Source organism: Pelobates fuscus, chromosome 4 (assembly GCF_036172605.1).
Source record: "Pelobates fuscus isolate aPelFus1 chromosome 4, aPelFus1.pri, whole genome shotgun sequence".
Taxonomy (NCBI): domain Eukaryota; kingdom Metazoa; phylum Chordata; class Amphibia; order Anura; family Pelobatidae; genus Pelobates; species Pelobates fuscus.
The window spans coordinates 59671969-59816147 of record NC_086320.1 but is presented as its reverse complement, the minus strand read 5'-3'; the positions used below and the strand labels follow the sequence as shown (position 1 = coordinate 59816147).

The 144179-nt window shown below is 39.7% G+C and overlaps 1 protein-coding gene and 1 pseudogene across 1 annotated transcript; one reads left to right on the top strand and one right to left on the bottom strand.

Annotated features, from left to right (window-relative positions):
- Window positions 1-37645: 37645 nt before the first annotated feature.
- On the bottom strand, window positions 37646-39340 carry LOC134608420 (elongation factor 1-alpha, somatic form-like; annotated as a pseudogene).
- A 20096-nt stretch (window positions 39341-59436) lies between these two features.
- Window positions 59437-134751, top strand: SDC2 (syndecan 2). Its single transcript, XM_063451220.1, has 5 exons — window positions 59437-59936; window positions 125348-125459; window positions 128589-128728; window positions 130983-131103; window positions 132442-134751. The coding sequence occupies exons 1-5, from the start codon at window positions 59877-59879 to the stop codon at window positions 132603-132605; spliced, it is 597 nt and encodes a 198-aa protein (XP_063307290.1). The 5' UTR covers window positions 59437-59876; the 3' UTR covers window positions 132606-134751.
- Window positions 134752-144179: the final 9428 nt, after the last annotated feature.

Below are 144179 nucleotides of genomic sequence, written 5' to 3'. Positions count from 1 at the left end.
TACATTCTATATTAAAAAAAAAAAAACATTACGCAGTAAGCACTTCCTTTAAACCTTAAGGGAAAAACAACATTGTAATGTATTATTGCCCTTTAGAATTTAAACAGCTAAATATATAAAAAAAAACATAACCTTTGTGTTACTGAAATGTGCTAATAGTGCCACTCGAGGCTGGGAATGACCTATACTGGTTTAATACATTGTATACGCAATGGATTTTAAAAACCGTGCAAAAACAATCTGTCAAATATAACTTGGGAAAAAAAGAAATTAAAGTTTCTTCTTTTCATGCAAATCTCAATAAATGACGTTATTAGCCTCGAGCTTGCCCACTCCCCGAAACAGTAGTATACGTAGAGGGAAAGTGGGTTGGTGTTCTGCCCCCGGTGAGAGGAAGAAGCTTGTGACACTTAGCAGCACCATTTACAGCAAATGCAAGCAGTGTGGTGATGTCAGGGGCTGGTCGATGTAAATATTCTGTCCCTTTAACATCAGTATTTCAACAAGTTTCTTACATGGTGATCTGTGATACCTGTAGTGCATGGGAAATGACAAACTGTGCATCTCTTTACACAGCTTCACCTGCTGCACTAAACTGGTACGAGGAAGGAGCTGGGATGATAGCAAGATGGGGATATCAGTCAGAACTTTGACTCAGCATGTAGGGTTATGGTCGAATTATTGGGGAGGAGGGGTTGTCTAGCAGATTTCAAAGCTCTCTGTGCACAGCCTCAGTTCTGCTCAAAGGTCTTTGGAACTTGTACTTAAATTATATTTCTATCTCGTTACAAAAACTGCAGTGGAGATACAATTCAAAATCTTTACTGTACTTAAATTATATTTCTATCTCATTAAAATAAACTGCAGTGGAGGTACAATTCAAAATCTTTTCTGTACTTAAATTATATTTCTATCTCATTAAAAAATACTGCAGTGGAGGTACAATTCAAAATCTTTACTGTACTTAAATTATATTTCTATCTCATTAAAAAAAACTGCAGTGGAGGTACAATTCAAAATCTTTACTGTACTTAAATTATTTTTCTATCTCGTTACAAAAACTGCAGTGGAAGTACAATTCAAAATCTACTGTGCTTTCTGTCATAAACAATATAATTTAAGTGCAAGTCCCAAAAACATTTGAGCAGAACTGAGGCTGTGCACAGAGAGCTTTGAAATCTGCTAGACAACCCCTCCTCCCCAGTAATTTCTGGCAGGTTAAGAGGTAGTGACAGAGATGGAACTGAACACAGATACTGTAACCATCAAGAAGAAAGTGTTTTAGAATGGTGGGACAGAGGGATACAGAGTTAATAAGAAAAAAAGTTTTTTTTTTGGGGTTTAAATGCATAAAATTGAGCATTCACAAATACAGCTATGTAGGTTCAAAGCAGTAAAATATATAAGCATAACATGCTTTTAATTCTGTTTTTATTGTTCACAGCAATCATTTAGTATATGTTTCAGATGCGCCATAGAGTATTTACTATGCTGAAATTCTGTGGAACTATTTATATTCTATATACTATTTATTTTATATTATGTATGGCATTATATATACAGACATGATATATCACAATGTTTTGTTTATGTTAGTTTTTCAATTATCAGTACAAATATGGAGATATTTTTAATATTATGGGATGCAAATATTGTGCTATGGTATATTGTTTAATCTATGGTTTCCTTTCTCATGCATTTCTTAACTTACACTTCAGTAGTTTCCACAATATTAGACATCAAATATAAGCAATATCTGGAGTGAAAAAGTATTATATTAAAAATAGAAGTTAATTTGAATGACTTCAATCCTATCAAATAGCACAATGAAAAATTCCCATGGTTAGATTCACTACTTACTAGAGTTTTTTAACCAGAGAATTGCTAATCTGTCCCATAATATAGGGACTGGAAAAATATTTGAACTCAGCTTTTTTGAAATTCAGGTATTTTTTTACCTACATTTTTAGTCCTATATATATATATAATTCCTCCCTAGAAACACTGCATGTAATTACATCATTATTTAATCATGCCTAACTAGCCCTACAGCAGGATTACTGAGCAATTTTGGCTAACTCAGATAATTTCTATTTTGGAAATGGCTTAGCTTGGAAATGGAAAATAAAATAGAGAGTGATGTGACAAAGCCAGGACAATGCAAAATCACTTTAAGTTGTCATGAAATAAGCAGATTTACTGATAAATTATAATGTCACCAGGCCTAGATTAGTCATTGGGAAAACCAGGCAAATACCCAGTGGGTTGTATTAGCCAGCAAGACAAGACTTAATTATTGTTACTTATTTACTGTTGCTAGGCAGAGTAGGGTGTTCAGTCATGGCCTGTGTACGTGCATTATTCACAGTCTGTGGTTCAACAGCCATAAGACATGAATGTATTATGAGTTGCATGGAAAATAATAATTAAAAGATGTGATGGAATAGTCAATAGTGAAACATTCTAAAGTGGCCTTATATGTTTAGCTATACTCAGGACTATTTTTATTCAAGCCTACACCTTGATTAAAAGAGGGTGTCATTATAGCGTTAGGTACACTGGAAGGATTTGGGGCTAGGATTGGGGGCTTAGAGTTGGGAAGTGTTTAGGGCTGGTAAAGTTAGGGGCTTAAGGACACTTACAGGTAGTGAATTTAGGACTAAGGGGTTGTCCTTCAGGTGGAACTATTCTTCAAGATGATGTGAAGCTTCTATCAGTCTTGGGGTACTTTATAATTCTATGTCCCATTTATACCAATATCCTTCCAAATATAAATCCCCTCTAACGCTAAACTCTCAATGCCCCTCTATTTCTAATTGCAATAGCACTAAGGACCACTTTCAGTAATCGCCTGCCTAACCCCATATTTACTCTAACCTCCCCATAGCTCTAGCATCCCCTAGCTCTTACACTAACCTTCCCTCTAGCCCTGACTTTACCTGTCTTTAGATTGTAAGCTTGTTTTGGGCAGGGCTCTCTTCACCTACTGTCCCCGTTTGTCATATGTGTTCGGTTAGACTTACTCATTGTACAACGCTGCAGAATATGTTTTTATAATTGTAATTGCTATAAGTATTGTCATGTTACCTTCCATTCCTCCTCTAATTCTGCTCTGGTGTCATATACATAGTGACACTTCCTCCCATTTTGTCATGGATTTCTAGACCCGGGCTCATCCTTATACTCGACATAACTCCCGGCTTGCATTATTCCCACGATAACAGTTCCATAATTGTTGTTGTCATTAAGTTGACTCTAGCCAATAGAATCTCCTTGTTCTCCAATCTCAAACCATGCTCTAACCAGTGCCTTGTATTTCTTGTATTTCTCTTTCAATTACACTGCATAAACTAGTATTTTTTACATAGCTAAAAAGAGACTTGCGTCAATCAAGTTCAGCCTTCCTCACATATGTTTTTGCTGTTGATCCAAAAGAAGGCAAAAAACCCAGTCTGAAGCACTTCCAATTTTGCAATAAACTAGGAAAATGTTCCTTCTTGACCCCAAAATAGCAGTCGGGTGTCTCCTTGGATTAAGCAGCTATTAGCCCACTAATTTGTTTTTGCAAGTATTTATCCAATTTCAGTTTAAACATCTGTATGGACTCTGATAAAACCACCTCTTCAGGCAGAGAATTCCATATCCTTACTGCTCTTACTGTAAAAAAAAACAAACTTTCCTTTGCCTTAGATGAAATCTCCTTTCTGCCAGCCTAAATGTGTGACCTTGTGTCCTGTGTATAGCCCTGTTTATGAATAGATTTCCAGATAATGGTTTGTACTGGCCCCGGATATATTTGTATAATGTTATCATATACCCTCTGAGGCCCTGTTTTTCCAAACTAAAGAGATTTAAATGTTTTAACCTTTCTTCGTAACCAAAATGCTCCATTCCTTTTATCAATTCTGTAGCTCATCTCTGCACTTTTTCTAGTGCCATGATATCTTTCTTTAGAACAGGTGCCCAAAATTGCACAGCATATTCAAGGTCATGGGCGTCCGCAGGGGGGGGGGGGCAAGGGGGGCACTTGCCCCCCTCCCCCCCCTGAATTTTTCAGCTTGTTCTGCTATTTTTCGTGTGAGATTTAAAATGAACTGCAATACCGGTGCCGGCCAGTAGGCGCTGTGTATGGAGAGAGACAGGGACAGGAAGCTGCATCTATCCCTGCTTCTCTCTGCTGAGTGAAACCGCAGGGGAGCAACACATTCAGGCAACAGAGACAGTCTACAGATCAGGTAAGTAAGAGATAGGGTGGGATAGGGTAGCCTACAGATTAGGTGAGTGAGGGATGGGGGGCAGCCTATATATTAGGGGAGTGAGGGATGGGGGCAGCCTATAGATTAGGGGAGTGAGGGATGGGGAGGCAGCCTATAGATTAGGGGAGTGAAGGATGGGGGGATGGGGGGCAGCCTATATATTAGGGGAGTGAGGGATGGGGGGCAGCCTATAGATTAGGGGAGTGAGGGATGGGCAGCCTATATATTAGGGGAGTGAGGGATGGGCAGCCTATATATTAGGGGAGTGAGGGATGGGGGGGCAGCCTATAGATTAGGGGAGTGAGGGATGGGGAGGCAGCCTATAGATTAGGGGAGTGAGGGATGGGGGGTAGCCTATATATTAGGGGAGTGAGGGATGGGGGGGCAGCCTATATATTAGGGGAGTGAGGGATGGGGGGCAGCCTATATATTAGGGGAGTGAGGGATGGGGGGGCAGCCTATAGATTAGGGGAGTGAGGGATGGGGGGGCATCCTACAGATTAGGGGAGTGAGGGATGGGGGGCAGCCTATATATTAGGAGAGTGAGGGATGGGGGTGCAGCCTATATATTAGGGGAGTGAGGGATGGGGGGGCAGCATATAGATTAGGGGAGTGAGGGATGGGGGGCAGCATTTATATTAGGGGAGTGAGGGATGGGGGGCAGCCTATATATTAGGAGAGTGAGGGATGGGGGGTAGCCTATATATTAGGGGAGTGAGGGATGGGGGGGCAGCCTATATATTAGGGAAGTGAGGGATGGGTGGGGGCAGCCTATATATTAGGGGAGTGAGGGATGGGGGGGCAGCCTATATATTAGGGGAGTGAGTGATGGGGGGCAGCCTATATATTAGGGGAGTGAGGGATGGGGGGCAGCCTATAGATTAGGGGAGTGAGGGATGGGGGGCAGCCTATATATTAGGGGAGTGAGGGATGGGGGGGCAGCCTATATATTAGGGTAGTGAGGGATGGGGGGCAGCCTATATATTAGGGTAGTGAGGGATGGGGGGCAGCCTATATATTAGGGGAGTGAGGGATGGGGGGCAGCCTATATATTAGGGGAGTGAGGGATGGGGGGCAGCCTATATATTAGGGGAGTGAGGGATGGGGGCAGCCTATATATTAGGGGAGTGAGGAATGGGGGGCAGCCTATATATTAGGGGAGTGAGGGATGGGGGGCAGCCTATATATTAGGGAAGTAAGGCATGGGGGGCAGCCTATAGATTAGGGGAGTGAGGGATGGGGGCAGCCTATAGATTAGGGGAGTGAGGGATGGGGGGCAGCCTATAGATTAGGGGAGTGAGGGATGGGGGGGCAGCCTATATATTAGGGGAGTGAGGGATGGGGGGCAGCCTATATATTAGGGGAGTGATGGGGGGCAGCCTATATATTAGGGGAGTGAGGGATGGGGGGGCAGCCTATATATTAGGGGAGTGAGGGATGGGGGGGTCAGCCTATATATTAGGGGAGTGAGGGATGGGGGGCAGCCTATATATTAGGGGAGTAGGGCATGGGGGGCAGCCTATATATTAGAGGAGTAAGGCATGGGGGGCAGCCTATAGATTAGGGGAGTAAGGCATGGGGGGCAGCCTATAGATTAGGGGAGTAATGCATGGGGGGGCAGCCTATATATTAGGGGAGTAAGGCATGGGGGGCAGCCTATAGATTAGGGGAGTGAGGCATGGGGGGGCAGCCTATAGATTAGGCGAGTGAGGCATGGGGGGGCAGCCTAAAGATTAGGCGAGTGAGGCATGGGGGGGCAGCCTAAAGATTAGGCAAGTGAGGCATGGGGGAGGGGGGAGGCTAAATGAAGAGCCAGCAAGGAGCAGGGTCAGCAAGGAGCAGGAAGGGTCTGCAAGGAGCAGGGGCAGCAAGGAGCAGGAAGGGTATGCAAGGAGCAGGGGCAGCAAGGGGCAGGAAGGGTCTGCAAGGAGCAGAAAGGAATCAGAATGAGAAAGGAGCAGAAGGAGCCAAATATAGAAGACATTGTCAGAAGAAAAAGAAGACTGTCAAATGAAGGAGAAGAAAAGGAGATTGGAGCAGGAAGGACAAATGAAGTGAACCCTCCACTTTATTCTGGACACCACATCATAAGGCTTTGGTATCTGGGCCTGGCAGGGAAACTCTGGACCTTCTCATCTCCCCAGGTCAAAAAAATATCAGTGTTAATGTGTTCACTTTTATTTACTGAGTGTCAGGAAGCACAGAGTGCCGCTGGGTAGTTGTGTTGCTGATTGGCTAGAGCGGTCAGCTGGCACTCTAAGCCAATCAGTAGCTCCCCATTCATAAAAAAAGTTTACAAAAATTATGAACCGGGAACTAGCGATTGGCTTAGAGCGTCAATTGTCAACTCTAGCCAATCAGCGGCACCCATGCCTGACGTCAATCTGCACTTCCTGATACTCCATTTCAGATGCCATTTCAGATACCACTGAGGGACCTGGAGCTGGAGAAAGCCTTTGGGGTTAAACCATTTGAGAGCGGTATTACCCCTTAAAGAAAAGAGCACCCAGGAGCTTCCTGGCATCATAGCATTTTCATTTAGATGAAGTTGTTATGGTTACCAGAATGTTCCTTTAATTTGCTTAAAGGAACACTATAGTGTCAGGAATACAAACATGTATTCCTGACACCATAGTTGTGAAAACGCTATTCACCCTGGCTTTATGTGATAATCACTATGCTCCTCCCCTTCATGACACTGTCAAAAGGGGCCAAGCATAGATGTCATTACAATTATGCCCCCCCCTGGAAAAATTCCTGCGGATGCCCATGTTCAAGGTGTGGTCTTACCAGCGATTTAGAAAGAGGCAAAATCCTATTTTCATCCCGAGAATGTATGCCCCTATTTATACATGACAAAACCTTACTGGCCTTAGCAACTGCAGATTGACATTGAAAATTGCTGCCTAATTTGTTGTCTATAACAATTCCCAAATCCTTCTTGTGTGTGGTTATCCCTAATTCACTACCATTTAGGGTCTAAGTTGCTCATGCATTCTTGACCCCGAAGAGCATGACTTTGCATTACTCTACGTTAAATTCCATCTGCCATTTTAGTGCCCAGTCCCCCAATCTATCCAAATCCATCTGCAGCAAAGCAATATCCTGCTCACATTTTATTACCGTATATACTCGAGTATAAGCCGAGTTTTTCAGCACATTTTTTGTGCTGAAAAACCCCAACTCGGCTTATACTCGAGTCAGAGTCTGTATTATGGCAATTTGCATTGCCATAATACAGACTGGGGGGAGAGGGATGCTGGCAGAGCTGTACTTACCTTTCCTGCAGCTCCTGTCAGCTCTCTCCTCCTCCGCGCCGTCCGTTCAGCACCTCGGTCAGCTCCCAGTGTAAGTCTCGCGAGAGCCGCGGCTCTCGCGAGACTTACACTGGGAGCTGACAGAGGGAGCTGCACAGACCGCGCGGAGGAGGAGAGGGCTGACAGGAGCTGCAGGAAAGGTAAGTACAGCTCTGCCAGCCGCCCTCTCCCCCCCACTGAACTACCAATGACACTGGACCACCAGAGAAGGAGCCCCCCTCCCTGGCCAGCTAGCAAGCAGGGAGGGGGGACAAAAAAAAAAGATCATAAAAAAAAAATAATAATAATAATTAAATAATAATAAAAAAAATAATAATATAAAAAAAATTAAAAAATAATAATAATTAATAATATATCAAATGCCCACCCCCACCAACACATACACAAACACACACTGCATCACACACTGCACTCACACACACTGCACTCACACACACACTGCACTCACACACACAGCACTCACACACACACTGCACTCACACACACACACTGCATTCATTATATACACACACTGGAAATAAATATTCAATTAATATATACGCACACACACTGCACTCACACTGCACTCATACACACACACACTGCACTCATACACACACTGCACTCATACACACACTGCACTCACGCACTGCACTCATACACACTGCACTAGTATGCACACTGCACTCATACGCGCAATACACTCATACGCACACTGCACTCATACACACACACTGCATTCATTATATACACACACTGAAAATAAATATTCAATTAATATATACGCGCACACACTGCACTCATACACACACACACTGCACTCATACACACACACACTGCACTCATACACGCACTGCACTCACACACTGCACTCATACACGCACTGCACTCATACTCGCACTGCACACACACACTGCACTCATACACACACGCACTGCACTCATGCACGCACTGCACTCATACACGCACTGCACTCATACACGCACTGCACTCATACACGCACTGCACTCATACGCACACACTGCATTCATTATATACACACACTGTAAATAAATATTCCATTAATATAATTTTTTTAGGATATAATTTTATTTAGAAATTTACCAGTAGCTGCTGAATTTCCCACCCTAGTCTTATACTCGAGTCAATACGTTTTCCCAGTTTTTTGGGGTAAAATTAGGGGCCTCGGCTTATATTCGGGTCGGCTTATACTCGAGTATATACGGTACTTACAAAGTTTTGTCATCTGCAAACACTGAAACACTCAAACACATTATTTATTCTCTAAATTACATGACTTTAAAACAATATATCCAAAGCAATAGAAATCTGTGCAACAAAGTAACAGTCTAAGAGTAACTATAAATTGAGGCATATTTACAGACACTCTAAGGGGAAAGTTTGTCACAACTCTAAGCATTTAGTAACATTTATTATTTTAACATTTGTTGATGAAGGGTTCAGCAAGGATTTGTTTTGGGCACATTGTTGAAAAGGCCCATAAGTGGGTAAATAAAGAAAAAGTGTTTTAAATGACGGTTCATATTGAGTAAATGAGAGAGAAACACTGATATACCATGTGATTCTTTTACCTAGTTTAACAGTTCAGCCTCCAGCCATTTCCTGCCGTTTCAGACATGCTGGGCTCCTATCATGAAAGCTGTGTAATGCCTGACCCTAATGTTAGGTTTACATAGTCTAACAGCAATAAGGTGATATGAATACGAATAATGGCCTCCAGGTTAATTTGTACTGGAATGCAGCCATCAATCATATTGGATACCGGATGCTACAGAAGAGAGCTGTGACTTAATCTGACTTGTATCAGACAGAATACAGAGATATAACATCCTAATTATCCTGGTTCTAGATCTGCAATGTGTCTGTGAGAATGGGTGGTTGTGGCACGAGGTTGTGTGGCCAAAATATGTTACTCATGATTTGTTACATTCAGGTCCCTTTAAGATAAACCCCTGCAAATGTCCCACCTCTCCCTTCAGAGTTACCTTTTTATCACCTCTTTCTCCATCTCATATTTCTGTTCCCCATGCCATTGTCCATCAAAGGGGCACATAAATCGAGTTATACTTGGATGTAAAGAAAATCTATACTCTTCATTCATGTGTAATGAACATATTTGAAAAAAGAAAAAAATATTCACAAACCCCATTCACCCCCCCACCTCACAACAATATAAACTCTGCAGTTAAAGAAAAAAAATACGTCCAGGGCCTCTAGCACTTTTCAGCAGGCAAGAGTTGTAATTTGGCCTTTGCAGTTTGAAGTCTCTTCCCTTTACCTGCTCTTCACCTGAAATCTTTTTTCTATCCTAGGTCTGTATTTCTGCTCCTCTCCAACCTGTGCCTCGCTCCCCCACAACTCAGTCTCATGTTTTTACATCCTTGTCCATCTATACCACTGTGTTTTACATCCTTGTATCCTTTCTTCTTTCTTCATCTGTACCCTCATTTTCATCTTTCACCATTATTCCATGACCATTACCCCCTCTCAATATGGTTCCCTTCGATCCCCCTCAAGATCCAATTATATATTATCTCCTCTCCCCCTCTCATTACCTGCCCACGCTTTAGCCGACTCTATCTACCTCTGACACCTGCTCTAAACCATCTAAAGCCTATTCCTTCCCACTTTTCATATACTTTTGTTCCTTAGTCCCATCCTCTCTACATCATAAGTAAAAAAAAAAAATTGCTATGAGTCACCCGAAGCAATACACGAGGAGAAGACTAAATATCTTGGCAACACAGAAGTTATGGATGAGACTAGCAGAGTTATTTATTTACTAAAAAGAAAATTCAAGTGAATTTCAAATTTAACCCCAGAGTAGCCGATCTGGAAACATAGCTGATTTAGAGAATGTATTTATTTATTTATAAAATATTTTACCAAGAAGTATACATTGAGATTTCTCTTGTTTTCAAGTATTTCCTGAGTTCACAAACATAGTATTGTCCTGGGTCCACAAACATAGTATGTCTTGGGTCCACAAGCATAGTATGTCCTGAGTCCACAAACATAGCATGCCCTGAGTCCACACACATAGCATGTCCTGAGTCCACACACATAGCATGCCCTGAGTCCACACACATAGCATGCCCTGAGTCCACACACATAGCATGCCCTTAGTCCACACACATAGCATGCCCTGAGTCCACACACATAGCATGTCCTGGGTCCACACCCATAGCATGTCCTGGGCCCACAAACATAGCATGTCCTGAGTCCACAAACATAGTATGTCCTGATTCCACAAACATAGCATGTCCTGAGTCCACAAACATAGTATGTCCTGAGTCCACACACATAGCATGTCCTGAGTCCACACACATAGCATGCCCTGAGTCCACACACATAGCATGCCCTGAGTCCACACACATAGCATGCCCTGAGTCCACACACATAGCATGCCCTGAGTCCACACACATAGCATGCCCTGAGTCCACACACATAGCATGTCCTGAGTCCACACACATAGCATGTCCTGGGTCCACACTAGTGATGTACCGAACTGTCCGCCGGCGAACAGTTCCCGGCGAACTTAGCGTGTTCGCGTTCGCCGCCGCGGGCGAACACATGGGCGGTTCGATCCGCCCCCTATTCGTCATCATTGGGCAAACTTTGACCCTGTGCCTCTCGGTCAGCAGACACATTCCAGCCAATCAGCAGCACTCCCTCCCTTCCACACCCTCCAACCTCCCTCCCAGCATCCATTTTCGATTCATTCTGAAGCTGCATGCTTAGTGAGAGGAGGGAAAGTTTAGCTGCTGCTGAGTAGATAGGGAAATTGATAGCTAGGCTAGGGTATTCAGTGTCCACTACAATCCTGAAGGACTCATCTGATCTCTGCTGTAAGGACAGCACCCCAAAAAGCCCTTTTTAGGGCTATAACATCAGGCTGCTTATTTTTTTTTTCCTGTGTAATGTAATTGCAGGTGCCTGCCTGCCAGCTTCTGTGTGAGGTTCACATTGGATACTGTGCCTACTTGCCCAGTGCCACCACTCATATCTGTTTTAACAATTGGTTAAGCTTTAGATTTTAAAGAAATCATTTTTTTTCACTGTAATAGAAGAGCAGTTGCCTGCCTGCCAGCTTCTGTGTCAGGTTGGATGCCTTGCCCATTTGCACAGTCAGTGCCACCACTCATATCTGTTTTAACAATAGCTTAAGCTTTAGATTTTAAAGAGGACAGGTGTCAATGTTAGGTAATTTCTGCCCTTTATGGATTAAAAGCAGACTCTGCATCAACTGTGTAATTTTCCATGGGAGTTTTGCCATGGATCCCCCTCCGGCATGCCACAGTCCAGGTGTTAGTCCCCTTGAAACAACTTTTCCATCACTTTTGTGGCCAGAAAGAGTCCCTGTTGGTTTTAAAATTCGCCTGCCCATTGAAGTCAATGGCGGTTCGCGCCATTGAGGAAGTTCGCGTTCGCCGTTCGCGAACCGAAAATTTCGGGTTCGCGACAACACTAGTCCACACACATAGCATGTCCTTAGTCCACACACATAGCATGTCCTGAGTCCACAAACATAGCATGTCCTGAGTCCACAAACATAGTATGTCCTGAGTCCACAAACATAGTATGTCCTGAGTCCAAAAACATAGTATGTCCTGGGTCCACAAATATAGTATGTCCTAGTTCTGCAACCTCCTTCTACAATTCCACCCTCTCCTCCCAACTAGACATCATGGCACCTTGTACATTTAAACGCCGCAGGCCCCCCCAACAACAACCCTGGCACACCAAGCTCACTTGATACCTCCAAAAATGCTCCAGAACTGCTGAACGCTGTTGGAGAAAGCCTCACTGTGCATCTGACTTTCTCCACTATAAATTTATGCTGAGCTCATACAGCTTGGCTCTTTCCTCTGCAAAACGCTGTTGGAGAAAGTCTCACTGTGCATCTGACTTTCTCCACTATAAATTTATGCTGAGCTCATACAGCTTGGCTCTTTCCTCTGCAAAAGTGAATTACTTCAATACCCTCATAACCACACTCTCCCGCAAACCCAAACGACTATTTCACACATTTAACTCTCTTCTTCGCCCTGCTGTTCCTCCTCTACCTACTAACTTGACCGCCTCAGACTTTGAAACTCACTTCACTGACAAGATCTCTTCAATCAGAGAAGAGATCTCTCATCTTTCTTCTTCCCCTTACAATACTTCCCCTAACTTCACTCCCTCTGCTGTTCTATGTTCATTCGCACCCGCTACATTGGAAGAGGTTTCTGCTCTGCTCCAGTCCTCCCGCCCCACCACCTGCTCCCTAGATCCAATTCCCTCGCATCTCATCCGTACTCTGTCTTCTTCTCTTTCTCCAGCTAACACTAAAATTCTCAATCTCTCTTTCTCCTCTGGTATATTTCCATCGCCCTTCAAACATGCAACTGTAACCCCAATTCTAAAGAAGCCCAAACTTGACCCTAACTCCCCATCCAACTATCGTCCTATCTCGCTACTGCCTTTTGCATCCAAGATCCTTGAAAGAATTGTGTATGCGAGATTGACAAACTTCCTTGAGTCCAACTCTCTGCTAGACCCGCTTCACTCTGGTTCCGCGCTAAGCACTCTGTGGAAACGGCACTGACCAAAGTATCCAATGATCTACTCACTGCAAAATCTCGTGGTCACTACTCTATCCTAATTCTCCTTGACCTGTCTGTGGCTTTTGACACTGTTGATCATCAACAGCTTCTTCTCATCCTCCGCAATATCGGTCTACAAGATATTGCTCTCTCCTGGTGCTCCTCCTACCTCTCCCAGTGCTCTTTCAGTGTTTATTTCTCTGGCTCTGCTTCTTCTCCCCAACTCCTCTCTGTTGGTGTCCCCCAAGGTTCAGTCCTTGGTCCCCTACTGTTCTCCATCTATACTGCCTCTCTTGGTAAACTCATTAGCTCCTTTGACCTCAATATCATTTCTATGCAGATGACACACACATCTACCTGTCCTCTCCTGATCTGTCCCCGTCCCTCTTGACTAATGTCTCTGACTGCCTCTCTGCTGTTTCTAACTGGATGGCTGCCCATTTCCTTAAACTAAACTTGACCAAAACTGAAATTCTGGTCTTTCCTCCCTCAAGTGTTGTTACTCCTGTGTCTGTCTCCCTCCAAGTCAACGGTGCTACCATCAGCTCCACCACGCAGGCTCGCTGCCTAGGTGTTCTCTTTGACTCCGACCTCTCCTTCAAGCCTCATGTTCAATCTATCGCCAAATCCTGTCATTTCCATCTCAAAAACATTGCGCGCATCCGCCCCTACTTAACGCCAGATGCGACTAAGGTGTTGGTCCATTCCACTGTCCTTTTTCGCCTTGACTACTGTAATCCGCTTCTCAGTGGTCTTACGTGCTCCCAACTTGGGCCGTTAAAGTCCATAATGAATGCGGCAGCGAGGCTCATCTTCCTGTCTGCCCGCACCTCCCATGCCTCACCCTTCTGTCAGTCCCTACATTGGCTTCCTATAAAATATAGAGCTTAATTTAAAATTCTGGTTCTTGCTTTCAAATCTCAACATAATGCTGCTCCCACCTATCTATCCTCCCTTATACACAAGTATGTCCCGTCTAGGCCCTTACGATCTGCTTAAGACTTACCTCTATCTTCTGTCCGTACTCCCACCTCTGATGCTCGCCTTCAACATTTCTCGAGGGCTGCACCATTCCTGTGGAACTCGCTTCCTTCCTCCGTTAGATGCTCATCCAGTCTCCACTCCTTCAAAAAATCGTTAAAAAACACTTCTTCATAAAAGCGTATCAATTAAACTGTTAATAGCTCCCAACTGATTCCTCTTCTGCAACTGTCACTAGTCTAATACTATCCTTACCTTTTGTGTCATTTTACCCCACTCCCTCTAGCATGTAAGCTCATTGAGCAGGGCCCTCAACCCCTCTGTTCCTGTGTGTCCAACTTGTCTGGTTACAACTACATGTCTGTTCGTCCACCCAGGGCCGGTGCAAGGATTTTTGCCACCCTAGGCAAAAGTAAAGTTTGCCGCCGCCCCCCCCCCCCCGTGACATCACAATGCCCCACCCATATGACCTGCCATGTTAACTAACGCTAGTGCTGCAGTGCCGCCGTGTTTACATTGAAAGGCCTGCAGGGACAGGCTATAGACACCAGAACCACTACATTAAGCTGCAGTGGTTCTGGGGACTATAGTGTTTCTTTAATGTGAGGTAAATTAGAGATTAGTGCCACAAATAATATCCTAGATTGCCTACTTACAAGCAGATGAGGATGATGATGGACTCTAGCTGCAGTCTGGCTCCACTGGTCTGGTGTAGAACAGGATCTCTGGAGGCTGTTTGTAACTGTGGTCACAAAAATCAATGTTCTGGGAGAACGGGAAGCAGCTCCATTTTTTGGGGGCCCTTTACACAGCTCAAGGTCTGGGTCCCAGGGTCCACCTTCATGTTCCACCAATGAGTTTGTTCTCAGGGGGTGGAGTAAGTAGGGGATGTCCTGATATGTGTAAGGAATGCATTGTGTGAATCTGTGTTTGTATGTGTAAGGGCTGCAAGGTGTGTTTCTGTGTATGTAAGGGATGAAGTGTGTGAGTCTGTAAGGGGTGCTTTGAGTGTGTGTAAGGGGTACATTGAGTGTGTGTAAGGAATGCATTGTGTGTTTCTGTGTGTGTAAGGGATGCATTGTGTGTAAGGGTTGCATTGCGTGTGTGTGTGTGTAATGCATTGTGTGTATTTCTGTGTGCAAGGGGTTCGTTGTCTTTGTGTGTAAGGGGTGAATTGTGTGTGATTGTGTGTGTGTGTGATGGATGTCAATCTCTCCCCCCTCCCTTGTCACTCTCTTCTCCCCCCCTCCCTTGTTACTCTCATTCCCCCTCCATCCCCTGTCACTCCCCCCTCCCTGTTAATGTCTTCCCCCCTCCCTGTTAGTTCCCCCCAGTTAGTTTCTTCCCCCACCTCCCTGTTAGTTCCCCCCGTTAGTTTCTTCCCCCCTCCCTGTTAGTTTCTTCCCCCCTCCCTGTTAGTTTTTTTCCCCCTCCCTGTTAGTTTCTTCCCCCTCTCCCTGTTAGTTTCTTCCCCCTCTCCCTGTTAGTTTCTTCCCCCTCTCCCTGTTAGTTTCTTCCCCCACCTACCTGTTAGTTTCTTTTCCCCCACCTCCCTGTTTCTTTCTTCCCCCTCCCTCCCTCCCTCCCTGTTTCTTTCTTCCCCCTCCCTCCCTCCCTGTTTCTTTCTTCCCCCTCCCTCCCTCCCTGTTTCTTTCTTCCCCCTCCCTCCCTCCCTGGTTCCTTCTTCCCCCCCTCCCTCTCTCCCTGTTTCTTTCTTCCCCCTCCCTCCCTCCCTGGTTCCTTCTTCCCCCCTCCCTCTCTCCCTGTTTCTTTCTTCCCCCTCCCTCCCTCCCTGTTTCTTTCTTCCCCTCCCTCCCTGTTCATTTCTTCCCCCTCCCTCCCTCCCTGTTTCTTTCTTCCCCCTCCCTCCCTCCCTCCCTGTTTCTTTCTTCCCCCTCCCTCCCCTACCTGTGTTGGAGCGTGGCCGAGCTCTGTATGGTCCGCGGGTACAGGGAGCTTTTGTTTCCTGTACCCGGCCGGACTAAAAGGAAGTGAACACTCAGTGTGCACTTCCTGTTAGTCCGGCCGGGTACAGGAGACAGATGCTCCCTGTACCGGTGGACCATACAGGGCTCGGCCACGCTACAGTGAGGGAGTGACAGGAGGGAGCGCTGAGCGCTTCCCTCCTGTCAGCCCCTCTCCTCATGCTGCGCCCGGGCGGTGCGCCCTCATGGATGCACCAGCCCGGGCAAAGCTGCAGCCGCCTGAGGCTCTCTGCAGAGCGCTCGGGCGGCTGCAGCATTAGGGGGGCCGGCGCTCCTGGCGGCGCCCCTTCCCAAGGGGCGCCCTAGGCGTTTGCCCAGTCCGCCTTACAGATAGCGCCGGCCCTGCGTCCACCCATTGTAAAGCGCTGCGGAATTTGACGGCGCTCTATAAATATCATCATAATAATAATAGTATGTGCTGGGTCCACAAACATAGTATGTCCTGGGTCTACAAACATTGTATGTCCTGGGTCCACAAACATGCTTAAATGTTAAGCTCACTTTGAATTCTCACTTTAGTAAATAAGTAGAGGAGCACATTGGGGAATGTTAAAAAAGATCTGTCATAATTTGAAACGAAGATATAGGGAGTGGGAGAGGGAGGAACACACAGTTTAAAGACGGCAAAAGATCAAGTAGTTGGAAAATATTGTAGATTAAAGGGATTTAGCAATATGAATGCTATACGTTATGCTAGTAAGAGCTGTTCTACTTGTTTGATCATTGTGTGAGTCTGAATAAAAATAGCTTAATAGGTCAATTGTTACAGCGTGAAAGTTACCGATCCTTAGAAATGTATGCAGTAGGCAGTTACCAAAAAAATCTATATAATTATCCTTGCGCCGATTACTACTAAAACCATATCGCAGAAGAAGTGTTAAAACATTTACAAAGTAGAAAAATTAAATTTTTGTTAATTACTATAGCGATGAAAAAAAAAATCACATAACTTTTTTATATCGGGTGTACCTACAGTGATCATTGTTTTTTTAAATAATATGTATTTATTTCATGATTATAAATATATGAAATAAATCTGATCAAAGGGGTATTCTAAGCAACATAAACACTCTACTCAGTGATTATGTTGTTAATACAGTTTTGAAGCAGCTTAAGAAAAAAACAGGTCTCTCCTCAGCACCGAGGGACCACCCTCTTATTCCAAATTAGCAGTAACACTGTGGAAGGGCTGATCTGAGAAGATTGTTCTTTGTCTAACTACAATCATCTAGTGCCTTTGAGAAGGAAAGGATCGAATGGCATTCTGCCGGCCTCAGGATTTTTTCTGTTAGGTCTATTTTTCAACCCCATCAGTGGGTTATGATTCTGCTCCTTTTCCCCCAATCAGTTCTATATAAATATATTACCAAAAGAGAAAAGAGGGATGCACTCAATCATAAATCACAGGGTGCTAACGGAGTATGGATCAGCATACCCCATAGGATATGTATCAATGAAAAAATCTCAGGCACTCACTGTGATAAGTTAAGCAGCTTTAATGGTCACCGCAACGTTTCGACCTGTACTCAGGTCTTTGTCAAGCTTGATAAAGACCTGGGTACAGGTTCAAAACGTTGCGGTGTCCATTAAAGCTGCTTAACTTATTACAGTGAGTGCCTGAGATTTTTTCCTCTATATAAATATATTGTGATCTCTTAAAAGGGAGTGCTCCTAATCTCAGCTCGTTACCTGTATAAAAGACACCTGCCTGGGGCAGGGCCTGACCATCAAGCCGATCGGACGCATCTCAACTGAGCTTTTAGGGCGTTGGTGTTAACGCAGGACTTAAGCTACTTAACTCTTATCTCTGTGACCCTCCACGACTTGCTGAGATCCTGTACTCTTATGGGCTCCAGACTAGCCACTTCCGAAGTCTGAACTTGGTGGTTTTCACCTGCGGCGGAACTGCGGCCTACAAACGGACTACTTGAAGTGGCATGGGGGAGGCGGCCGATTCCTCTATCACTAAATCCTCTGAACCGCAGTGCTTGCCTTGGGTTATTCTCTCCCCCCCACCCCCACCCCACTGCTGGTAAGGGTTTTCCCGGGACTTACTTTTGACATCAAGCTAAAAATCCTGACAAACAGGCTGCCGGAGAGGCACCCCATGTGCAATGGCGGATGGCAGCTACGTACCCGACACTGGACACCAGGCGTCTTCCACTTTGGCCAAATTAGACCAACTGTTTGCTGACTTTTGGTCCAAGCTCCAGAGGAGGCAATGGGCTGGCTCCAACCTGGCTGCACTTCAGATACCGGAGAGTCCTCCTAGGCTCCCAGGGAGGAGAGCCTATGCCGGGCCAAATATTTATGCACCTCCAAGGAGGCTGATGCGCTCCCAAAGAGGGAACACCGCTAGAATAAGGTAAGCCCCTGCCTCCAAGCCACCTAAGAACATGAAAGGATCGCAGCATGTCTCTCTGACGACCATTAATAGATCTGGGGGCTGCCGAGAGAGGTACCTAGTGCCACAGCGCATGGACCACAGCGCCACAGCGAATGGACCTTCTAACCTGGAGGTACCCTGTTCGACTCACTGGCACATATCGGTTTGGGCCACTGGCTCTTTGGCTACAGGATCTACCAGGGGGCTATGTGCCGCCCAGAGCAGGCATGGGCTGATCGGGACTCTGAACACAGGCCTGTTTCCATAGTAATTGAGGCAAAGTCACTGATTATGGACTCATATTTCACTAAGGCCACAATTCTACAGCTACAATATTTTGACATGATTTTCAATTTTCTATGGTATTCAAACATTACACCCCTTCTTAGCCTATGACGATATCCTAGCTACCATTGATTGAATCCCTGTCATTGTTTTGCTTTACTACCCCTATCTACCATGCTTACTGATACCTACTATTATTACTTTTAAAAAAGTGCAGTAACTCAGACATGCATAAGGTTTGCATACAGATATTTTCTAAAGTGTTGTCCTGAAATGTCTCTAATAAGCTGTTATTCCTGCAATGCACTACAAAAATACAGAACAAAAAATAAAAAAATATACCTGTCCACAGAAGCAGTCAATCAATCAGAATCCAAACTCTCCACAATGCCCAAGACCATCGAGCTGTCCAAGGATGTCAGGGACAAGATTGTAGACTGCTCAGGGGTGGGGGCAAGGGGGGAGGACATTAGGTCCCCCCCTAATTAGTATTTAGGGCCCCCACCCACCGCTCAGGGGTGGGGGCCAGGAGGTAGGACATTAGGTCCCCCCCTAATTAGTGTTTAGGGCCCCCACCCACCGCTCAGGGGTGGGGGCCAGGGGGAGGACATTAGGTGTCCCCCCCTCATTCTAATTTAGGGCCCCCACCCACCGCTCAGGGGTGGGGTCCAGGGGGGAGGACATTAGGTCCCCCCCTATTCTAATTTAGGGCCCCCACCCACCTCTCAGAGGTAGGGGCGAGGACATTAGGTTCCCCCCAATTAGTATTTAGGGCCCCCACCCACCGCTCAGGGGTGGGGGCCAGGGGGGAGGACATTAGGTCCCCTTCCTCATTCTAATTTAGCGCCCCCACCCGCCACTCAGGCATACCCCTACTCGCGGTATAGCGAGTATGGGCATAATTTACTAATACTGAGTAATCTTGACTTAGTATTAGTAAATTTGACTGAAAGACCAATTTAGGTCTTTCAGCCTTTTGATAGATAACTCCCTAATACCGTGGGAATTAGGGAGTTATCTACCAAGCGGCTGCAAGAGAAGTTCCGAAGTGCCGAAGTTGCCGAAGTGCCGAAGTTCCAAAGTGTCGAATTGCCGAAGTCCCGAATTTCAGAATGCTGAACCAAAATTTTTTCCCATGCACATGCCTCATTTTTTCAGACTTTCAGCTGAAATAGCTTTAACACAATGAATACTTCAAGCAATTTCCCCAAATTCAACAGAAAATGCTAATTATAATGCCTTCTCCAGTCTGAAAATTATTCATCCTCATGAATAGAGTCCCTCACAACAGCACAAACATGAAAAACAGGTGCTATCGTAAACACACCTGATGCAACTAGTCAAGAACTTCATTAATTGCACCAGGTGTGGTTGAGTTGGAACATTTGAAATGCCTGAACTGGCTAAGGGTTTGTTGAGTGTCACATTTGACTGCATGTTAGAAATATAGCTAAGTCAAAAGAATGGTCCACAAAGTTAAGAGTAGAGATCATCGCCCTTCATAAACAAGGAACAGGATAGAGAAAGATTGCAAATGCACTGAATGCTCCTAGAGACACCGTTGGAAGCATAGTTCACAAGTTCAAAGTTGAAGGAACAGTGGATGGGGTAGAAAAAAAGAAAGCTATCAATGGCTGCAACCAGATTTCCAAGAAAGAAGGTTGTGTAAAACCCTTGAGTGACTGCAAAAGACCTGCAGCAAGACTTGGTGGCAACAGGCACTGAGGTTTCAGTGAAAGTATTTCTGGAGGAAGAAGATTAAAGCATTCGCTGAAAAGAAGCACTCTGCCTACAGTTAAGCATGGTGGTGTCTACATAATGCTCTGGGACTGCTTTGCATCCTCTGGCACTGGAAACCTGCAGTGTGGGTAAGGCAAAATGTATTCAATGAAATATCAGGAAATTCTAGGAGAAAATGTCATGCCGTCTGTGAGGAAGCTGAAGGTTAAGCGTCTTTGGAACATTCAACAAGACAATGATCTCAAGCATACCTCAAATTCCACCAAGGCTTATTTGCAGAAGGCGTCCTGTAAAATTCTACAGTGGCATCTGACTTAAAGCTTATAGAAATCTCTGGTGGGATTTGAAGAAGGTAGTTGCAGCGCGCAAACCCAAGACAATTACTGAACTGGAGGCCATTGCTCATAAACAATGGGCTAAGCTTACTCAGAAAAACTGCCAGAGGAAGGTGTCTCATTTGCAGCAGGTCATAGCAGCAAAATGGTGCTCTACTAGGTACTAAAGATGCTTGCCATGAAGGGTCTGAATCATATTGAGACTAGAGAAGTCATTAAAAGTTGCATTTTCAGTTGTATTTTGGAAACCACTTGAAGTATTCATTGTGTTGAGCAATTTAAAATTGCTCTTGTTTTTTTTATTTACTTCATTGCAAATCGCTGAAACATAAACCTGACTTTCAATGGGGGTTGAATAATTTTGATTTCAACTCAATGCAATTGAGAGGCTTTTCTATAATAAGAGTAAGACATCTATACTATGACTACACATATAACAGTTATATTGTATGTCAATTATTACTTTTATCTATAGATTATTGCAGGTGAGCATTATTCAGGTTATTACCGTACATATATTACATTTTGAAAACTTCTTACTATTATTTCTAGTGTAAACCTATGGGAATATTTTAAACAATTAAAATAGTGTGTAGGCAAGTACATCATATATAAATTATCAGTTCCATTATTATTTTCATTTCTAAGTATCAATAAAAGAAAAAAAGAAACAAACACACACCAGTTTTATCTAAGATTAAACAGCCTGACATTGAACCTTGTGTTAAATCTACCAAACATACATTTGACATTGACCATGACAAATACAAGGTAGACCTGTAAATCATTAACACAGTCCATGACAGTAGGGAAGGCTGCACAATATTCAGTTGAACTTAAGAAGATAAATTAATATAGGTAATTCTGTAGTTTTAACTATAACAATTATAAAACATTAGGACGTTTCAATTCACACCATAAGGACTGAAAAAAAAATCTAGGTCGGGGTACCCAAAAGGTAGATCCCCAGATGTTTTAAAACTACAGCATCCATGATGCTTTGTCATTCTAAAATCATTCTGAATGCATGCAAAGCAACATGGGAGTTGTAGTTCTACATCTGGGGATCTACCTTTTGGGCACCCCTTATCTTAGCCATCTTTGCAAAAAGTCATAATAAAATATACAACTTACTTACCATATGAACTTTACAGAGCTTTGATAATGTTAAAAGAGTATATAATTTCATATCAAAATGAGGACTGTAAGAACCAGGTTGTTTTGAGATCGTAGAAACATTGCTAGCCCTAGGTCACAGATTTTTTTTTTTTTTGCAAATACCTGCCTTTTTTTTCGCAAAGTTTATGCATATTGTTTTCTTTACTTACCAATACGTTTGCCCTATATTTAATTCAGTTTTCTTTTGTCTCATATATCTCCCTCAAAACCCAGAATGGAAAACAAACAAGCTAAGGCCGATAACATATGTATAATAGCAAACAGTCCTTGACAAACTTTTGAAATTTGCCTTAATCTCCCCACGTTCATTTCAAGACAAATTAATTATTTATACAATATTTAGTTTTTTTTCTGGGAACTAGTTATCACAAACTCTTTATTTTGTTAGAAAATAAATTCACAATTCACTTCAATATCCAATCTTTTTAAATTACCAAACAATATTTTGCATGTATAAAATGCTAGATGACTCAAAGTCTTCACAATATGAAATTAAGAGATTAGGTCGGAGATAGTACATTGCATCATATGTGCATGTGATTGTTTTACAAACCGATTCTTCTAAGTGGTTGACAGCATGAAGTCCCATCAGACAGGCTTAGATGCTGGTTTTAAGTAGAAGGAAGAGGACACGTACTATTTAATACGTATGACGCCATGTACTACTTTGGAAATAAAGGAAAACACAGCAAATCCCCAGCTTGATTTCCTTTTCCAATAACAAAAATTGACTTGATTACTCCTTTCATCATAGCCGGTAAATTGATTAATTTAGTTTGTTTAGTGATTATAGCTTTCTAAATGATGTGTATCATTCAGAGAGCACAACACTCAGAAACAAACAGTATGTGGGAAACATGCTTTAAAATGTCAGCCCATATTTTACAACAAGTTACATCTGTGGCCAATGGTATAATGCTATATGTTACACATGTTTCATATTTTGTCTTTTTTTTCCCTTGTTAAATGGAGCTGGAGATGACATTTAAACTGCTAAAAAAGATTGTTTTCAAAGAACAAAATGTTTCAAATGCAAGATGTATGCAGTCGTGGGTTAGGAAGACACCGAATATGGTTAACTAGGCTTTTGTTGATACACTAAAACATTCTTGATTGTCTTTTCATGCGTTCATACATCTTCCTATAATGAGAAAAGGTGGATTTGAAGGTAAATAGATCATTTGGTTTAGGTTCTTTTCTCTTGTTGATTTTCTGTTTTAAATTGCTTTTTGAATGTTTATTTTGAGTATATAAGAATTGTGCTATACAAATGATGAAGTTTATCTTTGTCTTACTTTTATAAAACCCTTAAAGGTATAGTGCACATCTGCTGTCATTGTATACTTTGTGAACAAGAACATAGAGTGAACGGTCATAAAAGCGTAAGCTCATCTGCCACGTCAAGACAAACAGTGTTGGTTGCCACTTTGAGCTAAAAAGGCAGAAAGTGGTATTTATCTAGCCCCCTGCACACTTATTAACCTTTAATAGGGAACACATGGAATGGACAGCAGCGCTGTAACATGGCTGTGTAAAGCAAATACAAATGTACTAAATGAATCCCAGTGTTCAAACTGCCATTACTCCATCTTTGGGCATATTATGGGTATTCATGTATTATTCTCAGCTCCACGTATTGTGTTGGAATCTCTTTATTGCACTAGGTTTTTTTGTATTGTATGATTATCTCTTTATTATACCTGTGTGTTGTATGGGTATGTCTGTATTGTGATCAGTTCTATGTATTGTATAGATATCTCTGTATTGTACCTAGCTCTGAGTATTGTTTGAGTAACTCTGTATTGTATGCACTAATGTGTACTGTATGGGGCCTATCATTAGGTGTTGAGCTCACGAGGTTAAGCAGACAGGTCAGATTCCAGCATTCAGAAGATGGTCGCAACAAAGTTACGAGGCAGAGTCAAACTCCAAGGGAGGAGTCTGGGTCCCCACCATCTTAAAACTTCACCAGCTGCCACTGCTGACTCGGAACCGATAGAAAAACTGTGGAACAGGTTTAACCCGTTAACGCCGTTACGGCGTTCCATGCCGTCCCCATTATAATGGGCTTTAAAGCCGTTGCGGCGGCATGGAACGCCGTAACGGCTTTGAGCCCCAGGAGGTAAGTTATACTTACCTCCGCCGCGATCCTCTTCTGGGGGGCTGCCTGACAGCCCAGGCAGCCCTCCCACGGCAAATGAGGCCCCCGGGGGCCATGTGATCGCTCTCAAAGAGCGATCACATGGCCCCCTATAGCTGGCTATGGATCTGCCTGCAAGGGGACCTTCTAAAATATCAGACAGTCCCCCTGCTGGTAAGAAAGTATAAAAAAAGAAATTAAACATGTTTAAAAATAAATTGAAAATATTTTTATATATATATAATATGTATATATATTATATATATAATATATATACATATTATATATATGTAACGTCATACAAAGTGTATTTTAATACTAATATAAGTATATATATTAGCATTAAAATACACTTAGAATGATGTTACATATATATAATATGTATATATATTATATATATAATAGATGTACATATATATATTATATATATACGTATAATTAAAATAATAAATAAATAAAATAATAAAATAAATAAATAAAATATTGAAACAAAATTTAATATAAATTATATATTCATATGTAATTTCATTCTAACTGTATTTTGTTATTAATATATATATATTGGTAACAAAATACACTTAGAATGGCATTCTATATATATCTATCTATATATAAAATACAAATAACCGCAAATATATATATATAGATAAATACATATAATTACATAAAAAATTACATTAGTATACACGTAGAATTTAAATACATATATATGTATATATATTAAAATTCTACATGTATATTTAAATAATCTTTTAACATAATTATGTGATTTGATTAATTCAAATTTGATTGACATGCCTGACAACACAGGGAGAAAGTGCAGAGAATTTAATTTGCAAGCACTATATTTGACCCTGTAATACTCTACGACACCATAAAACCTGTACATAGGGGGTACTGTTTTACTCGGGAGACTTCGCTGAACTCAAATATTAGTGTTTCAAACTGGTAAATTGTATTACAACGATGATATTTTAAGTAAAAGTTACGTTTTTTGCATTTTTTTACAAACAAACGGCACTTTTATGGACTATATTATTGTTGTAATATGTTTTACCGTTTTAAAACACTAATATTTGTGTTTAGTGAAGTCTCCCGAGAATAACAGTACCCCCCATGTACAGGTTTTATGGTGTTTTGGAAAGTTAGAGAGTCACATATAAGGCTTGCGTTTCATTTTTTTCACATTGAAATTTGCTAGATTGGTTATGTTGCCTTTGAGAGCGTATGGTAGCCCAGGAATGAGAATTACCCCCATGATGGCATACCATTTGCAAAAGTAGACAACCCGAGGTATTGCAAGTGGGGTATGTCCAGTCTTTCTTAGTAGCCACTTAGTCACAAACACTGGCCAAATATTAGTTTTTTGCTTTTTTCACACAAAAAAAATTATGAACGCTAACTTTGGCCAGTGTTTGTGACTAAGTGGCTACTAACAAAGACTAAACATACCCCACTTTCAATACCTTGGCTTGTCTACTTTTTCAAATGGTATGCCATTATGGGGGTAATTCTCATTCCTGGGCTACCACACCGTCTCAAAGGTAACATTACTAATCTGGCAAATTTCAATTTGAAAATGGAACGTTCTATATTTGACCCTGTAACTTTCCAAAACAACATAAAACCTGTTAATGGGGGGTACTGTTGTACTCGTGAGACATCGCTGATTACAAATATGTGCATTTTGTGCAGTAAAACCTAACAGTATTATGACATTTACAGCTAAAATGTGAGGTGGAACTACACATTTTTAAAAAATAAATAAATTTCTCACAGTTTTTTTTATTTTATTCATAATAAATTATATTCCATATATGAATAGTTAATGGTAAATTAAAGCCCTGCTTCTCCTGAACAAAATGATATATAATAAGTGTGGGTGCATATAATATGAAAGAGGGGAACTACGGGTGAACAGACATATAGCGCAAATTCCAGTTTTTGTTTACGTTTTGTTTTGATCAGAATGTGCACTATTGACTCCGTCCTGAAGGGGTTAAAAAAAAAAAAAACTTGTTAGTCAGAAACAACCAATAAAAAAAGTCAATTGAAAGAAGGGAATGTATAATCTTTTTATACATTATAACACCTGATGAACTGAAATACTTGTTTCACCCCATGGGCTGCTGTTGCAAGGCTGTAATCATGATAAAAGATTTCCTGACTCAATACTAACAGAACTGGTGAAAATGTCTAAAATACGCTTTATCATGAGTTTTTGTGTATAACAGCTTATAATTTTTTTTTACATTTTTTTAACTAAAGTGTGTTGCATTACATTCTGCAGCACTCATTTTTCTTTCAAATAATCTTTAATTTAATTTTTATGGTATTATTCTGAAAAAAAAAGACCGATATTATGAGCTAACAAACTTCAGAAATACATATTTTACGAAAGATTTTTGGGCACTTGTGTATATTAATAATCTTGTTTTGCCAACTTAAAATTGTCATAGCAAAATGCCTAATATTGCCTTGCTAGCAGGCTAGGCGGTATTTTAGCAGTTTTTATATTGTTGAACACTAATAGGCAAGTTTGAATATGGCTCAATTTTTTTTTATCCCCATTGATGACTCATGGCAAAACTGAGCCATCAAATGGATTAGCATCAGATGTGCCAAACAAAATGTAAATTTCAAGAAAGTCTAGTTTCCTACTATAGACAGAACCTCAAAAAAGTATTGGAAATTGAGGGGTTAGTATATGATAGACAGACAGATAGACAGACAGACAGACAGACAGACAGACAGACAGATAGATAGACAGACAGACAGACAGACAGACAGACAGACAGACAGACAGACAGACAGATAGATAGATAGATAGATAGATAGATAGATAGATAGATAGATAAATGATAGATAGATAGATAGATAGAGTGAGGTAAAAATTTATTTGATCCCCTGCTGATTTTGAACGTTTGCCCAAATGCATGTCAAAAAAGTTATAAATTGATTTGCATGTCAATGGGTGAAATAAGACACACATCAAAGGATGCCGTTATCCAAACTGTATCAAAACTCTATCTAGTAGATCATGAAACACTGACACAGTGATGAAATACCATGAAAAATTTGAATGAACTTAAAAGGCCAAAAGCAACCTAATATCTTATAGACCTACATATGAAAACTGAAAAGCAGGAATGTTATAAAGAAAGATGGAAAAGAAATGTTAGTAAGCGGAATCGTGAAAAGTGAAACAATCGAACATCGGTGAAATTCTGTGAAAGGTTGTGAAGTGATAAATGCTAATAAGACATAGTGAAGACAGTGTTATACCTAAACAAAATGGAGAGGGAGAGGGAGAGAAATGGAGAGAGAGGGAGAGAGAGAGATCCACTAAATGGCGAATAGTACAAAAAAAGAATCATTGCATACGTAAAGTGATATAAGATTAAAGGGACACTATTGGTATCCAGACCACTTCAGCTCATTGAAGTGGTCTGGGTACAGTGTCCCTATTGCACTTAGTGCTGCAATGTAAAAGTTTGCAGTTCCAATGAAACTGCAATGTTTACATTGCAGCTCTAAGTCTGCCAACAGTGGCTATGTACCAGACAGTTACTGCTGGTGCTTCCTGCATCCTAACGGTAAATGAAAGGACAGCTCTTGAGAAAATCTGAGATAGAGGCAAAACACATCAAGCTTTATAAACTGGCATTTATACAAGGACTTTCCTACCAGCACACGGTGAAGGAACCTTTGCACTTCTCAGGCACCTTAATCATCCTCTGCTCTGATTCATACTCAAGTGGGGCTTGATACCATAGGACTTGCAGGAAATTCACGAGTGCACTTTGCCAGAGATAAGTGGCCACATAGAAGGCAATGCTTATATTGCATACATTTTCTTTGTGCTATTCATTCATATTGTGAGTGTTAGTTTTACCATATTATTTTTATGTTTGTTTGTATGAAATACTACACCATAAGTTTTTTTTTCTTATTAATTTGCTTTTTTGTACCTCCTCTTTTATTGTTACTATATCTATGAGTTTTACAATCAAGATTTATATTTATATCAACCAGTTACAGGTAACATCAGATTGTATCATCTCACATTGGGTTGAGTATGCACTCCAAGCACTTTATTATTGTTTGCGCCAAAGACACTGTGTATTGTTTGTCAATTTTTTCATGTATTGCTAATAAAATCTGTCTGCCCATTGGAGAGGTGCCCTGTCAATAGCTTCATTAGCACGATAGAGCCTTCCTTGCTTTTATTGATTTCCTTAGTATGATTTGGCAAGTTTTCCCATAGTATCTGTTTGTTGGTATCTGACTTGGCTTTAACTGATTGCAAAATTTTCCATTCTCAAAGATCTTAGCTTTTCGTATACCTTCGCATTAGCCATCTGCATTCAGTGTCAAATGATTTGAGATTCATCTGAATTTTGGCCAATCGGTGGCTCATTCCAAAATTAATTTCAAAACTCTGAAATGCCATATGACTGAATCATGAGACAACCAAAATAAAATAAACCAGTTCATTAGTTTTGTGATTTTAAGCTGTGTCTGTAGTTGTAATATAAAAGATGATTAATGTTTAGGGGACAGTCTCTAAATAAAATAAACCAGTGATCAGCTAGACATAACTCTTAAAATACGCAAATGTAACTTCTTCACCAAATGTGGCTTCTTCCATTTGCACAATTTAAAACCATAACACGTTTCACCAAATGTGGCTTCTTCCATTTGAAGACGCCACATTTGGTGAAACGCGTTATGGTTTTAAATTCTGTATTTTAGCAATAAAAGTATTTTGGTTACCCAAGTTGTACCAACTTTTCTTTTATTGTAATTTATATATACACTTTTTTATGCTTTTATACCTAATTTTATTTTTTCTGGAAAACGTCTATCTGTTCCTGTACCCAAACAAATACAAGGTGTGGATCATTCCACCAACGATTTATAAATAGAGCAGTAATTCCTGCTCTATATTTGTGAGTATGTTTTTATCTATTTTATATCTAATTTAAATCACATTGAGAGCACTATTGTTGTCTTTTTATCACCTGTTGGAGTCTTGGATACCCGGACTGTATTGACGGACGTACCACTCCTGCATATCCGCTAAGCAGGGATTATACCGCTATAAACCCTCCATCCCAGAGCTGGTATAGCTCTTTTCAATGTGATTGTTTTACCTACCTTTATTTAATTTTAACTCAGGATTTTGGCATATTGCACTATTAGTCGTTGTATCTCCCCTTTGTCTCTCCACATATTTGAATATTTTAAGCCATCCGGATGGATCAACTTCTGAGGATTTCACCCCACCCTATCCTGATATATTAGTGAGACTTTTATTTCTGACTTCCTATTTCAGTGGATTAAACCCTTATTATTGGAACGTTGTTTCTCCTAGATTTATTTTTTTACTGTTTTATTGGTGCAGCCTTACCTGTCTTTTTACTATTATGGAAATTATAGCCTCCTTTATGGCATGTCTACACAATTCTATAAGCCATAGAATCCCAAGCTCGAGGTGCATCCAGGTGTGAGAAAGTTGTTTTTTCAACTTATTTTCTGTAAGTAGAGTCCTGGTAGACTTCCAGGAGACTCCCCTTTTCCTCTCCCTCCGACTCCCTATCTTTCTTTCTCTGGCTTCTTCTTCTCTCTTCTGTCTTATTATCATATTCATCTTCCCCTCCTCTCTGTTTTTCCCAATTTAAAGATTTTCCAGGTGCACTGCAATCTTGCTTGTACTCAATTGCACCTTATTTGATGCAATTTGGCCAGATGGTCTATTTGTTATGATTACCCATTCTTTTCTAACAAAAGTTATTTCCTGATGGTGAACTTTATTGTGGGAAAACCCAACATACTTTAAATAAAATTCAATTTTAAAAAAAGCGAAATAATGGTGGAACGATGATTTGTGATGTTGCATTTGTAATTGAAAACAAATGTTTTTTCATTTTTTTATGTCTGGTAAAAATTTAATATTTGACATTACAAAGAAAAAAACATGTATTTTATTAGGAGAGTGGCTATTTTAAAACGTTTAAACAACATCTGGACAACTACAATTCTCTAAAGTAGAATATTATGTTTAGTCATCCCCTAGTTTCAATGAATATGTATTTGTGAGATGTAAAAAAAACAAAAACAAAGTTTAACACAGGTTAAGGTGATTTTCATTATTTTACTGAATCTTGTAATTTTCAGAGAAGCGACAGGTCCTCTTTAATAATTCTTTATTTATCCTCTGAGTATCAGACATGGACAAGTACATAAACAAACCTCAGGTATGCAGTGGGTCAAATGAGCATCAGGGACAAGACCTAGTTTCCCTTATTATTATTATTCATAGTGAAGTACTTAAAGATGGAGCCACAAGATACTATTGAGAACCAACAACTCTAAGGTGTTGATACATTTCCGTTCACATCCTGCACTTAAAGGAAATTCCACTCTGGAGCCAGAAAGAAAACCGTAACTTAAAGAAAAGCTCAGAGTTGATGAAAGGGCTGTCGTGTACACATTTACGTCTATCTTGATTGCTCCAGATGACTACAAGATGAAGGTTAGATCTGTGGTTGGCGATATTTGGAAACATTTGAAATAAGTCCTATTTAGATTGTCTTGTTATTTAGAAATGCAAGAACGATGACCTGTAAAATGATGGCATGGTCCTAATGTATGGAATGTTTGAAAAGTTGACTTCTATTAGATAATCTTCTCATGTTGCATTTGTTTCTAGACAGTAAATAGTCTAAATAAGAGACTGTGATTGATCATCGTCTATGATCACTGAAACATCTCAAGAGAAAATACAATAATACTTTGGGGGAAAAAAAACAGAAATAAAAGAAAAACATAACATTTTACCTTAGAAATACGTTAACTATTTTAAGTAAATTTGAGACTGATGACTTTTCATATTCACTAAAATTTTAAAACTTCTCACTGTCCTTACTTTAAGTGTCCTATCATATAATAGCTTCACCTCATTATATAATCTTAGTGGTTTGCTGTCTCTACATTCTTTTTTTTTCTGTGATGGGCATTTTGACCCTCTTTCGTTTTTGATTTTCTTTCCTTTTATACAGCTTTGTGCATTATTGTTCCTTCTCTTTAACAATGTTTTTTTTTTCTTGCTCCTATCGTAAGCCCTTCAAATTCCTTACCCCTCTTCATTTCCTACTCTCTATTGTGCTTTTAGTATTTTGACCTCAGTGACTCTTCAAATCTTTCTCGTTCTGGAGCTCTCGATGTTTAATTATTGGAAGATCGTGAAGCATTTAGAGAACATTAGTATAGGATTGGGTATTCTCTCCCATTAGGACTTGGCTACAGCAACTATCTGATAATTCATGAAAAGTTTATATACCCGTGATGTTTCATGTTCATATAACTAAATGATTTCTGGTTATTAGATTTCATCAACTGAATATGAAATTATATTTCCTAGTTTATATAAGATTGCATAGTTTATTTTGCTTAAGTTAACAACTAATTAAAATAAATATCAGATACAGATACTTGAGCACATGCTGATTTACACCAGCTAGTAAAATGCATATTGGCATTGCTTGAAGGAATATGAAGAAAAAAATACATCACAAAGCCAATCAATCTCAATAATTCTGTAAGTGAAAACGTAACAATTGTTACAAATCTTAGTACAGTGATGTTTTCAAGGGTAACAATACATTTTAGAATTTTCCATCTCAGCTAATTTGGCCCTTAGAGAAGGGACCCTATAGTCAACAGAACAACTAAAGCTTAATGTAGTTGTTCTGGTGAGAATAATCATTCTCTGCAGGCATTTTCATGCAAACACTGCCTTTTCAGAGAAAAGGCAGTGTTTACATTGCCAGCTAAGGTCACCTCCAGTGGCCACAGCTCAGATGACCACTGGAGGTGCTTCCTGGGGCAGGGCGGCATAGTAGGCAGCACTGTCATTCAGCGTCTCGATGCTTTGCAAGGAGATGCTGAACTTCCCTCATAGAGATGCATTGACTCAATGGCATTTGGCCCCACCCCATCCCGCCTCCTTGTCCATTTTAGACAATCCATTCCCTATGGGAAAGCATTGTATTGGGTAAAAATCATAAATTCTGATGATGTTACCAAGGAGGCGAAACGGGGCGAGGCCAGTGCCGGCGGACCCAAGCTGCACTGGAAATAAGGTGAGTTTTAACCCCTTCTAAGGAGTTTAAGTGGGGGAAAGCCACCTAAATGGTGGCTTTAACACTATCTGGTCAGGAATACATGTTTGTGTTTCGGACCCCATAGTGTTCCTTTAAGGGGAAAGCTCACTTCTCAGAAAATGACACAAATTAGAGGGACACTCTAGACACAATAACAACGTAATCAAAATAAAGTTGTTATGGTGAGAGGAGGTCACAGGCATTTTCTTACCTTAAAATGTGAAACAGTTAACTAACAGTTTAACTCCAAAAATAAATAAAAAATATGAAAAATATAATTAAATGTATATATCACCTCGTCATACTGCAATAAGATTTCTCTGTGCTGACTGCCAAGGAGAGAACATATGACAATGTTTAAGAAGGAGAGAAGATAAAGGCACCCAGTTACGGGATGAAGAGGTGTAGATATATACATTTAATTTTATTTTTCATATTTATTTTTTATTTATTGGGAATAAGTAAGTAAGGAATTAGAAGTCATTGGAAGTGACAGCTCCTCTATAAAATTATCTTCTTAATTCCCCAAATATACAATATTTGTATTTTTGGTAAATAATTTTTCCAATAGAATATCTGTTTTACATTCCTTGTCTGTTGTGCTTCTGCAACTAGTAAATATACTGTAACAATGAAAACATTTGTCCATCTCAGTGACATTTTAATATTGTTTATTTATTCATTGTGCTTAATTGTTTGGGTATTTTCTTCTTTTAATAATGCTGTTATGGCTTTTATAGCTTGATGGTTAGCTTCATACATAAGTTAGTAAGTAGCTTTTCAAAGCACAATACACATCAGAGTTATTCATTTGTCTTTAGCAGAAGAGTGCAAAAAACTCTACTTCCCAAAAATAAAAATAAAAACACTTAAATGAAGTGCACACTTTCTTTCCTGATTTACCTCCCGCAGTAAGACTTCACCATCATGTTTTAGAGCCGGTTTGCTTATTTTTAGCTGAAAATTATTTAAAATCTTTAGAAAGTTATGCCTAGCCTTACAGAAAATTTAGAAACTATTTCCTTTCTTTTCACAAATAGACTTTTTCACTGCCCCTAGATTTTTATTTTTAGTTCTTTTCCACGAGAGGAAGAAACCTTTCATTTAATATCGTGCAGGTATGTATGACGTTCTCGGGTTTCTTTGCTTATTTTCCGACACTGCAAGAATCCTAACCTACCACAGAGTAGATTGCCAGAATTTGAGAGGATTGTAGCATGTCAGCGTTAATAAGGCTCTCTCTTCAAATCACCTCTGCTGTATGTTTTCAAGACCCAAATATATTTATGCCAAGGGTGTAGGTGACTCCAGATGTGTTCAGCTTCTTGACCTTGTAGATACTTGACCTACGTCGGAGTTAATTACTGAGTCTGCACGTTTTAAGGAAGAATGCTCTCTTTCCAAAGAAGGATTTGCAAAGCCCAAATTTATTTGGTTCAACAAACTCAACTCCAAATGTTTCTACAGCTAAAAAAAAGAAGAAGAAAAACAACCTATCTCTTTCAAACTTGCTGCTAATTACTCATTCCAACCCATAGTGACTGATGTTTTAGACTGTAGTAAATAATGTACAGAAAATATAGTAAGTTAAAGGGTTATCCAGTTCCGTAACCACTACAGGTTGCTGAAGTATTAGTTGATGTTGGGTTCCATAAATATACAGCAACATTTTGGAATTGGGAGGAACACATAGATCATGCATTTCTAAGCAGTTGTGCTGCTGTAAATTTTTTTTAAAAAAATTAAATATATATATGCACCGTTTTTTTATATTACAAACCCAACTCCCACAAAACACATACAATAAACTTTAACAACAGAGTCTTTGGAGATGGTAAAGGGACAGTACATGGATTAATACTATAAAATCACAGAGTAGCGGTCAGTGTGCAAATAAGCTAAAAGCACTATCTCATGTTTTGGAGCAGTTAGGCAAAAACCCATAGATCTCCGCAGCAACAATGGTTACATATATAAATTAACTATTGCACTCTTATAGATGCTCAGTTCTAATCATGGGTAAGTACGGGGTAGGCATATAACACTTGGCAGTTACACAAACGTGGGGGAAGGTCTGATCACTTTCTGTCTCTCTCACTCATGTCAATATTTTGTGACTTGTTAAACATTTAAAACCAAAAACAGTTACTTGTAAAGTTCAACTGCAAATAGCACGGTTATGGAATGCTGTCTATGAAATTCTACTTCGATTGTCAACAAATGTTACCTTAGCAAGATATCTGGACCCTAATTGTTATCTTTATATCTTCTTTCTTCTTTTCTTCTCACCCTATCTTTTCTATATCCTTTTTCTCTATTTTAAATTAATTCAATAACGTTTACGGTTCACAAGTAGTGATGTCGGTTCACTGACGAATAGTTCCTGGCGAACATAGCTTGTTCGCGTTCGCCACGGATGGCGAACATATGCGATGTTCGGTCCGCCCCTTATTCGTCATCATTGAGTAAACTTTGACGCTGTACCTCACAGTCAGCAGACACATTCCAGCCACTCAGCAGCAGGCCCTCCCTCCCAGACCCTCCCACCTCCTAGACAGCATACAATTTAGATTAATTCTGAAGCAGCATTCTTCTTTTTTTTTTTTTTTTTTTTTTTTTAGACAGAAGTGTGTTATATTTGAGCATGCTAGGCTTAACGTGTGTATATCATGGCTAGTTGCACTGAAGGTATGAGTATATAGCAGTACATTGTTGTGAAAGATGGCTGTCATGTTTAGGGTGTAGCTTGCACGTTATCAACTGTGTATTTTTATCAGCAGCTCCACCTCTAGTTATAAATCAAGTGTGAGTCGCCCCATGAGATGAGACTAGTGAATAACATAATACATGAACGGTTAAGGTAAAGGCATGTAAGGAACTACGTCAATAAACTCTTTAGGAGGTGAAATAATGACATGTTTAAACGCTTGCTACTTTACGATTAGTTAATGTGCAGAGAGCAGTTCATGTGATCAAAGGCATGGTGTGGAGGATCAGCTATAGTGGGACATGCTTGGCAGGCTGCTGTTTACTGCTTGTGCTCATCAGATCCCTTCTGGGTGCCAGGTGCAGACCCTGGGAGTCCCTGATACCTGGAACAACAGAGGCAAGTCTCTGGCTGAGTGTCGGGCTCGCGGCTTGAGGTGGTGGAAGCTTGTTTTGTCGGGTGGTCGGATCTGTCCCGGTGGTGCTTCACGTCCGGTGCGGGATTGTGGTGGCTTAAGGTGGAGGCGAGTGCTTGACATGGTGCAGGCTCTGACTTTCTGTTTGTGCCTCCGGTCCCGTCTTCGACACCTTTTGCGTTGGTGGATTTTAATGGGGACTGCTTCGCTTAGCTGTGGTGGAGCTTGTTGGGGCTGTGGTGGAGCTTGTTGGGGCTTCCTGCTTGTTATTTGCTTTCAAAATTGATTACAGAGTCTGTCCAGCTTAAACTCAATATCCTGCCATGCTTTGCTGGTACCAGGAGGACACGCGGCTGCCGCCATATTGGTGGGTCACAGATGAGTATGTCAGCCTGGGCGGCTGTGCTCTGTGTGTCCATTAGCTCCAGACAGTCTCTCAGGGGTGGACCGGGATAACCCCCACCGGTCCGAGGGGGGGGTAATGGAGCTCCTGCCGGGAAGTAGCTGCTCCTGGGCATCCCAGGATCAGGAGATCGTCCGCCTCTCCCGCCCGGTGAGCACCAGGCCACACTTGCCACGCGGAGGTAAGTAAGACTCTGTCGAGTTGCTGAACACTATTAAGCATGTCGGGTCGGTCAGGTAGGAGTAACATTGCTGCGTCATCCCCTTCTGGGGTGAAATTCGCTTGTTAATAGCTGCTTAAAGTGAGATATTGAGGGAGCTCACACGAAGTGCGTCTTTTCTCCATGACAGCTAGGCCCTGCCCCCCGGAAGCTGCATTCTTAGTGAGAGGAGGGACAGTGTAGCTGCTGCTGATTTAATAGGGAAATCGATAGCTAGGCTAGTGTATTCAGTGTCCACTACAGTCCTGAAGGAATCATCTGATCTCTGCTGTAAGGACAGCACCCCCAAAAAGCCCTTTTTAGGGCTAGAACATCAGTCTGCTTTTTTGGTTTGTTTTTTTCTGTGTAATCTAATTGCAGTTGCCTGCCTGCCAGCGTGTGTGTCAGGCTCACAGCGTATACTGTGCCCACTTGCCCAGTGCCACCACTCATATCTGGTGTCACAATAGCTTGCATTTAAAAAAATAAAAAAAAAAAAGTTTTGACTGTAATATAATAGTAGTCAGTTGCCTTCACACGTGTGCCTTTCAGGGCCTGCCAGGGCACAGTGTCACACCATTGCAACTCATATCTGGTGTAACAGTAGTGTACATTTTAAAAAAAAAATACAGGGGGCTTGTTGCCACCTTTCGGGGACCCTTGGTGTTGTACGTGGCTGGGTGGAGGAAGAGACCTTCAATGACATCAGTGAGGACAAGGAACGGGACATGGCTAGCTTGGTATCCAACCTTGTGCAAATGGGGAGTTTGCGGTTGTGCAAATGGACTGTTTGCGGTTGTTTGCGGTGCGTTAAACGGGGAGTTTGGTCTGTCACTGTGAAGCGGGCGTAACCCTTACACTACCTGATCGATACAACATCATACCTAATGTTTTAAAGCACGTTATTGCAAACAATTTAGGAATGTTAGGTGATTTATGCCCTTTATGAATTAAAACCAGACTCTGCATCAACGATGTAATTTTCCATGGGAGTTTTGCCATGGATCCCCCTCCGGCATGCCACAGTCCAGGTGTTAGTCCCCTTGAAACAACTTTTCCATCACTATTGTGGCCAGAAAGAGTCCCTGTGGGTTTTAAAATTCGCCTGCCTATTGAAGTCTATGGCGGTTCGCCCGGTTCGTGAAAATTTGCGGAAGTTCGCGTTCGCTGTTTGCGAACGGAAAATTTTATGTTCGCGACATCACTATTCACAAGACATTGACATCATAGAAATTTTTCAACACTATCAAAACATAATGTAAATGGCATAGTATTAAATGTTAAACGACAATACAAAGGCCTGAATAATGATATATATTTGTTTAGATGTTACCTGTCCACCTATGAAACCAGGACTTTGATTCTACTTACTCTGCGCTCAAGGAGAATAAATGGTAAAAAGAATAAGAAAAACAACATATTTAGACTGATTCAGCTCTTCTAGGCAAGTTCCTCCACCGGATAACTAATTATGAAATGGTTGTCTACCAAGTCTCTGAAATAAATGCTAATATATAAATATATATATATATATATATATTTATATATATATATATATATATTTATTTTCTCATTAACTTTGTTTAATGGTCTCAAATTTGGTGACAGATTTTGGTCAAGTTGTTTCCATTTAAAAGTTACTGATTTAAAACACTAATAACTTAAAAACTGCCACAAACAAAATGGTCCACAAACATTCCTTTCCTTCTGAAGCTTTTACGATGCATTGTTATCATTAACCAGTCTTTTACTATTAAACTTAAATGGCCAATTGGTACAAACAGTTCAGAGACCAATCTTCCACCGCTGGTTAAGACTGAGGTGGTTTGTGATTTGTGCAAGATTCATTTGGTTTTCTGGGCTGATTTTGTGACTTTGCCAGATCCAGCAGCTTTCTTCTCAACAGCCTTGATGACACCAACAGCAACAGTCTGTCTCATGTCACGCACAGCAAAACGACCAAGTGGAGGATAGTCAGTGAAGCTCTCAACGCACATAGGTTTGCCTGGAACCATTTCAATGATGGCTGCATCACCAGACTTGAGGAACTTGGGTAAGTGTTCCAGTTTCTTACCAGAATGATGATCAATCTTTTCCTTCAACTCAGCGAACTTGCAGGCGATGTGGGCTGTGTGACAATCCAACACAGGGGCATATCCAGCACCAATTTGACCTGGGTGGTTAAGGATGATTACCTGTGCAGTAAATCCACCAGCATCAAGAGGAGGGTCATTTTTGCTGTCACCAGCAATATTGCCACGACGGATGTCCTTGTCGGAGACGTTTTTTACGTTGAAACCAACGTTGTCACCAGGAAAAGTCTCAGTCAGAGCCTCATGATGCATTTCCACAGACTTCACTTCAGTTGTTACATTGACTGGGGCAAATGTAACCACCATGCCTGGTTTAAGAACTCCAGTTTCCACATGACCTACAGGTACTGTGCCAATACCACCTATCTTGTACACATCCTGAAGTGGCAGACGGAGGGGTTTGTCTGTGGAACAGCTTGGTGGCAAAATGCTATCAAGAGCTTCAAGCAGAGTAGTTCCACTGCTATTTCCTTCCTTCCTGGTGATCTTCCATCCCTTGAACCAAGGCATATTGGAGCTGGGCTCAAGCATATTGTCACCATTCCAGCCAGAAATGGGTACAAAGGCAACGGTGTCTGGGTTGTAACCAATCTTCTTGATGTATGTGCTGACTTCCTTGCAAATTTCCTCGTATCTCTTTTGGCTGTATGGTGGCTCAGTGGAATCCATTTTGTTGACACCAACAATGAGCTGCTTTACACCAAGAGTGTAAGCCAATAGAGCATGCTCACGGGTTTGTCCATTCTTTGAGATACCAGCTTCAAACTCTCCTACACCAGCAGCAACGATCAAGACTGCACAGTCAGCCTGAGAGGTACCAGTGATCATGTTTTGATGAAATCTCTGTGACCAGGAGCATCAATGATGGTAACATGGTATTTGCTGGTCTCAAATTTCCACAGGGAAATGTCAATGGTAAGATCACGCTCACGCTCAGCCTTCAGCTTATACTGAACCCAGGCATACTTGAAGGAACCTTTTCCCATCTCAGCAGCTTTCTTTTAGAATTTCACGATGGTTCTCTTATCGATACCACCACATTTGTAGATCAGACGTCCAGTTGTTGTGGATTTTCCAGAATCTACGTGTCCAATGACAACGATGTTGATATGAGTCTTTTCCTTTCCCATTGTGGATTAGTAGATGTTTAACAATGGGACACTTTGAAAATCGGCTGCAGATCGGCTGAGGAAGAGCAATATATATTTTTGATACCGTAATTAGTTAATGTATATAACAGAGTCCTTGTTACAGCCCTTCCTTTAAAGTGAACTTGTAATGGAAAAAATTACTTATCTTAAATCGCTTCCATATACATTGAATATACCATATATTATAAAGATACATTGTGTTTTCAATGTAAAATATAAAGATTTACTCACTTTTCCTCCATGAGGTCGGCAGCCCGACTTCCTGGAAAGGAGTGACATCACATCACTATGTTTCTATTTGTCCTCCGGGAGGCATAACCACCTAGCAAAGCTAGGTGCGGCAGCCTCCCGGAGTCAAATGCCAGAGCTGAAAAGGCTCGTGCTGTGCATCTGCACAGCAACAGCCTTTCAGCCAATCAGGTAATCAGGAGAGCCGTGCTGAGCGCGGGAATCCTGATTGCCTCAGATTTTTAAAATGGCATCATTGATGGAGGACTCTATTTCTGTGTCTGCCACATATTTAGTGGATGCCTCTCTTAAAGGAAGCCCCATCAATGTTAGAAAGCTCCATAAGAGAGCTTTCCTTGCCAGGGATCTATCCTCTTCATCTTCTGAGGAGGATTTGGTCCCAGTTTTAAATAAAAAGAATAAAGGAAGGCGTCTGGTCTCTTCTGCCAGTTCCTCGTCTGAGGAAAACTTCTCTGCTCCTCCTTCCCCTCATACTTGTTTGAGTAAGCATAAAATTAAGGGGACAGGACCCCAAAAAAGGAATAGCGTGTTTCCCTCATTTGAGCACCAGAAACACCTTCCAGAGAAAAAGGACAAATCTCGTTGGAGGCTAGATAGTCCCTCTCCTTCCTCTTCTAGAGCGTTCGCTCACTCTTCCTCCCAAAGCCATTCCAGTTCCAGATACGGCTCTCCAGAAATAGACTGGGAATCCGAGGAAGTGGTAAGTTCAGCAACTTCCACTGAGCGAGGGAAGCTATGCAATGTTCAGATGGCCAGCGTAAGTCTCCTAGGAAAGACTCTCCCATCAAAATTATTTCACTCCAGATGGGCTATGGAGCACGATTCTGAGGTTAGAGATTTTGCTAAACTAGCCTTCAGATCCCCCTTGGTTAAGGAGGATGACCTTATCCTCAGGAACCACATTGGTATCCTGGACATTCAGGCTTTAATGGCCCCAGAGGTAGACATTGTTATCTATCAGAGGGAGCAGCATATCCTCTGATCCCACAGACCAGACTTTTTGCAATATACAGTTCAAAATTGCTGATGCTGTGGGCCCACTATTACCGATGCTGGATAAGGCAGAAAAAGAAGGCAATGCTCAGAAACCTTCTGCTTCATCTCTGTTGGCATCTAAGATGGCTCTTTTAACAGCATCTGGCAGGGCAGTGCTAATTATTGGCCAATCCTTTAATTACATATCAAACATCCGCAGATCCCGATGGCTCCATGCAGCAGGTCTAGCCCCCAAATCGCATGAGTTCCCAAATTTGGAGGATTCTTACCTATTCGGTCCCTCGTTCATTCAGGAAGTTAAAGGCCGTTACAAGGCAAGGAGATCCTTTTCAGAACTCAAGAAGTCCGTCCCTGACTACAAAAAGCCCTTTCGGACAGAGGATCGTCCCTATAGGGTTGCTGGAGCATCCCGAGAAGCCTCTCACCAGGCCCAGTACCGCCACTACAGTGGAAGAAACAAGCTCCCAGGTGGTGGCAGAGGAGTGCATTCCAAAGGCTGTTCAGCTTCCAAAAGAAAACCCATGCATTCAAGTAAGTGTGCCTCCTCATATGCCACTAAATTGGAAGGATATTTCCTCAGACAAGTGGGTTCTAAAGATTTTTCAAAGGGGTTTACAACTCCCCCTTTTAAGGTTCCCAGTCCAGAAATTTGCATCCCAAAAAGAGATGAATCCAGTGCTAGATGCCTCCCTTTCCTTAGCTTTAAGTCAAGGGAAGATAGAGTTGGCAGACATGTCTATTACAGGATGGGTCAGCCCATTGTTCCCAATCCCAAAATCAGACGGTTCCTGTAGACCGGTCCTAAACGTGAGGTCTCTGAACGCTTTCATCAAAAGGAAAAGGTTCAGGATGGAGGGTTTATCAGATCTTCCAGGCTTAGAACAGAAAGCTTTTTTCTGCATAAAGTTAGACCTAAAAGATGCCTACCATTCAGTCCCCATAGCCAAGAAACACAGGCGTTTTACTCAGGTTTCAGTGGAAAGGAAAAGTGTGGCAGTGGACCGTTATGGTGCTTGGCCTATCCAGCGCACCATACACATTCTCCAGAATTATGAAATCAGTGATAGCTCATGTCAGACTAAAAGGTTTCATGTGTCTGTACTATCTAGACGACATCCAGCTCATGCACCCAGATGGGGAAGCCCTTGCTTCTCAAAGGGATTACCTTGCTTCCCTTTTACAAGACCTAGGATTTGTAGTAAATTTACAGAAATCAGTCCTAATTCCCACTCAAAGCATCCTCTTTCTGGGTTTCATACAGAACACCAGGACTATGTCTCTAGGAATCCCTCAAGACAAATGGAACAAATTACTGGTACATCTGAACTCTTCTCCCAGGCACCAGAGTTGGTCCCTGAGAGACCTAGCAAAGATTATCAGGAAATTAATAGCTTTAACACCAGCATACAACAATTTCCCCTTACTTTGCAGAAGAAGTCAGCTGTTTTTAGGGAATCGACTAAGACAGGGCGGCCATTGGGAATCAAATTTTTTTTCTCCCCAAGAAGGTCAGAGAAGAATTGAAGTCCATTCTGGAGTTAGAAATTCCACTTCCTCGTCATCTGTTAGAGCAGCCTGTGGCAGTCACTCTGACGTCAGATGCCTCAAGTCACGGTTGGGGTGCGTTTACAGCCCAGAACGCCATAAGAGGAATTTGGTCAGACCAAGAGAGTAACCTCCATATAAACATCTTGGAGTTATGAGCTATAAAATTAGCTCTCCAGGGCCTAGTTCCTCTAAACCAGTTACCGACGTCGGTAAAAGTCCAATCTGACAACAGGACAGCGGTGGCTTATATAAACCACAGAGGGGGCACAAGATCAAGGGGTCTTTGTTTAGAGGCTCTAGATCTTTGGTCTTGTATCCCTTGATCCATCAGTTAGTCAAGGGAACCAAAATCCCATTGGGCATGACAGTGGACTGCTTTCAGGGAACCAGCGATCTTCTGCTCAAGCTCCTGCAGCTGATGTGGATCGCAGCCCTGGTAGGCTGTTAACACATCCCCTTTTATCGGATCAGGTCTTGGATATTATTAACTCTTCTTTAAGACGTAGAACTAGGGTAAGTTATAGAAAGATGATCAAGGAATTCAAAGAATGGGAGGTTTCTTTTCTGTCTAACACACAGGGATCTGATACCGTTCCATTGGCTTTAGAATTTCTTACCCTTAAGTTCCATTCTGGTTTATCTGTCAGTTCAATCAAGACCTATGGATCTTCTTTAACCCCTTAAGGACCAAACTTCTGGAATAAAAGGGAATCATGACATGTCACACATGTCATGTGTCCTTAAGGGGTTAAACCTGATCCCCAACCTCACTCAGGATGCCCTGTATTTGAGATTACTAAAAGGGTTATCCATCTGCCGCCCATATACCCCACGCTACACATCTACTTGGGATGTAGATGTCTTATTAAATTTCCTAAAGTCTTTGGATAATGCTAAAATTCATTTAAGATGGACTGCTATTAAGTTGTCTTCTCTGCTGTCCTTGGCCCTGGCAGCTAGACGAGCAGAGTTAACTCAAATCCATATTTCAGATCCTTGGTTGTCCAGGATCCCGGGAGGTTTCCATATTATACTAAAAGGCAGTCAAAAAACCATGACATTTTTCTCCTGGTCTGGTACAATTGGACTTGGTCCAAGATCCTTCCGAACCAGGCTTATGTTTAGTCAGTTTGTTACAATCGTACCTTCAACTTTCTGCTGTATTTAGAAATGATATCAGTCAATTATTCATTACATCAAGGAATCCCTTTCGTCCAGCCGAGGTTAATACAATTATAGGCTGGATACTTTCCACCATGTCTTCGGCTGGTATTGATGTTTCTGTGTTCAAAAGCCATTCAATTAGGGAAGCCTCGGCTACTAAAGCAGCAGGAAAGGGCCTACCTCTCCCTACTATCTTGAAAGCTGCGAGATGGTTGTCCAGTAAAACCTTTGTTAGATTTTACTGGAGGCCATCAGAAGTTGAATGCCTTCAGTTTCTTAGGACCACCACCAGGTGTGTGCTATTCTACCCACTAGCTTTGCTAGGTGGTTATGCCTCCCGGAGGACAAATCAGAGTTTGCAGGAATCTATGATCTGCAAACTGTCTTAGGGATGAGCATAACCACCTAGCAATAGCGCCCGTCCCACCCTCCTCCAAGTTAAGGGTTTTGCCTGCTGGTGGTAGTTTGTTTTTCTAAAACATAAGGTTATCTGGTGCTTATTCAGCCTTTTGTGCTGTGACATCACCCTTATACGCTGTGTAAAGCATACTTTTTAATTTATTTTGCAAATGCTGCATCCTTTCCGACTTGTTGTAATTTGGTAACATTTCCGCCACTTTCAGCTTATACCGGGGGTCTAGTAGCGTGGACACCCAGTACAGGTCGTTCTCCTTCAGCCTTTTTATACGAGGGTCCCTCAACAGGCACGACAGCATGAAAGACCCCATTTGCACAAGGTTGGATGCCGAGCTACTCATTTCCCGTTCCTCCTCCTCAGTGAGCTCAATGAAGGTATGTTCTTCCCCCCGCCACGTACAACACCACAGGTACCAGATAGGTGACAACGAGCACCCTGGGATGCCTGTTGTGGTTAGTCTTCCTCCTCCTCTTCAAAGCCACATTCCTCCTCTGACTCCTCTTCCTCACAATCCTCTTCCAGCGTTGCCGCAGGTCCAGCAATCGATGCTGATAAGGCTGTTTCTGGTGGTGATGGTGACCACAACTCTTCCTCTTCCTGCTCATCTACGGCCTGATCCAGCACTCTTCACAGGGCATGCTCCAGGAAGAAAACAAATGGTATGATGTCGCTGATGGTGCCTTCGGTGCGACTGACTAGGTTTGTCACCTCCTCAAAAGGACGCATGAGCCTACAGGCATTGCGCATGAGCGTCCAGTAACGTGGCAAAAAAATTCCCAGCTCCCCAGAGGCTGTCCTAGCACCCTGGTCATACAAATATTCATTAACGGCTTTTTCTTGATGGAGCAGGCGGTCGAACATTAGTAGTGTTGAATTCCAACGTGTCAGGCTGTCGCAAATCAAGCACCTCACTGGCATGTTGTTTCGCCGCTGGATATCTGAAAAGTGTGCCATGGCCATGTAGGAACGCCTGAAATGGCCACACACCTTCCTGGCCTGCATGGCACATGTGTCAACTTGCCCAACTTCAATGCCGCCAACAAATTTGTTCCGTTGTCACAAACCACTTTGCCGATATCCAGTTGCTGCAGAGTCAGCCACTTTTCCACCTGTGCATTCAGGGCGGACAGGAGTGCTTGTCCGGTGTGACTCTCTGCTTTCAAGCAAGTCAAACCCAAGACGGCGTGATACTGCCGTATCCGGGATGTGGAATAGTACCTGGGGAGCTGGGGGGTGCCGTTGATGTGGAGCAAGACGCAGCAGCAGAAGAGGACTCAGCTGAGGAGGTTATGGAAGAGGATGGAGTAGGAGGAGTAGAGGAGGTGGTAGCAGGCCTGCCTGCAAGTCGTGGCGGTGTCACCAACTCCTCTGCAGAGCCACGCATTCCATGCTTGGCAGCCGTCAGCAGGTTTACCCAATGCGCAGTTTAGGTGATATACCTGCCCTGACCATGCTTTGCAGACCAGGTATCAGTGGTCAGATGGACCCTTGCCCCAACACTGTGTGCCAGACATGCCATTACTACCTTTTGCACAATCGAGTACAGGTTGGGGATTGCCTTTTGTGCACAGAAATTTCGTCCGGGTACCTTCCACTGCGGTATCCCAATAGCCACAAATTTTTTGAACGCCTCAGACTCCACCAGCTTGTATGGTAAAAGCTGGCGGGCTAATAGTTCAGACAAGCCAGCTGTCAGACGCTGGGCAAGGGGGTGACTTTCTGACATTGGCTTCTTACGCTCAAACATGTCCTTGACATACACCTGACTGTGGGCAGATGAGCGGGAACTGCTCAAGGTGAGAGACGGAGTGGCGGATGGTTGAGAGGGGGCAAGGAGGACAGCAGTGGTTGACGTGGCTGAAGATGCTGGACCAGGAGGATGATGGCAGCTTTGAGTTTGTGTGCTGCTTGTACTCATGTGTTAATCCCATAGGCGTTTGTGATGTGCGATCATGTGCCTACGCAAATCAGTTGTACCTAGGTGGGTGTTGGACTTCCCATGACTCAGTTTCTTTTGACACAGGTTGCAAATGGCATCGCTGTTGTCAGAGGCAGACACACAAAAAAAATGCCACACTGCTGAGCTCGGCAATGACGGCATTCTGGTGGTGGACACAGCATGCGTTGATTGGCGTGCTGTCGGGCTGACCCCGGGTGCCGATGCATGCTGTCTGACTGTGCCACTCGCTCCTTGCGACGACCCCCCCCTGCTTCCAACTCGTCTCCTCCTCCTCTCTGTCTCCCCATCTGAACTTTCGCCCTGTTCTTCTTCTTGCCAAGTGGGCACCCACGTGACATCCATGGACGCATTGTCATCATCAACCGCTTCACTTGTATCTGACAACTCAGCAAAGGAAGCAGCAGCGGGTACAACATCATCATCATCACACCGTACGTCCATGTGTGTAATGCTGCCTGCCTGAGACATATCCCTGTTATCTACATCCTCTGGCAATAATGGTTGCGCATCACTCATTTCTTCAAACGGATGTGTAAATAACTCCTCTGACATACCAAGTGAAGCGGCTGTGGTGCTAGTGTTGGTGGTGGTGGCAGGCGGGTGAGTGGTATCTTGAGAGGTGCCCGAAGCTAAGCTGGAGGAGGATGGTGCGTCAAGGTTCCGAGCGGAAGCTGTAGAAGATTGGGTGTCCTGTGTTAGCCAGTCAACTATGTCCTCAGAACTTTTTAAGTTCAGGGTATGTGGCCTCTGAAAACTCGGCATTATTCTAGGGCAAAAGGGAATCACAGCACCACGACCACGATGGCCCCTGCGGGGTGGCCTGCCTCTGCCTGTCATTTATTTTTTGGATTAGTGGTACTATGCGTGCAAGCTATAGTGACACCAGATATGAGTGGCAATGTGCACTTGCAGAGGTTGGCAGAGTACACACTGAAGGCCTGACACCCAGACGTTTGCAGACAACTAACTGCTATTAGCTTACAGTGAAAAACTTTTTTCTTTTTAAAGGCACGCTATTGTGACACCAGATATGAGTGGCAAAGTGCACTTGCAGAGGTTGGCAGAGTACATGCTGAAGGCCTGACACCCGCTTTAAGGACACTGACTGCTATTAGCTTACAGTGAAAAACGTATTTTCTTTTTAAAGGCACGCTATAGTGACACCAGACATGAGTGGCAAAGTGCACTTGCAGAGGTTGGCAGAGTACACGCTGAAGGCCTGACACCCGCTTTAAGGACACTGACTGCTATTAGCTTACAGTGAAAAACGTTTTTTCTTTTTAAAGGCACGCTATTGTGACACAAGATATGAGTGGCAAAGTGCACTTGCAGAGGTTGGCAGAGTACACGCTGAAGGACTGACACCCAGACGCTTGCAGACAACTAACTGCTAATCAATCTATTACAGTGAAAATGCAAGCTTAAGCTATTGTGACACCAGATATGAGTGGTGGCACTGGGCAAGTGGGCACAAAAAAAAAGCAGACTGATGTTCTAGCCCTAAAAAGGGCTTTTTGGGGTGCTGTCCTTACAGCAGAGATCAGATGAGTCCTTCAGGACTGTAGTGGACACTGAATACCCTAGCCTAGCTATCAATTTCCCTATCAAATGAGCAGCCTTTCCCTCCTCTATCTAAGAATGCAGATTCAGAATAAATCTAAAATGGAGGTGGGAGGGTCTGGAAGGGAGGGTCTGCTGCTAATTTGCTGGAATGTGTCTGCTGACCGTGAGGCACAGGGTCAAAGTTTACTCAATGATGATGAATAGGGGGCGGATCGAACCGCGCATGTGTTTGCCCGCCATGGTGAACGTGAACACGCTATGTTCACCAGGAACTATTCGCCAGCAAACAGTTCGGTACATCACTAATGCTAGTAGTCTCGTCAATTTGATATTCTCATGGACTCCCTGCATAAAGAATCTGTTTGCTGGGACTTGTTACAACATTTCTTTTCTCTTTATTGAACTTATTTTGTTGAAATGTATGATGAATGGTACCAGTGTTCATTTGATACTTTCCTTTGCTATACATTGTTGCCTTGTTTTTCAGCTCAGCTGTTTCATACAAAGTTTCAATTCTATCTTATTGTGTCATAATTTATTAAACATTTTTCTTATTCCCCTGTACAATTGGCAACTTGAATTGTTTTATTTTGTGTTTCCTGTACACTGTGGGAAATATTTATCCTTAGTACTTTGTGGGATGTGCTAACAATCTGCAGTTTCCCAATTTTAAAAAATCTGAGGCAATCAGGATTCCCTGATTACCTGATTGGCTGAAAGGCTGTTGCTGTGCAGATGCACAGCGCAAGCTTTTCAGCTCTGGCATTTACTCTGGGAGGCTGCCGCATACCCACTAGCTTTGCTAGGTGGTTATGCTCATCCCTAAGACAAAGAAAGTTTGCAGATCATAGATTCCTGCAAACTCTGATATTTCCTAGCCAGTGCTAAATGCGCTGGCTTGAGTGTTTCCATAGCAACCAAAGCACATGCGCTGTGATTGCTAAGGGAGGAGAGCAGAGGGACTTTCTGTGGAAGGTATTTTCTGCTCTCCCATGTCAGTCAATGAATCGTCATACAAAAAGATAAGTCCTGCGCTCTCTCCCATCACTCCTGGGTGGAAGCAATGACCACAGCACACACCAGCCCCAATATATACAGTAAAAACAAAAGAAAACGTTACCTGCACTCTCTCCTAAATCCCTATGTATATTTAAACAAATGAAGGTCATTTAGTTACTCCAATGGCCATTGGAAGGAATGCCCGCCTGCCAACGTCAAGGCAGACCCCCCTAGGCAGGTCCTACACTGACCTTTCACCTTGCTTCCTTGAGCTTCTGACAAAGATATCTCTAATGAGACAGAGAATCGGCATGCCTGTGTTTAAAAAAAAATGTGTCATATAGGGAACGAAACACGACTTTTCAAGAAACAAGACTTTTAGGCTCTCATTTTCCACCACAGAAATCTGTAGTTGTTATGGTGCTTTGAGTGTTCTTTTCATGAAAATGCCTCCTATTAACCCCTTAAGGACCAAACTTCTGGAATAAAAGGGAATCATGACATGTCACACATGTCATGTGTCCTTAAGGGGTTAAACCTTGATGGCTGAATTCAGCATTGTGACATGGAACCTATCCAGTCAAGGTCACAGAGAGAAATCAGACTATTCCTTTAAAACGGCCACATTCCATTTTCAAAATTTCCCCCGTAGAAAGCAAATAGGCTTACTGCACCTTTAAACTATAATTCCTATTTTCAGTATCACAATAATATGTGGCAGTGAGATGTTATTTCTTGTCAAAAATACATTTCTGCATAGGAATGTCTTACAGGAAAATCCAGTTTTTCACATGTAAGAGAAAAGTAGAGTTAGCCAAGCATGCAGCCAGCTTTAAGTTTACTTATTAAATCACTTTCAGAACGCAGGTGTAGTGAGAAATGTGTTTTGACAAATCATTATTTGTGATTTTCATTGTTCCAGTAAGAAGCGTTTCAGTGGTATTGCTGTGGGTTTAAGCAATGGCATTTCTCTGAATTGTGAATCTTCCCACAAACTATTCTGGGACATCTCAGATGTATTATTTCTTTTAATGTGAAGCCAACTTTTTTACTCTTCAACGGAACTGTAGTAACTGCTTCTACGTATAAAAATAGATAAAAGAAAATTCTTAATAGCATTCACAAATCATGCAGAAGAAAGACTATGAATAAACCGTCACACTTCTTTAATGAAACAAGCCAGCTATATTATCTTTTCTGCTTTGTATTGCAAGGTTTAAAGAGAATCTATCAATGCCGGGAACATGAATGCAAATTGTGGCAAGATGAGGTTATCTAACAGGTCAGCTTGAGAGAGAGGGCTCAAAGCTTTGCTTGTTGAAGGAAATAATCCATACTCAGGGCTGGCGCAACCGCTAGGCGAACTAGGCATTCGCCTATGGCGCCAGCCTGCTGGGGACGCCCACCGAGATATTTCCTGGTGGGCTCCCCCTGTCCTGGGCAAGCGGCTCTAGAGCCGCACACCCCTCCCCCTCAGCGCCGGGCTGATCCTCCAAGCGCTCGAAAAGGGGGCACCGAGAGGAGCCCTGTCACAGGACATCCAAGAGGTGGCCATTTGGTCACCTGAGGGCGCCTCCAAAGCTGTCCTTCAGTATGGCAGAGCAGGCACCTGCTTACCCTGATGGCAGGTGCCTGATCTGCCAATGAATGCCGGAGGAGAGGAGGCAGGCAATGGCAGTGTGGGCGGTGAGGTAGGCTCTTCTTGCAGCTTCCCCACTCCTCCCTCTGTGTTGCCGGGAGCTGGAATATGACGTAATTCCTGGCATACTAAACAGTGCGCTGGAGGAGTGAGGAGCTGCCCCACACTGGACCCCAGGGAGGTAGGGAGGCTGGATGTCTGAGTCTGTGTCAGTAAGTGTGTGAGTTTATGAGTGTTTGATTGTCAGTTAGTGTGTTTGTTTGTGTGTGTGTCTGTCAATGAGTGAGTGTATGTATGTCAGTGAGTATCTGCCTGTGTGTGTGTGTGTGTCTGTCTGTCAGTGACTGTGTGAGTGTTTGACTGTCAGTGTGTGTCTGTCTGTCAATGTGTGTGTGTCTGTCAGTGAGTGTCTGTGTATTTGTTTGTGTGTGTCTGTCAGTGAGTGAGTGTCTGTCAGTGAGTGAGTGTCTGTCAGTGAGTGAGTGTATGTCTGTCAGTGAGTTTCTGTGTGTGTGTGTGTGTGTGTGTGTGTCAGTGAGTGAGTGTATGTCTGTCAGTGAGTGTGTCTATATGTCTGTCAGTGAGTGTGTCTGTATGTCTGTGTGTGTGCCTGTCAGACAGTGAGTCTATGTCTGTCAGTAAGTGTACTGTAGATGGGAAAAAAGTCACACTTCATAGTAAGCCTAATGAGCGGACAGAGAAAAGAGTCAAGACCCCTTAACAAACGGTGGGGGACATTTGTGTCAAGTCCCTCACTATTCCACAGTTTTATTGCTTGATATTTGTGTTTTAAAAAGTATTTTTTATGCATTATACTATGCTTCTTGACAATCCCATCTGTCTGTTTGTCTATCAGTATGTCAGTAAATGTGTCTGTATGTGGCAGTGTATTTGTGTGTGGCAGTGTATTTGTGTGTGGCAGTGTGTATGTGTATCTGTGTCAGTATGTCAGTGTATGTGTATATGCCCATATTTCCCCTGCATTCAAGCACCAACACTACACATAAACATGCATTCAAAAAACAACACTATACACATATGCACACCTGCATTTGTACACCATCATTACATGTAAATAAACCACTCATTCAAAATGGCAACAATACATATAAGTACACTGATACCATCACACATTCATACTACAAATAAAAATATGTCTGTGTGCGTGCCTGTCAGTGAGTGAGTGTATGTCTGTCAGTGAGTGTACTGTACAAGACGGGGAAAAAAGTCACACTTAATAGTAAGCATAATGAGCGGACAGAGAAAAGAGTCAAGGCTCCTTAACAAATGGTGGGGGACATTTGTGGCAAGTCCCTCATTATACCACAGTTGTATTGCTTGATGTTTGTGTTTTAAAAAAGTATTTTTAATGTATTATACTATGCTTCTTGACAACCCCATCTGACTGTTTGTCTATCTATCAGTGTGTCAGTATCTGTGTCTGTATGTGGCAGTGTATTTGTGTGTGGCAGTGTGTATGTGTATCTGTGTTTGTATGTGGCAGTGTATGTGTATATGTCCAAATATGCCCTGCATTCAAGCACCAACACTACACATAAACATGCATCCAAACACCAAAACCACACACACATGCCCACCTGCATTTGTACACCAACATTACATGTAAATAAACCACTCATTCAAATGGCAACAATACATATAAGTACACTAATACCATCACAAACACATACTCCATACAAAACTATACTTACATTTAATGCACAGACACTGCTCACAAATACAACCTCGCAAGCACAGGCAAATGGTAGATTACCAGCTGGCAAAGCACCAGGGCACTTTCTACGTTAGTTCCACCACTGGTCAAGAATAGTTAGAACTGAGCAGTGATGCTTGGATTTAGCAGCAATTATATCGCTTGTTACATTGCGCTTTTTCACTAGAGTGAATTCCAGAATAAAGAGCAAGGAGCTGGATTTGGTGAAGTTAATAAGCCTGGAATACACAGGTCATTCGGGAAACTTGAAGGTGAAGGAAACTGGACAGCAGATGGACTGAACATGTGCATTAAAGGGACACTAAAGTGCTTAAATACAAAAATCACTGTAAGTAGATATACCCCATTTTTATTTTCATTCGGGGTATATTTAAAAACAGCTTATAAAACCAGGAGACCTTCCAGCTATGCCCAGGATTTCTGGTGTCCAATCACAGACTTCCCAATATAGCTCAATGAGAAGTATTTGCAAGGCAGATACTCTGGGCAATTGCTACCTCTTGGGTTTGTCCCCACTGAGCTAACCAGACCAGGAAGAAACAGGGCCTAATGTCTGCTTGAAAGCCAAGGGGGAGTAATAAGGTTAATTTATAAAAGTGTCAATTTCTATTGAAATCTGCACTTTTTGCAAAATGAAAAAAAATAGGACACACTCTTCACACATAAAGCTATTCACCATGCAAGTACTTCAGGGATTCGGAGTGTCCCTTTAAGGTTATGCCTTTTCAAGATGGGAGTGTTTCAGATTAGAGAGAGAGGCTAAATCCTGCCACTCATACCTATCTGGAACTCCCTTACCCCATGGGGAGGCATTTTTCAGCTTGCACTGATTTCCAATAACTAACTGGTTATTTTTAATAATTCTATTAGCACACAGGGTACAACAGTTAGAGGGCAAGACAATTGCCAAAGCAATGCCAAGCTAGCTGCAAAAGCCCAGCTGAGGCTTCAAATTGTATCAGATTTATTTTTTCTACCATACTAGAAAAAGTTATTAAAGAGAAACTATTTTTTGAAGACCCTCCATTACCTACCTGCATATTACTATTATTGTCATTTTTAAAGTATCAACGTATCTTTCCGTGCTTTTCAATTATACTTGTGGATGAATAGTAGTATGTAACTAACAGATAAAATAATGTTGTTGGATACAAGAGGTGAAGAGAAGACTTGTGGGCAAATCCTATTCATCTGTCCTGGACGAGCCAAATGTTGTAAATATGTAGCCAACACAAAACTCTGTAGTTGTGCTAACTCGTGCAACCCTCAGCCACCTGGATTACTCATGTCTTTAAAAATTGCTAAGCATCATGGAACATGCAGTTCCACCATTCAGATTGTTCACAATGTTTACATAAACCATTCCTATGTGTATAAACTAAGACCCCAGGAGGAAGTAGCCAGGATCCCTGCTGGCAGGCTAGAGATTTATGAGTTTGTTTTCTACTCTCTCTATGATAATGGATCCACCAGATACTGTTGTCCTCTCTGATGTGCAGATATTATATTACCAGCGTGGGTTAACCACTCAAGAATCCACCATTGCAGTACATTTGTCAATGTATGTTTTTGCCCCTGATTTACAGCAAAGTCAAATTATTTCATAATTTGAAAATCTGATTGATTAAACTAAACTTCAAACACTAGTTTCACCTTTCTACTCATTTCCCAGCAGAATGTTAAAATCCCACGTACAAAAGTATTCCTATATACTCATCTAAACAGCAATAAATTCCAAGATATTTCTTCATAAAGCAGTAGGTTGTGATGAATTGAGAACTTATTAGTTTATTTACAAAAATATTAATGTAGGATAACGGCAAGGGACTTTTCTTATTTAAAAAAATATATATATATTCAATGTTTATTATGGCACATCAGTGGTGGCTCTCTAATTAGGCGATTTAGACAGCCGCCTAAATCCTACCTCCACACCATGTCACCCCCTTCCTCGACACCATGTCACCTCCTTCCTTCACACCATGTCACCCCCCCTCCTCCACACTATGTCACCCCCCTCCACCACACCACGTCACCCCCTTCCTCGACACCATGTCATCCCCTTCCTTCACACCATGTTACTCCCCCTCCTCCACACCACGTCACCCACCCTCCTCCACACCATGTCACCCCCCTCCTTCCCACCATGTCACCCCACCTTCTTCCCACCATGTCACCCCCCACTCCACACCATGTCATCCCCCTCCTTCCCACCATGTTACCCCCACTCCTTCCCACCATGACACCCCCTTCCTCGACACCATGTCACCCCCCTCCTCCACACCATGTCACCCCCTCCACGCCATGTCACCCCCCTCCTCCACACCATGTAATCCCTTCCTTCACACCATGTGACCCCCCTCCTCCACGCCAAGTCAACCCCCCTCCTCCACGCCATGTCACCCACCTCCTTTCCACCATGTCACCCACCTTCACACCATGTCACCCCCCCCTTCACACCATGAAACCCCCCTCCTTCACAACATGTAACCCCCCCTTCCCACCATGTCACCCCAGTCCTTCCCACCATGTCACCCCCTCCTCCACAGCATGTCAGCCCCCCTCCACACCATGTCACCCCCTCCTCAACACCATGTCACCCCCCTCTACACCATGTCACCCCCTCCTCCACACCATGTCACCACCTTCCTTCACACCATGTCACCCCCTCCTCCACACCATGTCACCCCCTCCTCCATGCCATGTCACCCCCTATTTCACACCATGTCACCCACCTTCACACCATGTCACCCCCCTCCTTCACAACATGTCACTCCCCTCCTCCACACCATGTCACCCCCTCCTTCCCACCATGTCACCCCCTCCTCCACAGCATGTCACCCCCTTCCTTCCCACCATGTCACTCCCTCCTTCCCACCATGTCACACCCCCTCCTGCCCACCATATCACCCCCCTCATTCCCACCATGTAACCCCCCTCCTCCATACCATGTTAACCCCCCTCTCCACACCATGTCACCCCCTCCTCCACACCATGTAACCCCCCTGTCGCCCATATTAGTATTGAAACTTTGCCGTATAATAAAGACATTTTGCAATAAGCTAATGAATACAAAGAATAACCAAAGAACAATTGGATATATGACTTTACAGCATATATATGGAGAGATATCAGTAAGTGATAAGGTACATGGAATTGCAGCATGATATGTGCAGGAAAGTGCGAATGTAGCATATTAATATTGCACAAAACATTGTAGTGAAACTTTGCCACTTAACTTTGACAAGTTCCAAAGGCTCATGAATAGAAAAAAAATGTGAATATATATATCATCTTACTACACACTATTTAATGGAATAAAAACTTTATAACTTTGGAAGACCGGAGAATGCATCCTTTTTATATACATTTTTGTATATATATATATGCTAAAGGGAGATACTAGGGGGTGGTAGAATGTATAGTTACAGCATCAGATGTGCAGGAGTGTGTGGACGTAAAACATGGTGGCAAAACAGCAAGGGTCAATACCATAGTATAGATCCCTCTCTCTGTAAGAGCGAATTTGGATGCATAAGCAGACATTTACGAGCCAAAAATGTTTACGTTCTAATGAGAAAAAACAAAACGAATTGTAACTTTCCAGAACCCCACACAAACGCTGCCAGAGAGAGAATATGTGAAGTCCCTAATATGGGCATCAGTGGTAATTTATCCCAGCACCCCAAGGACCTTGTATAAAGCACACGTGACCTTGATTTCCCCTCCAGACCTCCTTCACCACTCAAAACAGTTAAAATGTAATAGATGTACACAAACTAGCTACAGGGTGCCCCCTTTGACCGGGCCAAGCCTAACACCAGAGGTTCCACTGCAGGCCCAGTCAAAAAGCCCCCTCCCCCACTTAGAGTCTTTAGAACTGCCTGTCTCTGTAACACCACCTTGCCATCAGAACCTCAATAGGGCAGCATAGGCACCGCCACAAGTCTCTTCCGTATTCCATCATGGTAGATGTGCCGGAAGCCTTCTCGGCCCAGTCCCTCGGGGCTCATGGTGACGGGGCAATTTTCTCTGTCCCCCTGAAAACCCACATGAGACATGAGTACCTTGCACATGGCCAGGCCCAGTCCCGGCACCGCAACATTGGAACAGCAGCCCTCAAGGGCATTACATTGTAGTATCATCCCTTGTGCGTTCAGATACCACTGCTTAAGGTGTCAGGCTGGTTCCAAATAAGCAGGAGGTCAGAGAAGGGACACCAGGTAAGGAAGCTTCCAAGACAGTGACTTAACATCCTCAGGAGAAAAGATGCTTGTATCTCTGTATCATTTTGCAGGCGGATATATTTGTAGGCAGCCACTTATGGAAAGATGGTCATCCAGAAATATAAACTGAGAGAGTCCAACTTTAATGTGAACTGAAAGCAGAAGGCCAGGATAACCTCTGCAGATCAGGGGGAATCAGGGCTGTGACTTGTTAGTTGCAGCTTCTTCCACTTAGACACACCCTCCTTAGGGGTGATTATTTCTGATGACTTAAAGGTAGGCAGGCAATGTAATAGAGCAGCAGGAAATGCTAGCAGAATGCTTGGTTGTATAGGGAGAGGTATTAGCAGTAGAAAGAGAGAAGTGCTCATGCCATTGTACAGAACACTGGTGAGACCTCACTTGGAGTATTGAATGCAGTACTAGAGACCGTATCTTCAGAAGGATATTGATACTTTAGAGAGAGTTCAGAGAAGGGCTACTGAACTGGTTCATGGATTGCATGATAAAACTTACCAGGAAAGGTTAAAGGATCTTAACATGTATAGCTTGGAGGAAAGACGAGACAGGGGGGATATGATCGAAACATTTAAATACATAAAGGGAATCAACACAGTAAAGGAGGAGACTATATTTAAAAGGAGGAGAGAAATCAACACAGTAAAGAAGGAGACTATATTTAAAAGGAGGAGACTATATTTAAAAGAAGAAAAACTACCACAACAAGAGGGCATAGTCTTAAATTAGAGGGGCAAAGATAAGGCCAGGGACTAATGAAAGTATTTAGAAAATTGGGCAGACTAGATGGGCTGAATGGTTCTTATCTGCCGTCACATTCTATGTTTCCTTGGCAGAGGGTAGGTATCACTTGTGGAATGCAGGACTCCAGTGAGCTCAGTCTGGAACTTGGCCTAGGCCCAAACCACTGGCATCTCTTCATTCCGGCAGCAAACAGGCAGACATGGGAATCTAATTAATGCCGGAGTGTTCTCCCAAGCAGATCCGGCAATATTTTAAATGTAAGTTCGCTAGAGAAGTGTAATTTTGGAAGAATTTAGGGGCTTGAGAAAATAGCTCTGTAATATGGCATCCATCTGCTTCGGCATCCCAGCCCGGCCTCCGGGATTTGGAAATCTTACATCAATATGGCTCTTTTGAAAAATAGCTGAATTGGAGAATTTTTACTTTTATACTATTTTTCCTATTTTTGTTGTCTATTTCCTCCCTGATTTAATGAACAAATCCCAGAATACTTATGTCTGTATAGATCAGAGCATGGAATCATCCTTATATCTCGAGATCACAGTTTTATTTTCACGCTTTATTTTCTCCCAATAAATGCTTTATTGCTATGTATCTGTTGCATGTGTCTAGGTTTGAGTTAGTCAGGTATGCAATTCGAAGGGTCTCAATGATGCAGCTGACAGAGGGCGCTCCTTCGGGGTTGGTTCAGTTTCTTTGTGCGCAACTTGAAAGGTTTGTGCATGCCTTGGGTCACGTTTCTCTTTTTTTTACAATCCTTGACATCATTTGAGGCATTTTATGTGGGTGTCTATTTTGTACTCTATGATATTGTCAAAGACAAATTCCTCAACGAACAATGAAACAACTAGTACCCTGTTCTGAGATAGAATATGTTGTCAGACCTTAGAAAGGCCGGGCTTAAAGTATAAATGTATGGAATATAGTCTACAGGGAGCCAAGAAAATAAAGATATAGGCCAATGTCAAGGTTTGGAGAATATCGGATAAAAGAGTAAAATAGAGCCAAGGCCAAGCATTCCAGAAATCAGCGTAATCGAAATACATAGAGCTAAGTCAATATCAGAAAAACACACTAAAAGAAGAATGCACCCTGTAACCATGACTGGGTGGGGAACTGAGATCAAAAGGGCTATAAAAAGGCCCAGGTGGCACTTTATTGCCAAAGTGTATGTGACCAGAGCCTTAGGGGTGATGCAGTTTGGTTGTGCATCCACATATGAGGCAAGTTGTGGTGTGCATATGGGAAGAAGTAATACGGCATTCCGTATCATGATCGACGATAGAATGACTTGTAATATCATTGTGCACAGCGAGAACCATGCAGGGAGGATGTCGAGCACCATGAAGACTGTGATGGCACCAGGACAGAGCTCAGGGCATGACAGTTACAGTTGTCCCTGAATACTCTGCCATGTAAAATTAGATGGAAGCATGAATTAGGGGAACTCATTGCAGAATCCTTGAGGGATAAGATGTTGCTTCTTTCATACTAGAGCTCAATCTGCTCTTGTTATCAAGAAGCAAACTGTAAAGGTACACACTCATTGGGACAAAATGCAAAACATTCTACACGGGATTTTTTACAAAATACTTCTGCAGTGTGTTGGTGAGGTTAGAGTGGGATAGAATCTGCATATATGGTGGTCTTGTCCAAGACCCTTTATTGGCAGGCTATCCATTTGGTGATGGTGGTGATTTTGAGAGTGGTGCCCCCATTTAAGCCAGAGATGTTCCTCTTTTCCACTTATGTCAAATAAAAAAGTGTCTAGTTCACCATCTTAAATGCGGCCAAGGTTTTAATCCTGTCTTCTAGAAACTGGAGGAGGTGTCTTCCCTTCAGCAGTGGATGGACAGTGTTGAAGATATATCATCGATGCAAGCTATGAGGTCTTTGTTGTATAAAAAGGACACACAGCATGCCAGGATGTGTGGCCCTTGGTATTAATACACAGTTAAGCACCAAGATATGGGCTTGACCTTTTATGTCAGGGCCTGTCAGTGCATTTTGGGTACCCTCTTTGACCCCTAGTGGTCCCACTGCTCCACCGATTTTTTTTTTTTTATATATATCTCTTTCTATTTTCCTCTTTCTTTGTTTGTTCAACTCATTTCTTAGCTTTTACATTGTGCTCCTCTTTGAGCATGCTCTTCATGGCTATTTTTTTAGGTGGGTATTGTTATAGTTTTCTGCTTTGTATATTCACTATGGGGTCCAACCTCTATCATGTGATTTTCTTCACGTGTGGAGATTTAGTTTTTTACCTCTCTTTGTGTGTTCTTCAAAAGTAAAAATTCTTAAATAAAAAAATGTAAAAAACAAAATGTATTATTCCAGTAAAAAGGCATTACAGGATACTGTGATCTATGTACTTTATTCAACAAACACCAAATTAGGTGAATTGAAAACCGAATTGCAAAATATAGGCTAAAGTATTCACACTGTGACTACAATGGAGTTGGGAGAATGTTTCCACATCCACACTTTTTTTTTCCAAGTAGTGTTTTAATTCACTAGAATCAAATAATATATCTTTACACAAAATATATCTTTTTACATTAAATATTTTTTTTTATATAAACTGTGATTGCACTCTGCCATCCTGTGTGAAAAAAAACACAAGGAATACTGATACATCAAGTAGAAAATAATTGTAATAATAATACAAAAAACAAAAAAAACAGCTCAACAATTTGTGAATCACAGCACCCTTGTTATGCTAACTCTTTATTTTAAAGGGGGGGAGAGAGGGAGGTCACTGGAGGCTGAGCAATCCCACTTCCTGCACTGGTCAACTGAGCTGCCAATCTACATTGCTGTACTTTCTCAGGGGTTCTAACTAGGAGTCGCACTAGTCCATCTGTACGCATTGTTCAGGAGACTGAGGGAGGAACAGACGTGTTTTCACAGTCAGCCTGAAGGGGTGATCACACAGCACAAGCTCTAGCAGCCTTGCTGGCACAGTCAGCCATACATTACACACAGGGACAGTGGGGAAGGAACATCTCTCCTGTGTGACCAGGAACACGTGTAGGGAAAAGCAGGTCTGGACATTCCAATCACCCCCCACGCAGCCCTGATCACAGAGATACTTTGTTTTACTCTGCTGGAAGGAGATAAACAAGTGTTCTACAGAGGGAACGCAGAGACTGCTTTTTCTATCCGGTGGGAATTCTTCCAGCAACAAGTGAGGGACCCGAGCAAGGAGACCTGGGATCGTTTGGCCCCCATTGCAACTTTTCCCCTGTCTTATTTGTGACCCCCAAGAAAACCTGATTTTAGAGGAATAATGAGGAACGTTTTGATACTCCTTACCTGTGGCTTGTTCGCCTTGGTGTCCGGGGAAACGGTGAGTGTGTTGGTACACACGGCGTTATTTACCTAGAGCTGGACTAACATACGGCCACTTTAATTAACTCTTCTAATAAATACAGCAAGCAGGGTGACTGTGTATGGGAAGCAGTCCTGTAATGTGGATTTTACATAATAGGTCGCTGGTGGTGGTGGTGGTGGTGGTGGTGGTGGTGGTGGGAGGGGGGGGGGGGGGTTAATATTGGACAGTTTGTACTCCAGTACACGTTACCTTATAAGAAATTATTTACTGGCCAGGATATTCAGATATCAAGAATATAATAATAATACAATTAATAATATTATTTTTTTTTTTTTGGGGGGGGTTAATGGTTCTGATTTAGAAAGTGGGGAAAAAGTGTTTTATTTCTCCCAAACATAATTCCCCTTAAAAGGGTGCATGCGGATGCATTGAATAAGCTTTATAATGCTATCTAGTGTGATCATAGAGAGATTTTATAGTGGTGGGCACATATAAACTATGCATTCACCATTGCTGACCTAGCACTAGTGTTGGGGTACATGTGTTTATTGAAATTAAAGGGACAGTGTGGACAGTAATGTGGCTGTGTAAAAAAAACAATAAATCCTGACACTTCACTTATTTCCTGAGGGGGTCTGGCTGGAAAAAGCTTCAGATGAATAACTGCAAAAAAAAAAAAAGCTAATGCCTTTGTAACTCTGATCGTTATCTTATGAATACTGCTATCCAGGAAACAATAGCAATAATTAGGCTTCTTGAGATTTTTTTTTTTTTTGGGGGGGGGGAGGGGGGGAGGAGGGCTTGCTAAATGCTCACTCTCTAGAACAATGTATATTTAAAATGTAATTAGCAGTGATCTCCTTATCTGATTGAAATTGGAGTTTAAATGTAGATTATTTGTCTGTAACCAAGGCCAGTACACGGTGACATGCTGCAATTGAAGGCAACCACAGTGACTGGGAAATGAGCCGTAATCACAATTTAAAGTTTATTTTGGGACATTATGTTGCTTGCCAGCAGAGTGTGTTGTTTGGGCAGCGGACATTTGGTTATAAGCTCTAAATGTGTGAGCGCTATAGCAGTAGTTATACATGGGTCCTTTTTCTGGTTACAAAGTATATGTATTTGTTAATGTATTAGTTTTCTGTTGTTCTGGCATTTTTCCAAAGAGCAACACTGAATATATATTCTGTATTATTTTAGTAATGTATCATATTATTATTATTATTATTATTATTATTATTATTATTATTATTATTTTTTAAATTATCCAACCTTGGTAGTTTTTATAGTTTTTGCCCAGTTCCCTTAAAAAAATAAAATATATATATATATATATATATATATATATGTATTTTTTTATTATTAATGTTTACTTTATATTTATTTTTTGTAAGAATTGCATGGCATTCAGGTAGTTAAATCTGAAAGGGAATCTGAATGTTATGGAATGGATTGAGAGCACATCCTGTTTCCTTTAAGAAGGCAGACGTTGAGTAAGGAATGTTGCAGAGATTGCAAAGGGGGGCACTGCTGTGGTGAAGGATTTTCTATCCCCTGTATTATGAAGTATATGGCAGGGGCCATTTTAGGAGACAGCAAGTTTTGTTTTTTTCCCTACCCTTCTTCCTGTTAATTGCTTAAAGAAAATATGCCCCCCCAGCAGTGTTTATGATATTCAATGTTTTCTCTCCCTCCCCCACTTCCTGCTCTTCTGCCAATCTTTATTCATTGCATCCCCCCTTTGACAGAAAGTACCAGCAGAGTGTTAAAAGCTGGGAAGTTTTCTGAGGTCCATTGCATTTTCAACACCTTCAGGTCTTTTTTTAACTTTTTTTTTTTTTTTTTTTTCTCTATGGGGACAAATTCTACATTGAGGTATACTGTGAAAGTTTGATATATTTAGTTTGCTAAAATTCTTGACTTTGAAGTAGCATACACATTGTAGCACTAACATTTCACAAGCATTGACCATTTTTGTTTGTATATTTTCCCACTTTTGGAGTTTGGTAGTGATACCAGTGAGGGATACAAATGTTTGTTTTTATGTTATGGTAAATAAAAGGTTGAAATCTAATTAGAAACGACTACAGTGGATCATTGTTTATTATTTCAGCATTTCATAAGGGCAACAATAATCTGAATTGTATATGGGCTTATAAAAAAAATGATATTTAGGAATAGACATTACAACAGCAAGATTATTGTAATAGTTTCTGCAGACTTAATAAAGGGGGGTAGTCACAAAAAATTCCATTAGTTTAATAAAGAAGTTTTACAAGATATTACTATAAAAGTATAAACAAAGTTTATTTACTTTAAATAAATTGGATATATTTTATTTTTTTATGCTGCGATGATATGCCTTGAACTATAAAGCTCAAATGTGCAGAAAACACACATTTATTTGGGATAAAGTCCCTTTTTTGACAAGTTATAAATCTGATTATTAGTAAGCAAACTGTACATAGTGATTAAAAGTAACCTACTTTACGTTTTTCTACCTGCAAAAAATAACAGATTCACAGTGTTTGCTTAACGTCTTTTGAACATTTTGTCTTCACCACCTGTTTGTGTTGCTGATGTCTGTGTCTCCAGGCAAAAAAACAAGCCATTATTCCCCCTCCGCCCCCCCAATATCGTAATCTTAAAACCAGTATGTCAGAAGGCAAGTAAAATAAAGGTGAAGTGGCTAAATTGGTGTGTGTTAGAGGGGGGGAGGGGGGTAGGGAGAGGTAAGGGTGGTATAACTTTTAAGATCTTGTTTTGCTTTTTTAAAGAAGTATAAGAAAAGCAAAACATTTGATAATAGAATTTTTTTGCCAATAGACATCTGTATGCTCTCTAATTGGGGATGAGATTACTACGGACTGTCCAACCCAGATTTTCTTTGATTCCTACACCGATGAGTATAACATCAATATATCATAAAGGGAATTTTAAACAAAAATGCCCCTGACATAGCAGTTTCGCAGTTCTGCAATCTCCCAGAATTCCTTGTCAGATGCAAATGAGCATAGACTGTGTTGAATCTCTCTTCAGAGTTCCAGTCCTCATTCCTGTAGGTTCTATTCACAATGACCTGCTGTTCTATGGTTCACCTTTTTATGCCACTGTGTGGCATTTAAGCGTGTACCTGCGCCTTTCAGTGGACATTGTTTTTTTATATGTGGAGATCTCAAACACTAGTGAGATTTTTAGTTGCAATAATAGTAATGATGATTATCATGCAGCACATGTATAACCAGAAAGGTTAAGCTCCACTTTAATTTTCAAGTCAGTCCTGAGTCTCAGTATTATTGCTGCTCATCTTTGCTCATGTTTTTTACTCATTTCAAAATGCGTAGGACAAATAGACTTGTTAAATTTTTTTTTTTTAAATAGTATATATAAAGTATTTCTAAAATATCATGTGCATTCTCCCATCAGTTCTAACACAATAAGTTACATTTTGGTCATTCAAGTGTGCAACCTCTTCAAAGGATATTTTCCTCCTCTTTAACTTGGATTCCATCTACAAATTGTCATAAAAATGTTTGATATATTGTTTATTGTATGGATTGACTCTATCTTGGGAGAGAGAACTTGATTATACTGACCTAGTGGGATGCCATTATTGCATTATCTATATGAATTTCTCTTCAAACTCAATTCTTTTCTATAAACCCATACACTGTTGTTTTGTCCTATATCTTGGTAAAATAAGTGTAAAACTCTATGTGTACAAACTTGGGTTATAAGGGACCCGTCATGGACTATGTTTTCAATAACTGCAATATCACAAGACACTTTCTTGGTCCTTCCTTCCTTTTTTTTTTCCTCGATTTCAATATTCTTGTAGACATGGATACTGGCTATATTTTCCCACAATAGAGCATTCCTCAGTTTCTTACAATGTGATCCTGGGGTGAATGAGGACTTCTGGTTTAAACGTAGTCCTAAAAAGGACAAGATGAATGGATGCGTCCACCTGACGTCTTGGATAAGCAGCTAAGATTTTTTTTTTTCGCCTTCTCTCTTCAGAATGCAGTTCCCAAGTGAGCCTGCAGTGACTCATAAATGAAAACAGACTGTATGGGAAACTATACACTAATAAAATCGTGACATTCCGTGATGGGGGGAAAAAGGAAAATAAAACTTGTACTTTTTAACACATTCTGGAAGCAATTGAATTAAGAAAAAAAAAAAAAAACCTGAATAGGCATCAGCTGATTTGTTATCCTATTTCCACCTTCCTTTTCTGGTATTCATGGGTGGATTTGCTTGAAGTTCTAGCTGTGCCGCCACATGAGCTGAAGACAAAACATTCATATAGGCTTTGTTGATATTGCCTAATCGATAGGTTAAATTGAGAACCGTTAGGCCTGGCCCATCCATTCATGTGGGTGAATGTAAGTTGTCTGGATTCTGTATAGGAATATGGTTGTTTTTCCCCTTGATGCCTTTCCTATTGTGTTTTTTTTATATTTTGTATCCTACCTCCTCTAGAATGTAAGCTCGTTTGAGCATGGTCCTCATCAACCTATTCCTGTAACATTTGTAATTGTCTTATTTATTGTTAAATTTCACCCTTTATATCCATGTAAAACGCTGCGGAATAAGATGGAGCTATATAAATACCAATAATAATAATTTAACATGTGGTTCGTATGTTAGTAATCCAGTTGGGAGGGAAGCTCATGAGGCCATATATGGCATATAACTCACACAATGAGGCCAAGAAAAACATGTCTTGGTATTTATCTAGGTGGCTGAATACTGGGGGATGGTGTATTCCAGCTGGGTATAACTGAGATAACAAAATGTGTGATGGGGGTTCTGGTTGTTTTAAGAGGAAGCTTTGTCTGTGTCACTGGAGTAGTCAGAGCTTTGAAGCATATTGTACGCTTTATTTGGTGAAACCGCCTGTTCATGCAGAAAATAATCTCCCGATATTATCCTTTTTTATATGTATAATTTGCATTTAACTATATAATGGGAGTTGAACTACTTGACGTCTTTATAGATCTTCAACAGAGGCTAATGGCAGAGGGCCTTCTTAAAAATCTTTTTCTGAAAGCATTGTTGTCATTGTCACCTTAACATTTCAAACCTGTTTTGTGTCTTATCTACGATTCTATAATTACCTTTAGGTTGTTAGCTCACAGGTCCTCTAGGTAAGCACTTTGTATAAAACCATTGCAAATTACTCAATCATATCGTTTCCATGCAGTGTCCTCTGTTCATTTTGTGTCTGTTTTTGTTTGGATTAATTGTATCATTGTTTCTGTCTTCCCCAAATGTACACTGCTCCAGAATATGTTGGCGCTATATAAATAATACTCTGTAGTGCTTTACAATGAAAGTATGAGTAACTACTACTTCTTTTTTGTTAGATTTACGCTCACACACAAATTTAACCTTTTATGTATTTGTACTGAGCTACTGTTTACTGATTGGAGCTTGCCGTCCGGATCCCCTACTCCTTTAGTATCAGTTTGTTTGCTAATATATTACTCTGTCTGTAAGCCCACCTATGTTCTTTTTGCTTAATTTGTAAACTGCTTTGGATAAGAGAAGATTAAATAATGAAAATGTCCTTTATTTAAAGGGGACCTATCATCCCCCAAGCAACCTATGCTCATTAGATTGAGCATAATATTTTATCTATACATTGTGCTAGCAGTCATTGCCTCGTTGAGTCTAGGAACGGAGTGACGTCACTATGTTGCAACGTCAGCACTCTGGCAATGAAGCCAGCGTGCCAACATCAACATCAGCGTGCCAAGCAGGGCAAATCAAATAAGGCTGTGGGGGGAGAGCAGGCCGAGCAGGGTCAGCACAGAGGTCAATGTTACACCTAGGGTAATACCTACAAAGCTGGAATGGAGGAAAAATTAGCAAATCTTTCTATTTTACATTGAATACACCCTGTATCTTTGTGTTATATGGTGTTTTCACTATATATGGGATCCATTTAAGATAAGTTCATTTTTTTTTTTTCTGGTATCATCCCTTTAATGCTACGTCAGCTTGTCACAATATAAATTGAGTTAAATCATACTCTTTTAGCAATACTAGAGAATTACACCTTCCAGACATGGAGGAGGTATCATCAAGGTGGAGATTTCATTCTGGCATATTCTGCAATAACTTCCCAAAACTCCCATCCAGATACCATGGTATGGACATTCCCATTCACAAGATCATGAATGGGGCAGTGTACTATGTTCACCTGATGGCAAGGAGTCAAATACATATTGCTTGGAGTGACCATTATTAAAGGACTACGAAAGTCACTCCGACCACTTCATCTCAATGCAGTGGTCTGTTTAGTTTTACTTTGCAATTTAAAGCATTTCCATTTAGTAAATACAAGATACAGGGTGCGCAATAACCACCAACACACAGTGAGTTATTATACTTATAACAGCAAATTCCTGATGGTACATATGATAAACCTCTGATCACTCTGAAAAACAGAGATGTTCACATTGCATAATACTGTTTTGTAACGCAGAACTGATAAACAGTGGTAATGGGTCACTCACACTTTGCAGAGCCACATATAGAAGGCTCTGGCTGTTTTGTCTTTTCAATAAATGAAGCTGTTTTGATGCAGTTTCAGAACCTCTAAATCCTTCTCCCATGACTATTATTTATATAGCGCCATCAGATTCCGTAGCGCTGTACAATGGGTGGACTAACAGACATGTAATTGTAACCAGACAACTGGATGTACAGGAACAGAGAGGTGGAGTGCCCTGCTCAATGAGATTATGATCTATCCCACTCTTGATAACTTACGTCTCTCTATCTAAAGGTGATCACGTCTCCATGTCACCCTTTTTTTTTTTTTTACCAAGGTGTAAATATCACTTTTAATGTTTAGTTGTTTCCTCCCCCCCCCCCCCCCCATTTTTTAAATATATTATTTATTTTTATTTCTAACGCATAAGGATCGAGAACTACATTCCGAGTGAAGAAGAGCAGTTTATTATTTCAACACATCCTGCAAAAAAGGTTTTCAAAGGGAACTTTTGTGATGAAGTATGAGGTCAGCTTTGATAAACATTCCCTGAAAACCTCTGTCTGTAAACACATTCTTTGAGTACAAGAGCACCTCTATTTTAGAAACACACATGAGAAGCCCTGTATGAACAGATGTTTTAAGATTCCTTTTCAACAGCGCTGTCTGCAGTAATATTTCCAACATGTTTTTTTTTTGCATTCAGTCTTGAAAGCAGGAAAGGAATTTTTTTTTACCCTTTTAAATTAAAAAAACAAAACAAAAAAAAACTTGCATTTGAAATAAAGAAGCAATGCCAAATCCATTTTTGATGTGAAATCTCAGCTGTTGTCATTTATTTATAAAATGCCAATGTTTTCTGCAATGTGTGTACAATAACTAAACTTAAAATGATGAATTAAATAAAGCACATATGGCAAAATGTGATGATGGCCCTTGTCAAAATAACTGTTTAAATTGCAGCGGATTTGCTTGGAACCAAATTAGCAGAGAGACTCGTGCGTTAATGATTCTGGCCCTAAATAATTTGAATTTATCCAATTATAATAAATACCTTTTCTCCCCAGCAACGCCTGTAGACTGTATGAATAAAGTAACACATCACTTAGAGTTATTATCATAAGTATGAATCGTTGGAAATTCAAAGGGGATGTTCCATTTCAGGCCAAAGAAGTCAAACTGGAAGCATAACTGATTTTGAGAATTTTTCCTATTTGGTTGCTTTGGTCTTAAATGTAAAATTCACTTTGAATTACTGGTAATTTCTCACTTTAGTGAATAGACTTTTCGATCTTACTTTGTCACACTGACATGGCACTAATGTACCTGGTTGGTGCATTCACAACAAGACTTGGTAGTGCGTTATCCATTTTTTTCATTCTTGGGAATGCAGTTTCGCCTATTGTTATGAGTTCTTGTGACCACTCTGTCTTTTTAACAGCATTATTTTGGCCGTGAGTCACACAGCAGCTCTGTTTAACAACACATAATAATCTAAACATAGCATTCCTTTGGCCATCACACTATGTATAGACCAAGGTATTATTTAAAACTGTAACTAATTAGCCTGACCACCACAGACTGTGTAACTTTTATATTTAGCGATGTAGAGTAAAATGTTAACTTGGGACATTTGCAAAAGTATGATTATTTTATTTTAATGCATTATATACATTTTTTTTGTTTTCTTTTCCCTCTTCTTTTTTAATAGATCTGCATACACTATTTAAGTGTATTTGGCGTTTATTTAAACTTTCTAGAATAAGCAACTTCCAATTTACAACTTCCCTTTGTCTCTAACTTTGAAAAACACTCTGTTTAGTCTATTTACTCCATGTCGTTACTGTGGAAAGACAATTGGTTCTGTATCTCTATATGGGCATGAGCTCAGATCAATAAACTTGACATTGTGAAAAACATGACTCCTCATCATTACAAGGATTTAACATTATAAAGTCAACTTTAAAAAAAAAAAAAAAAGTTAAAATGTAAGGACTTTAACCCCTTAAGGACACATGACATGTGTGACATGTCATAATTCCCTTTTATTCCAGAAGTTTGGTCCTTAAGGGGTTAAAGGGACTCTATAGTAGTCAAAACAACTTTAGCTTAATGAAGCAGTTTTAGTATATAGATCGTGCCCCTGTTGTCTCACTGCCATTCTCTGCCATTTAGGAGTTAAATCAGATTTGTTTCTGTTTATGCAGCTCTAGACACACCTCCCTCTGGATGTGACTCACACAGCCTGCATGAAAAACTTTGGTTAATTTTCAATCCTATATTAACTTGCTTTACAAGTTATCTCCTGCTTTGTAAATTGAACTTTAATTACACACAAGAGGCTCCTGTAGGGTTTAGACAACTATTAGCAGAGCAGGAGATAAGAAATCCTAAATTAAACAGAATGCGTAATAAAGGAAGTTTAAACATTAGATCTCTTTTTACAGGAAGTTTTTAGGAAGGCTGTGTAAGTCACATGCAGGGAGGTGTGACTAGGGCTATATAAACAAAGTGATTTATCTCCTAAATGGAAGAGAATTAAAGGGACATTAGACATTAAAGGCACCCAGGCAACTTCATCTCATTGAAGTGATCTGGTGCAGTCTCCCTGTCCCCTTAACCCTGCAATGTAAAACAATGCAGTTTTACAGTGTTAGGATTGCCTTTAGGGGCTGTGTGCCACATCATTACTAAAGGGGCTACCTACTGTTTCACAGACTTTGACTAGTGTTCCTTTATGCAGTGAGACTGCAGGGATTTTTACACCAATATTGCTTCATTAAGTGAATGTTGTTTTGATGCCTATAGTGTCCATTTAAGTAACAGTTGTGGATTATGTTGTCCTACGCTATATCTGTCAGGCCAGACATAGGCCTTTCCCATATTCTAGAGTTTTAGAGGATGTTTGACATCATCATGCAAAGCGCCTGGTGGACAGCACCTGGTATACTGTCTTAGCAATGTAAGGTAAACATTGCAGTTTCTCTAAAACTGCAATTTTTACATTGCATGTTTAAGGATGATCGGGACATTGCACCAAGACCACTTTAATGAGAGAAAGTGGCCTGGGTGCCTATAGTGTCCCTTTAAAGACTTTATTGAAGTTACAGTGAGAATATACATAGCATGAGTCATGTATTAATGTTTACATCTACATTCTGGTTAAAAAGTTTTATGAAGATTTTGAGATGAAAACAATTTGCATCACTGTTTAAAGGCATTGCGCACAGAACAACAACACCAGTTCTATTTTGCCTCCATCTTGCCCTGCATACCCCATGTAGTCTTGGTTATTATTATTATTATTATTATTATTATTATTATTATTATTGAGAGCAAAGCATTCTAGGACAGATTACGGGAAGGCGCAGGATAACGAGCCAGAGATTATAGAATTCCTGACGCAGTTGACTTGTTTCGATATTTACTAATCTATATATTTGCTAGATGTTTGGCTATCATATGGATCAGATATATTCCTTAGAGTATTAAAAAGTGACATGTTATGCATAACAATTTTTTTAAATTTTTGTTTTTTGTATTTTTTTTACAAGATCATGAGAAACAGGCATAATATAGTTTCATCATCTTCATTATTTATTTATTTTATTTTTTTATTTGTGAAGTTTATTTCCTTAAAACAAACCTTCCTGCCAACAGACAACACTGATAATTTAAAATATTCATTCAAGTAATATTTTATATTCAATTTCAATTGCAGTACATTTGGTCATATTGGCAAGTACAAAGTTTGAAAAATCAAGCCGATTGTCAATTTATCGCATTAATGAAATTATAAATCTGTAGAAAAAAAATATATTGATCTGCAGTTAGAATTTTTTTTTTTTATTGAGCTTGAAATGACAAAAAGGTACAGCATAAACACAGTTATTGTAGAGGGAAGAAGGGCAGACTATCAAGTTCTATTCCAGATTTACTGTTGATTGACTGGGTTGCAAGTGGACATAGTTTCTATAGTTTCGAAGGAACGTCAGTCTCGTCAGACTATATGTTATTAATTACTTTATCTTTTTCTACCCATTATATTTAGTACATGTAATGTATTTTTACCCTTTTTATATGAATCATTTGTCAAACCTGAAGTTCATCGGAAGCATTTTTTATTTTTATTTGTTTATATGTTTTGCTCAGTGTTTTTTGTGATACTCTAGTTGTTTTGTTGATTTGTGCCTTATTTTTGTTAAATGTTTCTTTTTATCTGTGTATTTGTTCCTTCCCTGAATGACAAACAGTTACAGTTTGTTATAATGATGCTCAGCAAAACACGTTGTTGCTCTGGCTCATTGAGGTGATTTTAGTGGCTTTTTTTTTTTACTTTTTTTTTATTATTATTCTTTCCTAATTTTTCAGCTGACACACTTATTATTAATGCTTGGGGGTGCTGATTACATCTAGTAGAAAAGAATGAAAAAAGCAAACATATATTGAACATTTGGCATATTGAACATTTATACCATCCTGTGACCGTCCCCTGATTGTGGATGCATTTGCACCTGAAATATTGCGCATACTAAGTCCTCGTAATCGTTTATTTTGAAAACCTGTTTGATTGCCCAACAGTATTAGTTTATATGTAATATTTCTCGTTCATTATTCCATAGTTTTTTTTTGTTGTTGTTGTTCTTATCACAAAGGTCTTATTATTAGAGTATTTTGTCCCTTCCCTACTGGAATTGGTGATGTGAGTATATTTTTCTATTTTATTTAATAGCACCAACCTTTTTATATTGTTTGATTTTGGAGAGTTAAATAATATTTTAGAGAGTGTGGTTATCCCAATTTTTAATTATAGGCATTTTTTCCTCCCTTACAATTAAGTGTTTAAAATAACAATCACACTGTTTTGCACTATTGATTGAGTGTGGTAAAACTGAACTTTCTTTAGACTTGTGGGAACCTGGCCCTCATAGCCTCTTTACGGTTATGGTTTAGCAAGTTTGTCGGTTTTGTGACCACTGTGTATTGTTGCAGAATGTGTTGATGCTTAATAAATACATTGCTGATAGTTTGCATAGTCTTAATTACCATCCAATTCCTTCAATTGTAACTCTCGTAGCTGAGTTTTGGGTTCTTAAATCTAGTATTATCTGTGTTGGATAAACTTCATTCCATTGGAATTTGTATTGACATTTCTATTAGTGTGTTTTATTTTTGGGTTTTAAATTTACTTATGTGGCGGGATGGGGTTTAAACATCCTGCTTACTGAAACCCAATAACCATTTCAGTTTGTGTTTCAATAATAAGGAGGATTGTGTTTGGCAACAATTTAATTGGATATCCCAAGAGTTTATGAAAGAGCTATATATCATATACCCGTGTGTATGTGTGTGTGTATATTTATACACACATGGAAAAGTAAATACAATTATATAGATGTATATGTCTATTTATACCACATTCATCTCTCTTCTCCTACAGAATTTCATTTTTATTTCATCACAATTGTCATTGTTTTGCTGAAGGCTTTCGATTTCTCACCAAGACTTGTATAGTTTTGTGCCTTAAGTTTCACAGTGAATTGTTTTAATGTACCATTAATGCAGTGTTTATGAAATTCTTCAAGCCTGCAGCTTTCTTATGAATATTTCATAAACTATATAATCCTACTGTCAAAATTCTCATATTCTAAAACTTGCCATGTCTGAATACTTATCCCTTTTATAGTTATGCAATTCACACTGCATTTCATTCTGCTGTACTAATTGCATGGTGGATAATATTTAACTGCTATTTGTTAATAAAGTGCTTCATTTACTGAGTTACAGAACTGCTATCGGCAGCCACCAGGTGTTCCCAGTTCTAGGATTCTGACATAGAAGGCCATGAATTTGTGAATCATCTCTACAGATTAATGTTTTGGAAACTAAACTCCCTGTCTGAATATGAGGCCATGAACTTGTGAATCTTCTCTACAGATTATTGTTTTGAAAACTAAACTCACCATTGCCCTACAATTCCTTAGCAACTGGGACTCTGCTAAGGTCATGATACAATGTGCTGACCACTTGTTACATACGTCTCAATAGAAAGTTGGACAACACCTACATCTTGCGTGGTTTAATGGTTTTGTGGCAGCTTCAAGAGATACATGGTTACCTCAAGTTGACATTTAATTTTAATAGAACCTCAATTAAAGGCAATGGACCTTAGTCTGGGGAAAGAATCAGTGGTTTTGGCAAAATGCAAATTTGCAGAGGACTGTAAACAAAGATGGCACCAAGTGAACTTGAGATGATTACAACACTTTCTTTTTGTATACAATTTAATATGGTTCATCCATTGTTCACACTGTATTGTGGGCCTTTGTTACAGGTTTAAGTAAGTGCCCATTTTATTATGTTTAATCAGAATGCATAGCAGGAAAAACTACTGCTTTTTACTGTACCCCCAAAAGTACCACATCCACCTCCTCCCTTATGAGGTTGCCTCATGTGGTTGCTGGTGGTTCTTGGTGAATAGAGACTTTCTGTACGTGAAGAACAAAGGGTTTGTGATTTGTGTGGTACTTTTTTTATTTTTTACTTTTACTTTTCTTTTCTTTACGTTACTTACTTTTTAATTTATTTTATAAACAGGTCTACAAATTGCTTTTAGGACTAAAAGAGTACACTTGGTAGTGTTCTGTACCCCATGTAGCATAGTATTAGTAAAGTGAAAAACACTTTGTTAGAGAGGAATAATATCCCCTATCCCAGTAGAATGGTAGAATTTTGAAGCGTTGACAAAACTGCTTAAGTACATTGTCCACCTATGTATTTTCTCATTAATATAGACAAATATATAAATATCCATCAACCTCAGGGAGCACAGGTGAACTGCCAATGGCTTAATATATAAACTCGCTAACACTGCCCCAACAAAGGGACACTCAACTGGCTAAAGTAGAAAACAAATGACCGCTTACATCAGTGGTAGTCAACCTTTTTCTACCTACCGCCCACTAATGCATCTTTTTGGTTGAAAAAATTTCCTTACCGCCCACCAGTTTTCGCGCAAATGTGGAATATTTTTAAGAAAGGAGGGTGTTTTTTAAAAAAAATAAATGTACGTACATTTATCTTTTTATTTCTACTTAATGCAGGTTTATAAGGTTTTTAACTTTATAACGTTTAATGAGAAAACAATAAAGTAAATTGAAATTACCTTTACTAGTGATTAATGAGATCCTTGAGGTTGATGCTGCGACACTAAATATTTGATATCTGGTTCGATTTTCGTAAGGAACAAACGAAGGTCTCTTTCAGTGATATTCAGACGACTTCTCTGTTTGCGCATAATATGATTTCTCATTTGTGCGTCAGCTCATCTCCTCTCCCTCCTCAATTCCCCTCCCCACCTTTTTTTCCCCTTTTTTCTATTTTTTAACCGTCCTTATAGCAATGCCCAGTAGGAAGGCTGAGCTAGGTAGCCCACTTACTATAGTCCACTATAACAGACAGGCACACATATACACACAGACATGCACACACACATGCAGACACACACATAAGACATACATAGACACACAGACATGCAGACACACATACAATGACACATACATACAAAGACAAGACATACATACATACAGACACACACACACACACATATATATACATTCACACACAGACATACAAGACACACGCAAGACATACATACAGACACAGACAGGCACACATACATACACACACAAAGACACAGACAGGCACACATACACACAAGACACATACATACAAACAGACAGGCACACATACAAACAGACACACACACACAGACATGCACACACACATGCAGACATACATAGACACACACACAAGACACACATACAATGACACATACATACAAAGACAAGACACACATACATACAGACAGACACACACACACATATATACACAGACAGACACATACACACACACACACACACACACACACACACACACAAGACATACATACAAAGACACATACAGACAGACACACACATTATATTTAAGTCACCCTCCTGTTTCCTACCTTTAAGGTGCAGGAGGGTGACTTTCCCTGGGGTCCAGTGGTGGCTCAGGTGGATGGGAGTCAGAGTTCCCACTCTGACTCCCTGGTGTTCCTCCCGCGCGGCTCTCAGTTTTAGCTGGGAGGAGTGACCGGGGAATCACTTCCTCCCAGCTCTGATGTCATCACAGGGGGCCCGGTCGCGCTGTTAAAGCGCCCAGCGCTGACCGGGCCCCCTTACAATCCGCATCCATCGGGTGGCCCTGACAGCATGGGCCACCCGATGGACACTTTGGAAGGCGGCCCCGGCGGTTTACCGGGCGGGCCGGAGCCGCAAATGGTCACAGCGGTACTCAGTCGCACGGGTACCACCGGCTCGCACCCGCCCGCCCGATCAACCTGGAAATCCCTACCGCCCACCTGGAATCCTGAAACGCCCACTAGTGGGCGGTAGGGACCAGGTTGACGAACCATGGCTTACATGGCTTTAGCAGTTAATGGATTGTCTGTCAAATTCCAATATTTGGGAAAACTCCTATAACATTCTTGAACTAGATGCTTAACGTGAACAGTTTCACCGCTTGGCTCAGTCCCAGTGTCCCGTTCAGCCTATACCCTCCAAGGGCAGTGCACAGTCACGTAGTAAAGAAGCAAGCTGTATAACTATCGGCAGGCGTGATATGCGATACATCAGTTCTTGTTTTTTTTTTTCTGGGCTAAGTCCCGTCAGGGCGTCCGTCCCTTTTTGAGTCTGGGTATGCGCCTGGTAGTCTGACTTGTGAGTTCGAGTGCCGGGAGTGCGGGTCAGTACATCCCTCAGGTGGTGGTGTCGGTGTATGTGGCTTGCAGGTCTCCACTGATCTTGCCACTGGAGTACAGCTCGCAGCTTGTGCTGTCCTTGTCGGTGGGAGACTTTTTGCTTCTTCAGGGTAGGCCGCAAGCCTCGTTTTGTCAGGTTGGCTACGCAGGGGCTCGTGAGGGGCACCTTTCGAGTTGGTAGCCCCCCCCGAGTAGAGATATTGTAGTCTTTTGGCTGTGAGCGGTTGTGTTCCGGCGTTATACCCCATTTTTTTCTCTCCAGACGTGGGAGCTCTGGCCAGACACGTCTGGGTTGCTTGCCTGCTTGGCTCCGCCCCCTTCACTTATGTTCTGAGTGTTTTGCTAGTGTGTGTGTCTGAATCTCTGAACTAGAAAAATCTACTTAACCAGTATTACCCAGAAAGCCCAGAGTTTGCCTTAAACGGCCACTTAGGAGGGCAAGGGTGTTTTTCAGTGCTCAAAACCTTACTGCATTTCAATGTTTTTGTTTATTTGCTTTTTGGTTGAATGTAAAACTTGTATCTTCACCATCGGATATGTCATATAAAGCTTAGAAAAGAAACTTTCAAAACTATTTTTATTCTGGTTTATGTGTTTGGTTTCTTTAATTTTTCTTCTTCTAAATCCAATAGTTTGGCTTTTTTTATATATGTTGTTTTTTTTTTTGTTTTTTTTTTAAAGAGGTTACTTATTAGAATTATTCAATAACCTGGAAGTTAAATGGAAAGAAATCTTAATTATTTTTTTTGTATTCATTGTCTGAGTTTAAATCCCTGACAAAGACCTCTTAGTAGGTCGAAACGTTGCTGCTGTTTTCTGTTCTATTAAAACTTGAACACCGCGAGTGCCTGGAGATTTTCTTTTTTGCCTTAAGTTCATTTAATTCCCTAGCCAATTCCTGGTGTAATAAATAATCTTGTATTAAAAAAAATGTATAATTTAATTTAAAGTTCTCTGAATGAACATTAAAACTTACAAATCACTACCCCTGATAATTTGGTTATGGAATCAAATTCATTATCTGCTACAGGCTTTGGAGGTTTTGGCTAACCAGTTTAGATTTTGTCTCTGGGTTCTGTGTGTGTGTGTGTGTGCGCAAACAAACAAAAATATTTACATATTAGATATTAATGTATATTTGTACAGATGAAGCATAGTGGGAATCTTCAAATGATTTTTTAAATATATAAAAAAATATGCCATATTGAAAAAAACTATATAAATATATTAAACTAGTTTTTAAAATCTTAACTAATTTGAAACGCTTATCTAACAATATTACATTGCGACCTTAGTCTGAGTTTTTGCAGAATTATGCCACCTTGATCTTTTTAAATCCACCAAGTTAAAATGCCAAATTAGAGGGTAAAAACACATGAAAAGAAAAGAATTCTGCTTTGAGCGGTAATTTCCATATAGAAATTGCAGCAAAAAATGCATGTCTAGATATTCTCAGTATCACTCAAATTGGACCGTAAAAGTGAAAACCAAGCATGTAATTTGAGAACATATTTTTTTATTTCTTTCATGGAAACTTGAGGCTCCAGAACCACTACATCTTAATGTAGTGGCTCTGGGGCAATGAGACTGCGGTTGCAGACTCAGCCGTGTAAGCATTGCCTTTTCTGTTACACCAAAGATTAAGATTATCTGGTAACCCTTAATTAAGTTAGATAAAGTATTTTACTACATTATATCCACCAGTGACCATCCAGCAGAGAAGGGGCAGCTGCTGTGAGCTTAGAGTGCCGATGATATAAAAAAAGTAGCCTGCTTTTATTTAATTTAATTAAGATGGAGGCTGATAATCTAAATATCTAGAATAACACTTTAGAATGTGGAATACGTTTGCATTCCTAACTCTAGAATGTTCCTTTTAATGTGTTTTTTACTTCGTGTACCTTTTGTATTCTTTGAATACAGACCACATTGACATTTACTCTTATTCTCCAAATAAAAAGAAGCTAGGCCAATTAGTTCACCTTGTATTTTAGCAGTTTTTGTCGTTGACTTGTACATTGCAGGTGCTTCTCTCTGATTCTAGATGCGAAGACTGTGGTCATGATTAGTTCTACTTACCGTAGCTTCTTACTACCGGTATATTGTGCAGTAATTGGCTTTCTGTGTACAGAGTAATTACCAGTTCAAACAATGTTTCCCTTGGATAAAAGTCTTATTTCCTATCGCCTTATATGTTGAAACTTGTCATTGATGGAAAGTTGCACCCCAAAATGCTATTAATGAAATAATGGAACTTTAGTGCCATGCTAATAGTAAAAGTTAGGGATGTAAAAGATTTTTAGTTTTTCTAATGTAATCCTAACTATTATGCCTTGTGAGACCAGATATATGGTCCATATGCTACATTTCTCTAAAAATGAAATGAAAAAGTTTTAAGTAATGCATGCTGGGGTATATCAGACCCCAGCATGTGATTAGAGACCTGATTGGCTCCCTCATAGTGAGAAACAAGATTGAGTCTCTCCAGTACTATTAAAGAAATAACATTTTAAAACAATGTAGAGCCAGAATGCCTTTTACTTATATGGAAGGCCTGGATTATGGCTTCTTATCATCCTACTTCTTGGTACATACAGAGTTTTTTTTTTGGGGGGGGGGGGGGAGAGTTACTCAAGAAAGTCAAAAACAATAAACTTGGCTCATAGTGTGTACCATATTCTCATATAATAAATTTTAAGGACAACTTACCGAACGTTCGTGAGAGGTGCCAAATGAGGAGGTCGTTCTCCATGCAACAAAAGAAAAAATACCTGAAAAATATTTGAAAAAATGCATGTGACACCGTGATCTTGAGAAATAAAAAGCTTTATTGGCATTTAGGAGACCGGCACATAGGAAGAACCATGTAGAAACCTTACACGTTTCGGTACTTCGCATTCCTTACTCATAAGATTCCTATTGTGAATAGTAATGGGGGAACACATTTGTTTTATGTGAACAATATTTGTATATTTTACCGTTGAACCTGTAAAAGAAAAAAAAACTTAAATGTATTGTACTTTAATGTTTTGTTCTAACAATATATCTGTAATATAATGTGATCTATAAAGTGATAACATTACATATGCATTTTAGGTGTTCTTTAGTGGTCATTTATAGGACTCCTTTATCAAATAGTGCACAAAATACAAAATAATATCTGTGTGACCTTTCTCTGATCCATAATTTACTATTTTAGTTTGTCAATCTCTGCCCAAGCAGCCTTTGCCAAGTACCTCAGAATGGCCAGGTATACAACAATGATGATTTGATTTTAGTGCAGTTACTATTTTTTTGTTTTTCCTTCTCACTCTAAATGTTAAGTACCAGGTAACAATCGTTTGCTAAAGATTTCCTTTTGTGACATTTGTAGTGAAAAGAAAAGCTGTTGTGATTTTTAGATGTCAGATGGGCGTGCTGAGCATTGGAATGCTGAACAGACTTTCGGCTATGAAAGAGGATAATAATGAGGCATTGTCAGGATTTTTATTTTTTTTGCCTTCAACCAGCGGCCCTCCCTACCTTCATTCATGCACTAGACCACATAAGGGAAAGCTTTTTCTTGGCAAAAAATACTTTTTGAACAGAATCCAAAACTTTTTGTGAATGTACCACCTACACTTTAACACTTCAAATTCAAGCAGATGCCCATTATTCAATTACCCCACAAAGGGTTAAAATAGATCTGTATAAAGTGACAGTATGTGTATGTGTTTGTGTTTGCGCAATTTAAAGGAACACAAACATGTATTCCTAACTCTTTTTTTAGTATTCTCATAGTTATTTAGATGTTTGCGCGCTCCCAATGGTTAATAGAAAAAAATATATATTTATCGTATATCCAGCGGCGCAATGTCCTCGCCACTGTTACCCCGTCTTCTCAGCTGAGATCTTCCTAAGAAGTAGGGGATCAGTGCCCATAGACCCCAGTTAAGAAGTCAAACCGTTCTAAAACCGTTTGATTACTTACAATAGCGTGGGGATGCCAGGGAGCTCCTGGCACTATAACCACTGTGGCACACCATAACTACTACAGAACACTTTTCTGTTAACCGCTTGTTTTTACTGTTTTTTTGAAAGAATGTGTAAACATGCTGTAAACTTTAATTATTAAATGAAAACAATAGCCCCCAATTTTGAATGCACTATACAGATATTTAATGCATATATACTGCATTGAGAGTTTGGACATAACTAATCGTGCAGCCTGGAAGTGAGAATTATGTGCCTGACTGACAGCTCCGGTGGGCTCTCTCATAGTTGTAGCAATTTTTTACAGAGTACTAGTAGCACTATTATCTTCCCAGTTGTGCAAAATTGTTTATGGTGCTTTGAAAAATGTTTTAAAAAAAATACATTCAAATATTATCCTTTTGTGAACCATTTTTCTAGAAGTATCTCACTGTGCGGAAAATGTTGGAAATATGTGGATAAATGAATATTTATCCCTAGTTGCCTATTAATCCCCATAAATAATTTATAATTTCCTCACTCTAGAATTGCGGCATCATAATTTGCATGTGCGGCTTATTTCCTCCCTTCCCACTTGAGAGCTGACGAGGTAACTCATGGATAAATAATGAATCTTCAATTTCTGTGCTAATCGTGTATTAGGTTACAGTTTCCTGTTGGTGGAAATAGTGAAATGTATTTGAAACGGATCCCCACTGTTCTCTGTGAGTTGATATTATTGTTATTATTGTTAATATTTTTTTTAGGAATGTCAGACACCTGCCCAAGTGAAGGAAAAAAAAAAAAAACTTGATCTTTCATTTAATTGTTGAAATGGAAATGTAGACCCTATGTTAGAAAGACTATTGTTTGGATTTCCTTAAAGGAACACGCCTATGTTAAAAACTGAGCTATATTTCGTTTTAATTTTTGAAGTATTCCTTTAACCCTGTGAATGCAGGCTCCCCGCATACACCAAAAATAACTCAATAAAGTTAACTTACCTTTTCCAGTGAGTCCTCTTTTTCTGCAGCCACACTCCACCTCTGCAAGGCTGTTAGTGACGATTTTTTCCTTCACCACCTGGACAAAATTGGCAAGTAAGTGTCAATTGCTGTGAATTGGCCAATCAAATGCGGCGATTGCCTAATAGAATTCTTCTAATAGGAACATATTAACCTAGGGCTTCCTTTTGGAAACTCTAAGTTCCTCTTCAACAACTGTTCAAATGGATTGAACCAGAATATCCATCAGGTTGACTGACAGGGTGTGTTTTAAAATGAATTCATAACATTTGAAATTGGTGATTTTATGATTTGGGGGCAAGGAGAGCATGCAGTAAGCTGGAATGTTTTAGGTGTCTGGCATGTCTCTTAAATGCCCATCTCCTAACTTGTTCAGGTGATGGTTTCCCTTCAAGTATGCTACAGTGCAAATCCATTCACCCTTCTAACTTGGTCTGTCGTGGCCAAATAAAAAGCTTGCTATATTGGCAAGAAAACTGAATCTGCAAAAAAAAAAAAAAAAATGCTATCAGAGAAATGCTAAGCCTGTGATTAACTGGTTTATAGTTCACCCTTGCAAGCTTTGCTGTAGGTATTCTTCTTTAACAAAAACTGCAAATGGAGCCTTGTACATCTGCATTCATTGTGCAGTAGATGGTGCCATAATCTGGGCAAGTAAATGTGTTTGCATTTGTATTTATTTTGAGGTTGTTAATACACGTGGAGATTGGAAATACTACATAACATGGAAAAATAATTAAAATCATTAGTACACTCCCAAATGTCAGGGATAGAAGCGTAGTGAGCCTCAAACCTTTTATCCTTCGTTACCACGTGAGCATTTAAGCATTCTTACTTGTGGAACACAGGTGTCTTTCCTTGGCCTGACAGCTATTATTAGAATATATTTCCCAGAATCCTTTTCCAGCTGTACTGTTGGGTTTTAGTATGTGTTCCAAGTTACATTACATTACATTTGTGAGATGTTGCTAGATGTATTACAAGTGAAAAGGGGGGATTATAGCAAAGTATATTTTCAGTTTAGAATCTCTGCACATTAAGTTCATGGAGCAGCAGGAATATCTCAACTTCCTATTACTGAAGGAAGTGTGTTTATATAAAAAAAAACTTTTCAAGTAAAGATTGTAAATATAATTTTCTATCCATGTTGTACTTAAATAAACCCAAGATTATACACATTTATTTTTAGCATGAAGAAGTTTATGCCTGACTTTGAGAGATTGACAGGTCACTTTCTTCTGCTCCCAGAACATTTAATTTGCTAAAAATAGCTCTACTATTTAAAGAAGCAAGACTTCTTAGTAACCACCTTTATTTGAAGGCACATGGTCTGCTAGTTACATATAGCTCTCACAGTTTTTAAAGGTCAGCGAAAGTCTCAGTGTTTTAGTCACTAAGCAGTGACTTGTCGCGCGTTGACTAATGAACTGAACTTTTTAGGATAGAGCAGGTGTGGAGAATTAGTTCACAAACTGATTATATTGGTGTATATTTTATAAATCTCCAGCCCTTAACCTTTAAGTAACATGAAACATGTGACTACATCCTTGCCCTCCAGGACATATATGAAAATAATATGTCTCAATGTATTCCTTCTAGAAAACCAGTTTATAAAGCGAACATTAACAGAATCTTCACTATGTGTTACTTTACTTCCTTGTCTATGTCAGTGGGGTTTGAGGTGATGGGGTGCATTTGTATATAAATAAACGGCAGAAGGCTTATTTCTGGACCTAAGACTACAGAAGTAGTAATGTATTTTTTTTTATTTTTTTTATCTACATTGCTTTCTTAATTTGCCAGTTCTGAAAAGATGGGGAAAAAATATATAGTGTCAAAAGGCATTCGGAGGAAAAAATACCAGTCAGTCAATATAATCAATAAATATCAATGACTGACAAACATTTAAAATAGTGTTAGGTAATGTTGCCATATCTTGCTTTTATTTTACATACATTTTTGCTTTTCCCAAAATGTTGAAATTTCATTAAATGAAGCTACAATGACTTTCAAAGGTATAAATTAATTTCTATAAAGTTTTCTATCTTTCTCCCTGCAGTACATGAGAAAGCCTCCTCTGCCTCAATTTATTTATAATGGGTTCTCGATGGATTAAAGAAAGATGTACGTTTCTATTTCACAGCGCGCAAAGAGGCATGCCTTGTGATTTGCGCACTAGTTATTCTAGAGCTCCTGCAGTCAGCCTTGCATAGTCTCATAGGAATATAATGAACAAAAATCCCCAGGCTTCAATATTCCATTCAGCATCAAGATATCATGACATATTTGTGCCCAGCTGTCCTCTTCATCTCCTGCTCCTTCTTATTTAGGTAATTATAGCAGGATCTTCACGGTTACTGATCCTAGGACAGGAAATTTGAATACTGGCGCTGCAGAGGATCTCGCCTGTTCTCAGGTAGCGATACTTGCATGGAATGTGAAATAGAATTCACTATGCCTTGGCAGAAGGAGAAAAGGCCTCAGTCCCAAAAGCTCCGTCTAGGGTGAATTAATCTAGACAAGACTATAAATTTTATCGTAATATTTAAAGAGAACCTATAGACCTCAAAATAACACTGTAGCATGCCTTCTTACAATTTCGGTAAACTGCTCCAATCCAATGGTTCTCATAGGGAAGCAATGGATTGGAAATGCACATGTGCGGTCTAGCGCAGTGCTTCTCTAATGAAATGCTAATTTTGTACAAAAGGCCAATTTTTTACATTGCAGGGTTAAAATGACGGGACCTCTGCACCCAGACCATGTCCTTAAGATGACGTGGTCTAGGTGACTTTAGTGGTCCTTTAAGAATGACTGATAGGAAAAACCTGTCACATTTCTTAACATAATCTGTTACGTTTTTTTTGTTCCATCCAGGGGTATTTTCTCTTCAATTACAATCTATGATGTTTCAGGTTCATTATGACTGTCTGCCGCCCATGTGCCTCCAGGTACCCAGCCCTAATCCTGGTTAGTGTGTTTGATCTCAAACTGCAAATGCATAGACACCTTTGCCTGTGTATGACTCATGTTTCAAACCAGTGCTATACCTCATTATCTCCACACTCTCTCTTTGTTTGTGTATCCTACATTTTCATTTCCTGAATCATAGCGTGAATAAAGCTGTGTTGTCTGCCATGTACAATGTCAACACATACGGCAATGGTAGTGCTGTGAGATGGAATTTGGGAAATAAAAGGGAAATGAATCAATCGACTTCTGATTATCATTATTATTTTTTTCTTCCTAGAACACTTTTATTTTCAAATGTGAAGTTTTTCTAGGTCTTTACATCGAACAGACGACTTCTAACAATCCTGTTTTAATATAATCTATACGACTGATGTGTATGTGCTCACAAAGTAACTTTATTTTTATTTTAACAAAATGCTGCAGAGTTACGTCTCATCCTTTAAAAATCTGATTATTTGTTTTTTGTTTTGTTTTTAGGATTGTTTGGTTCATGGCTAATTAAAGGGTTACACCATCCCCCTGTTTTTAGAAGTGCTCATGATGCTAGGAATCTGTGTGTGCAGTGTGCTTGAAATGCTGCACATTCAGAGATATTTGCAATTTTGTGCGGGAGGCTCGTTGCACCCCCAGAACACGGGACTTAGTTTCTGTTCCAGGCTGCCTGATGTCCATTCTGTGCAAAAATTATGTCTGTCGTCCTAACGCTGGCAACAGACCTAATAAGCTTCACCCTTGGAAAGCGCACCTGCAAGGGAAAGCGTTACTGTTACCTCCCTCTGTGCACCCCTCCCCCCCAACCTTGATAAACTATGGAGGTCTTTTCTGCCCATCTATTACGTGATGATGATGAGTAGTCTCATTTGAGTTTCTGTATTCTCTTGGGCAGTGCTACATTTAGCAATTTAGATTTTTTCTTTCCTTTTCAGAGTTCCATTCAGTGGCGTGCACACAAACCATGGGGCATCGGTGCGAAAAGGACCCGTGGGCCCCCTACACACACGCAGACACATACACACAGACACATACAAACAAACAAACAGACAGGCACACAGACACATACAGGCACACAGACACATACATACAAACAGACAGGCACACATACAGACACAGACAGACAGGCACACACACACAGACACACACACACAACGCACATACATACACACAAACAGACAAGAGTTGTTCCCACTCAGACTCCCTGTTCTTCCTCCCGCGTGGCTCTCAGTGTTAGCTGCGAGGAGTGACGTGTGGTCACTTCCTCCAAGCTTGTGATGTCATCACAGGGGGCCCGGTCGTGCTGTTAAAGCACCCAGCGCTGACCGTGCCCCCTGACAATCCACATCCATCGGGTGGTCCTGACAGCATGGGCCACCCGATGGACTGCTCGGACGGCAGACCATTCCTCTAATGTTAATGGAGTATTTACTGGTATGAGCCGTGCAGGGAAGGCACACATATAACTCCACAGTACACATGATCTGGACCACTCATGTGTACTCCGGCATCTTGTTGGAAAGTGTTGCATTTGTCTGTACGTACAACTTCATGGAGCCTGTGTGCATGGCCTGATGGAAGCCTGTGTGCCTTGTCGTGTCTGGACGGCCTGGCATATGATGTAAATACAGGGTTTACATTTATTGTGAAATAGCAATGATTTTCAAGTGTTCTAGGTAGTGATGTGTGGCATTTAGAGTTTCATGTGAGTTATTCACCTTTGAAAATATAATTTTTACTTTGCATCATGATTCATAATATAGTTTCATTGAAATCATATGATCTACCTAGGCTGTCACAGGATTTTAAAGTTGTTTCAGATGTTTAATCTTACATGTAAGCGTAAACTCTAGAAGTTGCCTTAAATATAGGTTGCAAAGTTAATTATTCTCTGTTGGAGCCATTTCTGCCTTTCTCAGCGCTTCAACCTTTTTTTATTTTTGTCTTCTTCACAATAGCATTCGCATCTGATAATGCGGAGTTTGGTACATGGGCTAAGAGGCAAGACCATACCTAATACATATATTATACCTGTTTGTGCTGTCATAGGCAAATAAGTGATTTCCAAATATGTCCTCTAAAGCATGTTAGATATTTAACGCAGTTAACACTTTGTTGGAAGTTGAGGTCTGAAAATCTATTTTGCAGGGATAATTTGAAATATAGCTTATAATTCGGGCTGCGAGACCCTCTGTGGAATGAAAGGTGGAAAAACATTTGTCCAAGAAGAATCATACTTTGGATCCAGTATTTTAATTTTCATCAGTGGAAGCACAGTTCTTAAGAATCTGTAGCTATTTGCACATCGAGTAAGATGTGTCGGCATGCAGTCATGATGGACTCTGCCTCATGGAAAATCCAGCCCCGTCAGGAAGTTGAAACTCAGAAGACAATGGCTACAGTCCAAGGCTAATAATTAAACGATGCAATCCAAGTGCAAGGTCATTCCAGACAGCAATAGTTCTGAGCCAAAGAGTAGGCCAGCATACAAAGGTAGGTTGACTAAGGGGGTGTTGGGGTTCATATAGGGAAAAATAATGCACCTCATAGTTGGGCCAGGACCTCCCACTCCAGCCTGGTACTGAGGATCCACACTGATCATATGTGCCTCCTTCTTGAGTATCTGCTTCATAGCCATGTCCCCACTAGCATGCCAAGATCCTGCCAGGCATCTTCTGCCATTCCTGCGTCTGTGATGTGGGAATACATTCAGCTGCGGCCTTAGAAGTCACGGATAAGCATGGCAATTTCACACCACAATTTCTGTTAGACAATGAGAGTGATCTAATACATTGTTTATAGGATTTATGTCTGGCAGGATTTGTAGAGAATTCGAAGTTTGCCATCTAAATGCCAAATGTACAGCAGCTCTGAGTAGGAGTGGTGTAAGCTAGGAAACCAGTTTCCTTTAATACAAAGTAACACAGGTTTATTTACTAAAGTGGGAATTGTCAGGAATTCAAAGCGAATTTTAAATTTAAGGCAAAAATAGTTGAAATTAAAATATATATATTTTTCTCATTTGTATGTCAATTATTCGTGGTTTTATATACTGCACAAAAATGTTGTTGGTATTTATATAATACACAGTGATAATAGGAATTTAATGAAAAGTATTTTTTTGTGCTTTCCTCTTGAGTTACTTGTCATTTTGAAATATGTTAAATATTGATTTAGAATATGTTTTCGTGACTGCTGATTTCTATCTCAAACTATAGGGTTCATTTGCCGCATTTTAGTCTTTCTGTTATTAGACATTCATACATGCACTTGCTCTATTTCCATTGCTGGGATGGGATGATAAAAAAATGTTCATGAGCCTAATCTTAAATATAGCCAAACGATTGTTAAAAGACTTCAGATCACAGAAATATAATTTACAAAATACAAACAAATATTGATATCTTTGTATTGTTTTCCTTTTTTTCTTTTTTCATCTTATTGAAGTTGTCATGGTGCCTGCAATCCTGTCCCCACCCCTAGTCCTATCTCCCAAAACCCAATATTAAACCAAAAAGAAGGCATGGAAGCATATCTTCATGACATGCTTCCAAGCCCTCTGGGTATGATAAACCAGGATTCTTACTTCCATGCTCCCCTACCAAGAAGTCACGCACAGTGCGTCATGGTCGGCCATAGAGAATAATTGTATTCAACATTTTATTCAATGTTTCTCTAATTGTAGATGCATCGTGGTGAGTGCCGCGCATGCACCTACGTTCCTCAATGCTCCTCTATGAGGAGCACTGGATTGGCCTGTCGTTTTATGACGCAACCTTTGGAGGATGTCACTGAATGGTGAATAATTGTTAATATATTTTTTGCTTGTTTTGTACAGATGGGGGGAGGAGCTTAAATTATCTAGAGACATATAGGTATTCCTAATGCTACAGACTTCCTTTAAGACCTGGGTAGTAGCATCTGTATTGAAATTGTAAACCCAGATTAAAGGATTAAAAATATATAAATTTGAATATAAAAAAAAAAATATTTTGGCCTTCAAATTTACCCCCACCCCACATTGTATTGGATAGCGTTGTGCTGTTCAATTATACAGTTTAGTTTTTAATTTCTGTGTGGTGGAGGAGATCTAATTGGAGCAGAAGGCCTAGATGATGTATGTGCTTGCCAATCTCTGGACAACAGAGTGTTTGTCCTATGTGAGAAGCTCCTAGTGCATATCTTTACATTCCTCCCAACATCAAAGTGGTCAGAACTTGTGACAGAGATTGGTATCCATTGCCCCAAATCTAATTAAAATGTGGAATTTATCCATGTCACGAAATAATACTTATCACATGCTTTCTTTATTGAAGCTAATTAAACACTCAATTGAATGCTATTCATGACAACACACAGGCCTATGGATTCATCCTAAAATCAGATTGACAAGGCCAGCTGATCCTCTCTGTGATAAGAGAGATCAATTATCATTTGTCTCTCATAACCGAGCAAGCTTATTTTCTTTGTTTATTATGCCTCTAATTTTGCTATTAATTACCCTCATCTGGTATTGTTTTGCTACTTTGATGTTCTATCTGGTGACAGTCAAATGCAATCCCTAAAACTGCACGCAGAACGGCTACGTAGATACGTTTATTGACTTCTGCAATCTGCTGTCGGTGTGTAATAACATGCCAAAGGTTTTGAAATGTCTACAGTAACGTCTTGCTGTCTCTTGTTGATTGTTGAAGGAGCTATCGTGCTTTTAAGTAAAATTCCTGATAATTCACATCTGGGCCGATCTGGTAAAAATTCGGCCCAGGCATTTTTTATTCACAGCAGCCTGGTGGGAAGGAGGCAGTCCCAGAGAGGGGGATGTTGTGTCACCACCAATGACAAGCACGTCCCCTCGAAGTGAAAATGTTGATTCAATGCTCTTTCAGGGCAGCCAATGCTCAAAGCCCTGCTAAATAGCTCTTGCATGAGAAAAAGGCCCTGTACTTATTTTTTGTTTTAAACTTAATATCTTACTTTCTTCTGCCTACCTTTTGTCACGTAACGGCAACATTGGGTGGTGAGTGACTCTAGCATCTCCTCAGGCTGTAGACGGAGTTCATCCTCTCGTGAGCTCAGCAATACACAATGTCAAAGAGTTGCCGTGGTAACCGTGACAGTGCTCCAAACTGCCCAGCTCGCGGGAGGAACATTCAATTTCCCTAGTCCTCCTCTCTCCTTCGCACTCTCCTACAGGAAAAGTGTCAGTGGGTCAGTGAGGTAGATCTATGATCAGCATCATACATACCTCCCTAAATGAGCATTTGTCTATAAAATACAAATTTATATACATATTGGCTGTGTATTATCTGTAAAACCTTTCTCATTGAAAGGTTTATTTGTAGAGGAAATAAATGATGAGCAGGACAAAAATGGCATCCCTTTGTACAATTTGAAAAACAAAAAACAAAATGTATTAGTAGAAGGGTCACTATCTCAATAACCTTTTCTCTTTTTAGATTATTTTATTAGGCTGAAAACAGTCCTGGTTATGTTCTGTTTGTACCTACTAAAATAAAATAATATCTTCAGAATTTTTTTTTTTTAAATCTATAAATTGGGTAAGATACAAGCACACATATGTATACACTGGAGATGTGGTAGATTTGGTTAACCTATTTTCCTTTTTATAGGTTTTTCTAAAAGGATAATTTAAAAACTTGTGTGGAGGTGGTGTGCCCTAGGTTGAAAAATAAAACAACCTCCAGTCCAGAAGTAGTTTTGTTTTAATTATGTTAAATGTGTATGTTGTCGATCTCCAACGTAACAGGTGCAAACTAGTACTGGGACTGCCCTTATTAAGTGATTAAATAACTCAGTAGAACAAAATGTATCCTCGCGTGGACTTTTGCTCCATTAATAATGTTTGTGGATCCTGAGGTGAAGTGTTTATCCTTCATCTGAACAGATTGAGGTCTAAGCTGGCTGAGGAGGAGTTAAGTACCCAGACGTCTTTCTGGGTTTATTTACTAAACTGAGAATTGTCAGGTATTCAGAGTGAATTTAAAATGAATTTCAAGTTTAAGCTCAAAATAGCTGAACTGGAAAATTCTCCAAGACAATTCTGCTTCCAGTTCGGCTTCACCGAGAAGACCAGAGCTGCAAGAGAAAAAAAGGTAAGTAAAATACCTTTCATTTCCCTAAACTGGAACTAGGGCACTATATAGTTAGGAAAACATATTTTGTGCATTGAGAGATAACTTTAGAGGCTTGAAGTTAATTATCCACCAAGAGACTGAAAGTCTATTTGGGATGAAAAAGGAGAGGGCTTGGAAAGCCTGCAGTTCATAAGAAGATATACCCCCAATAAATACATCCATGAAAAATGCATGCATGTATTCATTGGGGGTATATCTACTAAATAGTGACCCCCTCCCAGTTAGCATCTATGTGCATATTTTTGCTATAAGTGCTAACAAAAAGCTAACTATATATTTCCTGTTTGTGTCTTGCTTATGAGGTTTTGTTTTTATTTTACTGTTTGTTATCTAGCACTGAGACTCCCTAGGAATTGTTGCCTGCGCTTCCCAACACAACTTCATTTGACTCCCTAGCTGATGGTCCAATTTAGTGCTCCTCATAGAAGAACATTGGGGACTGATGAACATGCCTGGTGAGCGTTGCCAAATGAGCTGCGTTTGGTCACATAAGAGAGTTTTACTTGGTCGTTGTAGAGGAAGAGCCTCTAGTGTCTGTCATTATGACAACACTAGTGTTGTATTTACCCCTGCAATGTAACCATGACTGTCTCACAAAACTGGAGTCGTTATACATTGCATGGTAAAACTACAGATTCACCGCACCCAGACCACTTCATTGAGTTGAAGTGGACTAGGTGACCTTAGTGGTCCTTTACCATTTTATTAATTTATAAAATATATTACCAGGAAGGATGCTTTGAGATTTATCTAATTTTCATGTATGTCCTGGGTCAAGTATGTCCAACTGAGTCCATAGCTTATATCTTGGATCTTAATTTTATAGTGGTGTGGTGGTGGTTTTTTTTTTTATATAAATATTAATAGCAAGGTTTCATATTCTGTTTGTTAAATGTATCTGTTTTCATAACCTAGATTTTGATATTGTTCTATTTGCAGTGCACTGAAACACCCAAGGCAAAGTAAACAAAAAGCTTTGCCTACAATTTATGCACTTTATGTCTCATGATAATTGCAGGCGACTGAGGGAGGAATAAACATGATTGACAACATAAGTTTATAAATCACGATTCCTTAAGGTTTTATCTAAGCACCATAACTATTAAAGCTTATTGTGGTGGCTTTTGAGAAAGTTATGTATCCCCAAGCTATTTTACCGCAATTTTTTCATGAAAACAAAGCAGAAAAACAACAACAGGACTCTACCAATGCCCAAAACTTGCCCACCTTTGTGAAGAAACTTTTTTTGAATGGCAATGATGGACTGCAGACACTGGAGTTAAGCCACCTCCACGTTCAGAGTTATTGCTATCCATTGTAGACAGAAAATAAGGGAAACAAAATTCTGTATCACAGTGGCAGCAGAGGGGCAGGCATTGGTTGGGTATTGGTAGAACTCTTGTGGGTTAGCACTCAAAGACTCCTTAAATCATAACCGCAACAGTGACTTTTAGTGTTGGTTCTATGTTCGTTCTAGAATTCCTTGAACTTGGAGATACATGTCTAATGATACATGATTATTATTTTGTTATATGGGTGGAGTAGAACAGCAGGGGTTTCTGGTAGTTGCAGTCTGGTTATGAACATTTTACTTGTGAAAACAATAATTTCTATGTCGACAACATATTTCGCAGCACTGTACAATAAGAAATAATAGAGACATTTAATAATAATAAAACCATACGAGAACAGTAGGGAAAGGGGACTCTGGCCAAACGAGCAACCTTTGCTGTGTTTATTATTGTTGCAGAAATACTGCTTTTTTAAGTATTTTTATTGTTAAAAACTTGTGTTTTTATAAATTAGGTCGAACATACATGTGAGGTATGCAAAGTGGCCGCATTGTTGACATTCTTGGCCATTGCTGTTTTACATACAGATGCTTATGCTCTGATGATTATCATAAATGGTATACTCAAAGGACATCTGTTTGCAAATGGCTTTTGTGGCTTTTGTAATCACCTTGCATTATGGGTGTGCTGCCAATTTGTATGTTTGCACTTCTTAATATTTCTACGTCTCTAAACATTCATATTTGTCTTTTTTTGTCCTTTTAAAAGTTATCTGTTCTGTCTAGTATAGCACCTGTTATTCACTTCTACAATGCTTGTTTATCTTCTAATGTCTGTCGCACACAAAAACACACCTGTATGTGTTTTCATTGTAAAATAAATATTGTGTTTGAAAATTGGTATAGTAACAAAAGAATGCTTACGGTACCTGGAATATGTTTCTTAAATAAGTTTAGTATCCTAATTATACAGCTCCCAATCTTGCCAATTACACTATTTTGAAAGTCCACATGCATTTTTATTTTTTGTCAACATTTTGGAGCAGTTTGGGAAAAATCTTGGCTATCATTTGGCCACCCTTAGATTAATACCCATCTTCAGCTGCCTAGATAATGCAGAAGTGTTATTTTTAGCCTTTTCTTTTCTGTCCAGGATGGTAAAATCACTACTGATAAGGCGATTACTACACTTCTGCATAATCAGTAAGTTGTTGTGGTACTTCTAAGAGTGAGGGCTCCTTCTAGCCAGGCCAACTTTGCGGTTATTCTGCTCAACGCTCTTACCTTGTTGCTGTTATATTTCTCGTAGTAAAACTAGTTATAAAAACAAGTTAAAACAAAATATGTTATACCCAACACACTCACGTACACATCCCCCCCTTCCATTTAAACAGTCAGATGAATTAATCCTACCCTAGTCTTGTTTGTTATCACTGTCTATATAATGTTCTGTGTAATATGTCTCCTAGCCACACAAATCACCATTCACAGCTGGTGAGGCCATCTGTTCAGCACAAAGCAGATCTCACTCCTGTTTCACAAAGAAATTGCAGGGCTATGCAGTTAGTATTGCATAATGTGTGTGAGATATCTAAATGTTTGAGTTTTTAAAAACACAAAATAATATGTAATGGTGTGTGATGTCATATGGAAAATATCCTTTTCTGGAGAGCCTCGCAAAGCTTACTCTGCCTAACTAAATACGCGGTCTCACCTTTTTTGTTTTTTGTTATTTCTAGCACCTGGTTTCATGCCTTTGTAATATAATCAAACTCTGGAATACAGTATGCTAACATACAGCGTGCTACTGAATACATTAAAATGCATTGTTCTTTGCCTTGAAGAAGAAAGCCCCTCTAAGTAACAAACACTTCTTTTGCTATATACAAATTTGAGATAGTGCACGGGCGCAGAAAGTGGCCTAGGACCCACCTACCCCCTTTGAAATACCTTACCTTCAAGGCAAATATCAACAAGGTTTAGTATCACGGATATATCACGGATATATAAGTACTTTTGCTCCCATTCTACCATTTAGGGACCAATGAGGTATATTTTCGAATGGAAACAAGACCTGGGAGGGTAGATGGAAGTGGATGTACGGAAGGACATGTGTGCCAGGGTCTCCATATGTATGTAACTGCTCGGGAACAAATGTGTAAAATATTATTTCTCTGGGTTACTACTCCTGCTCAACTGTAGAAAATAGGGAAAATCAAAGATGATTGATGTAGATTATATGGACAACGCAGTTCCTACCTTCACATGTGGTTGTACTGTCCAAAAATAGCCCCCTTTTGGGAAGGGTTAGATACCTCTTGACAGCCGTTTTCCACAGGCCATTTTATTTAGACCCCTGGCCTTTTCTTCTGCCTAGATCACTAGTCGAAAATCATCTCTCATGGATGAGTTGACGGCCACTGCACACAATACACTACAATGCTTTTATAAAATATGGAATCTCTGGCTGGAAATCGCCTCCACAACATTACTTGGTTGGTTGTGAAGTACCCGAGAAATGTCTAATCGAGGTGGTACCCTTTTCCTAATTTCCTTATTTTTCTATCATTTATCGTCTTTTAGTTATTTTCTCTTTTCCACCTCATGTTTAAAATTGTAAATGTTAAATTTTACTTTGAATGTAAAAGTAAAACTAGAGACAAACAATCTGTACGATTGACTATGACCCTGTATGTACAATGAAACCTGTGCTTGTCTCTGAAATAAAGATTTTTAAATAAATGCATTGTTCCTACTGAAACAGCAGAATAGTATACTTTTCAATTTTGTATTTTATTTTTTGTGACCTGCGCGATCCAACAACAAACTTTAGGAGCGACAATGTTTAACACCTTGTTAATGCAAATCTCATGGAACAGGATTATTGGGGTCAGGCTCTGATTTGGGCAACTTCTGTCCTGTATTAGTATAGTAAACAAAACAGCCAGTGCCATAATTTGTATTCTAAAGTATAAATGTATTCTTGAGAACGTTAAGTTAAAGAGACACTTCAGACCCCTAAAGCACATCAGCTTTCTCAAGTAGCTTACGTTTGAATAGTGTGTCTTTATTTATTTATTTTCCAGTTTACAAAAAGTGCAGGTTTCAATAGAAATCTGTTCGACAGTTTACTATCTGGATCAGAAGATACCAAGAGTCTGGCACCATAACAACTAAAGCATGCTGTGATGGTTATGGTGCTTAGTGTCCTTTTAATGTCTCGTTCCAAAGTGATAAAATGTGTGGTTAGTAATTTTTTAAGTTTGTTTTTTGTGCGTTGGGGACACTAACATTCCATTTCACATCATACACTACATTTGTCAGAATTCTCACTGAGCACAGTTGCCTGGTCTCATTGAGTAATATGGAAGCTGTTTTTACTACGTCTGTGAATAAACATTTTCTTTTTTGACTTGGCCTTGAAACGGTTTGCTTGAAATGCTACTAGTCTTTGGCATCAGGAGAAGGGTATTGTCTTATTAAACAAAACCTCTCCTGTTTTTCTTTTTTTTTCAGTTACAGCCTGGGGGCTAAGCACTCCAGACCAGTAATAATTTACCTACTTTTTTAAAAGGGTAATGTAACTTCTGTGTTGTCAGAAAGAATATCATTCAGTGGTTTCAGTGCTTGAGGGCTATACAGTGACTTGTTCCTCAAAGAATTAACCACTTGTTGCAGTAAATGTGCAAGCATCATTCTAAATATGGCCAACACAATTATTAGTGTTGATATATGTAATGTAAAAATAGGTACTCTGCTAATATGCCCTTTTTAACCCCTTAGCGAACAGAGCTTTTCTTAATTTTTGATTGAGGACTTTTTTTTTTTTTTTTTAGCACTTTTGCAATGTGTTTGTTAAACTGTGTTCTGATATTATCTATGTATGGATAGCACATTATTACATATGAATAAAATATAAACAAAGGGGAGAATAATATATATATATATATATATATATATATATATTTTTTTTTCTACACTCAAGGGGTGTCACAATTTTGCAGTGATGTTACTACCGCAAAGGAATCCATGTTTAAATGGAATGAGGCAAAAATGTAATTCTTTGTTGAACTAATTTGCATATGCCCACCCAGAATCCTTTGCGGTAGTAACATCACTGCAAATGTGTGATTTATGTAGGAAAAGCAAGTCTCATGGCTTGACTGGTGTGCAGATTTTTGTTTAACATTGTATTAACTATCCACAGACTTCAGGTGGAAGGGGTTTTCAATCACATTTTTTGCCCACCACTTTTTTTCTATCTATCTATCTATCTATCTATCTATCTATCTATCTATCTATCATAGCCATATTAGTCCTGTAAACAAGATGCCAAAATATCAGAATATTGCAGTATGCAATGATACCTTTTTTTATTGGACTAACATAATATTTCAAAGACAAACTTTGGAGAGATTTCCTCTCTTCTTCAGGACTGAAGCAACACTGATCAATCTGATCTTAAAGGGAATCTCCAGTGCCAGGAAAACAATCCGTTTTCCTGGCACTGCAGGATTCCTCTCCCTCCCACACCCCAATCCCCGGTTGCTGAAGGGGTAAAAACCCCTTCAGTGACTTACCTGAGGCAGCGACATGTCCCACGTCGCTGCCTGCTCCTCCCCCGCCGCTCCACCTTCTGCCTACGTCGGCCGATGGGCGAGACTGATCCCGCCCACCGGCCGAGGAGACCTAATGCGCATGCGTGGCAATGCCGCGCATGCGCATTAGCGCACCCCATAGGAAAGCATTGAAAATTATTTTCAATGCTTTCCAATGGGGAATTGAGCAACGCTGGAGGTCCTCACACAGCGTGAGGACGTCCAGCGACGCTCTAGCACAGAAAACCTGTGCTATAGAGCAGGAAGTTCCCTCTAGTGGCTGTCTAATAGACAGCCACTAGGGGAGGACTTAACCCTGCAAGGTAATTATTGCAGTTTATAGAAAACTGCAATAATTACAGTTGCAGGGTTAAGGGTAGTGGGAGTTGGCACCCAGACCACTCCAATGGCCAGAAGTGGTCTGGGTGCCTGGAGTGTCCCTTTAAAACAGGGGAGGGAAGAGGGGGGAGTGGGTAAGCAGGGTGTCATAAACAGCAGATGATGTGCCTGGAAGTGAAAGGTGCAGGTTGGCTTGGAATAGCCACAAAAATGCCTCTTATGTCCAAGGCTTTTAACAAATATATATATATTGTATATAGTTGTGTTTATAACTTCAATAAAACTAGGTTAAAACAACAAGTAACTCAAAATAGATGACCATTTTAGTCATAATTGTTAAAAGCCTTAGACATAAGAGGTATTTCTTGTAAATTTTTGGAAGTTCTAAGACAAATATTGCAAGGAGTGAATTACAGATCTAAAGGTGATTGCATAATTTAGTCTGCTCAAATTATAACTTTAATAGCTGATTCAGAATCGAAAAATTGGGGCTGTACTACTGTTAAAAACTCATGATTAGTTTTTTTTACTGCTGCTCCAAGTACATTAATGCCTCACATGTACACCTTTACCAGAGTTTTGGGAAGTTAAATGGTAGAATTAATGACATGTCAATTTCAGCTGTCAATTTTTAACTGATTGTTGACTGGACCACTGTGGGCTAACAGGCATCGGAAAACATTTGGCAGCTTGTCAGTGTTTCTATGCCCGGAAAACTATTGCTGGATGATGCCACAATCTGGTGACACAATAATATGTGGAACCTGGCAAGAGCAGGGTCTCGTTATCATTATAAGTTGCATTTTTAGTTGCATTTGGGGAAACCACTTGAAACATTCATTGTGTTGAGCTATTTCAATTGCTTTTGTTCGCTTATTGCAAAAAGCTGAAATTTAGACAATAAACCTGATTTTCAATGGGAGTTCAATGGGAGTTGAATAATTTTGATTACAACTGTAGGGCATTTTTACCCCTAATACCTGCACTACCTTGTGGAGAGTGCCAACACATTAGAATTTGTAGGGCATTTTTAGCAGTATTATTTATTATTCTGTTTGTTTATTTTAAAAGGCAGTGTTTAAATGGAAAAGCGTGCAGGAACAGGCTATAGACACCAGAACCACTACATTAAATTGTAGTGGTTCTCTTGACTATAGTGTCCCATTAAGAAATTTATTTTTGTAGTTGAAAGACCTGGCTTCTAACATTTTTAGCTGGCTCCTAGATTCCAAGCAAATTTGTCAAGCCTTGTTTTAATGTACATTCTAAAAGAAAAAAATTAACGTGTTGTAGGTGATTATTTTCATAATTTTCTGGAAATTGAACCACTTAAAAAAATGTTCAGCTCTAAGAGCATAAAAATAACAACTTTTGTAGTTTTCGAAGGTATGTTTTTATTACCTTTTTCATCTTTCCTGCTGTAAAACTCCCATTGAGAATTTTTGGTACTCCTCTAAACTGACTCTGGTATTTCAGTTTTCTGCTGTATAAAAAGTAATAGAGATTTAAAATTAAATCTAGAGTCAGGGTGCTTTACTAAACCCTGAACTGCCTAGGGAATCCAGATTGGTTTCCACTTTTACTGTTTTGGGGTAAAATTCCTTGTTATTTACAGTTTAGTGAAGCTGCGTTAAATGGTTATTAGGTAAACTCTGTATTGTATCAAATTTGCAATCCAAACTGCAAAATTCAAGGAACTCGCATCACACACCTTGGTTACGTGCTTTATGTATGAAGAGTGTTTTCACTCTTTTATTTTACAAAAAGTGTCCATTTCAATAAAAAAATGCACTTTTATAACTTAATCTTGTCAATAAAGCTGTTACTTCCTGGTTTGGTTAGCTCAGTGGAGCTAAACTCAAGATGCAGCAATTGTCCAGAGCACCTGCCTTGCAAAGACTTCTCATTGAGCTGCATTGGGAAGTCTGTGATTGGACAGCCACAGAAAGTCTGGGCTGTGTTAGAAGGGCTGGGCTTGAAAAGGCTGCAGACAAGAAATCTACATCTATTGCAAACTGTTCTTGGATATATCCCCTAATGGAAAATGATCAGTCAAAGGCATGCATGTTTTAATTTGGGTATATCTACTAAATAGGTATTTTTATATTATGTGGGCAGTAAAATGTGCCTTTAAGACTGATTTGGAGACAGCATCCAATCTGGGCATACTCCAAGTATGACTATTTTAATTCTAATTTTTCAGCTCACATTTTAATTTACTGAAATTTGGAGATTAGTGGATAAACCTGCTTAGAGCCTGAATATATATGCCAGACAGTTTTGAAAGGTATGCAGACCACTAGCCCGCAGGGCATCTGCATTTGTATGATTGCCTATCATAATTTGAAATGCTACATTTATGATTATTATTTAAAGAGACAGTAAGCACCAAAATCGCTTCACTTTAAAGATGCGATTTTGGGGGGATGATTGCTGCACCCTGCAACCTTGTAAAGGAAGCCGTATTGTTTCTGAGTAAATAGCGTAACTCCAGTAGAGGTCATTCAGACACTGGACTGTCATTGGACTAAAATAAATTTAATAATTGAATGCAAAGTATGCTGATTTCCTACAGAGTGTGTGATGCTTCTCTGTGAGAAGCATTTGGACTGATGGGTTGCGGCAATAGCCACACTTGGGGAAGGATTTCACTAGACAAAAGTTTATAACCTACCTCCTTACTCCAGCATCCCTTCAAACGGGACGCTGGTAGGAGGGTGTAAAGAGACGCAAATTCATCACTGGCTCCACCCAAAGGGGGCAGTCATGCCCAGAAAGGTTTTCTTACCAGAAATAATTTTCTAATAATTAATTACACAATGCTTTAAAGTACAAAGAGTGATATGGACAGAATGTACCGCAATTCTCCTTAGAAGTTGAATTATGGTGAAACACACGGTGAAAATCAGTTAAATTGAGGTCTGCTATACGTAGGTTACATCCAATCAAAATACGGGTTGCTGCTTCTAGATATTTAGATAATGACAGGCTTTTTAGGTCTGCTAACCTGTGTTTTGTGCTCCCACTCATGTGCGTTTCATACTAATACTACTTATCCTGTTTGTGTATTTAATCCACTGGTAAATGAATAGTTTTGTTTTTTTACTGCTAAACTATGGAAGTTGGCCTAATATTTTGTGCCATAAAAAAATATTTTAAATCTTTTATCTGAGTGATCTGAGTGCCGTATTTAGTGCAAGGGTATTATGAGTTCTATTACAAAGAACCAAGAGGATAATACAAATAACCCAGTTTGTTTATTTTTTGGAGATTTATAAGGTAAACATGAAGATGGATCATTTTGAGACACTATTAACTAGTTAACTAAAATATGTACATGATCCAGTAGAATAACGTTTTTATTTTATTATTTTTAAATCCAGGCACTAGAAGTGTTCAAAAGGTTTAACTTTTAGAACCAAAACACACTTAGCCTGTAATGTTTCTAGTTTGCCTAGGGGCCTGTCCAGGTGCTGTAAGACCTTCGGAGTTCACTTGTGTCTAGGTGAGGTATTAATGAGAGGTTACCTTGCCATTAAGATGTAGTCCATTTGTAGAATGTAAAGCCTTAATTTTGCTGTGTTTTAAAACCTAGAATTACAAAGTCAAGGTTTGGAGAGCTCTTTTAAAAACAAGAAGCATACAAGTATGCTGTAGAGGAGTACTTTAAGGGACACCATAAGAACTTCTTTATAGTTATTATTATTTTATTATTTATATAGCGTCATCAGATTCCATAGTGCTGTACAATGGATGGACTAACAGACATGTAATTGTAACCAGACAACTGGACTACAGGAACATAGGGGGTGGAGGGCCCTGCTCAATGAGCTTACATTCTAGAGGGAGTGGGGATAACATACTTATGGTGCACAGTGTGGTCCTTTAAATGAACTCTATAGCATTAGGAATACAAACCTGTATTCCTAGTGCTTTAGTGTCTCTAGTTATAAAGGTTTTCCTCCCTTCCACCAAATTTTTATTATGATAAAGTTTTTTTACTTAACGTTTTCCAGTACTCCCCTTGACATTGCACCTCCTCCACGATGGTCCAATCCAATGCTTCTCATAGAGGAGCATTTGGGACCTGAAGCACATGTTCATGTTTAACGCTTTCATATAAGGCTCACGCGACAGTCTCACTTGGTCAGTGCCACATAAGCGCCTAAAAAAAACAACTTAAACTGCAGGGTTAAAAGGGCAGGGCCACTGCACCCAGGCCACTTCATTGAGATAAATTGGCCTAGGTGACTTTTGTGTTCCTTTTAAGGCTCCTAAGAAAGTGATGATATGTTCTCATTTATTCATTGTCTTTGGTCATCCTATCTGTCCTATTGCTTTGGCTATATATTGAGTGATGACTGAAGAATTTTGTAGACCATTTCTAACCATGCAACAGAAGATTCAGTAGTTGATTTGTCAATGAAGACATTATTTGAAGTTAAGAATGCACGTAATGATTGTGAGTATTGATCAGGTGATCATGAACATCTCTGGTCTGGAATCATGGTTGTTAAGTGAGATTAGGAGAGAGGGTAAGGATGTTTATGCTGTGTAATGATCTAAAAGGTGAACACGTGGCAGATTCCATTTGTTGCTATTTTATTGTGGCATGTAATTAATTTTAAACAATCCTTTTTTTTTTTTTTAATGTGTGAGGGGTGTAGATAAAGAGTGATCCCTTGGTTTGCGTTCCATACAAATATCCCAAAACTGCTTTCCTTAAGTCTGCAGGAACCACATGAAAATTCCTTGTGTGTTTTGAAGCATCATGTCTTTGTTCAGAGATAGTGTTTCTTTATCTCATTAAAGCTGCTGAGTTTCAGTCCTGAATAAAAAGAATTGTAGGCATTTCAGGAATCTATGAATAGCCATTCCAGCATAAAGACTTGATCGGAAGGAGTTGATCTCCTCAAAGCCTTGTGCATTTGGAATAGAGAATGCACTGCACAAGAACGTTGCTACCTTCCTTCTGTCTGGTTAATACTTGATTTGATTATCCGGTGCAGTAAGTTGTGCTACATGTGGCTTTTATTTTGTTTTGTTTTTTTCCTTTTCCTTTCTTGAAGAGAAAGGCCTTGAAATGAAGTTGAGAATTTTTTTCTCTTTCGTATTTTATTTTATTTTTTACTTACAGAAAAACAGGTCATTGATGCTTTATCTGGATTTAAAGGATATCCTTTAATCTGTTAAATACTGGGAGTTATTGGTGGTGGTGTTTGAGTGCTAATCCAGAAGTCAAAACATCATTCAGTTTAGGAAGAGAAATGCAGTATATATTTAGTGTTCATATATGTGGTTGTTTGGGCATGTCCTTCCAGTGGCATGACATAACAACAGCCATGGATTGAGAGCTTGGGTTCTGGATTTAGATACCTTGTGTGTGCAAAGTTATTTTTAATTCTTTGGGACTTACAGAACCTTTTCTTCAAAGATCGATGAGAATGCATAGGAATTGGGTGGAAGCGGCCTACGTGTAGGGATATTCTTCTTTTTGCTGTGGAGAATAAACGGAGCTCGATATTGAGAGAAGCTTGGACGCAGCAAGTTTCACAACACATTTATTCTTTAGGCCACAAATGCATTCCTTACACATTGTTGAATAGATATTATTGCAACACAAATTATCAGTACCCTGCTTTATAAAACACATTTTACAATAAATTGCTGCATTCGCAAAGGCAGACATTTTTGCAATCAGACAGTAGACAAATGAAGACAAAGGAAATAAATTAAACTGTTACTCACTGAAAGACTAGAGAAAGTTCTTAAAGACTAGAAAGGATATCAAAGAAAGTCTTCCTTTAAAGGGCTACTCTAAACATCATAACCACCACAGCCTGCTGGGGGACATGGTAGGAGTACCATGACCCCATTCCCCACTAATTAGCTAAACCCTTTTGTAGGTGTTTGCTCTCTCACCGGAGTCCCGTCTGGCACCTGCACTTCTTTTAACGTCAGATTTCAAACATCCACCTTCTGCAGAGCAAGAAAAGCCAGACGATTCTGCCACTCATTGATTCACTAATAGCGTCCACATCGAAATTTGCACTGTCTTGACATCAGCCAGCTCTTGTTCCAGGCTATATAATGATACCCCAGTGACATTGCTGGAGATGCAACTCTGGCAACAGAGGAGTTAATCTCCGTATGTCCAGTGATTCAAAGCAAAACTCTGCACATACAGACTCCAGGCACCATGACCACTTCAAATGTTTGAAATGATCCCGATGCCTGGAATAACCCGTTCATTTAGATTTAGTTATTCCTGTGTTTGATGTTACAGAAAAAAAAGGAATATGAATAAAATCATAATTTAGAGGATACTAATCAAGCAGCCCTTGTAGTCTTCTATAACTGTGGGTGATTGCGTGACAATGAATGCGATACAATGATTGAGATTGAAAGATAAAATGACCATATTTTAAATAATCTAGCCCAAGGAATAAATTGGCATTATGCAGGGACTCTTGTTAATATGGTTCTGGAAGCAGATACGAGTTGCTAATAAAACCAAAAGCATATCAGTGATGTAGAATAATGAAGGGGGCTTCCTAGTTAGCTATATATAATCTGTTTAGATTAATGTTTGTCTCTAATTTATCAAAATTTTACAAATTGCACCTTGGAAAAACGTACAGTAGAAGTGTGACCTCGATCCAGCCTTAAATAGTGCCCTGCGTTACTATAAAACTATTCTTAAAAGTTAATGGGGCATTCTGTTTATTTATCTAAAAAGCAGCAATACTCCTAGATAAACTAGAAGTAATTCAATTGGGTGGACACATGATGACCACTTGTTCTGGAATATCAGGCTTGGAATATGGAGTAACAATTAAATAATTCAGAACCTGTGTTCACTTGATGTGGTGATTAGTCATAGCTTCTCTAAAACAAAATTTTAGCCACAACAAATTCTTGTTACACTTACAAAGCCGTTCAAAAGTATCTGACATCCCTTCAAGGTCTCTAGGGCCGGCTGATTATATATATATATTAGCCTAGAGACCTTGAAGGGATATCAGATACTTTTATACTTTATATATATATATATATATATATATATATATATATATATATACACAGGGCTCGAGTCCTGCAGGAACGCACGGGAACGGCGTTCCTGCACTTTTTCCAAAGCAGGAACGCCGTTCCCGCTAGTGATCCTGCAGGACCTGCCATGCTACCTGCACACAGGAGCCCTCACACGCTGTGTTTCCTCTCCAGCACTAATTCTCGCGATACCCGCGGCTGTAAGAGCGTTGCCACGGGTTACCATGGCAACGCTCCGCACAGGCAAGTCTCGCGAGAATTAGTGCTGGAGAGGAAACACAGCGTGTGAGGGCCCCTGTATGCAGCGGCTGCTTCCCTCCACCGGACCACCCGGCGATCTCCCCCCCTCCCTGACAAGGTAAGAAGCAGGGAGGGGGGAATAAAACAAAAACACACATAAGGTTTAAAAAACAAATGCTTCCCCCCATCATCCAGCACACACACACACATAATCCAGCACACACACACACACATAATCCAGCACACACACACACACACATAATCCAGCACACACACACACATAATCCAGCACACACACACACATAATCCAGCACACACACACACATAATCCAGCACACACACACACATAATCCAGCACACACACACACATAATCCAGCACACACACACACATAATCCAGCACACACACACACATAATCCAGCACACACACACACACACATAATCCAGCACACACACACACATAATCCAGCACACACACACACACACATAATCCAGCACACACACACACACATAATCCAGCACACACACACACACACATATAATCCAACACACACACACACACACACACACATAATCCAGCACACACACATAATCCAGCACACACACACACACACACATAATCCAGCACACACACACACACATAATCCAGCACACACACACACACACATAATCCAGCACACACACATAATCCAGCACACACACATAATCCAGCACACACACACACACACACATAATCCAGCACACACACATAATCCAGCACACACACACACACACACACACATCATCCAGCGCACACAGACACACATCATCCAGTTCACACACACTTCATCCAGCACACACACACACATACACATCATCCAGCACACACACACACACTTCATCCAGCACACACACACACACTTCATCCAGCACACACACGCACATCATCATCCAGCACACACACAAACACACACACATCATCCAGCGCACACACACATCATCCAGCGCGCACACACTTCATCCAGTTCACACACACATCATCCAGCGCGCACACACACATCATCCAGCGCACGCACACACATCATCCAGCGCACGCACACACACACACACATCATCCAGCGCACACACACACACACATCATCCAGCGCACGCACACACACACATCATCCAGCGCACACACACACACACACATCATCCAGCGCACGCACACACATCATCCAGCGCACGCACACACATCATCCAGCGCACGCACACACACACACACATCATCCAGCGCACGCACACACACACACATCATCCAGCGCACGCACACACACACACTTCATCCAGCGCACGCACACACACACACTTCATCCAGCGCACACACACACACACTTCATCCAGCGCACGCACACTTCATCCAGCGCACGCACACTTCATCCAGCGCACGCACACTTCATCCAGCACACACACTGCATTCATTATACACAATCTGCACTTACTACAAACACACTACATTCATTATACACACTCTGCACTCATTACAAACACACTACATTCACTATACACACTCTGCACTCACTACAAACACACTACATTTATTATACACACTACACTCACTACAAACACACTACATTCATTATACACACTCTACACTCACTACAAACACATTACATTCACTATACACATACTGAACTCACTACACACACACACACTGCTTTCATTATACACACTCTTCACTCACTACAATCACACTACATTCACTATACACACTCTGCACTCACTACAATCACACTGCATTCACTATACTCACTCTGCACTCACTACAAACACACTACATTCATTATACACACTGCACTCACTACACACACTGCATTCATCATACACACTCTGCACTCACTACACACACTGCATTTATTATACACACTGCACTCACTACACACACTACATTCATTATACACACTCTGCATTCACTACAAACACTACATGTAATATACACACTGCACTCACTACAAACACACTACATTCATGATATACACACTGCACTCACTACAAACACACTACATTCATTATACACACACTGCACTCACTACAAACACTACATTCATTATACACACTCTGCACTCACTACACACACACTACATTCACTATACACACTCTGCATACATTATACATACTCTGCACTCACTACAAACACTACATTAAATATACACACTCTGCACTCACTACAATCACACTACATTAAATATACACACTCTGCACTCACTACAAACACACTACATTTATTATACACACTACACTCACTACAAACACTCTACATTCATTATACACACTCTACACTCACTACAAACACACTACATTCACTATACACACTCTGCACTCACTACAATCACACTACATTCACTATACACACTCTGCACTCACTACAATCACACTACATTCAATATACACACTCTGCACTCACTACAAACACTGCATTCATCATACACACTCTGCACTCACTACAAACACACTACATGTATTATACACACTGCACTCACTACAAACACACTACATGTATTATACACACTGCACTCACTACAAACACACTACATTCATTATACACACTCTGCACTCACTACAAACACACTACATTCACTATACACACTCTGCACTGCACTATATGCATAGTAGTGTATTTTTTAATTTATTTTTTTTAAGGGGGGGGCGGGAATCTTGGGTGAGTTCCCACACTTTTTTCCCCAGGACTTGACCCCTGTATATATGTGTGTGTGTGTGTGTGTGTGTGTGTGTGTGTGTGTGTGTGTGTGTGTGTGTGTGTATGTATATGTGGCTGATTAGAGTCTACATGTCTGCATTTGGGGATCCTGAAAATAAAATAATCAATTGCAAATCAGACCAACTATGTTGGTTGCCTAGAAAATGGTGAATAAAGTAAAACATTGGCTTGTTGACGTTTAACCCTAGATATCTGAAGGAACTTGAAGTCCAGTACATTCACAGTCTCCCCCATCATTGTCATTAACTTGCAATGGCGTGTTTCTATATGTATATACAAATATATTATACAATTTAATTTTAAAAAAAAAATTGCCAAGTCATCATTGCTTTAATTTACACAGATGTCACATATTGTGGACTTTTTTTTTTTTATAGCTTTTTGATATTTTTAAGTAATCAAGATTTTCTATTTTAAAATAATCAAGACTAAGCATTGTCGCATCATTTTGTTTTTTTTTTATTGCCAAAGGGTTTTGTGCAGTTTATTAAATAAAAAAAAAAAATAAAAACAATAAAAAAATATATATAAACTTGTGGAATATATAAGCATTTTATATAGGAAGTTTATTCAGCCAGGTATTAAGCCAAAAGAATGTTGAACTGCAAATATTTAGGATCACGTCAAATCCAGTTTTCTGTAATAAAACTTGTTAATGTGGCAGCAGTCAGCTTTTCTAAGTATGCAAATTTAAATAGTCAAAGTATCTGTTAAAGCTCAGAACTCTTTAACAGTATTACAAACACCTTTTACAATGTATTCACTGCACAGTAAATGTGATGATCTACATGGATACAAACCATATACCACCCTGTATATTAAATGTCTGACAGGCTGACACAAACTACCATTGACGCCATGCTTGTATACTGATACGTTTATTTTATTTGTATTTGCTTTTTTATAAATATATTTTTGTATTGTTTAAATAAACATCAAACAGTCTATCTAGTTCAGGGGTGGCCAAAAGGTAGATCTCCAGATGTTGTAGAACTTAAACTTCCATGATGATTTGCATGCTTTTAGAATGCTTTAGAACAGGGGTCCTCAAACTCCGGCCCCCCAGATGTTGCTGAACTACAACTTCCATGATTCTCTGGCTTTCTATGTAATTTAAAGAATCATGGGAGTTGTACATCTGGGGATCTACCGTTTGGGCACCCTTGCTCTAGTGGAATTTCTTGAAAATTTTGAGTTTACGTACATTATCACTTGATGCCTAGCTAAACCTTTCCCATAATGCGTAGGCAGAGCAGAAGGACGCCAAGGGCAGAGCTATTGAATTCCAGAGCCCCGACTTCAGGGTTAGGACACTCTTGCTACATAATGTCAATGAGCTAAAGTTGTTATGGTGGTGAGATTGTTCCTTTAAAAAGAAAAACACATGTAAACACACACTCTCTCTCCAACTTTCTCTCTCTTTAAAGCTCCTGCTGTTTGGTGTGTGAAAGGGATGCCACTCTTTATTTTTTATCATGTTTTTATGCTAATTGTTTTTGAATGTTTTTAAATGTTGAAGAGGGAAAAAAGTGCAATATATAATAATATTTATTTAATATATAATAAATATAGATAATGATTTTATCTATTTTTTATGTATTGTTTTTTATTTATAAAGCTTATTTGTACGAGCTCATAAGCAAAAATTAACAATAATGAAAATAGACATTGTGATTTTGTTACAGAATACATTGAGGATTGAGACATTAATGTAAACAAATATCACATAATTGATAACAGCTTAGCGTATGGATCCTTATGAGCATGTTGATTGGTACAAGTATGTTAGAGTCGTACAGTAAATTGGTTGGCAGGTAGCCTGTAGTGGGGGGTAGTGGGGAGCAAGAGATCCAATAGGAAAAATTAAAAGAGGAAATAATCCTGGGCTCTATGAGAGAGTGTGGTGTAGTCAATCCGTCCATGTTGACAGGGATTCTGGCATTGGAGGGTGAAGTGATCAATGGTTGTAAATTAGCACTGGCGAGAATGGGAGGGGGGAGAGAGGGTAAAGAAGGGTAAGAGGTGTGGGAAGAGAAGGGGTGCTGGAAAGTTAGTTGGTAAGAGGAGGGGAAGAGAGATAAAGAGGAAGAAGGGGGGGAAAAGGTGGGGGAAGAAGGGGTGTGTAGTTTGGTGGACGTTGTCCGCCCCATCTCACCACCATCCCACAGCCACCACCACTGCGTTGCGTCATTCATCCAATGGAGATTGGACCTAGACCAGATTTGGTCCTGCAAGTTACCGTGGTGTCCGAGGTGTGGTCAGATCTGTTATATCAGGAGTTAACGGTCTAGACTCCAGTTTTACTCACCTGGTCGTCGGCCATAGTATTCAATGAATCCAGATGATCTGGTATATCTGATTTCTTCCACCTGATGTCATGATAAGTTCCTCTATGGTCCTTATGTCCGGTTCCGCCATACGTATTTCGTGAAAATACTGCGTATCTGAGCGAAGAAAGTCTGGGGGACGAAGATGGGAAGCGTCTGTTGGAGATATAGGAAGCTTGGGAGTATGTTCATTTTTAGAACATTTACATTTCCGAGCCAGGTGATGTGTGGCACGGACCATTCCTCCAAATTCTTAAATACGTGATCTAGGTGAGGGAAGTTGCGTCTGAATTTGTGAGAAATGTCCACAGTGATCCAGATGTCGAGGTACTTTATCACATCTTTACACCATTCCACCGGGAATTGCGCCTTCAGAGAGGTGATCAAGGTACGGTTACAGCCGAAGTGTAATATTTTGGATTTTGAGTAATTGATTTAGAGGTTTGAAAGTGAGCTATACTTTTCGAATTCATGCAGAATGGAGAGTGAAGATTGTGGGTTCTGAATTGTGAATAATAAATCGTCAGCATAGGCAGAGATCTTGCTTTCTCCCCACTTGCTGCGTATTCCAGTGATGTCTTGCCTTTCGCACACTGCATTTAGAAAGAGTTCCAGGCTGAGGACGAACAGCAGGGGCGAGAGAGGGCAACCCTGTCGAGTGCCATTTCGTATATGAAACGGATGGGACAGTGTGCTATTCACCTATACCCGTGATGACGGATTATTCTACAAGTCTACGATCCATGCCCTCATTTTCGCGCCTAATCCCAATTGCTGTAATGTCGCAAATAGGAAAATCCACTCTACCCTGTCAAATGCCTTCTCCGCTTCTGTGGATACCAGGGGTGTTGGTGAAGATTCTGTCTGGGCTTCATGTGTCAAATTGAGTACTTTGGTAGTGTTATCCCGGGCTTCTCTATTTTTTTTACAAACCCCACCTGGTCTGGGTGGATCAGTTTCAGTAGAATAGGTTGGATGCAGAGAGCTAGGATCTTCGCAAATAGTTTCAGGTCAGTGTTCAACAGGGAGATTGGCTTGTAGCTGGGGCACGCAGTGGGGTCTTTACCCTCCTTCGGCAGCACCACTATGTGTGCCATTAATGTGTTGGGGTCGAGGGCCCCTCCATCCTTGATCGTATTAAACATGTTGAGTAGGTGTGGCGCAAGAGTTTTGAAATATGTTCTATAGTATTTGATGGTGAAGCCATCTGGCCCCGGGCTCTTCCCATTTTTAGCCAGTTTCAGAGCCAAGGACAGATTTTCTGCTGTGATCGGTTCTTCCAGGGAGCGAATTGTGTCTGCTTCGATCCTGGATTTGAGGTGTGTGGTGAGGTATGTGTTTTGATTAGTAAGTCTGTTTAAGTTGTGGTCTCCAGTTTCCGTGTCCTGCTTGGGTAGGTTGTTTACGGATTCGTAAGACAGATAGAAGCCCTCCGGAATTGCGGGTGGTTCAGTTGTGCTTGATTTTGGATATAAAGCACTTCTGACAGTTTTTCCTCAAGGCTCTAACTAGAATTTTACCGCTTTTGTTACCATATTCATAGAACGCTTTTTAGGCCAAGCAAAATTTAAATGTGATCTTATGGGAGAGGTGTGAGTTCAGGTCCGCCCTGGCCAGGACCAGTTGCTTATATGTGTCTTCGTCTAGAGTGTGTTTATGTAGCTATTTCCTGTGAGCGTTGTTTTTTGTGTTGTGCCCCATGTCAAATCAGGAGACCTGGAACCGTGCATTTATGTGCCTCCCATATAGTCTCCGGAGTGCAGTCTGGTCTTTGGTTTGTGAGGAAGAATTGTTCTAACTAGGTTTGAAGTTCTGTTTTGATCAGGGGGTCTTCTGTTAATGACTCATTGAGTCTCCATACCCATGATTTCTGGAAAGGGATGGGTGAAGTAATTGTGATGATGACGGGTGCGTGGTCCGATCAGGACATTGGTGCTATCGTGGCTGAGAGTAAGTCGTCCAGGTGACGATGTTGAAAGAAAAAGTAGTCAATACATGAGTAGGAATTGTGGGGTGGGGAGTAGAATGTGTAGTCTTTCTCAGTATGATGTAGTGTACACCAGCAATCTGACAGTTGGAATTCGTGTAAGGATGATCTCATGCATCTGAGTACGTGTCCCGGCAGGGTTGAATTACCCGTTGAGGTATCTAGTCTGGGCTCGAGCGGTGTATTAAAATCGCCTCCTAGTATTAGGATACCTTCACTGAATGATTCCAATGCTATGAGAGCTTTTGTGAGAAAGGGTTTTTTGGTCTTTATTAGGGACATATATATTTGCAAATGTAAAGCGTGAGTTGTGTATCATGCCCTTCAAAAAGAGGTAGCTGCGTCGGAGATTTCTGTTTCTTTCTGGAATGGGACCTCTGCAGCAAAGAGGATCGCTGTTCCTTTGGTTTTCAAGTCTGGGTTAGTGGCATAAAAGCCCAGCGGATAGTATGTGTTTGAGAATCTGGATTGCTTATGCATCCTAAAATGTGTTTCTTAGAAAAACGCAACAGATATGCGCAATGTCTTCAGCTCTCTTAGCACTCTAACTCACTTCTGCGAAGAGTTGAGTCCCTTTGCATTGATCGTGTAGAGCGAGAGGGCAGGGTGAGGCCACTTCATGGCATGGGCGGGGAGGCACATAGAATGGGCCGGCATGCTAATGCAAACTGGGGTGGGAGAGTAAGGGGGGGGGGGGGGGGTCCAGGTATGGGGTAGGGAGAGGTGAGAGAGAAGAGAGGAGAAAAAAAAAGTAAAGGGGGGAGGGGCGAGAGTGAAAGTAGAGGGAGATCACTCAAGCGCACCCAGCGAGTACGCCAAGCTGGGGGCACATGAGGGAGCGGTAGCTGTAAGGGTGGAAAATTGAGGTGGTAAGAGTGCCAGTGAGGTCTTGGGGTTGTATTGGGTGGTGCCCTCTTGTGATATGATGGAGAGAGAAAAAAAGTGGTAATTTGTGGGTTTGCCTGGGGGGGAATGCTAGATGTGTGAGCATACGGGCCTACACTTGGTGTCTTCATAGTTAGATGTTTGCTGTCAACTTTCTGTGCTAGAGTTGTGTCGGTATGCTATATACCAAAGTGTGCTGTTTTTTGGTATTTCCGAACTGGGCTTTTGTCTCTAGCTGTTATCTAGATCTTCAACATGGAGCCGCAGGTCTGTGAGCTGTCTGGCATGTGTGCCCATGATCTGGAGTGCTGAGCATGCGGCCACAGGGCTGCAGTTTTCATGGCCTTCACCCTCCCCTTAGGGAGCGACGCGAAGAGTGCATACCAGTCTGGGGTGGTCCTGCCCTGTGTGCAGGCATCTGTCAGCTGGCTGTCTTTCGAGATGGTGGAGCCCGGGGAAGAGGGCGCCATATGTGAGGCCTTGTGTTGCGAGGCAAGGATCCCTGGGGTTTGCAGGTAACTGTGGATGGACGCAGATGGAGCCCTTTTCTTGCATCCTTGGTGTTGAGGGGGTCATTTATAGGCGTTTTGTTCGACCTATGGGGTCTTAGTTGTTGTGGTATGAGGCTGATTGAGGAAGCAGCGCTCGGAGCTTGGGATTCAAGCGGCCATTCACATTCGGCATCAAGCCACGCCCCCTTATGTAAGATTTTTAATACATGATTATTTACTTTTCACTTTTAGCCATGTGGGATTTACTGATATTAAGGTTACAGAATCAGTTTACATTTAGTCACTTGCTATCCTACGGCTTCATTATAATCATTCCTCTTGTTGCCAAGGATTAATCTGCGGGCAACCATCAATTACCAAAGACAGATCTGTTATGATAGTTGTATTTAGTTAAGCGGAAGTCTGTGTCTGATGTTTTGTCTCTCAGTCTGAGTGTCTAAATGTGTTCTGATGGTTCTATAATAGCAGCCATTGATGACTTTCATTTGCTAAGCGAATGCATACACTTGTTTTTCCAGGGAAGTCATGACACTGTTGGACAGAAAACATTTTCACTGCAGAGACGAGTATTTTCAAACTGCTTTTCAATGCCATGAGCTGTATGTTTGTGGGTTGTTTTTTTGCAATGAAGAACAACTTCACTGGCTTTGTTTTTATTGCATATAGAAATAAACACTGTATTACTATTGGTATTTATATAGCGCCAACATATTACGTAGAGATTTACAATATTATAAGAGGGAAATTTAACAATAAATGAGACAATTACAAAATGTTACAGGAACAATTGGTCGACGAGGACTCGGCTCAAACGAGCTTACAGCCTAGAGAATAAAATATATATAATTTTTAGGGGCTGTTCATCAATTTCTGATCTGACAACGATCAAGTCTATAATTTAGATGACAAAATAAAAGCAACTTTATAAGTGGTCTAATGGAATTACTTACAGGTGCACTTCATGTGGCTGCCTTAACCAGGAGATAAAGGAGAATCGTCACATGAATCTTAATTGTCCATAATTTGTTAAAGTTTTTGCAGTGTGATGTTTTGGTTTAAATATATATTGATATTTGAAAGAAGTGACATTCCAATCTAGCTTAGTACAGGCACAGCTATGGCACACAATGCAAATGAGGAGAACAGAATTTTTTTTTTTCTCTCATTTTCTACGTTCAATGATACTTACATTCATGGCAGAAAAAGACAACATTAATAAAAATGACTGTCAGTGAGCCAAGATGGAGATTCCCAATTGCAGGATAGAGATAGAGTTGCGGGATAGAGTGGTAAATACAGCAGTGTGGACGGATACATATTTATTTTTCCGACCTCACAAAGAGATCACTGTTATATACAAGGATCAGTAAACCTATTATTAAAAATCCTAGAAAATGGCAGTTTCACTTTAAAGTATTTATAAATGTATCTAAAATCAGGGCTCAAAATTTCTACTAGCAATTGGTGAGCGAAAATGTAACCCTAGTGAGTAGACATTCACCCCAGGTGAATGTGCCATGGACTCTCCATGCTTGCACAGCAAGTAACTTTTAAGGCCTGGCTAGTGGCATAGGACTTGATATTTAATCCCGGAGCTATTTATATCAGACTTTTAGACCTTTAACAACTTTTATCTTGGCAACATGCTTGAAAGATGACTGTTCTTGTATGGAAATTGTCATTGTTTCTCGTTAATTCTTTCATGCGGATGACATATTTACATACACTTTATTTACACATTTTGTAAGTCTTTCAAACTGTAATATTTGAGATACCTGAACTTGCATTAATAAAATAAAAGCATATAGCAAACTATCAGATTTTATAAACCACTTTAAAACATGGTGATTAACGTGTATGACACATTATTTAATTGTAGCTCAAGTTTGTACATGCAGTGTTAATATTTTTTTTGTTATGTTTTGTTTTGTTATCCATTACTTAGACGTGTAGAACGTAGAATTTATCTGCACTTAACAAATGCAGTTTCTTGTAAAAAAAAAAAGTCTTTACGTCAAATGATGTTGTTTGAAAGTGTTTTTTTTTTTCTAGTTAAATCAAAGAATCTCATTACCTATTATTCCTGTAATATTTTGTATTTGTCAAATGTATTGTTAAATTTCCACCTTTATAATATTGTAAAGCACAGCAGAATAAATTGGTGCTATAAAAATGCCAATGATAATATTTCTAAACTGCAAAGTTTTGTGCTAGGAGTGAATGTATCTTTAAACTGTACTTTTGGGAGGATTTGCTTTATTCCTTAGAAATAATATTAAATGTTAAGGTCATTTGTTACAGTGGGTGGGAAAATGTATAATGCAAAAAAAATGCACATCAATTTCTTAATCAAAGAACACAAGGGAGAGTTACATAGAAAACTGGTCCCTTGTGTCTCCAAAGACCACACACAACCATAACTCCCATAAAGTGTAAACAAACTGAAATCTGTTATTTTAAGTGGTTTAACTAAATGTTAATGTTCTTAGGGAATAATTTTTTTTGACAATTTTTTTATTTTTTTTTACTGAAACCATAATATCTTCCGATCAATTGATACTCTGAGGCTTTGCAATTAATATATTTCTGAAATACATGGACCACTCCCTTTAAATAGGACTGGTTTGCACTACCACATTTCAGAGGTCCACTGACCCATCAATTTTTATGGACTTATTCAGTATCCACAGAGTATTGCGAACACTGATCTGTCCATCCCTAATACTGATTAAAAGCAGATAAGTCATCTGGTCCACCTGTCAAGCCATTCCCTATTAAAAAGCAAATGTTTTATTCTTTATTCTGTTTCAAGATAAGGCAAGTCACACCATCTGCTTGTAACCTTTTCTCCTTGCCCATCCTCATCTTATGGCCACCTCTGCCCCAACTGTAGCTCTTCACCACCTCTGTTCCTTACACCAACTGACCTCCTCTCTCCTTCCACCATCTCCAACAGGGGATCCATATTGTTTTGTTACTAAAGATGACACATGGTGAATTATCTCATCCTAAAGGAGTACTATAGGGTCAGGAACACAAACATGTATTCCTGACCCTATAGGGTTAAAACCACCATCTAGCTACCCTGGTCCTCTCATGCCTCCCTTAAAAATAGCAAAATCTTACTTGTATTTAAGTCTGGAGTTGCTAGCTCTGGCTCTGTTTTCGTTAGACCTGCCCACTGCCTGCTGACATCAGCAGAAGTGTTAGCCTGATCCAATCACAGTGCTTCCCCATAGGATTGCCTGAGACTGACAAAGAGGCAGATCAGGGGCAGAGCCAGCATGATCCAAACAAAGCCCTGGCCAATCAGCATCTCCTCATATAGATGAATTGAATCAATAAATCTCTATGAGGAAAGTTCAGTGTCTGCAGGCAGAAGGAGGAGACACTGAATGTTTGGATGCATTTTAGGCAGCCATGACCCAGGAAGGATCTCTAACAGCCATCTAATGAGTGGCCAGTGAAGTTATCACTAGGCTCTAATGTAAACACTGCATTTTCTCTGAAAAGACCGTGTTTATAGCAAAAAGCCTGAAGTTAATGATTCTACTCACCAGAACAAATTCATTAAGCTGTAGTTGTTCTGGTGACTATAGTGTCCCTTTAAATATATTAAAATAATGCATATGTTGGCATATGTTGGCCTTTGCGTGAGCTGTTCCACTACCAAGTTAACTTATGGTGAATCTTTGGCAGCCCGTATGGCAATTTAAGAGTCATGGTGAATACAAGCTACAAACATCTAGAATTCCAAAGATTGTCTTTCACTGCTTTTCATTTACCTAGAATATTGGCAGCCTAGAGAAGCTGTTCTGGCAGCCATTCTGTGAAGGAAAGTCCAGATGGTCACATTCAAGCAGGTTCCTCTTAAGGCATAGAAGGTCTTGTAGTCAGAGGAAGAAACACAGCATTCCCCCGTGTTCTATGGTCCCGGGTGCCTGTAGGTCAGATATGATAACCCTCTGCACCTATTACATTATCCTGTATTTATATACACCTGTGCCAATAACTTTAAAAATTTCTTTTCTTCTACCACCTGTTCAATAAATCCTTCTTGATCATCATAGCTAATTATTATTGGCATATGAGTTTCAGCGCTAAGTAGATATTCCCCTTTAAAAATAAAAAGGGTGCATTAATATGTAAAAAAATATATATAAAAAATCATATAGATCAGAAAAAAGAAAAGAGAAAAAAAAAAAAAAAAGGGAAGAAAAAAATGTGTCCAAATGTTCTGTCTATAACAAAGTCCATTTCGTGATGGTTTGCAGGGACTCGATAATGAGTTGAGATACCTCATTATCGAGTCCCTGCAAACCATCACGAAATTTGGACTCTTGTTCAGGACTTTGTTATAGACAGAACATTTGGACACATTTTTTTTTTTCTCTTTCCTTTTTTCTGATCTATATGATTTTTATATATATATATATTTTTTTACATATTAATGCACCCTTTTTATTTTTAAAGGGGAATATCTACTTAGCGCTGAAACTCATATGCCAATTTGTTTTTTAGAATCTGGGAGAATTCTTTTCGTTTTAGCTGCTACTATTGTCTGAGTACCAGAAGGTACTATACTCATTGTATTATTCAAGCCATATTTTGACTTTTTATTTAGGTCTTTTATTTTAATTTCATATTGCGCTCTTTTCAAGTATTATTATAGCTAATTATTATACTATACCACTTCTACCTTCATCACATTAAATTCTGTTTCTTTTTTTTAAAGAAGTGGTGTTTGTAAAGAAATTGTCATTCACAACCAGCCCGATTAACTGCTCTTTTTCTGTTTACCCATTTGCGTTCCAATTTGGGACTAGTTGGCCAGGACAGTGCACCGTTTCTTTTTGTTGAAGAATTAAAAGCTTCCCACACTAACAGCTCTGCGGAAATCTTCTGTGCACTAACCATTTCCAGGTTGTTTGTAGACACGCTTGATCTTAAATATCCGTCTCCTGTTACTTTGTTAGTATTGATTTGTTTTCTGCAATGCACAATTGGTAAAAAGATTAGCTATAATATGAAGGCATTTAGGCCTCAGAGATTTAATTACAGAACGCAAATGTGTGATTTTTCTGGGAACAACAAGCAAGTGAAATGTCAAATTAAATTTAACTTATCATCTTCTGGTCAATTCCACATCTTCCAAATTTTTGACAGGCCTTTTAAAGTACAAGTATCCAAAAAAACAACACAACACAAATTGTTTTCTTTACAATGGGCTAGTTGCATTTTTGGAAATGCGTAGATTAAATATCCCGGTAAATTTGCGGCATGTATCATCCTCTGTATCTATGAAGGAGTAGAATTAAGTGTGACTTACAGCACATATTTTTAACACCTCACCAATCAACAAGTGCTATTGTTTTATAATCTTTCTAGCAGTGATGTTTATGCAAGTCTTTTCACAATGTAGCCCATTTTACTTGCTATGGTTATTAGGTCTATATTATCTTATAGCTCCTTCTTTCTGCTGATTCTGAAAGTCTCAATGATATTGAACCTCGGGTTCTCAAACTTTTAACTCGTGACCCCCACTATCTGCGAAGTTACTTGGCAGGGTCAGGCAAAAAAAAAAAAAAAAAACATGATTGCAACCAGAATTGGAAACCTGGAAAGAAATGGTTAAGATTAAAAAAAATTAAAATAAAAATCCCTACACTTAATTAGCATTAACTTGAAAACTGGGCTCGTTTTTGAAAAGAAAAGCCAGTGGGATCATTAAACAGAACAGTTTCACAACAGTGGTCTTACGTGTCAATTTGCTGCAACAATAAAAACTGGGCCAGCTTTTTTTTTTTCCTCAGTTTAAAAAATAAAATATAGATCACATATCTCACCTGTCTTAAAAATCAGGCGACCTTATTTCAATCTCTTGCTGCAGAGGTTATGTTCCTCAATATATAAAAGTAGAAATTAATCAATACACTGCTTTGTGAGCTGAACTCCCTTACAAGCTACCCAGCACGATTGATTACAACTGCCTTTGTAAGTTTTTAAAAAGGGACAATCTGCATTGCGAACATTCTTCTGTTCGGGCTTCTGCAGCTTCAAATGAGTTTCTATGTGGCTGCCCTGAAATTTGACCACTGGAGGAATTGTAGTAATCACAAGAGATACATGATGGCAAGGCAAAGGAAAGGCTAGTAGGTGAGCAGTTATTGTCATGCAGGGCTGAAAGGCTTTCTAGCGACTTTAATCATTTAGCCCATTGCCCATAGCATAGGAAGGGAAGTACAAAGTGTAGTCAAGTTAAAGCCTTTTGAAAAGTGCAGACGAGCACACGGCTTGCAAGGCTGCCTTCAGAACTGTTGCATCATTATTGTTTTTGGATGATAAAAAGATTAATCTGTGTGTTTATTTTATTTATAATGTTTAACAACCGGGTATTGAGACTTTCTTCATTTGCACAATGCAATAATGTTAAATAGGTACTTAAATACGTGGTGCAAAAAGTATACAGATTATTTAATTATTTTGATGATAAATGGAGTTTTAAGAGTCTGTTAACTTTTTACAAATAAATACAGGTATATTTATGTATTTATTTATTTTTGCAAAGTAGTTGCTATGAGCCATATTTCCTCTAATAACATGTTATGTGGCTTGTTGAGGTGACTTTAAAGGGGTACTAACACGGACAGAGCTTTAGTTGTGTATCTGATCTTGGTTAAAGGAACACTGCACACAAAAAGCACTCTGTCACATTTGTGACCGCTTATAAAAGTGCCAATCTCAATAGAAATTGTCACTTGTTATAATTGGTAGCAGAAGCTGACAGCCATTGAAGTTGTCTTGAACATCCATTAGCTCCATAGAGCTCATGAAGAGGGAGGTGTGCTAAGCTAGAGTGGTCTGCCTTTCCCCCTTCTCACTAAACCGTATTAAAGTCCTTTGAGAAGAATAGGAAAACTGCAATCTTGTGCGTGCCTGCCTCACTCACGACTCTAGTACAGAGATTTGTCAACGAGAAGCCGCTGATTGGTGTATTCCCCGACACCTGTGCCGAGGGAAAAATAGAAGTTTCGTAAAGCCTGCAGATAAGTTCTGTAGCTTTTGCAAGTTCTTTTAGATTGCCCCCCCCCAAAAAAACATGGAGAAATATATACAAGCATGTTTTCGTTAGGGTATATCTACTAAATTGTTTTGTTTTTCTATATTCTAACAGTGTGTTGTAGGAACATTTTCATTACTCTTTACGCAATTGTTGTGGTTTGTTTGTTTTTTTCTTTTCCTGCCGTGACAGAGATTTCGTTCTTTATGTCAAAATGCTGTCACTATGTACATAGACAATTTACTGGTTAGTTTTCAAGCAGCAACGCAAAACATAATTGACATTTTTTTTATTAAGGTTTTATATAAAATATGCCTGCAGCAATTAACAGGTGTTCATTATTGGATTAGAACTATGATGTTGAATAATTGGAAGCTTCGTTATGGGAACATTAATGTGCCTGAGCAAAGGGGTGGGTCTTTTTGTGTGCGTTTTTTTTTTTTTTTTTAATATTTTTTTAAATGGTAGTTTAAAAGGCAGGCTCTGTGTGCTAAAACTGCAACTCTGCATCCAATCTTTGTATAAATACAGATTTCCCATGTTGGCAGATGCATTTCTATTTTGCTCAGCAATTGGCAGTTAACTTGGCTCATCGGGCTTTGGAGTGTTCTACTCTGTAAACGTGCATTTGTATTTTTTTTTGCTTTACACAAGCAATCAGCCTTCATTCGATGTAGACTTGAAAGGCATGTGTGCAACATTCAAATATTTGGATGCTGAAAGGAGAGGAGGTGATATTTCCATGCTGAGATGTTGGGCATTGAGTGACAGACTAAACACTGCAGCAGTTTTTGTAAATGTAGGGTGCTTGTAGTGTCCCTTCTAATACTTCTATTATCTAATACTTGATACTCCTCTAGAAAGCTCAATTGTGGTTCACTTCGTAGCCCACAAGACAAACCTTTATTTCCGCAAGCTTCACTTTGTACTAAGACAGCTTTTATTTCAGCATTGGCAAAACACAACTTGGCCTGCGTGTCATTTCTGTTCAGTCTGCCATGATTTTGAACTGATAATATATACAGTGACTTAATAATGAGCATTGTTCTCTCGGTAAAGCCCTCTCACCAGTTTGTCTTAAAGGCTGCTAGTTGGAGTCTTTTGACCCTCAGAAGGATGGAGTATATGATCAGCGTATCTCTACAAATGATGGGTACTTCGTGATATCATAGAGCCAACTAAGGTGTCACACTACATGACACAAAACTAGTTAAGGATTGCCTTTTGCTATTCAGGTCCAATGAATACCAAAGTATAATTTTTTTCTTTTTTGTTTCTTACGTTAAGCTAGGCTTGTTATCTCTGTTGTCTGATCGATTTCTCGTGAGTTTGAAAAATAGTCTGCGCGGCAAGCATTACCCCTTTTTGTAATTGAATATGTTGGGTGTTAATCATGATGACGTTGTTTGGTATGTAAGCCATAAATCAGATGCTTGTACTGGGCTCTTCCAATTACATTGAACTTTAATTCATACCCAGCCAGATAAATACCTATTACAATGTGTTTCAGAGGAGGTTACATACATTGTGTGATACATGGCTGTCACTATTGGATGACCCCTTTGACAAATTGTTATCCTTTTTTACTGTAGTATCCATGAACACTGCTGCTACAACATACACTACTACAACGGGATTATTGGCACTGCTATCTGATGTGAAATATAGAACCTCTTGCATTCAATAACTGCCAAAGTGCCAGCGCCGGGCTCCCTCGGCATTGATGACCTCTAACTCCCCCGCCAACGTCCGCTTCCGAGTGGAGCGGAATGCGCATGCGCGGCAAGTGCCGCATGCATTTAAACAGTCCATAGGAAAGCATTTCTCAATGCTTTCCTATGGACGTTCTGCACGCTGGATGCGAATTTCGCATCCAGCGTCGCAGATGCGCCTATAGCGGCTGTGAGGAAGACAGCAACTAGAGGTTGGATTAACCCTGCTATGTAAACATAGCAGTTTCTCTGAAACTGCTATGTTTACATCTGAAGGGTTAAAACTTGAGGGACCTGGCACCCAGACCACTTCATTGAGCTGAAGTGGTGTGGGTGACTATAGTGTCCCTTTAATATAAGTCAAAGAGAATACTGAAATCCAGCTTCTCTTTTTCACAAACAGCTGTTTCTGCTGTTGATCCAAAAGGTTACAAAAACACTTTAAGTTGTTTCCACTTGTGCCTGAACGATTAAATGCTCCAAGACCAGTTCACAGAGTTAGAAAAATGGATCATAGATAACTTTACCTAAACACTGACAAAACTGTAACAATGGTCTTTGAAACCGTACCTAAATTACATAAATTACAAAATTCCCATCTATGCATCAGAGCAAAATCACACTGAGTCTGTTCTTTCAAATATTTCGGTATGTTGCTAGACCCCAATCTATCTTTTGGCCTCCACATTGAAAAACTCCTGAAACTTTATCCAAAACCATGACCCTTGTACATAAATAAATCCTGCCTAAGCCCCACGGTAAGGAAACAGATAGCGTAACAAATGCTAATGCCAGTCTTTGAATATGAGGGTGTAGTGTATGCACCTGTGCCACACAGCCACCTTCATAAACTTACTATGTTGTATAACTCATTCTGCTGCATTTTCTTGGCTGAAGTGTCCAATTAGAACTGCACATAATTTGGTGCAAATTTTGTTCATTATTTTTAAATTATTATTTTTTTTTCTATGTTAACATTATATAAAACATTCTCCCTGGATTTATATTGATGAATATTCATGGGAAGTTAACACCAATAACCTGCATATATAAATAAGAAACTAATAAAACCCAATGAAATAGGTGGCTAAGTAGCAGTGGCAATTATATTTATTCCCACACTACTCCCAGTAATAAATGTCACACAGAGTGACTGCAATCCTAAATTCCGACTTCAAACATCTATACCTGTCCATCACATGGCGAGAGAGAGTGAGAGTGAGAGTGTGTGTATGTGTGTATATGTATGTAAAATATCAACTCTATTTTGCATCATTAAAAAGGCTGGTAATATTTACATTTAAACAGATCCCATCAGGTCTCACTGCCTTTCATCTCACATGCCACACTGCTCTCACTGTTTCTGTTTCTGTCCTACTCAGAAGTGAAGAGAGTAGACCACAAACCGCCTGACCCCCCCAGTAAACCTGAGGGTAGCTTCCTTTCTATGGCAAGTAGATTGGCTAAAAACTAGTGCTTTGTGGATAAACATGTGTATGCTTGTGTGTACAAGTGGATGTGTCTATCATATTGTGTATGTGAAAGTATACCTATGTTTATGTCTGTGAGCATGTATGTGTGTGTCTGGAAGAGTGTGTGAACGTGTGTTTCAGCTGTTCAGCCAGCCAGTGATTATATGAGGTTGCCCAAACATTCTGATGAGATCTCTGCATACAACCATTCACAACTATAGATACTGTGGTGCGTTGTGTGCCCTGTGTGATCATTGTTACTCATGTAGAAGATACTTCAGGATGTAATTTATTGTGTTTGTGTGAATATATTTATATATTATGCACAAACACAGGTTATATTAGCTGGGTGTTATTTCAGTGGGCAGATCATGTTTTTCCTGTATTACACAGTGGGCGATGTCACAATGTGAAATAAAAAAAACATGAGAGGTGTGATATGTTCCAGCCTGTGTGATTGAGCTACACTCCCAGGCAGAGGCATAATTCAGCCCCTCTCCCATTACTGCTATGTTGTTAGAGGGGCTGAAGAGGCATACATTGTGTCTCTTTACCGCTGCTCTCTCGGCATATGGGTGATAGAAATTTGGATTAATGGCAGCCGCTGCCAATAAACTGCTTACGCTTGTGATTGAGACTCGTCTTGCAATTGCTCAAATGCTAAGAGAGCGGCGTTGTCGAGAGAGACACATTGTTAATTGTTTACAAATCTCACAGGCCAGGACACTCATATTAAGCCCTAGCCCTAAAAATATAAAATTCAAATAAAAAACAGTAGTATAAAAGACATAACATTGAGGAATAAATGAGAAGAAAATAACACTTTTTATTTTGAGGCTGCTGTATATATAAATATATGCTTTAATCTAGGTAGACACATTGTAGGCCAATAACCTGTCAGTGATCCATAAATCGTTGTTATTTTTGCAGATATGTGCCAATTGTTTTCCCTCTGAATATAACCGAAACTTTACATTTTGTAATTTATCACATGGCTTAATTTTCAGCCTAAAGTCCCTTTCAATGATCTTGGAATTAGATGCAATATTTATCTGCTTTAAGAATAAGGCATGATCACAGAAAAAAGTCTTATAGCTCCCATCTCCCACTCATTGTCTAACATAATACGTGATAGTGCTTCCGGACAATCATTGCTCACATCCCGTAGACCACGACAATAATCTCAGTCCCGTGGGCTGTTCACTAAAACTGGTTGTGCAACATTTACTCCAGGAGGTTTCTCAACAAAGGCTGGGATTTGTTTGTTTTGTACAGCTATTTGCCATCCCTGATTCACTAGTTTTCCTATGATTAACGGTAGACAGATGCAGCATGATTAACAGATACTTTGCAACAGAAGGATTAGTGCCAGAAGGTTTCCATGAAACCTCTTTATCTCATCGCCAACATTTTGTAAAAGTGTCTAAAAGATTACTATATTGAGAATATCAAGCGATCCGAATTTAATTCACTGAAAAACTTTTATTATTCCATTTGTTACACATTTACAGAGCTGTAGGATTTGTTGGTGCTTTATAAATAGTAATAATAATTTATCTATAAAAACAAAAAATAATTATATTTTGGGACTGATGTGTCCTATAGTCATTGCTGATTCCCAGGAGTAGTGGGAGTTTGAGCACAAGGCTTAATTTTGTATGTTAATACTTTTAGGTTAGGGCAAGTGTTATATGTACACTCTAGATGTAGAACATTTTTTTAAAAATGCATGTTTTTGAATCCTGTCTGTGTATATTTGTGCATACAGAAAGACTGTTTTGGCCCCCCCTAGTCAATTCTTGTCAGGTGTCTGAACTCTTCTCAATATAAAGCACAGGCCACATAGTCACGGGTACTAACCTACCCCAGATAGCAAATCAGTTTTTTAATGAGCGTTATTGTGTGGGCTTCACGTCTTGCTATATTATTTGTTATAATCAGGGTTATATAGATTAAATATTCCATGAGAGATAAAGGTGAGAAAGTAAATGTCTAAACAAGACTGAATGTTATGTCCTGAAGACACTTTATTTCTTTTTTTGTAATCTTTCGAGAAACACTTTTTCTAGCATTATGATAAAAAAAATTGAACAAGATGGAAGACAATATACAAAAAAAAGATCACAATCTGAGCCCGGGTATTCCAGACCTTTAAATTAGAAATCTATGGTGGAGAAACTCTTTGAAAGGACACAAAGGGATTATAATGACTTTGTTTGGCAAAAGAATATCAGTGTTAGGACTTAATATTATACCTTGAAAGGAGAAACTGAGATTTAGCTCCACTTTGTAAACCCATTAACACACACTGCAGGGATTCTATTGCAGCTCTCTTTATCCTCCAGAAAGAAATGTAGTATAATGAGAGAAATGATGTCTCGTAAGGTGTTCAAACTTCGTCCGGAAAAAAAAATGAAATCATGTTTTTATTACACTGGGTATAAAAATATAAAAATGGCCAGTGTCCTCTATCCCAATATTTCAGGTGTCTAAATATGCATTTGTGTGGTTGGTATTAATGTTAAATGATATCTATTTTTTATGAATGAGGTATTCTTCTTAATGAAAATTGTTTGCGGTTTTTGAGAACAGGAAAAGAAAACCGATACAGTACAAACACTCTTTTACTCTCACTATTTCAAAGTATAGATAAATGATTTGATTATTTTTTTTCCCTCCGGGCTCAACTGGAGTCTTCACTTAGTCAACCGACCTAATTTTAGTATTAACACGCATCATCCTATTTATCTTAACCTAGTCTTTAACAAAGGCTGTGTCTGTGTAGCAATGTTAGTAAGTTTTCTGAGTGCTTTGAATAAATTATATTTTGCACAATGGCTCTGTCTGTATTCAGTAATGAACACTCACTGCCACATGTCCGCACTTGTCTATATCCGTGTTCTGTCTTTGTGTAGTGTTCGTAGATTTTAAGGAAATTGAACTTCATGCTTGTACGTAAACCACAATACCATTTGTTTATAGGAGGGTTGGTTGGTTTTCTTTTGTTGTTTTTATTTTGTTTTGTCGTTTACATGAAAGCATGTTCTTCTAGTAACTAGGTTTGTCAGTGATTCCAAAAGGGATTACCAGAATTGAATAATAAAGTATACCTAGTGGGCCACCATCAAAACTCATTTTATTTATTTTTTTTAAATTATGTTTCTCGTTGTCAGGCTACAGAAGGGCTAAAAAGGAACACTAGTGTTAGTGATACAAGCCTGTCACTAGTCAAAAATAGGTGCGCTCCCTGATTGCAATTAAAAAATGTAAGTTTTACTTACCTTTTTACAATGCTGCGGCGCCCTTGGTGCTGCTCACCTCTCGCTATGTCACAGTGGAGACATGGCCTCCTTGGCTGATGTCCAATCCAATTTTCATTGAGGAGCATTGGGGACCTAATGCATATGCGCAGCGAGCATGCCTTCAAACATACCCATAACAAAGGTTTGAATCAATGCTTTCCTATTGGGGATTCCGCGTCACATGACCTTGTTTTACTCTGTCATACTGAAAGCCACTAGAGGTGGACTTAACTCGGCAATATAACCATTTCAATGTTGTACACTACAGGGTTAAAATGGCATTGGGATGAAGTGGTCTGACTGGCATAGTGTCCCATCAATGCACACCTCTGCCAGACATATATTTAGTCTCTTGCCACACTTATACCTCTTCTTGCACCCATGCCATCCTTCTAGCAATATTATGTAGCTTTAAATCCACAATGTTATACAAAATAATTTGTTTTGTGCTGTTTATTTTTTCTTTTACCATTAACCATTTATCGTCTTAATATTGTATTTACAGTGGGTAAAAACAACATCTGACAAAGACCTGTACATCGATAACACGTCAGTTGAAGAGTCATCAGGAGCGTATCCAATTGATGATGATGATTACTCTTCTGGATCAGGCTCTGGTAAAAGCTCATTTTCTTTCTTTTCTTTCTTTCTTTCTTTCTTTCTTTCTTCATAGATAAACTCTTGGGCTTGAAATATTATTGTGTTCAAATAAGTTCATGGTATATTTATTTTATTATCTGATCTGATTTTTCTTAAAGAAAATTATAATGCAAGGATTTGTACTTTAGCTTATTTAATGATGACATACTGTCAGTTTCAAGACTTGAAGAATGAGAAAGTAGGTTTGGGCACACCCAGTAGTTTCTTCAGCAGGTAGACTTTATTGTGGAGTACAAACATTTAGACAGCGTTTCGGCTCCCCTGAGCCTTTGTCAAGGCTCTACTGGGTTTGTCCAAACCTACTTTTTGTTCCACTGGTCAAACAAACTTGTTTGCGTTCATACGAAGAAGTAAGTAGAAGTATAGATCAGGGTGTTGCAGTGGATGTGATCTATTTGGATTTTGCCAAGGCATTTGATACAGTTCCACACAATAGATCAGTGTTTAAACTCCAGGAAATTGGTCTAGATGAAAATGCTTGTTCTTCGGTAGAACATTGGCTTAAAAACAGAGTACAAAGAGTTGTTGTTAATGGTAAATTTTCAAGCTGGACAGAGGTGGCAAGTGGTGTCCCTCAGGGGTCTGTTCTGGGACCCCTTCTATTTAACATGTTTATAAATGATCTTGAAGACAGCATTGAAAGTCATGTTTCAGTGTTTGCAGATGACACAAAACTTTGTAAAATAATACAATGTGAGCAAGATATTACTTTGCTGCAGAGGGATTTAGATAGACTGGAGGACTGGGCACTCAAATGGCAGATGAAATTTAATGTTGAAAAATGCAAAGTTATGCACTTCGGCGTAAAGAATACACAAGAAACGCAAACCCTTAATGGAAGCGAATTAGGAATAACAACACACGAAAAGGACTTGGGAATTGTTATAGACAACAAACTATGCAACAATGTGCAATGTCAATCAGCAGGGGCCAAGGCCAGTAAGGTATTGTCATGCATGAAAAAGGGCATTCATTCTCGGGACGAGAATATCATTTTGCCTCTTTATAAATCACTGGTAAGACCACATATTGAATATGCTGTGCAATTTTGGGCACCTGTTCTAAAGAAGGATATTATTGCACTAGAAAAAGTGCAGAGGCGGGCTACAAAATTAATAAAAGGAATGGAACATATCAGCTATGAAGAAAGGTTAACAAATTTAAACCTATTTAGTTTAGAAAAACGTCGCCTGAGAGGGGATATGATAACATTATACAAATATATTCGGGGCCAATACAAACCATTGTGTGGAAATCTATTCACAAATCGGACTTTACATAGGACACGAGGCCATGCGTTTAGACTGGAAGAAAGAAGATTTCGTCTAAGGCAAAGGATAGTTTTTTTTTTTTTACTGTAAGAACAATCAGGATGTGGAATTCTCTGCCTGAAGAAGTGGTTCTATCAGAGTCCATACAGATGTTCAAACAGCTACTAGATGCATACTTACAAAAACAGAATATTCAAGGATATAATCTTTCAATCTAGGATAATAACTGCTTGATCCAAGGATAAATCTGACTGCCATTCTGGGGTCAAGAAGGAATGTTTTTCCTAGCTTGTTGCAAAATTGTGCTTCAAACTGTTTTTTTTTTTGCCTTCTTTTGGATCAACAGCAAAAAAAACTAATGTGAGGAAGGCTGAACTTGATGGACGCAAGTCTCTTTTCAGCTATGTAACTATGTAACTATGGATTTGTCTGGGCTGGAGCCGTCCCTGTTTTGGAGCACCCTAGTGGGAGTACTCCCTGAAAAAGTGTGTGTGCAATTTCATCTGAAAATTCTACAAGACTTGAAGAATGAGGTCAGGCTCTTCTGTAAGTGGGGACAGAAAAGTTGTTGAGGCCTTCACTTGCCTGGCAGATGTGTAAGCTTGAAGTAGGGAGATAATCTAAGCAGGAGATACTATATAATGGAAACAAAACAAAGTGTCTTTCTTAGTGCAGTTTTCCATGCACCTGTCTACTCCCCAGTGTGTCCATGTCATAACTCTAGTGGAACCTTAACTAATAGCTGAGACCAGATAACTTAAATGGACTCTATAGTCACCAAAACAACTTTAGCTTCATGAAGCAGTATTTGTGTATAGATCATGCTCCTGCACTCTCACAGCTTAATACTTTGCCATTTAGGAGTTAAATCACTTGGTTTATACAGCTCAAGGCACACCTCCCTGCATGTGATTTGCACAGCCTTCATAAACACTTCCTGTAAAGAGTCATCTAATGGTTACACTTTATTTTAAATTCGGTTTAATGTAGAATTTATTTTCTCGTGCTCTGTTAATAGCTTGCTAGACCCTGCAGGAGCACCCTTTGTGTAATTAAAGTTCAATTTACAGAGCAGTAGATAAAAACTTTGAAAGTAGGTGAACATGTGATTGAAAATTAGACCATATTTTTCACGTTGGCTGTGTGGCTATGGGTGTGTGGCAAAGGGAGGTGTGGCTATGGCTGCATAAACAGGAACACAATTGATTTAACTCCTAAATGGCAGTGAATTGAGAAGTGACACTTCAGAGGCATAATCTATACACAGAAACTGTTTAATTAAGCTAGAGTTGTTTTGGAGACTTAAATGCTGCATCTGTTCCATTGAACCTCCCAATTCAGCAGACCTCAGCCTGCCCTTTGCTCTTTTGACAGCAATCATTGATGGTACCAGTTGACACCTTAGTATAGGTATCTGTTTCTAATAGACTACCAAACCTACACGTGGAGCCTGTACATGTCTTCCTGTCTGTGTCACTCTTCATATTCCTGTTTGTTAGGAGTTGCATTACACAGCAGTTGGAGTGTCAGGGAATACAATATCTCTGGCACTCAAGCTACTCTGGCACATAGGACGCAATATTGTGTGTGTGCATATATTTCTGAAGAAATGCATTTGCGTATATGTGTCTACTGCTGTACTTGGTGAGGCTAATGATTTGCTGTAGAGTACTCCTCCTTCCCCACCAAACAACATCATGGAAATGTGTGGCACAGTCCACAACTCTGCATTGTAAATGGAAAGGAATGTTTTACTCTTTATCCATTATTTGACTTCATAAAAGAAAATTATTGACCAATTTTTGTACTCAACAGGTGATGTAGAAACAGATGACGTGGACGATATTGTGGCGTCAACACCTCAACCGATGCCAGAAAGTCCACCAACTAGTGATGCTCCAGAAGATGAGCTTACTACACCGAAAATACAAACAAATTTGCCAGAAGAAACAGAGGTATGTATATAATGCATTAATACAAGTTCTTTCTCAAGAGAACCTTCTAAGTCCTTTCTCAAAGTCTTAAGAAAGGACCGGGTAAGGTCCGAAACATTCACATGTCTGTTTGTGTTAATATAGAATAAACATTATTTTTTTTCCTTTTCAAAACATGACCCATCAGTTCCCATAATACTTTCTTGTAATGGAATATCTGTTGCCTATTTTGGAGCAACCGGGAATGAAACATTGAGCATATATTTTTATAAATAATCAAAGCTTACATTTTCATGTTTTACCCCACTACCCAGGCTTTAAAAGTTACTCACCAAAAACCCTTACCAAAATGTTCCCCCAAAAAAGAAGCTTTTTTTTAAAAAAATAAAAAAACAAATTTTGGTGCTATAAAAGTGCACTAGTATGTCACGGAGGAGAAAGCGCAACTGCACATGCATGCAATGGGAAAATGTCATGACGCTCTTGTCTGGTATACATCTGTGCGGTTGCCATAGGCGTGCGCAGCCTATTGCATGTGTGTCTCTCTCAAAGCATGGGTGCCAAGGCGTGTATAGTGTATCCATAAGGTATTTGGCACCTATCATAAAAACCATACTCATAATTACGCTCTCAAACACACACATAATACCTTTAAAAATACACACCAAACACATTCACAATTACATCCTCAAACACACACACACACACACACACACAATTACATCCTCAAACATACATACATACAATTACACCTTAAAAATCAGTAAAATAAAAATTAATACCTGGGTGCCACTGCCCACTTTGCTCCTTGAAAGCTCTATGCTCAGCTCCTGACTGAAACTTCTGCTTAAATAGTTGAATTTCCTGCTTCCAACAGAAGGGGAGAAATCAAGAGCACAGTGATAAATGGTACACTGTGGGTCAAAGGTCACCCCGCAACTGCCAGCAGCTCTGGACTCCCTGCTCACCCTCCCCTCACTGCCAGCAGCTCTGCCCACCCTTCCCTCACTGCCAGCAGTTCTGCCCACCCTCCCCTCACTGCCAGCAGTTCTGCCCACCCTCCCCTCACTGCCAGCAGCTCTGCCCACCCTCCCCTCACTGTCAGCAGCTCTGCCCACCCTCCCCTCACTGTCAGCAGCTCTGCCCACCCTCCCCTCACTGTCAGCAGCTCTGCCCACCCTCCCCTCACTGTCAGCAGCTCTGCCCACCCTCCCCTCACTGTCAGCAGCTCTGCCCACCCTCCCCTCACTGCCAGCAGCTCTGCCCACCCTCCCCTCACTGCCAGCAGCTCTGCCCACCCTCCCCTCACTGCCAGCAGCTCTGCCCACCCTCCCCTCACTGCCAGCAGCTCTGCCCACCCTCCCCTCACTGTCAGCAGCTCTGCCCACACTCCCCTCACTGTCAGCAGCACTGCTAGCAGCTCTGGACTCGCAGCTCTGCTCCCCTCCACTCACTGCCAGCAGCTCTGGACTCCCTGTTCACCTCCTCTTACTGCCTGACAGCCTTTTACACAGACATGAAGCAAACCTTTAAGTCCCGCTTGGGCTGCCCGGCTGTGCCTGAATAACAGGTCACATGCTTCCTGTGTGTAAAGGCTGTCAGACGGAGCAGGATTACCAGGGTGGTTTCTCTCCAGAATCGATCATCCTGGTTGCTGTGAGTGGAAACACAGTGAAGGCTGTTCCAGGCTCCCAGCGTGAGTGTGTTTCTGCAGCACTGTGGAGCCCCAGCTGCCGGGAACAGTCGAGCCGACAGGTCTCAATCCATAGGCGTGCCGCAGGGATTAGGCACACCCAGCACACTCTGTGCGCACGCCTATGGCGGTTGCTCAACGTGAACGCCAGCAACACGCAGGCCATGCAGCCCAGGGACACTCAGAATAGACAAAAAGCGCGGCGTAAGTGCCACAAATCTTCACAGAAACCCCAGGACCAGCAGGGAAATAGTAAATACTATTTAATAGTAAATGCTAATGCAAAGGAGTAAAAGAAATGAAATAAAAGATGAAAAAAATAATTATTTAAAAAAACATATGCTGCAAGCAAATGTCTACAAAGAGAAAATATAGTAGGATCAACGAGATAATACATAAACGAATGAGATATACAAAAAAAAAAAAGAAAAAGAAATGTAAAAAAATGCACAAGTTTTGCCCAGAAAAAAGTCTGTTGTATCGGGATAGGACAGGCGAAAAAAAATGACTGTGAAGGTGGGATAGGTAGGAGGGGATATTTATACATTTTCATTCTTATTTTTTATTTATTTTATTTTGCAGGAACCTGAAGGATCAGTGAAGCAGAAAGAAGACACTGAACTGACACAGGTTAAATCTGAAATTGATGTGCGCACAGAAAAACACACAGAAAACCTTTTCCACAGAACAGAAGTTCTTGCAGGTGAATTAGCTGCATATTTATATCTAAATTTTGCCATCAGTGAAGTTTGATTTCATTTTGCCCCCCACCCTTTAATCATAATAATTATGAAATATTTACTAAATAATATCGTAATTCTGAAAGTACTATATTTTTACTATCTATCTTGGGTATTTTAATACATTATATTTTTAAATTACATATTTTTTACCTACATTTATCCGTACAAAACTATAGACCCGTATAAAACTCGGCTAGATAAAGATGGACTAAAACAATGTTACTGCAAACTCTGTCTGTAAATTCTTTTGTGGCTTCTGTAATAAATCTCCTTCATGGATAAAGCACTGGGGGAAAAAAAAAACACTTCATACCTCTAGTGATGTACAAATTCTCCAAACTTTATATTTCTCAAATTTAAACTTACACGTAAGCGGGAGTTTTTTTTTTGTCTTTTAATCATCAACCTATGGCTTTATAAACTGGAAAATAATAAAGTTTTGATATTTTGCACATCTCTCCATCTATGACACGTATTTGCAATGTTTGGTTAATTGATTTATCCCGCAAGCTATGCTATTGTCATAATATTGGACGATAGATTTATAGACAGAGGGTGGAGTAATGTTGCTTTAATCAACCATAATACACCGTTGTGATGGGTTTATCTAGCCTTATTTTACACAGGCCTATATTTCTATACAATTGTTTGTTCAGTTATCTGCTGGAGAGCTTAGAAAATATTTATGTTTTGATTTATGAATATATGGTTGATGTTGAAGTTTCACTACATTAATTTATACATTAATTAGACCCCCTCAACCATGTAATTTTGGCCTATTTTTTGCATGGTCTGCCCTAGTCAAGGCTGTTGTCATTGACCCTCCAACAAACCTGAGCTCTGTTTCTGTGAGTGATGCATGTGGAGGAAGATTGAGTGTGCCTGTGTGTCCTGACTGAGAATTGTGTGTGTAATGGCTGAATTGTGTGTAGTGGAATATGAGAGGTGTATGGTTGTGTATGCACTCTTCTTCTACCCTCCTCCACACTGTGTACCTTTCCTGGGAGTCCAATGGAGTGTGAGCTAGATCCCTGATGGGCCAATAGGGGTTCTTTGTGATTTACAGCAATATCAGTTCAGATCTTGGTTCCGGCACTCTGACTAACCAAAAAGTGCCTGGGCACTGTGAGGGTGTCCTATAAGTGGTCTTTACATTGGTACATCTGCACATATGACCTTAATTGTGTAACTTAGATATCCTAAACCAAACCCTCAACCTCAAAGGCCAATTCACAGATTTTGTAGTGTATTTGTAACTTTGACTAACAAATAACCTATGTGTTCTATTGTTTATACAGCGGTTATTGCTGGTGGTGGCATTGGATTCCTGTTTGCCGTTTTCTTAATTCTCCTGTTGGTCTATCGCATGAGAAAGAAGGATGAAGGCAGCTATGACCTCGGAGAACGAAAGCCTTCAAGTGCAGTCTACCAAAAGGCACCTACTAAAGAGTTTTATGCATAAAACTCCTATTTTTAGTGTCTCTTTTTATGAGATCACTGAACTTTCTTTTAAACAAAGCTTTTGCATAGATTAATGAAGATTTTTTTTTTTTTCTCATTGAAAAGCCTTTACGGCAATTTTATGATTTAAAAAAAAAAAAATCCCATTGTATTTAAAAACTTTTCATGTATTCCTTAAGAAAAAAATACAAAAACAAAAAATGAAGTAAAATCAGATCTTAACATTTGCATTGTTGAGTGAATAACAGTGGCAGAGTATTATTTTATAAGACCATTGATATTCATTAAAACGTCGTAAAACCTTTGATGCATAAACACAAATTTTTAAAAATGGAAATGATTGTTTCAAGCTTCGGGTCTATGATAGGTTGTTTAATATTTTTAGCATGTCTCAGATCTTTCAAATTTTTAGTTTTTATTTCATTAATTTATCATTTTCCAAACAAATGCCTTTTGTAGTTGTCATGGTGCAATTGTCATAGGGTAATTCAGATATACAATATATTAGTGTAAATGTATTTTTTTTTCTATGTAAACTTTTACTTCCAAAATATGTATAAATATGTGTCATGATATCCATTTTACATTGCTCTGTTGTGTGTTTTTTTTTTTTCCTTCCGTTTATTTTTTTTTTCTGTTTGTTTTTTGTTTTGTATTTTAATGTATTTTCTGATCGGTTTTAACATGGCAATTGTTTAAACCTTGGAAAATGTCTACAAACGTTACAGAGTAAGCTACTATTTCTCTAAAGGTGCATTCTCTCTTACTGTAAGAAAGACCATCAGTTTGGTACTCTGCTGTGTTTTTTTATGTTTTTCTTGTGAAAGATATATTTTTCTTTTCTCTCTTTCTCTGTAAGTCATCTACCTTGTCCACATCGTTGGATACTAGTATATGGAAGCCCCCCGTTTTACTTGCAAAGATAGATTACAGAAATAAATTAGAACTTCAGATAGTGAAGGATTTGATCAGATCACTGAAATTTCTGAACCTCTTATGTACACTTTAATTTTTATTTTATTTTTGTTCTGTTATTAAATGCAAGACCAGGTTAAATGGAATCTATCTTGTTTGACTTTTTGAACCCGTGTAGTCCAACATTATTTGTTTTTGGAGTGTTTTTGAATTATTCTGCTCTGTATTACCTGTTTGGAAATCCACCCCAAACAGGTAATTTTCTGGGCATCTAAATCTAGAACATTAAATCAGTATCTTACCAACTTGTTAATCAGTAAATCCAAAATGCCTAAACCTGATTGATCTGTTGACATTAAAAATAATAATAATAAACAAATTCCACTTAATGCAAAATGTAGAATTTAAATTTATTCTGTTTTGCCAAAGACTTTTTTTTTAAGGTACATAATCTTCAAATTATTTGTATGTAGATAGATTCCATTTAATAGAGTTGACAGGGTAAAACAATATCACAGAATCTTAAGGAATCAGGGTTCGTGTGTTTTCTGATTTAGGCTCTAACTTGTTTGGTTTTATTGTAAATGTATAAACCAATTGCCTATGACATTCATTTAGTCGTAGGAGCGGATGCACCTTTACCACCATAGCTACTGCAGAGGGTCAGTACAGTACTGCGCATAATGGCAAGCAGATGCTGATGGCTGCAAATGTTATTGCATATGTTCTATTGCAGGTTGGGTAAGTTGCAAATCTTCGAGCCTTAGCAACTCCAGTTTCAGGCTAATTGCGGCCCAACTAGAGCTGAAGGGTGACAGGTTGCCTGTCTATTTTTTTGGGTAGAGTACTACATGGATGGAGCCAAAATCCAAAGACTATATAGCAGTATTCTGACAAAGTTGCCAGGCCACTGTATTTAACTCCGTTACATTTTAAAGGTACGAATAGGAGTTCAAGAGCAATTTTGTCTTTTTTTTTTTCTTCAACATGCATTTAAGTTGTAAAAGTCTTTTTAAGCCTTTGAAGTGCCTATGATTCCATGTAAATTGTTACAGACTATGTTACGAAGTGTATGATCTATGTTACGAAGTGTATGATCGTAAACAAAGATGTTGGTATTTTATAAGCACAGAAAAAAAAATCTAATGGTAATTTTGTAGTCTTACATCAATAGACCTATAATGTAATTTGGGAGCATAAACACTACTGAATAAAATCATGTGGCCTAATAATGGCTATTTCTGTGTCATTATTTCTTATCATACTTTTCTTTAATGAGAACCTCAAATTACATCTGCTGCTTTTGTGTTCCTTTTTATTTTATATATTTTCCATGCTTTTACCAAAGTTATGTGCAGTGTTTTAAATCGAATGTTGATCAAAGAACAAACTAGTTGTGTTGAAACTAAAACCCATTATTTTCTTCCTAAACAAAGACATTTGAAAAATGTAGGATAAATATTCCTTGTTGGGTGATCTTTTTCAACCCCTTCATGACAATTCGATACAGTTATAGCATTTCATCTCTAATGAAGTGGTTACATTCAAATGTATCAATATTAAACATTTCCAAACTTTATTTAATATTATCGCCCAAATCTATACAGACTTTGTTTGCAACTTCTGTTAAGCAGATCATTTACTATATATATATTATTATTATTATTGCCATTTATATAGCGCCAACAGATTCCGTAGCACTTTACAATATCATGAGAGGGGATTTAACTATAAATAGGACAATTACAAATAAACTTACAGGAACAATAGGTTGAAGAGGACCCTGCTCAATTGAGCTTACATTCTATAGGATATATATATATATATATATATATATATATATATATATATAGTAAATGATCTGCTTAACAGAAGTTGCAAACAAAGTCTGTATAGATTAATGAAAAAAATTATATATATAATATATATATTTATATATATATAATTTTTTTATTTTTTTTTCATTAAGGGTATACAAGAAAACAAAGTGAAGTAGGTATTATCCAATAAAAGAAGATGAAGCATGCATAATAGTTAATCAGGGGAATATAATTAGGAATAAACAGATGTAAAAATGTTTTTATCTTTCTTTATAATTCTTAAAATGTGGTAGTGTTAAAGATACACTCTATTGCATAGATAAGAGGACTGTGGTGTTGGAATGGTGTTTAGGAGCCTTGTAGGATTTCTTCCACAGTACTACAAGTATAAGCTAAGATTTATTTTGAGCAATGCCTATGTGGTCGTTCAAGATTATGCTTGAATCGTAAAAAATTATGACATACTACCCTTTGGACATTAAGCTGTACAAATTCAGATCACCTTACACATGGAAAGACCAATTTACAACATCCGGGGGGGGGGAAATCGGTGTAATGTGACCTATTCCATCTGCACAAACACCCAAGGACACTGAAGATATTTTTATAATTCAGCTATATATATAAAAAAAATCAACATTTCAGTCTACAAATTCAGACTTTTATCAGTACCTGATGAAAGTCTGAATTTGTAGACTGAAACGTTGATTTTTTTTAAAACTTGGAGCAATACAAGTTATTTATTATTGATGAAAAAGACTGTGGAGTGCTATCTACTTTACCTTTCTATATTTAGCCGATCAGCACCAGGCAGTCATTGGAAAACACAGTGAGTGCAGCATTGCTTGTATTTATATATATATATATATATATATATATATATATATATATATATATATATATATATATATATATATATATACAGGGAGTGCAGAATTATTAGGCAAGTTGTATTTTTGAGGATTAATTTTATTATTGAACAACAACCATGTTCTCAATGAACCCAAAAAACTCATTAATATCAAAGCTGAATATTTTTGGAAGTAGTTTTTAGTTTGTTTTTAGTTATAGCTATTTTAGGGGGATATCTGTGTGTGCAGGTGACTATTACTGTGCATAATTATTAGGCAACTTAACAAAAAACAAATATATACCCATTTCAATTATTTATTTTTACCAGTGAAACCAATATAACATCTCAACATTCACAAATATACATTTCTGACATTCAAAAACATAACAAAAACAAATCAGTGACCAATATAGCCACCTTTCTTTGCAAGGACACTCAAAAGCCTGCCATCCATGGATTCTGTCAGTGTTTTGATCTGTTCACCATCAACATTGCGTGCAGCAGCAACCACAGCCTCCCAGACACTGTTCAGAGAGGTGTACTGTTTTCCCTCCTTGTAAATCTCACATTTGATGATGGACCACAGGTTCTCAATGGGGTTCAGATCAAGTGAACAAGGAGGCCATGTCATTAGATTTTCTTCTTTTATACCCTTTCTTGCCAGCCACGCTGTGGAGTACTTGGACGCGTGTGATGGAGCATTGTCCTGCATGAAAATCATGTTTTTCTTGAAGGATGCAGACTTCTTCCTGTACCACTGCTTGAAGAAGGTGTCTTCCAGAAACTGGGAGTTGAGCTTGACTCCATCCTCAACCCGAAAAGGCCCCACAAGCTCATCTTTGATGATACCAGCCCAAACCAGTACTCCACCTCCACCTTGCTGGCGTCTGAGTCAGACTGGAGCTCTCTGCCCTTTACCAATCCATCCATCTGGCCCATCAAGACTCACTCTCATTTCATCAGTCCATAAAAGCTTAGAAAAATCAGTCTTGAGATATTTCTTGGCCCAGTCTTTACGTTTCAGCTTGTGTGTCTTGTTCAGTGGTGGTCGTCTTTCAGCCTTTCTTACCTTGGCCATGTCTCTGAGTATTGCACACCTTGTGCTTTCGGGCACTCCAGTGATGTTGCAGCTCTGAAATATGGCCAGACTGGTGGCAAGTGGCATCTTGGCAGCTGCACGCTTGACTTTTCTCAGTTCATGGGCAGTTATTTTGCGCCTTGGTTTCTCCACACGCTTCTTGCGACCCTGTTGACTATTTTGAATGAAACGCTTGATTGTTCGATGATCACGCTTCAGAAGCTTTGCAATTTTAAGAGTGCTGCATCCCTCTGCAAGATATCTCACTATTTTTAACTTTTCTGAGCCTGTCAAGTCCTTCTTTTGACCCATTTTGCCAAAGGAAAGGAAGTTGCCTAATAATTATGCACACCTGATATAGGGTGTTGATGTCATTAGACCACACCCCTTCTCATTACAGAGATGCACATCACCTAATATGCTTAATTGGTAGTAGGCTTTCGAGCCTATACAGCTTGGAGTAAGACAACATGCATAAAGAGGATGATGTGGTCAAAATACTCATTTGCCTAATAATTCTGCACGCAGTGTATATATATAAAAAGTTCAAAGTCTGGCACTCTACCTTAAAGATGATACAAAATGTAAAAAAGCCTCGGTGCTGCAGAGCGTAGGTATGTATGCAGAAAGTAGATAGAGCACTCCAGAGGTCTTTGTTCAGAAGTGGTTTATTCGGTGAAGAAAATCAACGTTTCGACCCTAAGGTCTTTGTCAAGATCTTGACAAAGACCTTAGGGTCGAAACGTTGATTTTCTTCACCGAATAAACCACTTCTGAACAAAGACCTCTGGAGTGCTCTATCTACTTTCTGCATATATATATATATATATATATATATATATATATATATATATATATATATATATACACAACAATACACAAGATCCAGCGCACTCTCCTATCTACTAAACAGCAACTTCAATGTTGACAGATTTTATTAGTTTTTAAAAGGTTTTTTTTAAAAACACCTTATCTAGGCAAAAAATAATGGGGATTTAGTCACATTATATGATCATACATTGCATAAGCCTGCCACAACGTCAATGTACCCCATCTTTGGCAGGTCCTACTCTCACAGTCTAATGTCTGCTCTTATGAGATTAACCCACTTACTTGGGAAAAAAATTCCATCTGAGGCTCTCTGCAGTACAAGGCTAAATAGGGACCTGAGATGAGGCACCTGTGACAGGGAGGGGTGCAAAACCAAGGAGTTGGCTAGACTCCCAAATATATATATATATATTCTCCCACCCACCTTTCTAATTTTGTACGCCTTCTAAAAAGAGACCAGATCAAATAATAATTAGATTTTATGCCGTTATAGTCCACTACTAAGACTTAAAGGGTTATTTACTAAAGTTAGAATTGCTGGGAATTCAAAGGGAAATTAAACTGTTAGGCCAAGTAGCTGAATGGACACATTCTCCAAGTTGGCTATGCTTCCATTTTGGCTACATGGGCCTTACATTTTAAAATTAATTTTGAATTCATGACATTTCTTAGTTTACTGAATAACCTTTTGGGTGCAGTGTATCATGGACTTTGGTATCATGGATTGTGGGACTGTACCTGAAGATGTGTTCACTAGTAGGCAAACATGGTTGGGACCTAGCCTATGAGATACAAATGTCCATCTGTGGACTCTCTCATGGTCCTTTGTAAAGGAAGGTTTACTTAGTGTAGACAGCATAGGTTGCCCTATACAAATGAAGTCCAGGACTGATAGTTTTTTTTATTATCTATAATAACTTTACTTAAAGTAACAGTGTAGGCACCATGATTACTACATAGTAAAATGAAGATGTCAATGGCTGCAACCAGATTTCTGAGAAGGCAGGTTGTAAAAAAAATATTTGAGTGACTGCAAAAGACGTACACCACTACTGACCCAAAAGTCAGCTACAACATGCTCAAAATCAAATAAATACGCCACAGAAGGTTTGGGATTCTATTCTGTGAAGCAATGAAACAAAACGGGAACTTTTCAGTGAAGGGATCAGTGATATGTCTGGATGGAGAAGAAAGAAGCACTCTGCCTACAGTTAAGCATGGTGGCGGCTCGGTAATGCTCTGGAGCTACTTTGCATCCTCTGGCACTGGAAACCTGCTGCGTGAGGAAGGTAAGATGGATTCATTGAAGTATAATGAAATCCTAGGAGAGAACGTCATGCTGTCTGTGAGGAAGCTCAAGCTTGGGAGTCATTGGACCTTCCAACAAGACCATGATCCCAAGTATACCTCAAATTCCACCAAGGTGTGGTTGCCAAGGAACTACTGGAATAATCTGCAGTGGCTATCACAGTCACTTGACTTGAATCCCATAAAAAAATCTCTAGTGGGATTTGAAGAAGGCGGTTGCAGCACGCAAACCAAAAAATATTACTGAACTGGAGGCCATTACTCATGAGCAATGGCCCAAGATTCCTCAGGGATGCTGCCAGGAGCTGGTGTCTGGCTATGCATCTCATTTGCAGAAGGTCATAGCAGCAAAAGGACTCTACCTAGTACTAAAAATGTTTGCAATGGAGGGATTATAATTTTGAGACTAGAGAAGTCATTAAAAGTGACATTTTTAGTTGGATTTGGGGAAACCACTTGAATTATTTGCATTGCTTTTGTTAGATTTGTTAATTGAAGTCTGTAAATTTTTACTGGGGGTTGAATAATTTTGATATAGTTTGCATATGCCCTGTGTGGCTTAGTCATTTTATTAAAGTTGTTCCTAAAATTGGGTGATCTTTATGAGCATAAATACATGCAATGATCTGTGTTCTTTAGTTATCTATCCTACTGACACAATATGGCCAAGTATCTTCATGGCTCTGGGGCCCCTGTCTATCAAGGAAGGTTCATCGTCACTGAATGCTTGACAAAGGCTTTGGACAGCAGTGCTCATATATTCCTAGCTAGCAAACCATACCCGTATAGCATGCCGAGAAGGAATTCATTCATGTTTGGACAGGAAACCCAGCATTGGTTCTCAGGCTAAAAGTACACTTAAGCAAGGACAGAAATTAGACAACAGAGAAAAACTGGGACATCCAGAATACATTCGGTGTTATTTGGTCACACAAAACAGATTACATAGAATTTTACTGCCATTTCTAAAAAAACATAAGCAGTCAAAAAGATCTGCAATTCAAACTACTTGTCACTCGTAATATAGAACTGAATGCACTGATTTAGTGCAGGGGTATGCAACCTTTGGCACTCTAGATGTTTTGGACTACACCTCCCATGATGCTTTGCCAGCATTATAGCTGCAAGAGCATTATGGGAGATGTAGTCCACAACATCTGGAGTGCCCAAGGTTGCCTATCCCTGATCTAGTGCATTAAGGCAGCATTGACACAGCATTTCTTATGCCTATCTTCATTGATGTCTATTTGTAAAGTGCCATATAAATATATATTTTTATTTTTTAGATTGAAAATGAAAGAACAGCATACTGTGGTCCACCAATAAAGTTTTATTATTATAACTAACATTCCTTAGGAAGCATAAAACATATGCATGCGCAAGGAAATGTACATTGTATCACCATTAGAGATGTCCCGAACAGTTCGCCAGGAACTGTTCGCCGGCAACATAGCTTGTTCGCGGTCACCGCGGCTGGCGAACATATGCGATGTTCGGTCCGCCCCCTATTTGTCATGGAGGTGGGAGGGTCTGGGAGGGAGGGTCTGCTGCTGATTGGCTGGAATGTGTCTGCTTACTGTGAGGTACAGGGTCAAAGTTTACTCAATGATGACAAATAGGGGGGGGGGGGCCGAACATCGCATATGTTCGCCCGCTGTGACGAACGCGAACAAGCTATGTTCGCCGGCGAACAGTTCCCGGCAAACTGTTCGGGACATCTCTAATCACCATGCTAAGTGAACATAACAGACTATAAACACTGCCTAATAGATTTAGATTTAAAAAAAATATATCAAATACATCTTTTTATATAAGGTAAGTTGAGCAATACTTTCAGTTTCCAGGGTGGCATTTGTAATTCTTATAATTCTTCCATTCACCTATTTCGTCAACTTGGCTATTGCGGTCTAAATGTTGCAAATTGATTTTCAGTCCACTACAATCTACATTAACAGGTGAAAAATAACAATGCATTAACCAAAGAGAACTCCTGCAATCACCAAATAGAAGATTTACTTTGTTGTAGGGCTTTAACCCCTTAAGGACCAAACTTCTGGAATAAAAGGGAATCATGACATGTCACACATGTCATGTGTCCTTAAGGGGTTAAATTACAGAGTGTGATCATGCAGAAAGCATTGCTCAGTGTGTATGTATCACACCTCAGTTAAATTACACTCACTTCCATACATGATGTTCCTGTAAGGCGAATGCACCATTCAGAGTGAGAATTCATCCACTACAGATACATATTTTATCTACTACAGATACAGATTTCATTTTCAGCTCCTTAGGTGTGTTTGGGTCTAAAATAAAAAACGCAGAGTTTTGCCAATGGCATGAAATTAAACTTTTGTTTCCAATATATATTAATAAAGTGGTTTGTTTGTTTGTTTTTTTAAACATATTTTAACAGGTTCCATGATATGGAACAAGTTAATATAAAAAGTAGCACAGTCGTTAAAGAAAAAAAATATTACAGAGTAATATTAATAAATATTAATAAATAAATATTATTATTTATGAACAGTTCTTACATACCACATTTACCCACAAAAATGTAAAATATGAGTCTAATATGCTTTGGAATCATCTCCAGTCCCACTGCCTTTGCCTAAATGTGTCTCTGTTTGTCTAAACTCTAGAAAAAATGAATAATTGGGTCCTAGGTGCAAAGTATAAGCGTATGTTCAAATCAAACATGATCCGTGGGGGAGATTTGTTTTTGTTTTAAAAAAGTGATTTAGATTACTAAAATTGGTGCAATCACCTTTGGAACCGGGAGACTTATTCCATTGGTGAGTCACCAAAACACTTTGATAAACCTCCCACAATGTTTTGTTTTGAGTTATAGTGGACCCTTTCTATACGACAGTGATATAACGAGAACAGGATTAGATCTTCGGGAATTCAAGTAGGATCCTTGTATGGTACTGTTCTAGAACATGCTATTCAATGTAACTACAATAGCCATCACTGTGATATGTTTAAAGTTCAAAGCAGATACATGTTTGAATCCTATCTTGATGTACCCTTCATTTTTCTTGTCAGAATCAAAAACACTGATCGCACTTGAGCTGTCTCTTCTCCACTACCATAATAAATTGCTGATTGGAAGTTGGTTCCACAGCTTTGTTACTTAAAACAGAAACCTATTTGTGTCAAAACACAGTATATATTGCACTTTCAATGTGCAAAATGTGAAGTGTAACTACTGTTAAGAACATCTCACTGTATTCATTCTGCTATAACACTTTGATGCTTATTTAGTCAGTTCCCTCTTGACCTACTGTTCTAGTATGCCAACTGTGTTTTATTAGAATTAAATAGACACTATAGTCATCAGAACAATAATACTGTAGTTCTGGTGAGTATAGCATGTCCCTGCAGGCTTTTTTGCTGTAAACACCGTTTTTTTTTCAGAGAAAAGGCAGTGTTTACATTAAAGCCTAAGGATACCTCCAGTGGCCACTCCTCAGATGGCCACTGGAGAAGCTTCCTGGGGCAGTGCTGCACACTGATGCTCAGTGTCCCCATGCTCTGCATTGAGACACTGTACTTAATGTCAGGATGATACTATGGCCAGTAAGCAGAATTAAGTGAAACATGGAGAATAGCCTAAAATAAATTAAACCTATTTCAGGGCCTTAGAAAGGCCAGAATTAACTTAGGAAGCAGAGTTAGTAACAGGCTGAAGTCAGGGACACAGGGTCAACGTCAGGGATGCAGACAGAAGCATAAACGAATAGACAAAGCCAAACATTTAAGTATACCAGAAATACAGATAGTCAGGAACAAGCATAGATCAAATAACCAGAAAACAAACTTACATAACAAGCTCTTGGATAACCAGCTAGTGGGACCATCCAACACTGATCGGCTGCAATTGCGTGGTGGTGCCGATTGGGCACCGTTACACTTTCCCCATAGAGATGCAGTGATTCAATGCCTCTCTATGAGGGGATGCTGATTGGTCAAGCCAATGTTTCCCTCTGGGAAAACATTGAATTGGCCGAGATCCTCAATTCTGATGATGTCAGCCAAGAAGGTGGATCAAGGGCGGGGCCAGCAGACGAGAAATAAGGTACATTTGAACCATTTCTAAGATGGCTAAGGGGGGGTGGCAAGTAACCTAAATGGTGGTTTTAAGACCATAGGGTCAGAATTACCCATTGTTGTTCTTGACCCTATAGTGTTCCTTCAGTGTTCTTGGTTTATCTCTTGTAAAGCATGTGGAATTAGTTGGTATTACATAAATTGTTGTAATTGTACTAAAAAGAGGATTGTATAATTTAGTCAGAAATAGTATAAAAAGTATATAGAAAGATTATTATAGCTATTGTGACCTGATCTCCTTATCAATTCACTATAATTTGTTGTTTAGTAAATAATCCCATAATAACATGAGAAATATGGTATGCTGACTTGGCCCTTTAATATTTGTTTATGAATCTAATCAAAGATTCCACGTCTGTAGTAATAAAGGCACCGTTTCCCAATGAAGCACCAATAGACCTCACTGTTCCCATAGCAAATTATTATATTTCCAAACATCCCATTTTTATGTAAATGTTAGACTGTTATAAATATGAAAAGTCCCGTTCTTTTGCCATGCAGATTTTCTTTATTTTTTTTAAGTAAGAAAATAAATGAATTTGTTTCTGCTTCAATGAAAAAATAGAGTATTGTCTTGCCTTCAGAGATGTTCTTCAATTCATACAAAGAGAACATTACTAGTTATAGACTGTTTTATGGAATTAATTACCCTCC

Bases quoted from the DNA above. Each gene is read 5' to 3' on its own strand.
- SDC2 (XM_063451220.1), top strand. From the start codon at position 59,877: ATGAGGAACGTTTTGATACTCCTTACCTGTGGCTTGTTCGCCTTGGTG. The intron at 59,937-125,347 runs GTGAGTGTGTTG...TTGTATTTACAG, and splicing joins CCTTGGTGTCCGGGGAAACG to TGGGTAAAAACAACATCTGA. The intron at 131,104-132,441 runs GTGAATTAGCTG...TTGTTTATACAG, and splicing joins CAGAACAGAAGTTCTTGCAG to CGGTTATTGCTGGTGGTGGC.